Raw genomic sequence first — 118,997 nt, 5'->3', positions numbered from 1 at the left:
ACTTACAGGAAAATATTTTTCACAATTTTTCGTTATTTGGGTCGTTCAGGAAATAAGTCAATAGAAAATATTTTCTTAGTCAAAGAAAAATTAAGTCATTTTTTAAGGAAAACAAATTTTTATTTTCGAGAGAGTTAAATATTTTCCAGACATTGGCAAACATTATAAATCTATATTTTTTAATTTATTAATCATCATAGTCACTACCATCAGTTACCATTTACCACCGATCACCACCACTGGTTACCACCACCGGCCACCACCACCGGCCACCGACAGCCACCACCGACGGCTTTTATAATTTACAATTTTTATCATTCTTTTCATATTTAAGAATAACATTTTTAAATTATAAAATTTCTATTATTATTAATATTTTTTACGGTCTTATGAGATGAAAGACTTTAATATTTTTAACTAATTTTCAATATTACAACCAAACAACAGAAAATAAGTCATTTGAAAAATATTTTTCAAGGAAAATGTTTTCCATGAAAATAGTTTTCAGCAAGTTATTTTACGGAAACAAACGGAGTCTTAAAATCATAATGAGTTACTCAAATCTTAAATGTAGGCATGGCCACGGTTCCGGAACCGGCGGTTCCGGTTTCAGAAAAGCTGGAACCGGAACCGAACCGAAATGGTCCGGTTCCGGTTCCGGTTCCGGTTCCGATCCGATTACAAAACCGACGGTTCCGATTGGTTTTCCGGCGAATCGTATAATTTTAAATTTTAAATTTTGGATACCGGTTTAAAAAAAAATTTTATGTGAACATAAAAAATTAAAAAATACAGTTAAAAAATTTTAAAATATGAAGACCGGTTAAAAAAAAATTATTTGAACATGAAAAATTTAAAAATACACCTAAAAAATTTTAAATTTTGAAGATCGGTTTAAAAAAAAATTATTTGAACATAAAAAATTAAAAAATACACCTAAAAAATTAAAAAATACTTCAATTAAATTTATTTTTTAAAAGACTTGAATTGTTGAGTGTTGAACATAATGATTTTTTTAAAAAAAATTTTGAACTGAATTTTTTTTTTTTAAGTTTGAACAAAATTAAAAAAAAAAAAGGGCTTGAACTTAATTTTTTTTTGTTTAAAAAACAATTAAGTTGCCTACGTATCCTCTTGGGGTTTAGAGGAATCAAAGCCCACGTAGTTCTTACTTACCTTATATCAATTTCACCCCTTTTTACCTTAATCGCTATTTGCACCACCGGTTGATGTTCCCGTTGAGGACCCATCGTATAAATCAAATAAATCTTCATTTTCTTTTGGATTTTCTTGGGCTCTTAGTTCGGCTTTGGTCCAATCATCCACGCACGCTTGTGCTTCTAATGAATCGGGTGTCATACGGGATCGTGTTTCATCAAGTATGTTACCTCCTTGACTAAAAGCTTGTTCAACCGCAACAGTGGAGACCGGAGCTGCTAAAATTTGTTTTGCAAGTAAAGAAAGAATTGGAAAAGTATTTGCGTGACGACTCCACCAATCTAAAATTGAAAAATCTGCATCTGCATAATTATCACCAAACTCAAAAGAAATTGTTAGATAATTGTCAAATTCAGAAACAGAACTGGATTCCCTTGTTCTTTTTTATCTTTGCAATAAAACTTGTTGAGCAACATCAACACCACTTACCCTTTGTGTTGAAAATTGTGGAATATTAGATTGAGAAGAAGTAGAAATAGAAGTAGATGAACTAGAAACTTGAACAAATTCATTATATAATTGCATAATATTTTGTTTAACTTCATGCACTAGTACATTTATATTAACATTATCTTCTACATCAAGATTTAATACGTCATAATAAATAGTCAAATAATCACATAAAATATCCATTCTACATCTAGGATCAAATACAATAGCAACAAGATAAAGAGGTGGTATATTTTTAAAATAAGATAACCATTTTTTTTTCATTGAAAAAATACAATCTTTTAATAAATCATCATTTTGAAATTCTTGTAGTGCAGTAACAATATTAATACACATAGGTAAAAATAAATTAGATGTGGGATAATAAACTCCACTAAATTTATAGGTAGCATCATTAAAAATTTTTAAAATATCTAAAATTTTTGCACAAATCTCCCAATTTTGTGGATATAAATTAATATCCTCAATATTATTAGTAACAAAAAAACATAATAATTCTTTATAAGAAAAAGACTCGTTTAGTAATTCATATGTTGAATTCCAACGAGTTGGGACATCCCTTGGAAAACGTTTTGGTCTTTTATTATTTTCTTTACAAAATTTAGCCCAACTTTTCATCACTTGGGGATGTGTCCATAAATATGAAATAGCTTTTTTAATTGGAGAAATAAAAGAATCAAGAATTTTCAAACCATCTTGTACACATAAATTTAAAACATGGCATGCACATCTTATATGAAAAAATTTACCACCAATATTTGGTTCACAAATTTTTTTAAGTTCAATAATTGATCTAGTATTTGCAGAAGCATTATCAAATGAAATAGAAAAATTTTTTTTTGTCAACCTATATTCATCTAAAATTGAAACAATTACTCTATAAATATTAATTGCAGTATGTTTATCATCAAAAACACGAAAACCAATAATTCTTTTTTGAATTTTCCAATCATCATCAATCCAATGACATGTAATACCCATATAAGAATGCATTTGCCAATGATCACTCCAAACATCACAACAAATTGAAACACGAATTTTCAATTGAGAAAATAAAAGTTCTAACTCTTTTTTTCCTTTGTTATATAAAGAAATAATAGTTCGTTTTACAGTATTTCTTGGTACTCTTTTAGCACAAGGATTTAAAGCTTTTTGACAATAATTATTAAAACCTAATTTTTCACCAAAACTAAAAGATAAATGTTCCATAGAAATCATTTTTGCTAATTCTTCTTTTTGTATTTTATCAGAATATTTAAATAAAGAAAGGTTAGAAGCGTACCCGGAAATTTGTTGTTGAGACCGATCAACTCCTATTTTTGTTGGATGTTTTGCCTCCAAATGCTTCCAAAATGATCCATAGCCGCCCGCTTGTTTAAATTTATAAGATTTTCCACAATAATTGCAAATTACATCGTACATTTTCTCACCTTTGAATTTTTTTGTGAAATGAATGGAGAATATGTCGGAACTTTGTCTTGCTCTTCTAACAATTTTTGCTCGTTGCTCTTGCTCTTGCTCTTCATCTTCTTGAAATTGCTCATTAAATTCGGATTCTTGAGTTGGAATATCCAAATTTTCATTTGGAAAACCTTCAAAATTAAATTGGTCGGGAATCATATCATAGATGTCGTTTGTAGGGATAGATGATTCTCCAATTTTTCCCTTGCCCTTACCCGAATTTGAGTTTCCTCCACTTGCCATTATATGATAATAAAATATAATTTGGAAAATTGAATAAAAAAAATTAGAGAGAATAATTACTTAATAAGAGATATTGTAGAGTAGAGAAGAATAAATGAATAATATAGAGTAGAGTGTAGTATATTGTAGAGAGAGTAAGTAGAGAGTGTAGTATATTGTAGAGAGAGTAAGTAGAGAGAGTTGAGATTTTTTTGTAATGAATTTGTAAATAAAATGAGGTATTTATAATAAATCCAAAAATTCATTTTTCCAAAAATACCCTTAAAACTAGCCGTTATATAGCCGTTTATGGCTGTTGGGAGGGGTAATTAAGACATTTCACAAAAAAAAAAAAATCAAAAATCTGACAGTTACAACGGCTAGAACCGCCGGTTCGAACCGGCGGTTCTAACCGGCCGGAGAACCGGCGGTTCCAGTCCGGTTCTGACCGGTTCTCTGGAACCGCCGGTTCTGGTTCCTCATTTGCAGGAACCGGAACCGAACTGGATTTTTTCGGTTCCGGTTTCGGTTCGTCCCGATTCCGGTTCTCACCGGTTCCGGGCCGGTTCGAACCGACGGTTCCGGTTCCCGGAACCGTAATTTGGCCATGCCTACTTAAATGACAATTACTTCTATTTCACATCACCAGTAGTTGATCCTAGGACAGTAATAATAGTTCGACGCTATACATTGCATTCTTCCTAGTAATCAAGCCCTTTGCTCTTTTTGTAATGGTGAAATTGAATCACATCTCCATTTATTTCTCTTATGCCCTCTCTCTTGGCAGCTATGGAACAAATGCCTACCTTGGTGGGGTTACTTGTTTTGTTTCTCAAACAATTTTTTGGATCATCTAAAATAATATAATTTAAAATACAAAATGCTAATATATGTTTTAAATACTAATTAAATATAATATTAATATGGAATAAAGCTCAATTTGCCGTGAACTTGAGACAACATACAATTTGTCCAAAAATTAATTTTTGTAGAATTTACCTCTTGAACTTGTACCAAAACAACAAAATGGCCAATTTTTAAGAAAAATTTTTTTATATAGTCTTACCTAAGAAAAATTACTTAAAATTGGAAAAAAAAATTATTTAAAAATATAACAATAATTATAAAGGTTTATAGTATTTGATTTAAAAATAATTTAACAAGTATTTAATTTAAAAAATTAAAGAATTATAAAGGTATTTGATTATATTGAAATTTTTTGTTAGAAAAATATTCAGTATTTTTTTGTATGATTATTTTTTTAAAATTATATTTAGATTGAATATTTAATTACTTTTTAATCATATTTGATTTATATCAATTAATTTATTTTTTGAAATAAAAATTGGGCATTTTATACTTTTGGTGCAAGTTCAAGGTGCAAATTGTAAAAAAATTAATTTTTGGGCAAATGTATGTTGTGTCAAAGTTTAGAGGGCAAATTAATCCTTATTCCTATTAATATTCCACATAATTTTTTTTGTACATATGTAGGTTACATAATAGGGATTGAAATGACTCGAACTTTTTAGAATACACGAGAAACTTAATCAGACCACATATGATTTTCATTGCACATAATTTTTTACTGTTAAGAATAATACTCATTTTCTTGGAAATTATATTTTCAAGTTGGCTTTTACTAAAATATAGAATTCTACGATTCTTTATAGATATAGAAACTCTCTTTGCATGCCATTTGGACATGCTAATTTGCTAGGCAGGTCATGAGATTATCTATTTTTTTCTTTTTAAACTTTTAGAAAACCATTTTTCTCCTAAAACACATTAAACTTTTCTAAGATTATATTAATTTTTTTTGCAAAACACTAAATTAATTGAAGATATTTCTATTGATTACATGTGAATGCGGATAACTAAAAAATTATTTTAATATAAATAATAATGTACTTGAAATTACTTTAAACACAATAAATAACATTTTAAGATAATTATTTTTGTAAAAAATCTATAAACAATCTTAATATATATTAAAAAAGTTTATAGATATGGGTTACATAATTATAATTAATTCTAATATGAAAATAAATTTTGAAGTTATATTTTTAAAACAATTGGTTATGGTTTTTATGAAGTTTACAAGAAAATTTTAAAAAGCACTAGTATTAAATTTTTAATGAAAAATTAAAATGAGTGTTACAAATTCGATTATTAATCATTATATTTAATAATGCAATTGTTATTATGTGTTCGATTAATCGTATTATTATTTTGAAATCTAAATGATAAACTTATTTTTATATAAGTCAAGTTTATAATAGATAAATTCAAAAAATTAAGTTTTGAATTGTTTTTCGTATATTACAAATAAAATTCAAATTAAACAATTAGAATTACTTCTTGTATTGAGTTTTTAGATGGGCAAAAAAAGTTTGTTATTATAATAATAAATATAATTAAATAATACATGAATAATAAATTATTGGTTTTATAGGTATCAAGTTATTAGAAATTTTTAGATTTAATGGCCCACATTTAGATCGTTTAAATCTAATGAAAAATAACCATTTCTGCGTCTATAGCATCTCTGTACAGTAGTCTTACCCCACAATCAATAAGAATTATTGAAGTCTATATAAAGAGGTGCCATTGCGTTGGTACGCCACACCACAAATATCTTGTTGTAGATTGATAGCCAAAAACCATGGAAGGTCTTACACCAATTCGAGTTACAAATGGAGACGATAAGGAATCTGGGCAACCTTTGAGCCCAGTAGCTCGTACGTTTCATGAGCGGGATTCCAATGTCTACATAATTGTGATCCTGGATTTAAGACTCCAATCAATCCTCATCTTATTAATCCTATCCTGGTCCATAGTTTCCTTAAGCATCCTCGTTTCTCTTGTTTGCATGCAGGTATTCCATTTATAATTTTGCATATCTTTTCATAAATTAATTAATTAATTAAGATCCATTTATAAGTTAACTTTTTACATAATCTCTGCAGAGTTTAACCTTTTGAAACGTTATTTTTTACAATGGTTGGTAACATACCTTTAAACTAGCTTTTAGACAATCGTATTATAGTCCCAATTATTGATCATCAAAACATATACTGTCCTGATTAGTTTGTAGAAGACTATGCCTCCAACTTAAGCAAAACCGCAGTCAGCAAATCTAAACCTTTGTGGGATTTTCATATTCTCAATGTTAAAACCTCTGAAGCAGAATTAATAGCCATTCTTCGCTTCCACCATTCGCTCGGTGATGGAGCCTCTCTCATGTTTCTGTTACTTTCTTGCACTCGAAAAGTGTCGGATCCTGAGTCACTTCCGACATTTCCAACTATGCAGAGAAGGAAGCAAAAAAATGAGGGTTTCTGCAATATTTGGTTAAGTTATGGTTGTTGGTGGTGCTGATTTGGAATACTTTTATCGATGCGGTGACGTTTCTGTTGACTATTTTCTTCTTGGAAGATACCAAGACCCCTCTTAAAGGAACAGTACAATTTGGAACTAATACAAGCAGGTTTGTTCATACAACAATGTCTTTGTATGATTTAAAGCTTGTCAAGAATGCTATGGGCGCTGTAAGTCCAAGCTTGCCAAGAAGGTTGCTCAACCAATGCTATGGGCGCTGTTTAGTTCAATATGCTAGAAAAAGAATAAAAAAAAAAAATTGAGGGCAAAATAATGAAACAAAAATTAATAATCCTATTGGACAACCAATGCAACATTATTACATTATCAGAGAAGTTTTTGGTTTATATATTATTTTTATAAAACTTAATAGCCAACACAAACAACTGAGCAACCGACTTAACAAAATCTCTTGTGCATTTAAATTGACAAATGAGCATACAATTACATTTGCATGGCCCTTATGTCATCATCTTTGCCCTAGCCATGGCAGCATCCTTAATGAGCTTTAAAGATTCTTCGAAATCAGTACATAACTGGTGAGGATTGGGAATTGCATTTTCATCAACTGATAGAACAATTGCCATCTTGTTGAAATAGCTTTGAAAATTTACAGTCAGAGCCTGTGAATATAGTATTGTCAAATATCAATATATATAATTAATAAAATCAGAATCTTAATATTAATTTGTATATTTTTACTAATCAGAACTATTTGAACTCTTAACTGTTGAGAGACGAATTTCACATTGAATAATAGTAAAAGAACCAGTCATTTTGGTTCAAAATTTCTAAATAAAAGTTTTATAGAGATAAAAAAAAAGGAGAAAAGAATATATTGGAATTGATAGAGAGCACTTACATTTGGAAGCCCATAAACTGTAGGAGCTATGAAGCTAATCGAATGACCATAGACAGAACTTTCTTGGGTGGGTCCAGGCAGATTTGAGACAAGTATTGTAGTTTGAGAAAAAATTCTTTGGGCATAAATACTTGCACCCTGTTATAATAATGGAGGAACATATTGCTTTCGATAATAACTTAATGACTAGTAAATTAAATATATAAAATTTGAAAATTTAATTAACTTTAATTAAAATTTAAAAATTAATTTGGTAAAATATAAAATAGTAATTATGTACCTTGATGCCAAAGAAATATGTGAATAGCTTAATAATGGTTCCTGAGGCAATAGCTTCGAAAGAATTCTTCTTCCGGTCCATAGAAGCCTTAGCAGTGCGAAGATAATCAAGTGGGTCGTCTTTAATTGCAATTGTAAAAGGAAAGAGGATAATACCGACGTTATTGCCCACCATATGTTTAGTCTGGGGTAAAGCCTGTACGACAACAAATGGGCTTTCAAGGCATTACATTTTATATATTTAATAATTTTATGTATCCATAACTATTATTCACCTAAAAATACTTGTTTCAAGCCTACTTATCCGTATCAATCCTATCATTTAAGTAGATTTTGAGTCTGTTCGACAAAATTATTTATTTTAATAGCTGTTAGTTATTTTAATAACATTTAGCTGTTAACTGTTTGAGTAACTTTTTGTAAAGTACTAGAAGCTAAATATTGTATGAGTTAACTTTTTATAAGACCCTATCTTGACCTCTAGTAACATTAACTGTTAGCTATTTGAGTAGCTTTTCATAAAACTCTACAAGTTATACGTTACATAAATTAACTTTTTATAAGACGCTGCATTGATCTCTAAAAGCTAGTTCAAACGATATATTACCAAACGATATAAAAAATAACATTTAACATTTTGATCAGAGCTACTTAAAAAGTTATTGCCGAATATAGTCTTCAATCGCTTTTAAACGATATAAAAAGTTATTGTTGGACAAAAACACAAAATTACTCTTTATAATTATTATACAATAACACTATTTACCATTTCTTAACCATTCGACAATAATCTCTTATACCACTTCTTAATTATAAAACTCAATAAATAAATGTTAGGATATATATTGATTTCACATTAAATAATAATAATATAAATAACGTGATTATAATGAAATATATATATATATATATCTAAAAGTTTATGTTGAAAAATTTAAACATGCAATCAAGTAGTAAATTTTCTACCTACTTTGAAAGCAAAAGCAAAAAACACAGGATATATAGTTTATTGTTTATGTGTACATCTATTAAACTATGAAACTCAAATTTGATTAAAAAATATATCTAATCAAATCATAAAAATATTAAAAAATATATTAATAAAATTTTTTATCTCTTCTAAATTAAATATTTTAAATTATAATTAAAATAAAATAAATATTTAAAAAATAAATTTGAAAAATAACATACAAAAATATACAAAAATTTTCAAATGACTCATTATCATATATATTTTTTAAAAATAAAATTTAAAAAATAAATCTTAAAATTTTAAAATAATTATTATCTATATATATATTTATTAAAATAATAATTTTAATAAATCATATCTAGTCAATTAATAAAATATAATTTTTTAATCGATTATGATTAAAATTATTTTAAAATATTTCAAATTTCATTTAAAATGCTATTGAAAATCTCATCATTCTCACGTTAATAATTTATTTCAACATTAAATGTCAACGGCAGGCAACGATCGATATAATTTTTTTTTTTTTTTTAAATAAAGTATTAATCTCGAAGAATAGAAGAACTCACATGGATCCCCATCTTGAAGGACACAGGTACCGCAGCCCTAACGTGGAGGCCTTTTGGAAGATTATTCTCCTTCTCTGTTGCTCTATCATTATCACCTGTGTCACCGGGCATGCGTGGATATAATAATGAATTTTTACAAGGGTAAATTATTATGAAATGTCTGAGGTTTACTGAAATTACTGCTTTATCCATATTATTCGAAAAATTTACTGTAAAATCGCGGAGGTTTAGTCCCTATTTAGTTTTTTGGTCCAAAATTATTACTTTTATCATTAAATACCCAATAATATTTGACTATTTAGTCCCTCATATTTAATATATTAATATTCTTTTGTCTCCCGCATTTACTATTGAATTGCTATAGAAGAAAATGTAGTTGAATAGTACCAAATTTCACTACTTTAGTGACTTCAGAATAATTGTTCAAATATTAGCAATGAAATAGTAATTTTGGTCAAACTTCAAGGACTTTATAGTAATTTAATTCGTTTCAATGGTCAAATATCTTATTTAAGTATATTGAACTTAGGGATGGAACTATATTAAAATATTGTTAATTAAACAGATATAAAATTTTAAGGAATCAATGCCGCAAGGCATAGAGATAGGGGTGAACATTTTGACAATTCATTCTATTTGAATAAAATCTTTCATTGAAAATTTTTTAACTTAATCGAATTAATTTTTTAGTCGGACATGAAAAGACATATGGTAGGATCGTAACCATATAATACTATCCTAATATAAATTAAAATAAAATAAAAATTTGCACAAAAAAAAAATTAAAATTTTAAGAATTTTAATGGACAAAAATGACCCCTAAGCCTCAACGTAATTATGCCTTAGAACAAACTAATGTATATATAAGCATATATGGAAAAGGAGCCCTTACCGTATAGCCTGTTGAGGTAACGAGATAAACTTGCTTGTAGTACGGCCATCATAACATCGTTAATAGTCTATAAATAAATTAGCCAAAGAAGAAGGAAAAATAATTAAAAATTATTTTAGTTAATTAATTTAACCTTATTGATGAGTAACTAGGATTCTAATTTCAGAACCGGATCATATAAAAATACTTTCTCTTGAAAAATTAACACAAAAGCAAAACAATTTCAAGAACTTGAAATTTATAATAAAAGACTAAATCAAATTATGATGTACTTATCAAATCACTTACATAGTTGGTGGCAGTTTTCACCAATTTGATGTCGTCCAAACTAACAATTTTGTAAACAATGCGCTTGCTAGATGATTCGCCCCACATAGAATTTGTGATAGGTGTTTTTGTATCCTTGAAGAACAATAATGTTGCAATCAACATAATAACATCAACCATACTATTCCAATAAAATCGAAACATCAACCAAAACTTGCGAAGATAACTCAAATTATTCTGCTCTTCATATTTCTCCTTCTTCTTCTTCACTGGAAAGGATGGAGTTGCCTCTGGATCAGAAACTTTACGAGCTGAAGAAAGTAAAAGAGAAACGAGAGAGAATCCATCGCCGAGAGAGTGATGAACGCGAACAATGCAAACAGATTCAGCGTCATCAGTTTTAAGATTTAGGATATGAACATCCCATAAAGGCTTTGAAATGTCCAAATTTGTTTTGCTTAAATTAGAGATGTAATCTTCTAAGAATGTTTGTGGTGATAACTCCATGTCTTGGTTGAGCTCTGGGACTATGACATGATCTTCCACATTCACACTTGTTCTTACACATTTCATCTTCCCATCTTTGTCATCAGCAACCTGAATTTGTTTTCCAATTAAATTTTGATCAATATCAAAATCTTGCAATTATATACATAAAGTTGAACTCGAATCTCAACTTAATGTTAGCATGTATATATATAGCAATATAATAGAATTGAGTAAATAATAATAATAATTAAAACAGAAAATATTTTATATTTTATAAGGAGATATGGATATTAATTTATTTTTAATAAAATTTTTTTATAAATAATATTTTTGTTTCATGACGTCCAATTTCACATCACTTTTTAACCTACAAACGCCCCGGGTAAAATTTTAAAATTTTATTTTAATATATTCGATATGGGTTTTCTATTTAAATACTTATATTTGATCCTTCCAAGCTTATATCTTGTGTTCCCTTGCTGTTTTTAGCAACCGCAAATAAAATTATTATTAAAATTTAGATTCTTACATGCAATGTTGTTGAATTTACTCACTTTTTTATTTTCAACTGCAAATAATAGTATTTAATATGTATTTTTATGAAGTTTAAGGATCTCTTATCAAATAAGCTATTTTAATTTAGTTTATCATATTAGCACATGTTTTTATTAGAATTGCTTATGCGGAGCCAATCTATATAGACCAACCCATAGATTAAATCAACAGAGTATTTCTCATAATTTACTAAAAAAAAAAAAAGGGGATAAAGTGAGACCACTTTTAAAAAAATATATATTTTAATTGATTTGATCTATGTATAAATTGATTTGATCTATGTATAAATCTGTAAATCAAATCTAAGCAATTCGGATCTTTTTTCGTATTAAATTAATACATAAAAGAAAAGAAAAAATAAAGGAAACTTTAGAGAATAATAAAAAAATGATTATACATGGATAGACGGGGTTATGGCTCCACCCATAGATTAAACTAATGAAAGTAGAAATTTTTTAAAAATAATTTTTACGTAGTTATTTTATTTCTTACTATATGGTTAGAAATACCTTTATTTTAATAAAATTCCTACTTTTTAGTATATGAGTAGAGCAATAAACACAGTCTAAACAAGTCAATCACGATAAAAAAAATAAAAATACAGAAGACCTAAGTAAAGCTTCTTTTATGTTTTAATCACTTTGCCATTTGATTCTTGTGACTAAAGGTCTCCCTATTGAAATTTTCGTTTGACCGAATGATATTTTTTTTTTTTCTTTTGTTTCTTTTTGGTACACATATAACTTTTTCAATTGACCTCTTTTAAAGTTCTGAATAAGCTCTATTATTATAGTTTATCATATATTAATTCCGAAAATTTTTTTTCCTCTATATGCGATTGTGCGCACACCTTTAGATCAAACTAATGAAAATAAAAATTTTTTAAAACCAATTTTTACTTAATTAGTTTTTTTAGAATATGGTCAGAAATACCCTTATTTCAATAAAATTCTTACTTTTAGTATATAAGTAGAGCAATATACATGGTCTAAATAAGTCAATCACAATAAAAAAAATAAAAACACTGAAGACCTAAGTGAAGTTTCTTTTATATTTTAACTACTTTGCAATTTGATTCTTGTGACTAAAGGTTTCTCCTATTGAAACTTTCGTTTGACCGAATGATTTTTTTTTTCTTTTGTTTCGTTTTGATACACATATATCTTTTTCAATTGACCTCTTTTAAAGTTCTGAATAAACTCTTTTTATTATATTTTATTATATATTAATCCCGAAAAATTTTTTTCCTCTGTATGCGACTACCATACATCTTTAGATCAAACTAATAAAAATAGAAATTTTTTAAAAACAATTTTTACTTAGTTATTTTTTTTTAGTATATGGTTAGAAATACTATTATTTCAATAAAATTCCTACTTTTAGTATATGAGTAGATCAATAAACACGGTCTAAACAAGTCAATGACAATAAAAATATAAAAATACTGAAGACCTAAGTGAAATTTCTTTTATGTTTTAACCACTTAGCCATTTGATTCTTGTGACTAAAGTTTCCCTAATTGAAACTTTCGTTTGACCGAATGAATTTTTGTTTCTTTTGTTTCTTTTTGATACACATATATATATCTTTTTCAATTGACCTCTTTTAATGTTCTGAATAAAGTCTATTTATTATAATTTATTATATATTAATCCCAAATTTTTTTTTCCTCTGTACGCAATTGCTCACACACCTTTAGATCAAACTAATGAAAATAGAAATTTTTTAAAAACAATTTACTTCTTTTTTTTTAGTATATGGTCAGAAATACCCTTATTTTAATAAAATTCCTACTTTTAGTATATGAGTAGAGCTATAAACACAGTCTAAACAAGTCAATCACAATAAAAAAAATAAAAATACTAAAGACCTAAGTGAATTTTTTTTAAAAAATTTTTTAACCACTTTGCCATTTGATTCTTGTGATTAAAGGTTTCCCCTATTTAAACTTTCGTTTGATCGTACACGCAATGGCGGATCTATGTTATAGAAAGGGGTCGATTGATTTTTTTTCTTTTATTTCTTTTTGATACACATGTATCTTTCTCAATTGACCTCTCTTAGAGTTATGAATAAACTCTATTTATTATAGTTTATTATATATTAATCCGGAAAAATTTTTTTCCTCTGTAATCGACTGCGCACACACTCTATTATTTCAATGAAATTCCTACTTTTAGTATATGAGTAGAGCAATAAACACAGTCTAAACAAGTGAATCATAATAAAACAAATAAAAATACGGAAGACCTAAGTGAAGCTTCTTTTTTGCTTTAACCACTTTGCCATTTGATTCTTGTGACTAAAGGTTTCCCCTATTGAAACTTTCGTTTGATTGAATGATTTTTTGTCTTTTGTTTCTTTTTGATACGCATATCTTTTTCAATTGACATCTTTTTAAGTTCTGAATAAACTCTATTTATTATGGTTTATTATATATTAATCCCGAAAAATTTTTTTCTTCTGCACGCGACTACTCACACACCTTTAGATCAAACTAATGAAAATAGAGATTTTTTAAAAACAATTTTTACTTAGTTATTTTTTAGTATATAGTCATAAATACCCTTATTTCAATAAAATTCCTACTTTAGTATATGAGTAGAGCAATAAACATGGTCTAAACAAGTCCATCACAATAAAAAAAATAAAAATATTGAAGACCTAAGTGAAGATTTTTTTATGTTTTAACCACTTTGCCATTTGATTCTTGTGATCAAACGTTTCCCCTATTTAAACTTTCGTTTGACCATACACGCAATGGCGGATCTATGTTATAGAAAGGGGTTATAGTTTACACATGTAACTTTCTTTTATTTCTTTTTGATACACATGTATCTTTTTCAATTGACCTCTTTTAAAGTTCTGAATAAAGTCTATTTATTATAGTTTAATATATATTAATCCTAAAAAATTTTTTTCCTCTGTAATCGACTGCGCACACACCTTTAGATCAAACTAATGAAAATAGAAATTTTTTAAAAACAATTTATAATTAGTTTTTTTTTTTTAGTATATGGTTAGAAATATGCTTGTTTCGATGAAATTCCTACTTTTAGTATATGAGTAGAGCAATAAACACAGTCTAAACAAGTCAATCACAATAAAAATAAAAATAAAAATACTGGAGACCTGAGTGAAGCTTCCTTTATGTTTTAACCACTTTGCCATTTGATTCTTGGGACTAAAGGTTTCCCCTATTGAAACTTTCATTTGATCGAATGATTTTTTTTTTTTCTTTTGTTTCTTTTTGGTACACATATCTTTTTCAATTGATGTCTTTTTAAGTTCTGCATAAACTCTATTTATTATAGTTTATTATATATTAATTCCAAAAAATTCTTTTCCTCTGTACGCGACTGCTCACACACCTTTAGATCAAACTAATGAAAATAGAAATTTTTAAAAACAATTTTTACTTAGTTATTTTTTTAAGTATGTGGTCAGAAATACCCTTATTTCAATAAAATTCCTACTTTTAGTATATGAGTAGAGCTATAAACACGGTCTAAACAAGTCAATCACAATAAAAAAAAATAAAAATACTAATGACCTAAGTTAAGTTTTTTTTTTTTATGTCTTAACCACTTTACCATTTGATTCTTGTGATTAAAAGTTTCCGTTATTTAAACTTTCGTTTGACCGTACATGTAATGGTGAATCACACGCAACAGTGGATCTATGTTATAGAAAGGGGTCGATTGATTTTTTTTTTCTTTTATTTCTTTTTGATACCCATGTATCTTTTTTAATTGACCTCTTTTAAAGTTCTGAATAAACTCTATTTATTATAGTTTCTTATATATTAATTCTGGAAAATTTTTTCCCTCTGTAATCGACTACACACACACCTTTAGATCAAACTAATGAAAATAGAAATTTTTTAAAAAAAGTTTTTAATTAGTTTTTTTTTTTTTACTATATGGTCAGAAACACCCTTATATCAATGAAATTCCTACTTTTAGTATATGAGCAGAGCAATAAACACGGTTTAAACAAGTCAATCACATTAAAAAAAAAAAAAAAAAAAACTGAAGACCTAAGTGAAGCTTCTTTTATGTTTTAACCACTTTGCCATTTGATTCTTGTGACTAAAGGTTTCCCCAAATGATTTTTTTTTTCTTTTGTTTCTTTTGGATACACATGTCTCTTTTAATTGATGTCTTTTTAAGTTCTTAATAGACTCTATTTATTATGGTTTATTATATAGTAATCCCGAAAATTTTTTTTCCTCTGTACGCGACTGCTCACACACCTTTAAATCAAACTAATAAAAATAGAAATTTTTTAAAAACAATTTTTACTTAGTTATGTTTTTTAGTATATGGTCAGAAATATCCTTATTTCAATAAATTTCTTACTTTTATTATATGAGTAGAGCTATAAATACGGTCTAAACAAGTCAATGACAATAAAAAAATAAAAATACTAAAGACTTAAGTGAAGTTTTTTTTTATGATTTAACCACTTTGCCATTTGATTCTTGTGATTAAAGGTTTTACCTATTTAAATTTTCGTTTGACCGTACATGTAATTGTGGATCTATGTTATAGAAAGGGATCGACTGATTTTTTTTTTCTTTTATTTCTTTTTGATACAAATGTATCTTCTTCAATTGACCTCTTTTATAGTTCTGAATAAACTCTATTTATTATAGTTTATTATATATTAATCCCAAAAAAATTTTTTTCCTCTGTAATCGACTGCGCACACACCTTTAGATCAAACTAATAAAAATAGAAATTTTTTAAAAACAATTTTTACTTAGTTATTTTTTTCAGTATATGGTCAAAAATACCCTTATTTCAATAAAATTCCTACTTTTAGTATATGAGTAGAGCCATAAGCACGGTCTAAACAAGTCAATCACAATAAAAAAAAATAAAAATACTGAAGACCTAAGTGAAGCTTCTTTTATGTTTTAACCACTTTGCCATTTGATTCTTGTGACTAAAGGTTTCTCCTATTGAAACTTTCGTTTGATCGAATGTTTTTTTTTTCTTTTGTTTCTTTTTGACACACATATCTTTTTCAATTGATGTCTTTTTAAGTTCTGAATAAACTCTATTTATTATGGTTTATTTTATATTAATTCCAAAAAGTTTTTTTTGCTCTGTACGCGACTGCTCACACACCTTTAGATCAAGCTAATAAAAATAGAAATTTTTTAAAAATAATTTTACTTGGTTATTTTTTTTAGTATATGGTCAGAAATACCCTTATTTCAATAAAATTCTTACTTTTAATATATGAGTAGAGCAATAAACAGGGTTTAAACAAGTCCATCACAATAAAAAAAATAAAAATTCTGAAGACCTATGTGAAGTTTTGTTTATGTTTTAACCGCTTTGCCATTTGATACTTGTGATTAAAGGTTTTCCCTATTTAAACTTTTGTTTGGCCGTACATGCAATGGCGGATCTATGTTATAGAAAGGGGTCGATTGATTTTTTTTTTTCTTTTATTACTTTTTGATAAACATGTATCTTTTTCAATTGACCTCTTTTAAAGTTCTAAATAAACTCTATTTATTATAGTTTATTATATATTAATCCCAAAAAATTTTTTCCCTCTGGAATCTACTGCGCACACACCTTTAGGTCAAACTAATGAAAATAGAAATTTTTTCAAAACAATTTTGAATTAGTTATTTTTTAGTATATGGTCAAAAATACCCTTGTTTCGATGAAATTCTTACTTTTAGTATATGAGTAGAGCAATAAACACGGTCTAAACTAGTCAATCACAATAAAAGAAATGAAAATACTGAAGACCTAAGTAATGCTTCTTTTATGTTTTAACCGCTTTGCCATTTGATTCTTGTGGCTAAAGGTTTCGCCTATTGAAGCTTTCATTTGATCGAATGATTTTTTTTTTCTTTTGTTTCTTTTTGATACACATATCTTTTTCAATTGACGTCTTTTTAAGTTCTGAGTAAACTCTATTTATTATCGTTTATTATATATTAACATTGAAATTTTTTTTTTCCTATGTGCGCCACTGCACACACGCCTTTTGATCAAACTAATGAAAATAGAAATTTTTTAAAAACAAAATATAATTAGTTTTTTTTTTAGTATATGGTCAGAAATACCCTTATTTCAATAAAATTCCTACTTTTAGTATATAAGTAGAGCAATGAACACGGTCTAAACAAGCCAATCACAATAAAAAAAATAAAAAAACTGAAGACCTAAGTAAAGTTTCTTTTATGTTTTAACCACTTTGCGATTTGATTCTTGTGACTAAAGGTTTCCCCTATTGAAACTTTCATTTGACCGAATGATTTTTTTTTTTCTCTTTTGTTTCTTTTTGATACACATATATCCTTTTCAATTGACCTCTTTCAAAGTTCTGAATAAACTCTATTTATTATAGTTTATTATATATTAATCTCGAAAAATTTTTTTCGTCTGTATGTGACTGCGCACACACCTTTGGATCAAACTAATGAACATAGAAATTTTTTGAAAACAATTTTAACTTAGTTATTTTTTTTTAGTATATGGTCAAAAATACCCTTATTTCAATAAAATTCCTACTTTTAATATATGAGTAGAGCAATAATAACGGTCTGAACAAGTCAATCACAATAAAAATATAAAAATACTGAAGGCCTAAGTGAAATTTCTTTTATGTTTTAACCACTTTGCCATTTGATTCTTGTGACTAAAAGTTTCCCCTATTGAAACTTTCGTTTGACCGAATGATATTTTTTTTCTTTTGTTTCTTTTTGATACACATATATCTTTTTCAATTGTTATCTTTTAAAGTTCTGAATAAACTCTATTTATTATAGTTTATTATATATTAATTCCAAAAAATTTTTTTCCTCCGTACGTGACTGCTCACACACCTTTAGATCAAACTAATGAAAATAGAAATTTTTTAAAAATAATTTTACTTGGTTATTCTTTTTACTATATGGTCAGAAATACCCTTATTTCAATAAAATTCCTACTTTTAGTATATGAGTAGAGCAATCAACAGGGTTTAAACAAGTCCATCACAATAAAAATTCTGAAGACCTATGTGAAGTTTTTTTTTATGTTTTAACCACTTTGCCATTTGATACTTGTGATTAAAGGTTTTCCCTATTTAAACTTTCGTTTGACCGTACACGCAATGGCGGATCTATGTTATAGAAAGGGCTCGATTGATTTTTTTTTTTTTTTTTGATACACATAACTTTTTCAATTGACCTCTTTTCAAGTTATGAATAAACTCTATTTATTATAGTTTATTTTATATTAATCTCAAAAAATTTTTTTCCTCTGTATGCGACTGTACATACACCTTTAGATCAAACTAATAAAAATAGAAATTTTTTGAAAACAATTTTTACTTAGTTATTTTTTTTAGTATATAGTCAGAAATACTCTTATTTCAATAAAATTCCTACTTTTAATATATGAGTAGAGCAATAATAACGGTCTGAACAAGTCAATCACAATAAAAATATAAAAATACTGAAGGCCTAAGTGAAATTTCTTTTATGTTTTAACCACTTTGCCTTTTGATTCTTGTGACTAAAAGTTTCCCCTATTGAAACTTTCGTTTGACGGAATGATATTTTTTTTCTTTTGTTTCTTTTTGATACACATATATCTTTTTCAATTGATATCTTTTAAAGTTCCGAATAAACTCTATTTATTATATTATTATATATTAATCCCAAAAAAATTTTTTCCTCTGTACGTGACTATTCACACACCTTTAGATCAAACTAATGAAAATAGAAATTTTTTTAAAATAATTTTACTTGGTTATTTTTTTAGTATATGGTCAGAAATAGCCTTATTTCAATAAAATTCATACTTTTAGTATATGAGTAGAGCAATAAACAGGTTTAAACAAGTCCATCACAATAATAATAAAAAAAAAATTCTGAAGACCTATGTGAAGTCTTTTTTATGTTTTAACCACTTTGCCATTTGATACTTGTGATTAAAGGTTTTCCCTATTTAAACTTTCGTTTGACTGTATACGCAATGGCAGATCTATGTTATAGAAAGGGCTCGATTGATTTTTTTTTTTTGATACACATATATATTTTTCAATTGACCTCTTTTCAAGTTCTGAATAAACTCCATTTATTATAGTTTATTTTATATTAATCCCAAAAAAATTTTTTCCTCTGTATGCGACTGCACATACACCTTTCGATCAAACTAATGAAATAGAAATTTTTTGAAAACAATTTTTACTTAGTTATTTTTTTTTTAGTATATGGTCAGAAATACCCTTATTTCAATAAAATTCCTACTTTTAATATATGAGTAGAGCAATAATCACGGTCTGAACAAGTCAATCACAATAAAAATATAAAAATACTGAAGGCCTAAGTGAAATTTCTTTTATGTTTTAACCACTTTGCCATTTGTTCTTGTGACTAAAAGTTTCCCCTATTGAAACTTTTAATCGAATGATATTTTTTTTCTTTTGTTTCTTTTTGATACACATATATCTTTTTCAATTGATATCTTTTAAAGTTCCGAATAAACTCTATTTATTATAGTTTATTATATATTAATCCCAAAAAATTTTTTTCCTCTGTACGTGACTGTTCACACACCTTTAGATCAAACTAATGAAAATAGAAATTTTTTTAAAATAATTTTACTTGGTTATTTTTTTTAGTATATGGTCAGAAATACCCTTATTTCAATAAAATTCCTACTTTTAGTATATGAGTAGAGCAATAAACAGGGTTTAAACAAGTCCATCACAATAAAAAAAATAAAAATTCTGAAGACCTATGTGAAGTTTTTTTAATGTTTTAACCACTTTGCCATTTGATACTTGTGATTAAAAGTTTTCCCTATTTAAACTTTCATTTGACCGTACACGCAATGGCGGATCTATGTTATAGAAAGGGCTCGATTGATTCTTTTTTTTGATACACATATATCTTTTTCAATTGACCTCTTTTCAAGTTCTGAATAAACTCTATTTATTATAGTTTATTTTATATTAATCCCAAAAAATTTTTTTCCTCTGTATGCGACTGTACATACACCTTTAGATCAAACTAATGAAAATAGAAATTTTTTGAAAACAATTTTTACTTAGTTATTTTTTTTAGTATATGGTCAGAAATACTCTTATTTCAATAAAATTCCTACTTTTAATATATGAGTAGAGCAATAATAACGGTCTGAACAAGTCAATCACAATAAAAAATATAAAAACACTGAAGGCCTAAGTGAAATTTCTTTTATGTTTTAACCACTTTGCCATTTGATTATTGTGACTAAAAATTTCCCCTATTGAAACTTTCGTTTGACCGAATGATATTTTTTTTCTTTCGTTTCTTTTTGATACACATATATCTTTTTCAATTGATATCTTTTAAAGTTCCGAATAAACTCTATTTATTATAGTTTATTATATATTAATCTCAAAAAAATTTTTTCCTCCGTACGTGACTGTTCACACACCTTTAGATCAAACTAATGAAAATAGAAATTTTTTTAAAATAATTTTACTTGGTTATTTTTTTAGTATATGGTCAGAAATACCCTTATTTCAATAAAATTCCTACTTTTAGTATATGAGTAGAGCAATAAACAGGGTTTAAACAAGTCCATGACAATAAAAAAAAAAAAAAAAAATTCTGAAGACCTATGTGAAGTTTTTTTAATGTTTTAACCACTTTGCCATTTGATACTTGTGATTAAAGGTTTTCCCCATTTAAACTTTCGTTTGACTGTACACGCAATGGCAGATATATGTTATAGAAAGTGCTCGATTGATTTTTTTTTTTGATACACATATATATTTTTCAATTGACCTCTTTTCAAGTTCTGAATAAACTCCATTTATTATAGTTTATTTTATATTAATTCCAAAAAATTTTTTTCCTCTGTGTGCGACTGCACATACACCTTTAGATCAAACTAATGAAAATAGAAATTTTTTGAAAACAATTTTTACTTAGTTATTTTTTTTAGTATATGGTCAGAAATACCCTTATTTCAATAAAATTTCTACTTTTAATATATGAGTAGAGCAATAATCACGGTCTGAACAAGTCAATCACAATAAAAAATATAAAAATGCTGAAGGCCTAAGTGAAATTTCTTTTATGTTTTAACCACTTTGCCATTTGATTCTTGTGACTAAAAGTTTCCCCTATTGAAACTTTTGACCGAATGATATTTTTTTTCTTTTGTTTCTTTTTGATACACATATATCTTTTTCAATTGATATCTTTTAAAGTTCCGAATAAACTCTATTTATTATAGTTTATTATATATTAATCCCAAAAAATTTTTTTCCTCCGTACGTGACTGTTCACACACCTTTAGATAAAACTAATGAAAATAGAAATTTTTTTAAAATAATTTTACTTGGTTATTTTTTTTAGTATATGGTCAGAAATACCCTTATTTCAATAAAATTCCTACTTTTAGTATATGAGTAGAGCAATAAACAGGATTTAAACAAGTCCATCACAATAAAAAAAATAAAAATTCTGAAGACCTATGTGAAGTTTTTTTAATGTTTTAACCACTTTGCCATTTGATACTTGTGATTAAAAGTTTTCCCTATATAAACTTTCGTTTGACCGTACACGCAATGCGGATCTATGTTATAGAAAGGGGTCGATTGATTTTTTTTTTCTTTTATTCTTTTTGATACGCATGTATCTTTTTCAATTGAGCTCTCTTAAAGTTTTGAATAAACTCTACTTATTATAGTTTATTATATATTAACCCTTAAAAATTGTTTTCCACTATACGCTACTGCGCACACACCTATAATATATTTCAACAATACCAAATAGTTCTAAATTTGTACTTGACAAGATGTAATTAAAATTAAACGTTACCTGCAAGCTACAGAAGCGAGGATTCCTCATCAAATCATGCATCAGGTTATCCTTGACACAGCTAGGGTTGATTCTGTTCTTGAACCCTAAAATGCCCATGACATAGATACCGGATTCCGATCTGTGACTCGCAATAGACCATGGACTCAGAGGTTCTTCTTCTCTCTCTATCGTCTTTTCATCTTCGCGTTCTATGCTTGTTCGGACAGGCTTAAGAGCTTGCATTCTGTTTCTAAGAAAATTTTCCATGAGGCTATTCTATATACCTGGTTGTTACTACTCTGAGTTTGTATATATAACATACGAAAGAATAGTTTGGCTGGACGTTAGGTATACATGCAGTAACTAGTTGTCAAAGTTAGGTTGTGGTGTGTCCCACACACGTGATGAAAAGGAAAAAAAAAAAAAAAAAAGTGAAAGTTCGCAAGCAACTTTGACAAAGATGGAGAGCCGTGATACACGGCTCTCTCATCTTCCTCTCCGATAAAGAGGAGAGGATTTGCCTCCGTTCAATTACACCAACAATAACACCAAGACAGAGAGAGTGAGAGCAATTGTGAGAGAGAAAAATAGAGAGATTATTCAATAAGAAAAATTAAGCTTAATTTTTCGGGTATTCTTGGATAGAGGGTTATGAGGGTATGTAAACACTATTTATTTTTCTCCTATAAAAGATTGGCCGAACTCCGTTATCAAATTGTGTGTTATTATTTTTCTTTTGCTCCCTCGTAAAGGGGATTTTGCGTAATTTTTTTCCAACAACTGGTATCAGAGCCGAAGGTTTCGGCAGGTCCAACCGGTCAGATAGCGGTACCGGATCCGTGGATATACTTTGAAAATGAATATACCACGACGATAAGAAAATTACAACGAGTCTATTGGTGTTGTCCACTCGGAAAGTCGTTGCAGAATCGACTTAGTGATGAATAGTAAAACAGTAACTCAAAGTTAGTGGTAAATAGTACTATTGACGTTACTGTTGCTAAGTCCGTTTCAAGTAAGCCCAGCACTATTTCACGCATAATACTATTCACGCGTACGGTTACTATTCACGTATAGTACTATTCACATATATGATTACTATTCACGTATAGTACTATTTAGTGAACCATCTCTGCGAAGTCAAGAATTTAATTGGAATGAGTGATATTATTAATTGAGATCGCTTATAATTGAATGAGCTATGAAGTTAGTATGATTTAACTTAATCCGAGTTAAAAGCCAACCTAAAATGTGCCTTTTTTTCTTCTTTTAAAAAAAAAAAAAAAAAAAAAAACATTTGGCAAAAAATCTCTTATACCTTTTAATTAATGGTAAAACAACACATCCAATTAACGTGAGGAATGTTCTTTTCCCATTAGATAAAAAATAATATATGCTTTTCTTTATAAATCAGTAAATATAAAATATAATTTCATTTAATTGAATATTGAATTAAAATAATTATATATATTACACATGCAAGTGGGTTGATGGTCAATCCCAATTTTCTTCCCAATATACATAAACTATAGCTGCCTTCACATCAATACGTATGCATGGTTAATTGAAAGAGCTACCAAAACAATATATATATATATATATATATATATATATATAATATAATTTATTCACGTCAAAGGTATAAATTGTCTCCCTTTAATAATTTATTTTATGGGTCCAACTTATAACGTTACATCTTACCTAGCAATTGCCCCCCATCTCTTATTCCCTCAAATTGTACCTAAGATGCTTTGCAAATACATGAAATTATTTAATTATTTATTTAATAATTATCTTGCTGTTATTAAATATTCAAATATATAGTATTTTTGTTTTCAGTATTATTCTACTCTGAGGTCACACATGCGTTAGGTAATTTCATTTTAGAAAAAGATGAATTCTAAATCTAGGCCTAGCCTTAATAAATCATCGACCATAAAGAGTTTATAAGGAATTTCATTCCATTGGTAGCCTTATTAAAATTGTACTGGACAACCAACGCACCATTATTATATTATTAAAAGAAGAAATTTTTTATAATTGCAATTGTAAAAGGAAAGCCTGTACGACAACAAATGGGCTTTCAAGGTATTACATTTTTTATGTATCCATAACTATTATTCACCTAAAAATACTTGTTTCAAGCCTACTTATCCTCATCAATCCTATCATTTGAGTAGATTTCGAGTATGTTCAGCAAAATTATTTATTTTGATAACTGTTAGTTATTTTAGTAGCATTTAACTGTTAGTTGTTTGAGTAACTTTTCATAAAATACTAAACACTAAATGTTATATGAGTTAACTTTTTATAAGTCCCTGTCTTGACCTCCAGTAACATTTAGCTGCTAGCTATTTGAGTAGATTTTCATAAAACTCTAAAAGCTATACGTTACATGAGTTAACTTTTTATAAGATGCTGCATTGATCTCTAAAAGCTAGTTTAAACGTTATGTTACCAAATGATATAAAAAATAGCGTTTAACATTTTGATCAGAACTACTTAAAAATTTATTGCCGAATACAGTCTTTAATTGCCTTTAAACACTTATGGGTCATTTGCTTTGTATTATTCTTATTGACAGTTTATTAATTAAACCATTGACTTATTCAACCTTGGACTTGTTCAATTAGACAATAATGTAATAAATTTATTTGTTTGAGGTGAATCAATAAGATGCTTTTAAATTTATAAGTCATACTTTGTTTGGATGAATAAGTTTCCTTTCAAAGCCGATGTTGTTGGACAAAAAAACAAAATTACTCTTTATAATTATACAATAACACTATTTACCATTTCTTAACCATTCGACAATAGGCTCTTATACCACTTCTTAATTATACAATTCAATAAATAAATGTTAGGATATATATTAATTTCACATTTAATAATAATAAAATAAATAACGTACTTATAATGAAATAGTTGGTAGACCTAACATAAATCAATATATTTTGCGAAAGATGGGTGCTAACACTCATTTGCATATAAGTCCATGCTGTCTAGTCTCATGCCCAAATGGTAGAATATAAGCTAATGAAGGCGGAAGATGTTTTCTTAGCTTCAATTTAGTTTTTGGTTGGGATTTCTTTTATTTATGTACTCTCTTTTCCTAACTCAACAAAATGAATAATTCTTATTTGTTTTATTTTGATTTATATTCATTTGTATTTTTAATATTAGATATGGATTATATCATTTAGATTTTTTCAAAAAAATTTATATAAGATAAATGTGAATATAATGGTTAATTAATAAAGTAACCGTGTGCATATATAACACACATACTTTAGTTCAATGTATATCGTGATTCACCTAAAATTAATTATAACTATATATGTATAATTCTATAATATCATTTAACAAATATGTTTCAATATATATTTATGTTGAAAAATTTAAACATGCAATTAATATTCAAGTCGTAAATTTTCTTCCTACTTTGAAAACAAAAGCGAAAAAACACAGGATATATAGTTTAGTGTTTATGTGTATATCTATTAAATTATGAAACTCAAACTTGATTACAAAATATATCTAATCAAATCATACAAATATTAAAAAAAATATTAATACATTTTTCTTTTTTTTATCTCTTCTAAACAAAATATTTTAAATTATAATTAAAATAGAATAAATATTTAATAAATAAATTTAAAAAATAAAATACAAAAAATTTTCAAATGTCTCATTGTCATATATATTTTTTAAAAATAAAATTTAAAAAAATATATTAAAATTTTAAAATAAGTATTAATTAAAATAATAATTTTAATAAATTATATCTAATAAACTAATAAAACATAATTTTTTAATCAATTATGATTAAAATTATTTTATAATATTTAAATTTCATTAAAAATATTATCGAAAATCTTATTATTCTCACTTCAATAATTTATTTCAACATTAAATGTCAACAGCCGGCAACGATCGATATAAATTTTTTTTTTTTTAAATGAAGTATTAATCTCAAACAATGGAAGAACTCACATGGATCCCCAAGCTGAAGGACACAGGTACCACTGCTCTAACGTGGAGGCCTTTTGGAAGATTATTCTCCTTCTCTGTTGCTCTATTATTATCACCTGCGTCACCGGGCATGTGTGTATATAAGAAAGAATTTTTACAAGGGTAAATTATTATGAAGTGTCTGAGGTTTACTGAAATTACTGCTTTATCCATATTATTCGAAAAATTTACTCTAAAATCGCCGAAGTTTAGTTCCTATTTAGTTTTTTCGTCCAAAATTATTACTTTTGTCATTAAATACCCAATTAAATTTGACTATTTAGTCCCTCATATTTAATATATTACTATTCTTTTGTCTCCCCAATTCACTCCCTCAATGCTATGACGAGAATGATAGAAGGAAAATGTAGTTCAATAGTACCAAATTTCACTACTTTAATGACTTCAGAATAATTTTTTTCAAATATTAGAAATGAAATAGTAATTTTGGTCAAACTTCAAGGACTTTATAGTAATTTACTCGTTTCAATGGTCCTGTATCTTATTGAAGTGTATTGAACTTAGGGATGGAACTATATTAAAATACTGTTAACTAAAAAGATATAAAATTTTAAGGAATCAATGGCGCAGGGCATAGAGATAGGGATGAACATTCTGCCAATTCGGTTGGTTTGAATAAAAATTTTCATCGAAACTTTTTTGATTTAATCGAATTTAATCGAATTAATTTTTTAACCGACATGAAAAAGATGTATGGTAAAATAGTAACCATATAATACGATCCTAATATAAATTAAAATAAAATAAAATTTGCATGAAAAAAAATGAAATTTTAAGAATTTTAATGGACAGAAATGACCCCTAAGCCTCAAAGTAATTATGCCTTAGAACAAACTAATGTAAATATAAGCATATATGAAAAAGGAGCCCTTACCGTATAGCCTGTTGAGGTAACGAGATAAACTTGCTTGTAGTACGGCCATGATGACGTCATTAACAGTCTATAAATAAATTAGCCAAAGAAGAAGGAAAAATAATTAAAAATTATTTTAGTTAATTAATTTAACCTTATTGATGAGTAAGGAGGAAAAATAATTAAAAATAATTAAAATAATTTTAGTTAATTAATATAAAAATACTTTCTATTGAAAAATTAACACAAAAAAGTTTCTATAAATACTTACAGAGTTGGTGGCATTTTTCACCAATTTGATATCGTCCAAACTAGCAATTTTGTAAACAATGCGCTTGCCGGACGATCCGCCGCCGCAAGTAGAATTACTAATAGGTGTTTTTGTATCCTTGAAGAACAATAATGTTGCAATCAACATAATAACATCAACCATACTATTCCAATGAAATCGAAACATCAACCAAAACTTGCGAAGATAACTCAAATTATTCTGCTCTTCATATTTCTCCTTCTTCTTCTTCACTGGAAAGGATGGAGTTGCCTCTGGATCAGAAACTTTACGAGCTGAAGAAAGTAAAAGAGAAATGAGAGAGAATCCATCGCCGAGAGAGTGAACATCCCATAAAGGCTTTGAAATGTCCAAATTTGTTTAAAATTACTTAGTTATTAATATATATATATATATATATATATAGCAATACAATAGAAATTTAAAATTACTTAGTTATTAATACCATCAATTTATATGGAATTGAGTAAATAATAATAATAATAATAATAATAAAATAATTAAAACAGAAAATATTTTATATTTTATAAGGAGATATGGATATTAATTTTATTTTAATAAAATTTTTTCATAAATAATATTTTTGTTTCATGACATCCAGTTTCACATCACTTTTTAAGCTACAAACACAGGGTGGGCTGACAAACCGCGTTCGTTAAAATTTTAAAATTTTATTTTAATATATTCCATATGGGTTTTTCTTATTTAAATACTTATATTTGATCCTTCCAAAAATTTAAATTTAATATTTGATCCTTCCAAGTTTATATCTTGTGTCCCCTTGCTGTTTTTAGCAACCGTAAATAAAATTATTATTAAAATTTAGATTCTTACATGCAAATAATAGTATTTAATATGTATTTTTATGAAGTTTAAGGATCTCTCATCAAATAAGTTATTTTAATTTAGTTTATCATATTAGCACATGTTTTTATTAGAATTGACTTATCCAGAGTCAATCTTTATAGACTCACCCATAGATTAAATCAATGAGTATTGATACGGAACCTCAAGATTAACATAGAACTTAGAACTCTCCACCAATTTGAACCAGCAGAATTAACCCAAAATAATCATGATTTTGATTTGTTCTTATACCTAAGAACTCAACCCAAAAAAACTTAAAAGAGAAAATCCCAGAATATCCCACTTTAAACCCAATTTAAATTAGATGTTCAAAAATATAAGAAATAGCTAGGAATTGAATCTGAATAGCAATTGAAAGCCCATATTTTAATTAAACGCCCAAATAGTCTATAAATTTCGATAACCAGACATTTTCCCGTTTTGACTCGTTTTGCCTCCATTACCTGTATTGTACCAAGTATTTCTCATAATTTACTGAAAAAAAAGGATAAAGTGAGACCATTTTTTTAAAAATATATATATTTTTTAATTTGTTTGGTCCATGGATAAATCGTAGATCAAGTCTAAGCAATTTTGATCTTTTTTTCGCGTTAATTAATACATAAAATAAAGGAAACTTTAGAGAATAATAAAAAAATGATTATACTTAGTTAGACCGGGTTATGACCCCACCCATAGTTCAAACTAATAAAAATAGAAATTTTTGAAAAATAATTTTTACTTAGTTTTTTTTTTCTTAGAATATGGTCAGAAATACCCATATTTTAATAAATATTCATACTTTTAATATATGAGTAGAGTAATGAACACGGTCTAAACAAGTCAATCACAATAAATAAAAAAAAAAAAAAACTGAAGAGCTAAGTGAAGTTTCTTTTATATTTTAACCACTTTGCCATTTGATTCTTGTGACCAAAGGTTTCTCCTATTTAAACTTTCGTTTGACCATACACGCAATAGCGGATCTATGTTATAAGAATAGGAAGGGGTCGATTGATTTTTTTTTCTTTTACTTCTTTTTGATACACATGTATCTTTTCAATTGACCTCTCTTAAAGTTCTTAATAAACTCTATTTATTATAGTTTGTTATATATTAACCCTCTAAAATTTTTTTCCTCTACGCACACACCTTTATAATATATTTCAACAATACGAAATAGTTCTTAATAAACGTTACCTGCAACCTACAGAAGCGAGGATTCCTCATCAAATCATGCATCAGGTTATCCTTGATACAGCTAGGGTTTATTCTGTTCTTGACTCCTAAAATGGCCATGATATAGATACCGGATTCCGATCCGTGAAACGCACAAGACCATGGACTCAGAGGTTCTTCTTCTCTCTCTATTATCTTTTCATCTTCCCGTTCTATGCTTGTTCGGACAGGCTTAAGAGACTGCATTCTGTTTCTAAGAAAATTTTCCATGAGGCTATTCTATATACCTGGTTATTACTACTCTGAGTTTGTGTATATAATATACGAAAAAATATTCTGGTTGGAAGTTTGTGTATGTGGGACTGGATGTGTAAATGAGAGTTGACATTTTGTCTTTCTAATTAATATTAAAAAATAATATTAAATATTCTAATTTTTTTTTTTTTTTTTTAATTACAAAGAGTATCGCGGTACCCTTTAGAAATAAGACTATTGTCTATTTGGAGTTGGTGAGACTTACTCGCAGATGGATTATTTATTATTTTTGGTATAACATGGACTAGAATATGAGTCAAAGATCCATCATGCTCGGATGTATAAAGCTTCAAAACTTATGAATGTCATTCTATTGAAAATCGATTAGTTTTAATTCTCAAAATAACATAAAATGAAAGTGCAAAAATTTTGAAAGATTAAAGTCACTTTATAACATATTTTCAAAAAAAGTCATTTTATAACATGCCTTAAGAAAAGTATTTTTATAACATAATAATGCAACATCCATTAAAATATAATATATTTTTAAAATTTTAGAAATTAAAATTTATGTAAGCAAAAATATCAAATTAAGGTCCATTTGATTCAGTGGTTCATATCATTTGATAGTTAATAACGGTTGCTTATAGCTGGTAGTTGATGATTCATAACAGTTAGTTGATTATCGTTTGTGTTTGGTAAAATTTTAGTAATTATTCTATTAAAATATAAAATGACTATTCAGGAGGGACGAAGAGTCTTATCTGTAACTAAACTCTGAGCCGAATTAGACGATTTTTAGTAATAGGGTCTGAATACGGATAATTTATAAAAAAAAATAATGGATATAAACAAGTCTGGTATTGTGGGTACCACTGTAACCTAACATGATCAAGTAGATGACTTGACATAGATGGACTTGCTATGATATGATCAATCCAGTATATACAAAACCAGGAGTCAAGAGAGCAGAGGCAGACCTAGGATTCAAAATTGGGAAATATAAAATATGGGCTTTTTAATGAAACATTGTATAGAAAACTTGAATTAAAAATTTTAAAGAAAAAAAAAATACCACGGGTCAGAGTCCCTTCCACCTAAAGCTTGCATCCGTCCTTGTAAGAGAGTTCAATACATATGGAGTGTATTTTTAAGATCATTTCTCGATGCTTTTATGCATTATTTGCAAACATGAAAAATGTAATTCCTACCCCTTCAAATCTTTCTACATTTCTAAGAAACCAAACAAATCTACTAAGTTTTCCAAATTTCACATGATCGAAACAAATTATAGGGAAAACCAAACTCTTCTTAAACTATTAAGTGGATTTGTTTGGCTTCTTAGACATATTTTATATGTAGGAAAATTTGAGAAGGATGAGGGTTTAAGATTTAGACATATTTTATACTTTTTTTTAGACATTTCTACTTTGATAAGTAATTAAAATTTTAATTTAATTAACAACTTTAATCGAAACAAGTTTGCTATTTGGATTAAATAAAAAAAATTTAATATTTAGACACATACAATGTCAACCTTCAATACTAAAAATACTATATACGATCCCTAAGGAGCAGATGGAATGACACAGATTCTTCTCCCTTAACCGACCATGCAAAAAAGCCAAATCTTGACTATTGACATTTTGACAGTTCTTAGAAAATTATCCTCTAATGATACACTAATAACGAGTCTTTTTAATCTCTATATGAAGGACTTATACATCCTCCATCCAAGTACAAATAATCAATCCTCAATTATTCAGACAACTCTCTCGCATCCTTTCTGATATTTATGATAGAGATATACTATTAACCATGCATAATTAATAGTATAGCTATGAATGATTTTCTATTGACAATTATTTCTTTGTATTTAATTGGAAATTTGCATTAAATAAATGTTATTAGCATATGAATAATAATTGTGATTAGTACATTTTGTATGTATTTAATTGGACCAAGTAGAGAATGGATGTTTAGTACTGACTGTTAAACATATTCTCTAGGACATTAGAAATAATGTTTATTGTTCTTAATCTTGATTTATTTTAATATGAGCAAACATTGATTGTCTTGTGCTTTGATTCATTAAAGGGTGAGTTTCATTATTGGAATAATATTCTCGGTGAATTGGGCAAAGATTTTTTGTGTTTGTGAAATATTAATTAATGATAGAATCCATGTCTCGGTTTAGAGATTGATGATGCACTTTAAGTAAGCTTATAAGGTTTCATAGTGTAAACCCTGCAGGTGGATATTGAATCCGACACATGAAATAAGTTGAGCGACAATCTTAAAGTTATATTGTGATTTAAATAAATTGTCAGTAAGTTATTTAAATGACAGCATCTGTAATCTTAACATGGGGAACATTATTTTATTATGTTGTGGAATAGTAAAATAAATAAGGAGTTCAGTCATGAGTTTTTAGTGGAATAATTCATGATTAATTATAATAAGAATATGTTGGTCTACATAGGTTCTTATTATAATTAGTAGCCTGATTTATTTTATTCCTGCGGTCCCTGTAGTGCCCTAATTATTTGGAAAGTTAAGGGTGTATTAAATAATAGATAAATTATTTAGTTTTAAAATAATTGATTTTATTTTAATTAAATAATTTTTTATTTAATTTATTTTATATTAAAAAATATCTTCCTATCGAAGAGAGGTTTTTTAATATAAGATTGGAAAACCCTAAGAATATATAGACGCACGTTATTCTATTCTCTGCCACTCAGAGAGTTCCAAAAGAGAGATAGTTAGGGATTACTGCAGAAGATCGTGGGTGACTCCAAGATCTCTGGAAAGAAGACCGGTGAGCGATTCTGCGCTTCAAGAGGTCAGTTTATTGATTTGTTCGATAATGTTTTTAGTTTGCCTCATATGGTTTCGATAAGGGTTGTTTCCGCTTTATACCCGCTCCCATCAATTGGTATCAGAGCCATACGAAACTGTATGATGGTGGCTATTTTGTCATGTTTCAATCGTGTATCTATTATCTGTTTTGATTGTTTGATTGGTACATGGTTAAGAGAGCTTCAAGAGTTTTTGAAGGACAGCAGCACAAAAGTGCAGTACCTGATACAAATTTTTTTTGAAACTGTAGTTTTTAATGGGCAATTAATATAAAAAAAAAAAACAAGCACATATATATATATATATATATATATATATATATATATATATATATATATATATTTTGGGTGTTGTTTCGATGAACAGGAGAGGGGCAAGAAAAGACAAAATTTTGTTTTTGTTTTGAAGATCAGTAGAGGGGCAAGAAAAAAAAAAAAAAAAAAAAAAAAAAAGGCCCAGCAGCGTTAATGCAGGTTGAAGGGAAAAAGGGGCGGCGGCTAGGGCTTCTTCGTGAAGAAGAAGCTGCTGCTTGCCAAATTTCCCTTCTGGTCCCTCAATTGGTTAAATTTTATATTTTGACCCCTGATCTTTAAGTTTTTATTTTTTGACCCTGGATCTTCTGTTTATTATATTTTAACCCCTAAACTTTAATTTTTTATATTTTGACCCAGAAAGTATCAGTTATTCCGTTTTAGCCCCCTGGAGTTATTTAAATTATAAAGTGACCCTGATTGTTTCTGGTATTATTAAAATTGCCTAGATGTTTTCCGATTTTTGCAATTTTGGCCCAATAGTTTCTGTTTTATGCAAAATAGTCCAAACAAGTTCTGAAATTTGCGAAATGGCCCAGAATGTTTCTGTTTTTGCAAGATAAATCCAGAATGTTTTAATTTATTTGCATAAATAGACCAGAACACTAAATTTTAACATTTTCAACCAAAAAATGTTAATTTTATTTGCAAAATTGTCTTAAAAATATATTATTTTGCAATTTTGATTATAATTAATTTATTTTACTTATATGAATTAATTTGTGAGTGGTTTTTTATTACTTTCTAGTTGTAATTATTTGCATTTCTTCCCCATCGGAAGATGTCATGTTTTAATATAATTACTGAGCTAGTCTAATTTGTCTGTATTGATTTAACTCTCCATCTGAGTAAATTAATTAGTGACATGAATTAGATGTAATATTTTCTCACACATTAATGTTAATTTAAGAGGCATGTTATCTCCCATCGAGTAGTATGTGCCGGTCTTATCTAATTATAATATGCAAAACATGTGATTGGTTGAATTCTCCCATCGAGGTTGCTATTCATGAATGTTGTGAATGTGTATTTTTTTTGAATTGTGATATCAAAGTTGTATATTTGCAATTTGATTTATTCAATGTTTATTATTGATATGCTATTTTGTTTAATGCATGAAATAGAAATGGCATCATTCAGTCCCCTTGCAAACATCTTAACCCAAAACAAACTTGAGGGTCCAAACTATGTTGACTGGAAGAGGAATTTGGACATTTTGCTTACTGCTGAGGAGTATAAGTTTGTGCTTACTGAAGTTTGTCCTGAAAAACCCGGTGAGGGTGCCTCTGAGGAGGTCACCAGAGCTTACCAGAAATGGGTTAAAGCTGATGAGATGGCGCGATGTTACATTTTGGCTTCTGTGTCAAATGTTTTGCAACATCAGCATCAGAAGATGGACACAGCTTTTGACATGCTCGAAAATCTCAAGGAGATGTTTGGAGATCAAACTAGTGCAGCAAGGCAAAATGCACTGAGGGAGATTCTTACTTCCAAAATGGAGGAGGGAACTCCAGTTAGAACTCATGTCTTGAAGATGATGAGTCTTCTGAATGACATGGAGGTTCTTGGTGCTGAGGTTGACAATGCTACACAGATAGAAATGATCTTGAACACTTTGCCAGCCAGTTTTCAGCAATTTCGTTTGAACTATAACATGAATAAGATGGATTTCACTCTGTCTAAGTTGCTGAATGAGCTGGTGGCTGCTGAGACTATCATTAAGCAAGGAGCTGCACCTGTTGTGCTTAATGTTGAGCGAGGTTCTTCTTCTGCCCAGAACAAGGGTAAGAAGAAGAAAAATGCTCACAAGACTAAGCCTAAAACAAGTGGTGCATCTACTAGTGCAAGTGTTGCTGTGAAAAAGCCTAAGGGTAAGTGTTTTCACTGCAAACAACCTGGGCACTGGAAGTCACAATGTCCAACCTGGTTAGCCAAGAAAAAGCAAGGTATGTCTCTGTTTTATATGCTGATAGTTGAAACTTGTTTAGCGGTGTTGACTACACTCCAATGGTGTGTAGATTCTGGAGCCACTAATCATGTCTGCAATTCATTGCAGGGGTTTCAGGTAACTCGTCAGCTAAATAAAGGAGATGTAAGCATTTTTCTGGGAAATGGCACAGAAGTTGCAGTTCTAGCTATAGGAAATGTTTCTTTGAATTTTGAGAATAATAGAACTTTGTTTTTGAAGGATGTTTTATATGTACCTTCAATTAGAAGGAATTTAATTTCAGTTTCTAGTTTGAGCAAGAATGGATATTCGGTTTGTTTTAATGAATTTTATGATGATTCTGTCGTTATTAAATTTAGAAAACAAATGATATGTTCTGGCTCAATGATTGATGATCTTTTTATTCTCAAAGTTTCACCTGAATTGCAAATTCCTAATTCTGAAGTTAATAACTTTGATGTCATTGTTCCATTGAAAAGAAAACGTCCTATTGAATTTAGTCATACTTATTTGTGGCATTTAAGGCTTGGTCATATTAATTTAGATAGGATTTCTAGGTTGGTCAAGGATGGACCATTGAGTTCATTGAAAGTGGAGGCACTACCAACCTGTGAATCTTGTTTAGAAGGTAAAATGACTAAGAGGCCTTTTCCTATAAAGGGTAATAGAACTAATGATGTACTTGAATTAATTCATTCTGATTTGTGTGGTCCAATGAGTGTCCAAGCTAGGGGTGGTTTTGAGTATTTTGTGACTTTCACAGATGATTACTCAAGATATGGATACATTTACCTGTTGCGCCGTAAGTCTGAATGCTTTGAGAAATTCAAAGAGTTCAAGGCAGAAACGGAGAAACGACATGGAAAATATATCAAGTCGTTACGGTCTGACCGTGGTGGCGAATACCTCTCTAGGGAATTCATTACTTATTTATCAGAACAAGGAATTACTTCACAGTTGTCTGCACCTGGTATGCCACAACAGAATGGTGTAGCAGAAAGAAGAAATAGGACGCTTATGGAAATGGTTAGATCAATGATGAGTTATTCAGATTTGCCCATTTCGTTTTGGGGGTATGCCATAGAAACGGCAGCATATATTCTGAATTTGGTTCCATCTAAGTCAGTACCTAAAACTCCTACAGAACTGTGGACTGGGCGAAAGCCAAGTCTAAGACATGTTCGGATGTGGGGTTGTCCAGCCCATGTGCTGAAAGGGAAAGCAGATAAGTTGGAATCAAAAACAGACTTATGCTTCTTTATTGGATATCCTAGAGGAACAAAAGGTGGTTTATTTTATAGTTCTCAAGATAAAACGGTCATTGTTAGCACCAATGCACATTATCTTGAGGAAGACTATATTAAAAACCATATTCCCAAAAGTCAATTAGCCTTGTATGAATTGAGAGGAGAAAATATACCAACTAGAACCTTTCCATTAGAACAACAACCTAAACCATCAATGGTTGGAGCTGACATTCCATTGCCTAGTCGTAGTGGAAGACATGTTAGTCGACCAGTAAATCAACATCAGCCTGAATATTCAGTACCTAACATTTCACTACCACCTGAAAGTAGTGGGAGTTATGTAGAAACTGAAGTGGCAGCTGTTGATCCAAATATACAGGAGCACAATGTTGGGGCTTCTAACATTTCATTGCCTCCTGGTGATGACAGACATGTTGAAGTTCCAGAACATGATCAAGATGTAGTCCCACCAGTCATGGACTTGCCGGCTTTACAGCCACAGCAAAATGAAAGTGTGATTGCAGAACCTGTAGTACTTCGTCGTAGTGGGAGAATTAGACGACCACCGGTTCGATATACACTTTTGGGAGAAGCTTTTGATAGAATCCCTGAAGAAGTGAATATTGAACCTGTCTGTTACGATGAAGCACTACAAGATAAAGATGCTGATAAGTGGCTTGTAGCTATGAAATCTGAGATGGAGTCCATGTACTCTAATCAAGTCTGGGAACTTGTAGAACCACCTGAAGGGGTTAAACCCATCGGATGTAAGTGGATCTATAAGAAAAAGAGGGGTATAGACGGTAAAGTGCAAACTTATAAGGCAAGGCTTGTTGCGAAAGGGTTTACTCAAAAAGAAGGGATCGATTATGAGGAAACTTTTTCGCCGGTAGCCATGCTAAAGTCTATTAGAACTCTTCTATCCATTGCAGCTCATTATGATTATGAGATTTGGCAAATGGATGTCAAGACAGCTTTCCTAAATGGAAGTCTTGATGAATGCATCTATATGAAGCAACCAGAAGGTTTCATAAACAATGGATAAGAAAATTTGCTTTGCAAATTGAATAGGTCCATTTATGGGCTTAAACAAGCATCTAGGTCATGGAATACTTGTTTTGACCAGGCGATCAAAAGTTTTGGCTTTGATCAGTGTCATGATGAGTCTTGTGTGTATAAGAAATGGAATGGTAGTAAGGTTGTTTTTCTGGTACTATATGTGGATGATATTCTGCTTATAGGGAATTGTGTAGGTATGTTGAATTCTGTCAAAGATTGGCTATCCCAACGTTTTGATATGAAGGATTTGGGAGAGGCTGCTCATATTCTTGGGATTAAGCTTATGCGAGATCGCAAGAAAAGGATGATTGGCTTATCTCAAGCACTTTATATTGATACCATTCTTGCTCGTTTCAGCATGCAGGATTCCAAGAAGGGTTTTCTTCCCTTTAGACATGGAATCACTCTATCTAAGGACCAATGTCCTAAGACACCTGAGGAGATAGAGAACATGAAGGCAGTTCCATATGCTTCTGCAGTTGGAAGCCTTATGTATGCAATGTTGTGTACCAGACCTGATATCTGTTTTGCTGTTGGCATGGTTAGCAGATTTCAATCTAATCCTGGGCGAGAACACTGGACTGCAGTCAAGCATATAATCAAGTACTTGAAAAGGACTAGGGATTATATGTTAGTTTATCAATCTGACGATCTTGTACCCATTGGGTATACAGATTCGGATTTTCAGACTGATAAGGACTCTCGGAAGTCAACCTCTGGTAATGTTTTTGTCTTGGGAGGTGGAGCCATAAGTTGGAGGAGTATTAAGCAAACTTGTGTTGCTGACTCCACCATGGAAGCTGAATATGTGGCAGCTTCTGAAGCTGCAAAGGAAGCTGTATGGCTTAGGAACTTCCTTATGGATCTAGGCGTAGTTTCTTCAGTGCAATTGCCTATTACACTTTATTGTGATAATAGTGGGGCAGTTGCAAACTCGAAGGAGCCACGGAGCCATAAAAGGGCAAAACACATTGAGAGGAAGTATCATTTGATACGAGACATAGTTCAAAGGGGAGATGTGATAGTGACAAAGATTGCATCGGAAAACAACCTGGCAGATCCTTTTACAAAAAGCTTACCAGCAAAGACTTTTGACAGTCATGTAGAAGGAATGGGAGTTAAAGTTATAGATGCATGGTTATAAGTCTAAGTGGGAGATTGATAGAGATATACTATTAACCATGCATAATTAATAGTATAGCTATGAATGATTTTCTATTGACAATTATTTCTTTGTATTTAATTGGAAATTTGCATTAAATAAATGTTATTAGCATATGAATAATAATTGTGATTAGTACATTTTGTATGTATTTAATTGGACCAAGTAGAGAATGGATGTTTAGTACTGACTGTTAAACATATTCTCTAGGACATTAGAAATAATGTTTATTGTTCTTAATCTTGATTTATTTTAATATGAGCAAACATTGATTGTCTTGTGATTTGATTCATTAAAGGGTGAGTTTCATTATTGGAATAATATTCTCGGTGAATTGGGCAAAGATTTTTTGTGTTTGTGAAATATTAATTAATGATAGAATCCATGTCTCGGTTTAGAGATTGATGATGCACTTTAAGTAAGCTTATAAGGTTTCATAGTGTAAACCCTGCAGGTGGATATTGAATCCGACACATGAAATAAGTTGAGCGACAATCTTAAAGTTATATTGTGATTTAAATAAATTGTCAGTAAGTTATTTAAATGACAGCATCTGTAATCTTAACATGGGGAACATTATTTTATTATGTTGTGGAATAGTAAAATAAATAAGGAGTTCAGTCATGAGTTTTTAGTGGAATAATTCATGATTAATTATAATAAGAATATGTTGGTCTACATAGGTTCTTATTATAATTAGTAGCCTGATTTATTTTATTCCTGCGGTCCCTGTAGTGCCCTAATTATTTGGAAAGTTAAGGGTGTATTAAATAATAGATAAATTATTTAGTTTTAAAATAATTGATTTTATTTTAATTAAATAATTTTTTATTTAATTTATTTTATATTAAAAAATATCTTCCTATCGAAGAGAGGTTTTTTAATATAAGATTGGAAAACCCTAAGAATATATAGACGCACGTTATTCTATTCTCTGCCACTCAGAGAGTTCCAAAAGAGAGATAGTTAGGGATTACTGCAGAAGATCGTGGGTGACTCCAAGATCTCTGGAAAGAAGACCGGTGAGCGATTCTGCGCTTCAAGAGGTCAGTTTATTGATTTGTTCGATAATGTTTTTAGTTTGCCTCATATGGTTTCGATAAGGGTTGTTTCCGCTTTATACCCGCTCCCATCAATTTAAGCATTTGAGTACTTATAAGCATCCCCTCCATGCTCTCAAACCTACACACGAGTATGCTCCTCTTATCATATACTGATTAACCAAATTATGTTTTGATTAACCAAAGCTGAACAGTTTCATTAAGTGAGAAGTTAATTTAATGTAAACCAAGTTGAATTTGTGCGAGTTTGGTCAAGTGCTAAGATCTGTTTTTGGAAAAATTAATTATTTTAATAATTATTAATTATTATAGTAGCTATCAGTTGTTTAATTAGAGTTTCATCAAATGTTAAAGGAGTAATATTTCATATTTTATCTTTTCTAGTAGTTGTCTTATTTTTTGAGACGAGATGGGATGAAATTAGGACTTGATTTATCGGCGCCGAAATTAGTGAAGATTGAAAATTAATTTGAACTTTATGCGGTCTTACTAAATTGTTTTTTTACTAAATAACCATAAAATTGATATACTCATCAATTATACAGCCAAATGAAATTCATTAATACAAATTTGTGTTAAAATAAGAAGAATAAACTAAATAATTAATTCAATCATTATGATTCGCTACTAAAAAAATAACTTCCTTTTTGTAAAAAGATGAAAAAAAAATTTTCAAGCATTGCTAAAATTATTATAATATTATAAACACACATTTATAATCACTGCTAATAACCACTTGTCTTCAAGTGTCAAATACAATTTATTTTTTTCTTCATATTTAACAATAAAATTTCAAATATGATATTTTTGTAATTCTAAAAATTTTACAGTTTTATAAATTATAAATTATTATATTTTATATTAATTATTTTTGTAATCCCTTTAACTTTAATTTATGGCCCCATCACTGTTGTTTGCCCTTGCTATGGCAGCATCCTTGATGAGCTTTAAAGATTCTTCGAAATCAGTACATAACTGGTGAGGATTAGGAATTGCACTTTCATCAACCGAGAGAACAATTGCCATCTTGTTGAAATAGCTTTGAAAATGCATAGTCAGAGCCTGTGATATATTATATGTAGTATTTTCAAATATTAATATTTATAATTCTGAAGACATTTAAAACTCATTGCATTTTTTCGATGATATAATAAAAGTACATAAAAACTATTCTTCAAATTGAAATCCAAATTCATAGATCTGCTCCTTTGGCACCTTTTAATCCTGAAGTTTATGTAATTTACCTTTGGCACCTTTTAATTTACCAAAGACTTATCATGACCTTATATTTTCACATTTCAACAATAACTATACTCTCACCAAAATGAAATAACTTTGCAAAATTCTATTCATAGTTTTGCACTTTTACATTTTATTTTAGTGATGGACATATTCATTATTGAAATGTGAACGTATGATCATATAATAGATTAGATTCCCATAAACTTGAAGGTACCACAAAACAGATCGTGTAAATTCATGCATTACGCCTCAAATTGAAAGATGAATAATTGATAGAGAAGACTTACTTTTGGAGCGCCATAAACGGTGGGAGCTATAAAGCTTATTGGATGACCATACCAAGCAATTTCTTCGGTGGGTCCAGGCAGATTTGATAGAAGCATTGTCGTTTGAGAAGGGATTTTTCGAGCCATAAAACTTGCACCCTGTGTTGACAATGAAGGAATATATATATATATATTGTTTTCAATGCTAACGTACTTACTTTTGGTTGCATAGTAAGTTGTCATTAATGAAATCAATGACTACTTAATTAAATTTATATCAATTTAAAATTTTAATTGGTACAAATTAAAATTTAAAAGTTAAATTGATTTTTTAACCAATAATTTAAATTTTATTTATTAATCAATCAAGTCCAAGAAAAAATTAATTTAAATTGATAAGTAAAAATATTGTAAATATAGATGCCATTTATTTTGATTTTTAGCTGTCTGTTTTTCTTTTTTTTTTCCGTTAAAAAATAAACAAAAACCTGTTTGTTTAAAATTATTTAATTTTTTTTCTTTAATTTAATTTTAGAAGGCTGTTTTTAAAATGAAAAACGAGTCTCATGAAACCTCAAATTATGGTTTACGTTTCTGTTTGTAATCCAACATTCCTATCTATATAAATCTGATGTTGTTTATTTATTCAAAAGAGAAAAGTGTTAATTTTATCTCTATTAACATTCTCTACTTTTTTTTTACCTCTTTTCTATTTATATAAATTTAATATCATTTATTTATTTATTTAAATTGATTGTATACATAATAATGGAAAGTCATTGTAAATTTGAAATTTAAAATAAAAGTGCGAAATTTTTTTAATTATTTTATTGTCAAACTTTTTGAATTTTTAAAATTTTTATTATTAACTAAAATTTTTAATGAAAGAATAAAGGAAAGGTTTGATAATAGGAGGAATTTTTAACATATGAAAAAAAAGAAAAGATAATTTTGAATAAAAAGAACAACTTTAAAAAAATAAGTAATCGAAAAATAAAAATTGTTTTCTGTTTTTAGTAAATAAAAAATTAAAAAGCACACAGCTACAACAAATGGGCACTTAAAAAATAATATGATCTTTTGCCTTCTTAATTAACTGAAAAAAATTTCCTTTCAATTTTGATCTAGGGTATAGTAAATAAACAAAAATTTCATATTATAGCACAATTAACATAAAAAAAAAAAAAAAAAAAAGAAGAGTACAAGAGGCATGCTGACAGTTAACACTTGAGATTTTTCATCAATAGATTTTAGTTCTTCAATTATTGTTTAACTCATCAATGGATTTTTTTAACTTACTTAGTACTTTGTGCAGTTATAAAGTAATTAAATTATAATCAAATGTCAAAGGTCTGTTTGGTAAAATTAAATGTTTTAGTATCATTTTAGTAGTATTTAACTGTTTAAGTAGCTTGTAATTGTTTAAGTAGCTTCTCATAAAACATTATATGGATTAAAATTTTATAAAACGTTATTTTTTAATCTTTAACAATTAATTTAAACGCTATATTACCGAATGCTATAAAAAATAGCATTTAACATTTTAATTAATCAAAATACTAAAAGTCATTGAAGAAACTATTACCGATGACATCCGTCTGATTATAATAAAGGGTTATGTACCTTGATGCCAAAGAAGTATATCAATAGCTTGAGAATGGTGGCAGAGGCAATGGCTTCCAGAGAATTCTTTTTCCGGTCCATAGCAGCCTTAGCGCTACGAACATAATCAAGTGGGTCATCTTTAATTGCAATTCTTAATGGAATGAAAACAAAACCAAAGTTATTGCTCCCCATATTACTATTTTGCTCCACTCTGTCACGTAAAGCCTGTCCAATGACAAGAGTTTCAAGGTATTAACAGATTATATATCACTGCACATAATTTAGCAATCAATGTATACATATCCTCTCTATCCATAAATACAAATTATTTTTCGAATAACTTTTTTTTTTTTTTGCACAAAAATGTAAGTTGTTTTTAAGAATATCAATGAGTAATTAAAAAAAATTTTCTAATTTTACCTATATTTATACTCTTTTCGCCTAAAAAATATAACTCGTTTAAGGTTTTTTTTTTATAGAAATATAAATAATAAAATTTTTAATGTTAATTAATATAGGATTAGATAATTTATTCAAAATTTTTATTTTTTTAAATTTGTAGCTTGAATAAATAACAAAAATAAATATTACTATTGAAAACAACTAAATCAATTTCATAAAACTTATTAAAATTTATTTTAAAAAATTATAATATAACAAAAAAATAAATTGAGATTTTTTTAAGAACATATTTTTCATGGTTTGAAACTGAAACCGCTGATTTTAAACTAAAACCACTGGTTTCGATTTATGTTAAATAAAGAATCGAAACTAGATCTTAAATATACGATTTCGGTTATGGTCTGAAATCAAGAACCAATGACCACGATTTAATACCTCTTTTAACCGGTTTGATTTAAATTCAATTCCAATTTGAAATCGAACCATACTCATCTCGAGGCACCGTAGACCCTTTGGCGGTGACCTATTATTTTTTGACCCTCTAGTGTTTGAGCTGGGTTGGCTACTGACGTTATCATACGCTAAGGTAAATATAGGCTATAACCAATTCAATATTGATCAGATTTTAATAAATCAAAGAAATGAAGGTATTTCTGATCTGACAAAATAAAAATAATGGAAATTAAGCAATTTCCAGTAAAGCATGAATAGACGAATTAAGCCAATAGGTGACATATGCTTTCATATCATACCACTTCAGCATAGGTGGATTTCAAAAAACACAAGAGCTTGTCCCTATATATACATGGAGTCATTCTAACTCTCAAAAACAAGTAAGTTTCAGATAAATCTACCATCACTAATTTTAAGCATATGTATGAGAAGTTAGAAACCAAACCTTTTTCTTGTCTTGCATGGGGTAAATTATATTAATGGTTACCTAGCTTTGTATTTAATTTTAGAATGTTACATAATTTTCATTTGTCATTTTTCTGTCACTGAACTTTAATTTTTATTTCATAGCATGATTTATTATCAATGCGTATATTTCTATTTAATTGTGGATTTAAACTTGATTAAAGGAAAAAGAGATATGCATAATAAATGTACGTTTTAATAATTAACAATTATCTTTATGTGTATATATATATATATATATATAACTAGCAAATTGATCGTCCAATTAAAATCTTCTAAAAATATAAGTAATTATTTTCTAAAATTTATAAAAAACGGAGAAAATAAAATGTCTAGAAAATAGAGTACCAAGTTGACATTTGTACTCAATGATATATATATATATAAAACCTCTTTCCCAGTCAATAATATATTTATATATATTGGTTTATACTATAGGAGCCCCTAATCTATTGGACGTAGCCCAATCCTATTCGCTCTCATCACACTCTCAGTGGGATTCTTTCATTCGTAATTAATTCAATATTTGATGTCGTACTTAAATAAACCGAGTTTTTTTCCGCTCAAACCAACCAAATTTTGTCTGCATTCATTAACTTTATTGGACCCTAGGGGACCATGGCTCCCCCATCCCTCTGTTTCCCCTTATCACACACACAAACTCGAATTTGTTGACTTTTAGCTAATTCATCAAATAAATTAAACAAACTCTTATTGTCGGCAATCCTCTAGGTATAGGATATCAGAATAACTCACATTAAGCCCCAAGTCCAAGGCCACAGGAACTGCTGCCCTAACATTGAGTCTTTTTGGAAGATTGTTGTTCTCCTCCGTTGCTCTATTGTTATCACCTGTCACCGTTTACATGTGGATAAGAAATTAAAAAGAAATGAGTATTTTATAGTGATCAAACTACTGGAAGGAGGAGACCTTACCGTATAGCCTGTTGAGGTAACGAGACAGACTTGCTTGTAATACCGCCGTGATAACATCATTCACGGTCTATAAATCCAAAATAGAATATTAATACAAAAATCAATAAAATAATTGGAACACATTGATTTTCTAGAAATATATTTAGTAGAATGCTTAAATTGCGCTTCTTTAAAATAAAAAATTCTTCATTTAAATTTACTATAAAACCAATGCTAATTTTATCTTATATTGAAATATCACCATTAGAGTAATAATTCCATTTCATTTTTTCATGCCTTAATATACTGAAAAACTTTTAATTATGTGTATTGTCAAAATTAAAGTAATGATAAATGAAAGTAATAATAAAAAATAGAAAATAAAAATAAATTACACCTAATAAATTTGAAAAAAAAAATTCTTAAAATTATCAACATATTCTCAAAATTATAAATGAACAAAATAAAATTCTTATTTATTGTTCTTAAAGTAAAACGGATAGAGTACTAAATTAGTAAAAACTTATGCTGAGAGAACTTGCCTAAACCTAATACTAAGTCAATAACTAATTGCCATCTAGACAAGATTGTCACAATTTATTACTATTTTATTCGTTTTTTTCCCAAGTAAAAGGATAATGATACTCTTTTTCCTAAAACGTTTCTACGGGGTTGACGTAGCACATAGGTGCACTACACACTAAATGCAAGTAAGTGTTTCAATAAATAAATACTTGCCCGGTATATGCGATCACTCACTCGTATGCCAAATTAATGAAAAAAAGGATTTTTAAAAGGTTTTACTGTTTTATCTTTTTTTTTTTTTTCCAATTTATGATTAAAAATACTCTCAGTTGATTTTAAAAAGTTTTTTTAATTGGCTTGATATATAAGATAGACTATACACCAGGTTTAAGTAAATCTTTTCCATTTTAATATATACATATATTTGTAAGAGACTTATATATTCCCTATGTACAGACAGGCTTATATACTAAACAAATAACTAATGCTAACCTTACCTATTGAAACTACTCAAAGTGAAATATTCATAAATTAAGCTGTAAATATAATGGTATAATTAAATATAATTATAAGGGAAGATATAAATTGTCACTTACAGTGTTTGTGGCATTTTTCACCAATTTAATGTCATCCAAACTAAAAATTTTGTAAACAATCCGTCTGCCAAAAGATCCACGACAAGTAGAATTCGTAATAGGTGTTTTCGAATCCTTGAAGAAAAATAATGTTGCAATCAACATTATAACGTCAACCATACTATTCCAGTAAAATCTAAAAATCAACCAACACTTGGCAAAGTAACTCAAATTATTCTGCTCTTCATATTTCTCCTTCTTCTTCTTCATTGGAAAGGATGGAAATGCCTCTGGATCAGAAACTTTATGAGTTGAAGAAAGTAAAAGAGAAATGAGAGAGAATCCATCTCCGAGAGCGTGATGAACGCGAAGAATGCAAACAGATTCAGCGTCATCAGTTTTAAGATTTAGGATATGAAAATCCCATAAAGGCTTTGAAATATCTAAATTTGTTTTGCTTAAATTAGAGATGTAATCTTCCAAGAATGCATGTGGTGATAACCCCATTTCTTGATTGAGCTGTGGGACTATCACATGGTCTTCCACATTCACACTTGTTCTTATCCATTTCACCTTCCCGTCTTTGTCATCAATAACCTGAATTTATTTCCAATTAAAATTTCATAAAGATAAATCTTATACATATGTATACCTTGTATTTGATACAGTTACATCAATCTCAATGTGGCCTATTATGCTACCGCATGTTTTTGTCATGAAATATAATACTTAACATATAACCATAAATTAAAAAGGAAACGAACATTAGCTAATTGCTAAAAAGATAATTAACATAAAAATCGAAAAAAGCTCTATTTTCTTCCTCCACGGGCGGTCACTGATGAGCTCTCACGAGTGGTTACTCCTTTCCCTTTTTTCTTTCTTTGTTTTTTAAATAATCCTCAGATTTATATCTTTTGATACAGATTTGAGTTATTGTTGTTCATATGTTAGGATTTTATTCTCAGATCTAAATTTGAGTTATTGTTGTCACCGTTATATTGATTTTGTCTAGGATATTCTATTATTTGGACTCTTACGTAGTAAGAAGTTGAGATCTCATTTCTAATAGAAGAAAGAAATTTGAAAGTGATCAGATTGAACTTATAGAAAGACCATGAAGTGGAGCAAGCGATTGCCTATGACACATATATTCTCTCAACTCGATCAAATACTTCAAATCAAGATTGTGTTTTTTATTCTATGTATAATTGGTTTTTTTATTAGACTTTCTATATAAAAATATAGAAACATATCCATTTGTATCTCATATCTGTATACAATTTTCTTTCAATGTAATAAATTCCTAATTTGATTTCTTCTATAAAAACTAACATAAAAATCAAAAAGATCAATAAAAAAAATAAAACCAAATTAATTTTAGTTTCTTAATGTGATGTTTTTCAATTTTTTCTCCTTTTTCTTTTCAACTGCCAATTAATACTAGTATTTAGCGTGTATGTATGAAGTTGCGGAATTTCTTATCGAATAAGCTATCTTAAACATTTTTCGTTACAATAAGGAAATACTATTTTTTTATGCTAAATCAATATGTAAAGAAAATGAACATTTTTAAATTTTAGCCGATTCTCCTTGTAGTCTCCTGATCTTTATTGGAGTTCAATCATAAACATTTCAGTATTAACTATGCCTCTTATTAAAATGAGATGTGAAAATATTGTCATGATTGAACACCACAAAGTTATTTAATTATGGCGAAAGACATAATTATTATTGAAATATAGAAAAACATAGTTATAATTAAGTCTTGCAAAGTTCAAGAGGCTAAAAGAGAATTAGCCAAGTCCAAGGTCAAATTATGTGTTAGGTAGACAGAAAAAAAGAAAAGACAATAAGAATAATTTAGAAAATAATAAAAATTATTAATAGCGTTTCCGTACGGACCATTGGAGCAATATTTAAATTCACTAATAATGTCTATTTAATTAATAATTAGACTTATATAATGCGTAAGATTTTACTTCAACACCAAAAAGAGAAAAAAAAAAATATTGGTTCGTTTTTTATTGCAAGAATAATTTACTCTACTTTTATCAATTAACATTAGATTATCTACGAACATGCAATTGTGCTCAACTGGATGTAATTAAATGAAACAATACCTGCAAACTAGAGAAGCGAGGATTCCTCATCAAAGTATGCATCAGGTTATCCTTGAAAAAACTAGGGTTTATTCTGTTCTTGAACCCTAAAATGGCGATGACATAGACACCGGATTCCGATTTCACAAACGCACTAGACCACGGACTTAAGGGTTCCTCTTCTTTTTCTGTCATTTTTAGATATTTACCTTCTACGCTTGTTCGAACGGGCTTAAGAGCCTGCATTTTGTTTCTAAAAAAATTTTCCATGAGACAATTCTATATACCTAACAGGCTTCTCTAGTAAGAATATGATGACTTCTTATTAGTTATCACTACTATATGTAGACATCAAAATAAACATGGTGGCTAGAATTTAGTGGTCTACGAATTGCCATGGAAGATGGAGAGAAAGGACAATTATATTTTGCACATGATAAATGAAAAGGAAGAAAACAAAACGGGAATTATTGACAACGCCCAATATCAACCATTCAAGATTGGTACCGCTCAACACCAACAATGCTACAATAAAAAATACATTTTGTAGTCTTCTTTAGTAAATTGGTTATAAAAAGCCATCACTACTTATTGTAACTAGGAGTGACCATATTCCAATTTTGGAACCGGAACCGGTTGGAATCGAAATTGGAACTGGAATCGGCTAGATTCGGAACTGGAACTAGAAGGTTGTGGTTCTATTCTGGTTCTAATTTTTTTAGAACCGTGAACAGACGGTTCTAAGAACCGGCCGGAATTGAAAGTTTTGCCAATTGATTAGAACCGCCAGTTCCAATACATTTTTTTATTTTTTCAAATTTTTCATTAAAATCACAAAATTAACTCTTCTAACAACAATAAACTACTATATGATATTTAGTTATGTTGAAGGTACTTTCATAAGTTAGATTTTTTTTTTTTTTTGTTTTTAAATTATGCAAACCACCAAAAAAAATTAGTTGGAGAACTGTCGATTTTGGAACTGTTAATGAATCGTAACCGTTAAGGAACCGGCACCAAAATCATAACCGGATGATAATCAGAATTGGAACTGTCAATTTTCGGTTCGGTTCCGGTTCCATATTATTTGAAATTGGAACCGTCATTTTTGTAACCAAAATCGGTGGTTCTTGAATCGTTGCCACCCCTAATTGTAATCCAAAAAACAACAAATTAGGTCAATGGTCAACTCAAGTCTTATGTGTTGGTCTTGCATGTTTTATATTTTGTTTACTAATTTTGACCAATTTAAAATTAGAACGCAATTTTGACAAAAATTTTCAATTGGGAGGCCTGGTGGATTAAGTTGGATATGGTGTACAATTTGTTAGTTTAAGGGTCAATTTTATCTTTAGATTTTGATAATTATACAAAATGACAGCTTGTTTCGCAAGTGTACGAATCGCTACAAGTAATATATGAATGAGTAAGATATCGTTTCCACGAGGATTGTAATCCAAGTACCAAAATTGTGTTATCTTGTTATTATTTAAACGATAATTAAGAGAATTGTTGTATAAGTGTAAAATAAACAAAAATCAAGTAAATAAAAATTGATTGAAAGAAATCAAGGAATTGAAACTACTAGGGGTTTTAATTTCACTTAATTCTATCCAATTTATTTTATTAATTCATTAATCAATTTTAATTATTCAAGTAGGGGAAACAACTCTAAATTCACTAACAAGCTCTTCCGATGTACTGCTAGCTATTTTAATTCCATTTAATTACCTATCTTCCAATAGCGCAATCAAATATGAATTAAATCATTAAGTTATGTAGTTGTTTATGAATTTACAATTTAAGGTTGATAAATCATAAAACCCCCCATGAGTCAAACCATATAGCTTCCGCATCAAGTTATTATTCTCATGTGTTTTATTAACCTTTTCATATCAAAGATCCTTCTTCCGATAGTGATAATTGAAGTAAATCAATCTAGGGAAAAATTCTGCCTAGAAGCATTAAGTTCATTAATAAATCATAACTTGAATAAGGAAAAATAAATCTAATTGCATAAATTGGAAAAGAAATTAAGCTACATCAAACCCCCTAGTATAAGAGTTTAGTTACACATAGTACTTAAATAAAACTCAACAATACTTGATAAATATTCCATAATCAATAAGGATAATGAAAGAAATAACAAGATTAAGAGTTTAGAAATGAGAAATAGTGATAAGTTGCTTGGATGACTTCCTTGAAACTTTGCACAACTCTTGAATACTTAACTTCTAACTATATACAAAACTATGAGAGAAAGAAAGAGTGGAGTGTAGTGTAATATGTGGGATGGGATATTTTGGAATGGCTTCTTCCCCTCTTTATATAGACTTCTTGGGGGAACAAGCCTTATGCTTTAATGAGTAAAGTCCAACTTTGTGAGGTGGAAAAGTTCTAAATCAAGCCATAAATTGCTCTCAATTATAGCTTTTCAAATGCATATGGTTGAACTTTGACTGGTATGTGAAGAGAGTATCCAAAGTATCCTGTGAAAATGGTAGGAATTAGTTGGCAACTTTTGACTTAAATTTAGGTTTTCTTGATTGGCATGGGTGTGCTGCCTGGCACGGTCTGGGGCGTGCTAGGCTCTGGAAGTCTAGGGCTCTCAGCACGGGCGTGCTTCAGCGGCATGGTCTGGGGAAGTTCTAGGGCACGGGTGTGCATACTAGCACGGCTGCGGGCATGCACTCCTCTGGAAGTCTGGAAGTTGTGTAGCACGGGCATGCTTCAGCTGCACGGGCCAAGTTTCTATCTCCAGTGCTCGCACAGGCGTGCTCCTTAGCACGGCCTGGGGGGTGCATCTCTTTGGAAGTCCGAGGCATTTGAGCACTGGCGTGCGCCTTAACATGGGCTGGGGCGTGCGCGCCTCTGGCTCTTTACTTTGATTTGCCTTGTGTTTGGCACGGTCGTGCGCCTTAGCACGGGCTGAAGCGTGCTAACTATGTTAAGCCTTATTTTTGTCCTTTTCTTGCAAAATCAAATGAGTTGTGTTTCAAGGAAGCTTTTAAGTGAAAACATAACAATATTACATTAAAACTAATTTAGATAAATTAAAAATGCTAGAAATCTTAGTGAAAATTATAATAAAAATACTATAAAAATTAACACTATCAAAATTCCCCAAACTTAAACTATTGCTTGTTCTCAAGCAAATAAAACTAAACTGCTAGCTCAAAATAGTCTGGAATAATTAATCTCAAATTTAATAAATATCCAATTATTAACATAAGAGTAAATTATATATTTCCTATGTCAATTATTTCTAGCCAAAATTCAAATTAATAGAACATATTCTTTTTATTAAACATGAGTTAAGAAAACTTTTGTCTCCTTTAGAATAGTAAGTACTTAGGACAAATTTAGCATATATATAATATTTCTCATCTCAAGGTATTTTTAGGTAACCTATTTCTATCACATAAATTGGTTGCATTTTATGGTCCATACCATTTCTCACCTTTTGCCTCTTTTGTGGTTGTATTTTATGCTCCATACCACTTATATATATATATATATATATATATATATATATATATATATATATATATATATATATATATATATAGGAATATAAGCAATAAGTAGTTGCATTTTATGCTCCATACCACTTTGTTTAGAACGGATTTCCGTTATTCCTTCAATCTTGCTTTTTCTCTCATAATACCTTCATCCTTTATTGATTTAAAACATACATGTAATATGGCTTTAGTGTCCCTTGTCTTTTTATTCAAGTTAGGATTCAAAATTTTCTAAACAACGGTTGCTGTTTATAACTTTAGAAACAAATGGTTAAATCAAAGAAGTATGTTAAAAATATAAATTTGGTTAAAAGCAATTAACTTTGGAAACACAATTAATTTATTCAATGGTTAATGAATTTAAGATAAATTTTAAATTTGATCATAATTATTCCATATTTATTTTATTAAAACAAAATAAAACAAAAATTTATTATAATTAATTTTATAGTTTAGATAAAACGTCTTCCCCCCAACTTAATTGAGCACATTATCCTCAATGAGCTAGATGCAATTCCCCAAACTTATGGAATTATGAAAGTTTTAATAAAGAATAGGAAGTGGAGAAAAGTACCATCGTTGATGTGAGACAATATAAGGTAGCCGGGTGGCGAAGTTCATCCAAGCTATGATGGAAGAAACATACTAAAAAGATAACCAAAATATTGAAATTGAAAAGCAATTAAAAGCCCAAAGATGTAACTGCAACTAACTGAAATCTAAAGTATTCAAACAAAACCAATGTGAAATGTTCGACACATAGAAAAATAAGAGAGAATAACCAAAACGATATGAAAAATATCAGGCCTCTGGTGGTGGAGGTGGAGGAGGCTGAAGCAAGTGAAGAATAGTCTGAAGTTGACCCTGTATAGTGTCAAGGCTAGAGTCGATGCTGCCCTGCGTGATCTCAAGCAACTGGAAACGATCAGCAATCATGGACTCCACGCCAGTAAGTCGAGTGTCGAACACATCCATGCAAGAGAGCATTCGGGCAAGCACCTCATCATTGGACACGGTGGAAGTGCCCTGAAATGAAGGCCTAGCTCCGGAGGTACCTGCACCAAAACTAAACCAGGGAAAGGAGGTGGAATATCCTCCTCTGTGTTAGCGCCACCGGCATCCTAAGGTGCCTCATGATTAGAACGGTTTACTGGAGCGCCCACTAAACGATAAGATTCGCCGGCCTTTTCCACTATCCTCATATGGATAATCATATCGATATCTAACCTGGTACCTCTGCCTCCACCAAGACTGTCATAAATAGGTCCAGTTGGGTTTCACACCCTCAACAATGCGTGTGACAAAACTACCTATCATGATGGCCCCCTTGTCTGCCTTGGCAACTCGAGCCCATTTTTGGCATAGCCAATAACCCACATTTAGCAAAACTCTGTGGTTAATGGCCCATAAAAAATAGAGCTCATTTCGACCTAAAACACCATCACTCTCACTTCTACCAAAAATGGTACTAACTAGAAATTTATGAAGATACCTCAAAGCAGGGCTTTTCAATTTCGATGCTTTAGAGACCCTAGGATTATAACGGTCTTCACCTGTCAATTCATGCCACCTATCTGAATCAAAAGAATCTGCAGGGATTTGTGTAATCGCATTTTCGATGGGGAAACCGAAAATGTGACTAACTTCATTTATCGTCAGTTCAAAATCTCTCCTAAGTAATCTAAATCGAATGAAATCCTGAATACATCCAGTTGGGAATCTAATAGTGGAGGAATAGGAACTTAAAAATTCTAATGTCAGAGGGGCATACACCGGATCTTTCATTTCAATAAAATTGCCCCACCCTACTTGCCTCAATGGCTCTATTACATTATCCCGAAGTCCAACTATTGACAAAGCATCCTCATCGATAAATTTATTCGGCAAAATAGGGCGTGAGGAGAGTCTGTGATACCTGTCTAGTTGCTCGGGAGAGCTCGTCTCGAATGGAGGCAATGGTGGACTGTCAGATGGTGGAGATACAGTGGAAGACCGAGATGAGCGACGTCCAACGGCTACAGATGAAGCAGGTCGGCTACGTTTGTACCTGGGAGGCATTATTATGAAAAATAGTGAAGAAAATGATAGAGAAAGGAGAGAAAATGAGAGAAAATGGAGAGAAAGGGCGATGGCGGCTAGGGCGTGCTAAGTTGAATTAGGGCGTGCTATTTAAATAGAATAGCGCGCACGATCGTTCGGTTCAACACGGTCTGGACCGTGTTTGCTCCTGGAAGTCTAGTTGATAGCTCGCACGGGCATGCGGGATGGCACGGGCTGAGGCGTGCAAGCCTCTGGAAGTCCTGATGCAAGCGGGCACGGGCGTGCGCCTTGGCACGGCCTGGGGCGTGCGCATCTCTCCTGCAGGATAAAGCTTAACTTACCTGGCACGGGCGTGCGGAGCTACACGGCTGGAGGCGTGCAAGCCTCTAGAAGTCCTAGTGACGATAGGCACGGCCGTGCTGTATGGCACGGTTCAGGGCGTGCGCGCATTTTTCCTGCACATTGAAAATTACTTACCTCGCACGGGCGTGCCAATGATTTTGCATTGGGCGTACTATGTGGCACGGGCGTGCTGCATGGCACGGTCCAGGGCGTGCGGCCCTCTGTTTCTCATTTTTCAATTTTTCTTTGAATTAAAAACTTAATTGACATACCTAGGGCATGCTCCCTTTTGAATTCTTTATTATTCCTGTAATTTGAATAAAATAAAAATAAACACATGAAACAAAATAATCAAAATGGGTTGTCTCCCATAAGCACTTTTGTTTAACGTCCTTAAGTTCGACGTACTGAACCTGATCCAAGCTAATCAAGACTGATAGCGATTTTAACGGGATCAAAATTTCCACCGTGGTAAACCTTTAAACGGTGAGCGTTAACCTTGAAACTTCGGTTACCATCCATTATCTCAACTGCTCCATGCGGGAAAATTTCTTTAATCGTGAATGGGCCGGACCATCTTGAGCGCAATTTTCCTAGGAAAAGGCAGAGTCTAGAGTTGTAGAGTAGTACCTGTTGGCCCACCCTTAGATTTCGCAGGATGATACGCTTATCATGCCACTGTTTTGTGCGATCTTTATAGATTTTAGCATTTTCATAAGCGTGGAGCCTCGTTTCATCCATCATGTTTAATTGAAGCATCCTCTTTTGACCAGCTTCCTTAGTATCAAAGTTGAGGAATTGGATTGCCCAATATGCCTTGTGCTCAAGCTCGACAGGGAGGTGACAAGCCTTACCGTATACCATTCGATATAGTGACATGCCAATTGGTGTTTTGGATGCAGTTCTATAGGCCCAAAGAGCATCATCGAGCTTCTTGGACCAGTCCTTCCTTAATTGGCCAACTGTTGTCTCCAAAATCTTTTTAATTTCCCGGTTTGTGACTTCTACTTGCCCACTCGTTTGAAGGTGATATGGGGTACCTACACGGTGAGTAACACCATATCTGGAAAGTAGAGAGTCAAGGTACTTGTTACAGAAGTGCTTACCTCCATCTATGATTATTGCTCTTGGAGTACCATGTCGTGTGAAAATATATTTCTTGATGAAGCTCATCACACTTTTAGCATCATTATTGGGAAGGGCAACAGCTTCTGCCCATTTTGACACATAGTCCACCGCCACTAGGATGTATTGGTTTGAGTATGATGATGGAAAAGGTCCCATGAAGTCCAGACCCCAAACATCGAAGATTTCGACTTCAAGAATGCTATTCAAGGGCATCTCATGTCTTTTCGAAATGTTACCTAACCTTTGACAACGATCACAAAGACGAACATAGTTAAAAGCATCTTTAAATAGATTAGGCCAATACAAACCACTTTCCAATATAAGTGCTGCTGTTTTGTTTGCTCCAAAATGCCCTACATATTCCATTGAATGGCAGAATTTAAGGACACTTTCCATTTCAACTTTCGGTATACACCGCCGAATAGCTGATCACTGCAATATTTGAACAAAAAGGGCTCCTCCCAATAGTAGTATTTGATATCATGGAAGAATTTTTTCTTTTATTGATAAGAAAAGTTGGGAGGAGTGATTTTGCAAATAAGATAGTTAACTATATCAGCATACCAGGGGGCTTGAGTATTTGCCATTAGCAAAAGCTGCTCATGGGGAAAGCTTTCATTGATTTGCAGCTGTTTGTATCCTCTTCCCCCAACTCTAACCTGGAAAGGTGGTCAGCTATAAGATTCTCGGTTCCCTTTTTGTCGCGAATTTCCAGATCAAATTCCTGCAATAAGAGAACCCAACAAATTAGTCTCGGTTTAGCATCTTTCTTTTCTAGCAAATATTTGATAGCTGAGTGATCTGTGTAAACTATTATTTTGGCTCCAATTAAATAGGCCTTGAATTTGTCAAAAGCAAAAATAATAGCTAACAATTCTTTTTCAGTAGTTGTATAATTCAATTGCGCATCATTCAATGTGCAACTATCATAATAGATAACGTGCAACTTCTTTTCCTTTCTTTGCCCAAGAACGGCTCCAACAGCATGATCACTAGCATCACACATGAGTTCAAAAGGAAGAGTCCAATCTGGTGTAGTGATGATAGGTGCTGAGATCAACTCCCTCTTTAACCTGTTGAAAGCATCTAAACACTCTTTGTTAAAATTAAAAGGTACATCTTTAGCTAATAAATTACAAAGAGGTTTTGTCATTTTCGAGAAATCTTTGATAAACCTTCTGTAGAACCCTGCATGACCAAGAAAACACCTTATCCCTTTCACTGAGTTAGGAGGAGGAAGTTTTTCAATTACCTCGATTTTGGCTTTATCTACTTCAATTCCCTTTTGAGAGATCTTATGCCCTAAGACAATACCTTCACTAACCATAAAGTGACATTTTTCCCAATTTAAAACAAGGTTAGTGTCTTCACATCGTTGCATTATTAAAGATAAATTATGAAGACATGCATCAAAAGAAGAACCAAATACAGAAAAATCATCCATAAATATCTCCATAGATTTCTCAACCATATTAGAAAATATAGACATCATGCATCTTTGGAAGGTTGCAGGAGCATTTCATAGTCCAAAAGGCATTCTCCTATAGGCAAAGGTGCCATAAGGACAAGTGAAAGTAGTTTTCTCTTGATCTTCAGGAGCAATAGGTATTTGAAAGTATCCTGAATAACCATCCAAGAAACAGTAGAAAGGATAACCTACAAGTCTTTCAAGCATTTGATCAATAAAGGGTAAGGGAAAGTGGTCTTTACGTGTTGCTTTATTCAATTTCCTGTAATCTCTGCACACACGCCAGCCTGTGACTGTTCTAGTGTGAATTAACTCATTGTTTTCATTAAAGATAACAGTCATACCTCCCTTCTTTGGCACAACTTGAATAGGACTTACCCAACTACTATCGGAGATTGGATAGATAATGCCAGCATCCAGAAGTTTTATGATTTCAGCCTTCACTACCTCCTTCATGTTTGGATTCAATCATCTTTGATGCTCGATTGAAGGCTTGTAGTCTTCTTCCATTAGGATCTTATGCATGTATACACTCGGGCTTATCCCTTGTAGATCAGAAATTGACCACCCTATTGCCTTCTTGTGCTTTCGAAGAACCTGCAATAATCCTTCCTCTTGATCAAGTGTTAAGTGAGAGGAAATAATAACAGGAAAAGAGTTGTTCTCACCTACAAATGCATGCTTCAAATGAGGAGGAAGCTGCTTCAGTTCTTGTTTGGGTGGTGTGTCTTCTTTTTCCTTTTCTTCTGTACTATTTTCATTATTATTTACGCTATGTAAAGTGTTCTCTACACATTTATCAATTACATCTATTCTCAAACAATCATTACTATCCATAGGAAATTTACAAGATTTTAACACATCAAAAACAGCTTCTTCCTGACCTACTCTCAATGTCAGTTTCCCATTATGTACATCAATTAGAGCTCTTGCAGTTGCAAGAAAAGGTCTTCCAAGGATCAATGATCCTTCTCTTCCTTCATCAATATCAAGGATGACAAAATCAACTGGAAAAAAGAATTTTCCTACCTTGACTAGTACGTCCTCTACAATTCCCTTGGGGTATTTGATCGATCGGTCGGCTAATTGTAGAGACATCCTTGTTGGCTTGAGTTTCCCCATACCTAGCATTTTAAAAATTTTATAAGACATTAGATTTATGCTAGCTCCTAGTTCAGCTAAAGCCTTTTCAAAATTTAAATTGCCAATATTACAAGGAATAGAAAAACTCCCTGGATCTTTAAGTTTAGGTGGCAATTTATTTTAAATGATTGCACTGCATTTCTCAGTCAGTTTTACCATGCCTTGATCATTAATCTTTCTTTTCTTCCTCAAGATTTCTTTTAAAAATTTTGCATAACTGGGCATTTGAGTAAGAGCTTCAACAAAAGGAATGTTGATTTGAAGCTTTTTGAAGACGTAAAGAAATTTCATGAAGCTTTGGTCATCCTGCGTCTTTTTCAATCTTTGTGGAAATGGAACGGGTGGAATATAAGGTTTCACTTCTTCCTTCTCCACCAGATCAATGATAGGTGCCTTTCTCTCTTCTTCTTTCTCTTTCTCCTTTCTGGGCTTGTCCTCCAATTCTTTACCACTCCTCAAGATTATGGCTTGTACCTGTTCTTTAGGATTTTTCTCAGTGTTACTAGGTAACGTACCTTGAGGTCTAGCTGCCCTCATGTTTGTGAACTGTCCCATTTGGATCTCCAGATTTCTTATTGCAGCTTGTTGGATTTTATTGTGTTCTCTTGTTTCATTCATGAAATCCATGTGCGATTTCGAAAGGGCAGTAAGGAGATCATCATGAGATTTTTTCTCAGGAGGCAAGAAATTTGGTGGTGCATTTAAAGTGTTGTTAGAATTACCATATGAAAGATTCGGATGATTTCTCAACCTGTTATCGTAAGGATTTGAATATGGGTAATTCCTCCGCTGTTGGTTCATCACATAGTTTACTTGCTCCAAAGTTTGTGGATTTGTAGAATCTAACATGCATTCTCCAATTCCATGTGTTTCATTACATCTGTCACAAGTTTGTATGATGGAGTCCACAGATTTAGTGGTTAGTAAGTCTAACTTTCTTACCATATTGTCTACCTTTGCATTTAGTGCTGTGATGGCATCAATTTCATAGATTCCTGCAGTTTTTCTTCTTTCAGAATTGCTTTGATAGTGGCTATTGCTTGCCATTTCTTCTATTAAATCATATGCCTCGTCGATCTCTTTTCTTTCGAAAGATCCTCCTGCAGCTGCATCCAAAGTAATTTTGATATAAGATGACAATGAATTATAAAAAGTTTGGACTTGTAACCATTTGGGCAAACTATGGTGAGGACATTTTCTCAGGAGATCTTTAAATCTTTCCCAAGCTTCATACAAGCTTTCTTGATCATGATGAACAAATGTCATAATTTCATTTCTTAACTTAGTTGTTTTAGAAGATGGAAAGAATTTAGCCAAAAATTTCTGGGCTAACTCTTCCCAAGTTGTAAAACTTCCGGCAGGATAAGATTGTAACCATGATCGTGCTTTGTCCCTTAGAGTGAAAGGAAAAAGTCTTAATCTAATGACATCTTCAGAAACACCATTTTGTTTAAAAGTGTCACAAATTTCCAGGAAATTAGTGATGTGAGCATTAGGATCTTCACTAGGGAGTCCTCCATATTGAATAGAAGTGGAAAGCAATTGAATAATTGCTGGTTTGATTTCAAAATTATTAGCTTCTACTCTTGGTCTGGTAATGCTAGAGGTAGCTCCATTAAGAGAAGGCGTGGTATAATCTCGCAAGGTGCGGATATTCTGTTGTTGTCTGATCTGAGGATTTACAGCAAGAGGTATGTTCGGAAGTTGAGGATTAATTTCGTCCATGTTTGATTGTTGTTCGGATCTATTTTATTGTGCTCTCCTTGCTACATTATTTCTTCTACAGGTTTTCTCAATTTCTAGATCAAAGATCAGGGGTTCTGTTCTTCCTGATCGTCTTTGCATAAAACCTGAGATGTTCTATAGAAAAATTAAATGAATAAAAACAAATGAATAAATAAATTTCTAAATTAATAACAAGATAATTCGTATTGATATTGGTATTGCCAATCCCCGGCAACGGCGCCAAAAACTTGACAGCTTGTTTCGCAAGTGTACGAATCGCTACAAGTAATATATGAATGAGTAAGATATCGTTTCCACAAGGATTGTAATCCAAGTACCAAAATTGTGTTATCTTGTTATTATTTAAACAATAATTAAGAGAATTGTTGTATAAGTGTAAAATAAACAAAAATCAAGTAAATAAAAATTGATTGAAAGAAATCAAGGAATTGAAACTACTAGGGGTTTTGATTTCACTTAATTCTATCCAATTTATTTTATTAGTTCATTAATCAATTTTAATTATTCAAGTAGGGGAAACAACTCTAAATTCACTAACAAGCTCTTCCGATGTATTGCTAGCTATTTTAATTCCATTTAATTATCTATCTTCCAATAGCTCAATCAAATATGAATTAAATCATTAAGTTATGTAGTTGTTTATGAATTTACAATTTAAGGTTGATAAATCATAAAAATCCCCCATGAGTCAAACCATATAGCTTCCGCATCAAGTTATTATTCTCATGTGTTTTATTAACCTTTTCATATCAAAGATCCTTCTTCCGATAGTGATAATTGAAATAAATCAATCTAGGGGAAAATTCTGCCTAGAAGCATTAAGTTCATTAATAAATCATAACTTGAATAAGGAAAAATAAATCTAATTGCATAAATTGGAAAAGAGATTAAGCTACATCAAACCCCCTAGTATAAGAGTTTAGTTACACATAGTACTTAAATAAAACTCAACAATACTTGATAAATATTCCATAGTCAATAAGGATAATGAAAGAAATAACAAGATTAAGAGTTTAGAAATGAGAACTAGTGATAAGTTGCTTGAATGACTTCCTTGAAACTTTGCACAACTCTTAAATACTTAACTTCTAACTACATACAAAACTATGAGAGAAAGAAAGAGTGGAGTGTAGTGTAATGTGTGGGATGGGATGCTTTTGGAATGGCTTCTTCCCCTCTTTATATAGACTTCTTGGGGGAACAAGCCTTATGCGTTAATAAGTAAAGTCCAACTTTGTGAGGTGGAAAAGTTCTAAATCAAGCCATAAATTGCTCTCAATTATGGCTTTTCAAATGCATATGGTTGAACTTTGACTGGTATGTGAAGAGAGTATCCAAAGTATCCTGTGAAAATGGTAGGAATTAGTAGGCAACTTTTGACTTAAATTTAGGTTTTCTTGATGGGCACGGGCGTGCTACCTAGCACGGTCTGGGGCGTGCCAGGCTCTGGAAGTCTGGGGCTCTCAGCACGGGCGTGCTTCAGCGGCATGGTCTGGGGAAGTTCCAGGGCACGGGCGTGCATACTGGCACGGCTGCGGGCGTGCACTCCTCTGGAAGTCTGGAAGTTGTGTAGCACGGGCGTGCTTCAGCTGCACGGGCCAAGTTTCTATCTCCAGTGCGCGCACGAGCGGCCTAGGGCGTGCATCTCTCTGGAAGTCCGAGGCATTTGTGGCACGGGCGTGCGCCTTAACATGGGCTGGGGCGTGCGCGCCTCTGGCTCTTTACTTTGATTTGCCTTGTGTTTGGCACGGCCGTGCGCCTTAGCACGAGCTGAAGTGTGCTAACTATGTTATGCCTTATTTTTATCCTTTTCTTGCAAAATCCTACACTTTTCCTCAAAATCAAGTGAGTTGTGTTTCAAGGAAGTTTTTAAGTGAAAACATAACGATATTACATTAAAACTAATTTAGATAAATTAAAAATGCTAGAAATCTTAGTGAAAATTATAATAAAAATACTATAAAAATTAGCACTATCACAAAACAAATAAATTTAATATTTTTATATGTGCTAATACTAATTTATGCAGAATTTTTTTATATAGAAATTGTTAAAGAAGGCAAGTTCTTAAAAATCCAAGATTCTTTGAAGACCATGAAGATTATTAAAGATTTCTTTTAGTGGTTAGTATCTTAAGATATTTTGTAGGCTAGAGAGAATATTCTTTTATAAGCACAAAAATATTTTTCTTCTCTCTCAAAATAATTTTCAGAAATTACCTTTAATTAATAATAAAAGTCAAATCTTGATCTTTTTAAATTTACTTACCTAAATGAAAAAGATTTTGGCTTAATTATTTTTGGTAATAGAATATTTGAAAAAGATTTACATATCTTTTATTTTCGGAAATTACTTTATAAAAAGAAAAGTCAAATATTTTCTTTATTCTACTTTCCTAAATGAAAAGATTTTGACTCAAATATTTTTGACAACAAATATATATATAAAGATTTTTCGTATCTGTTATTTTTGGAATATCGAAAGTATTCTTTAAACTAAAGATCATGTTTTCTAAACAGGATCTTCATCCCTCTATAAAAGAAGTTTTCCTTTAGTGAAAACGTGGTAGTTTTTTATTTTAAGAGAAAGAGTCCATTGAACAATAGTTTTTAAATCTCTCAAAGCTCTCTCTCAAAAACCCCTTATTTCTTTTCGTCTTTTTACTTCAAAAAATATTTTTAAGAGAAAAGAAAATTTAATAATAACATTTTCTGAAGAACAATTCTGATCTTTAAATTTGTTTTATGTTCTTCCTGTGCTTATAATTGCATTTCTTTCTGTGTATATAGATTTTATAATCTGTTGTAAACTAGCGGCTTTTTAAATGAAAAACTTTTGTGTAATGGCTTAGGTGAAAAACTATGATGTAATAGGTTATTAAGCGACCCTCTCCTTGTGTGAAATTCTAATGCCTTGATGTGAGTTTCTGTTCTCTGCAAAAACAGAAAGGGTTGAGTTGACTAGAGCCTTTGAAAAATCTAGTGGGACAAATGTTAGATCTAGGTGTTGATCTATTTCCTTGTAATGTTGATTTGTCTCTTATCCTTGAAAAGAGATAACATAGTGGAGGATCTTAAGATGAGTCTTGGGGAGTGAATGTAGGCGAGTTAGTGCCGAACCACTATAAATCTCTGTGTTTATCTTCTTATATTTTTCTGAAGTTCTGCTTGATTATATTCTATTTACACAACTGTTAATCTTTTTAGAGATGCAAAGTTGTTAACGAATTTCTGTTTCTAAACGTGAATAAGCTTTATCTTTGTGGAACATTAGAACTCTGGATTTTTGTATTGTGAATTTACCAAGTTCTAATCTGTCCTTCTACATTCAGTGTAAATCACAATATTGCATTATAATCAGTTTTCTAATCTTGCTTAAAGCTTTGTGAGCCAGTTCTAAAATGCAATATCTATTTTTAACAGAATCTTTCTAAATAGTGATAAGCTTTATGAAACAGTTCTAAACGTAATAGTTGTTCTTCACAAAGTCTTTCTAAACTTGCTTAAGCTTCGCGAAATAGTTCTAAATGCAATAACTATTCTTCACAGAATCTTTTCAAAATTGTTTGAACTTTGTGAAACAGTTCTAAATACAATAGCTCTTCTTCACAGAGTCTTTCTATTTTTACAACAAACTTTTTGTGAGGTAGTTCTAAACTTGATAACTAACTCTCACAAACGCTTTCTATTTCTGTTGCAACAGAATTCTGATTTTGATTTTTGAAAGTTAAATTTTTAGAAAATCCAATTCACCCTCTCTTGGTTTGTGCCATATATATACAGGACCCACACAATTGTCACATGAAACAAAGTTGGGGGTTTTCTAGATGTGAAATTGAACACCTAAAATTTTCTATTTCCACAAACTAAACATAAGTCATCGAATTATGATTTGATAATTATCTTTCTCTTGCTTAGATCTGTAATCCATTTTTGCGAATCAATAGTAACTCCCAATTGTAGTTTAGGACTTTCTCTTCTCCAATAAAAATCGATGTTTCTAGTCAATTTCAGTGATTTAAGTAAATAACTCTAATGGTCTGTTCGGCATGTAGTAATGTTTCAAATAGCTTTTAGTTTTTGACCAGAGTCAAAACATTGTCTCTGTTAATTACATCATTCAGTAACATAATATTTGCAATATATTTTAGTGGTTAAGGAATGTTTCATCGAACGTACTTTAACATTTAGCTTTTCAAATAAATAAATAAATATTTTTTACACTCATATCCAATATTCTTTTTCCCTTCCTCAAGCCCTAAAATTACAGAATCATGAGTTGTTCTTTTCTACTAGCTGCCGTCTATGTGAACTTTGATTGCAACCTTCTGCTATTTGATAACCAGATTAGTAAATATTTTAATTTTTCTATGATTGTTTATCGATTTTGTTGGTTGTTATGGATTTACTATTGCTAGATTTATGTAAATTGCTAAGTTTAATCCTTTTTTTTTCTTTTTCAAATTGTTTTGTTTTTTATGCACATTGCTAAATATTTTAATCTCTTTAGCATATTTTGGAATTGACCTTGTATTAACAACCAACTAATTAATAATAACAACCTAACACTCCAACGCTTTTTTAATGCTGATTTTTCAGTCACCTTGTATATGGAATAACACATGAATCATTATACAGTTATATTATTTGGGTCATATAAGAATGCATGAATAAGTCCAAAAACAAAAGGGGGGGGGGGGGGGGGAAGAAAAAAAAAACTATTTAAACAAAAGTAGTTTCATCATGGCAATAAATGATTATTTTGCAATTGACAAATGTAGCATCATGTGATTTGATTTGGGATTTTTATTAATTAATACTGTAGGAATTAATTAAGTAGATGCTTTTAAACTTGAAGGGTTTCAAAATTTTGAATTAGTTAACGTTATTTTTATCATTTTAATCTTAATACCTAATCTAATAATTATCTTTACTAAACACTTTTGGTTTTAACTGCTACATAAACAAGCTAACAAGTGCTAACATTTAATAGCTATTGACCAGTGAAACAGCTAAGGTTACAATCGGTGCCTAACCAAACTGAAAACTACTACGCACCTAACACATGTTTACAAGCCAAAACATTTAACAAAAAGAATTGTGAAAATTGACATCTCCACATAATTACATTTTAATAAATACATTTAATTATTTATTACACTATGAGATGTAACTAGTGGCGTTGGGTTGATTTATTCATGTCGGTGGATTTGAGTTCGACCCCATATAAATAAATTTTCATTTTTATTTTTATTTTTAGTTGGTCATTTAAAGAAAAGCAAAGCCTTTTTTTTTTTTAGTATTAAGAAAAGCAAAGCTTTTAATTTGACAACAATCAACTAGTAATTTTAGTTGTCATCGAATATTTTTATCATTAATTTTAATTTTAAATTTTTCATGTAATTTTTATTTTAGATTTGATTTCATTCTATAAATACAAAAAATTCATATAAATATTAAAATATACAATATTATTATAAATTTATAATTCAATCTTATTTATTATCAGTTATTTAGTCAAAACTTAACTACTTGAAAAAACTTTTAAATTCAAAGAGATGGATTTAATATTATAAATCATGATTCTATTTGCGTTCTTATTCTGCTAAGGAGGCTGAAGCTGTGGGAATTAAGGAGTTCTTGAGTTGGGTTAAGTCTAAAGGTAGAAAAAGGATGATTGTGGAGTCTGATGCCCTTGGAGTCAGACGAGCACTGAAAAATCCAGAATATTCAGATTATTCAACATTTGGTTTAATCATTGATGATTTTAAATCTTTGCTGCGGGAGATTCGATATGTTCAATTTAGTTGTGTGGGTCGATTTGCGAATATGGTGGCTCACTTCTTAGCCGGGGCTACTCGAACCTTGTCAGATGTGGTTGAATGCATTGGCCATCCCCATGATTTCATTTGGCAGCTTCGTACTCTGATTGTCGGTGATCAAATTACCTCATTTTCAATAAGAAAAATCATGATTCTCTGTCAACATTTTTAAAAATAATATGAAATTAAATTAATCAAATTTTAAATCTATTAAAAGTTGATTTTTTTTTTACTATAAATGATAGTGTATGATATATTTTCATAATTTCATTTGTTTTAGCAAATGTTTTAAAAATAGCATATTTCCATTTTAAAAATTAAATAATAGTTCTTTTAATAATAATTTAAATAAAATTATCAAACAAATTCTAATATACAATTAAAATTAATATTTTTAAAAATTATGTTATAGTATAACTTCACGTAGTTTTAATATTTTACGACAGACTACATATTTTCCATAATAATACATCAAAATCCAATAGTATATTTTTCAATATAGAACCACTCATTTTGAAGTAAATATTACAATTGCATGAAAGGCAATAAAAATAAAAGACATGAACTAACTCTACCTCTGATTAAAAAAATACTTTAATTTAATGGAAATCGAATTTTAAAATTACAATAACATATTTAACATTTTAAGCACCATTTGTTATTTTCATTGTAATTCTAATATGGAAATATTAGGAAGTCATTGTTTCTTTCCTATTATATGTTACTATTATTTAATATATCAAATATCTTTATTATTTTGTGGTTGTTAATTATTTACTATTTATATACTAGTTCAAAGTTTATGTTAAAATTAATTCTTCAAAAAACTTGATTTAAAGAAATTATATATCGTGTAGAATATTACAGATAATTATAAATGGATGTAGGGTACTTACTCCGATTTAGGGCACTTACTCCATTTCGATCTATTTAATAAATATATAGATAGTTATAAAAGAATTTAGGATGAGTACGTGATAGTAAAATTACTATCTGTAACGGATATAAATACAAATTTTTAAGTACTCCTCTTGTTAAGAATTTGGACCCTAGGAGTAAGTAGTCAAGTGGGCAACTTAACAAATTTCATATTTTTAAACTCAAGTTTGAAAAATGTCGGGAAATTTTTAAAAATCAGAGAATTTCATTTTTGGTAGAAGACTAAAACAAAAAATCCAAAATAACCTTAATGAATCCACATCACCCAAGCCCAATTAACAAATCGAATATAATCAAAATTATAAAATGAAATCTGTAAAATGAAAAAAAAATAAAACGAAATCTGTAAAATTAAAAAAAAAAAAAAAAAAAAAAAAAACAAAAACAGTTCATTTCCGTAATCGAAGAAACAAACAACGAAAAACTAGATTTTCTGATTCAACTATATATATATAAATTCAAATAGAATCGAGAAATGAAATTAAAATGAAACAATATCAGAATCAATCAGAACACAAGCATTAAAAACCTTTGATGAAATATAAAATCAAAACATTAATTTCTAATTATTTGTCAGTGCTACAAACAAATACCCAATCCTAACCCTAAATCTCTCTAGCTACCAAAACCATAGAGAATCCTATTTTGTCTCTTCAAGGCATAAACAATATCCATGATGATGACAATTTTCTGGCAAGGTGTTTCCTCATAAATTAACCCATTGATACGTTTTGCTCCTCCATGCTTAGCGAGTCACTGGATTGCGGGCTTAGTTAAGAATAAAATCAAAATTGTAGAAGATCAAAAAGAAGAAGAGAAACGCAGAGGTGATTGGCAAGGTGATGAAGAGGCATAGGAAACGACAATAGATCCGACAGGTAGACAAGAAACGAAAATGAAGCGAGAAAAGGAGAATACATGCAACAGAAAGAAAATGAAGCGATCTTATGGGGAAGATTTGGAAATTCATATAAAAGGGTAATTAGGTAAATCCATATTAAAACTGACATTATTGATACTACAATTTCCCTTAATCAAATTCATTAACAAATGATTAAATAATTTAAGCAATTTAAGCTTTATAATGAATTGGATTTACTTTTTGACATGATTGATTCACCTTCCTTATTATATGTTATTTTCCTTATTATATGTTATTTATTAAATTTATATTTATCCAAAGCGAGATTATTCACGTATTTCAATGCTTCCCCTTTATTGACAATTAGACTATTTGACAAGCATAGGATACCCTACAATGCCCCAAAACTTTTCTCACGCAAATTTGGGTTTCAAACTTTGATATCATGATAAGAATCTGGTTTTAGGAGTAATTAATCAAATCCATTACCAAAGTATTTAATAATTGGGTTTTATAATGAGTTGGATTTGTGGGTTTTATTAATAATAGATGAGTTGTGTTTACCTTCCTAATTATATGTCATTTATTCAATTTATGTTTATCTAATGTGGAATTACTCACGTACTTCAATAACCTATTACCCGTTATCCGTTATCTATTATATTAAACGAGTTTGGTCAGGAGTACTTCGTATACCTTATCCATTATTAATAAAAGTTTTTTATTTTAAATAAGTTCAAACTAGGATAATTTAATATTTGCAAATGCCCTATTCATTTAAAGTGTACTTTAAACGGGTCTTAAACGGATTTGGAACGAGTTTAAATAGTACAATTTTAAATGGGTTCAAATATAGATCCTTTTTTTATTTTTGAGAAAATCAAATTAGAATTCATTAATTGAAAACTGTATACATATATAAGATATAGATCAATATGTTTCTATATTTTTGTATAGGAAGCCTAAAAATAAACCACTTATATAAAAAAAAAAAAAAAAAACAATCTTAATTTGAAGTATCTTATCGAGTTGACATAGAATAATATTTATGTCATAGGAGATCACTTGCTCCACTTGGTGGCTATTTATAGTCATTGTTCGACTTCATAGTTTTTCTACAAGTCTGATCTAATTATAGCTTTTATAACATTAGCTGATAGTACATTTTTTTAGAATATTGATGCCTCAGTTTGGTATAAATTAATTCAAAATGTGAAATTCATTAAATTTATTTGCAAATATATTTTTATATTTATTATGATAAGTTTAAAATATAGAATACAAAGAAAAAATATAGATGACAATTGAATTACACATTGTTCTGTTTGGTATAAATTTAAAATTAATATAATTTTAAATATTGAATATCCGTTAGTATATTTGATAAAAAAATTATAGAGTACACAGTGATTTGCCCCAGCATAATTCATAAATGATTGAGATGATTTTTTTTTTTATTTTACCAATAAAATAAGTAAAAGAAATCTACCCTAATGAAGACCAAGTAAAATAAATGAATTAAAAAAAAGTAATATGAATCATTTTTCATTAATTGAACATCTAATATTTTCTTTTAAATTTATCAGTTTATGAAATTGATTAAATCTATAAATCTTTCTTCTCCAAAAAAAAAAATCTATAAATCTTGAAAAAAAAAAGTCTCAGTTACTTTTACAAGAAAAGGTTAAAAGCCATATTTTAAGTGATAAAAAAAAATCCAAATCCAATCAGCTTTTTAACATTAAAAAAAGGGAATTCGAAGGAATATGCTATGGTTCCATAAAAATATAAATTTTATTAAAATAAAAATATTTCTTATTATATATTGAAAAAAAAGGACCATTGACTTGATTTAGAGTAGTATTTTCATGATGAGAATAATAATAGCACACGTTTAATTTCTTTACTTTTCTTTCTTTTTTTTCTTCCGTTTTTCTTTTTCTTTTTCTTTTTTTGCATGGAGATGCTTTTTTTATATATAATTGTGAGGAGATGTAATATTGATGGTAGGTGCTTGCATTAATTGATGGTGGTAATTGGTAGGTGCTGCTATTTATTATGCTCTTCAAATGATGGGTTATTTTCCTCGAACTACTATACTACTCTAACATTGCAAATAGGGTTGTAAGCGGGATGAATATTCTGTGAATTTTGAGCCACATATATCCATTTTTATTTAGAAATTTACTGTCTCTTATCTTGAACCCGTTTAAATACTCATTTAAATATCTACAGCCGAGTAAGATTGGATTAAAATTGAGTCAAAGTCTCTTTTTCTGAAAATTTAAAACCTCTCTTCTCTTCTTTTACGGGCGACTACCGATGAGTTCTCACCGGCGTCACCCCTTTTCTTGTCTTTTTTGCTTTTTTGTGAATAATCTTCAAATCTGTAAACAGATATGAGTTATTGTCACTCATATACCGGAATTTATTGTTGCCCATATATTGAAATTTTGTGCTCAAATCTATTATGAGTTATTGTTATCATTATTATGGTGATTTTATTTAACGTATTTTATTATTGGATAGCTACGCAAAAAGAAGTGCAAATCTCCTCTCTAATAAATAATTATTTATGAGTTTCTACAGTAAGCTTTCACCTTTTTTTTTTCCCTAGTGTATGAGATAGGTGAAAGCGTCTGCAGCAATAAATATATTTAGAGGAGAGAAGTAGATAATTAAGACTAGCCCTCGAATAGAGATATACACCAGCTCTTACAAACAAAAATGCAAGGTCTCAAACCCATTAGAGTAAGAAAAGAAGAAGAAGAAGAGAAGAAAGAAGAAGGAGAACCGTTGAGTCCGGTGGCTCGCATATTTCATGAGTCTCATTCCAATGCCTACATAACTGTGTTCATGGGATTTAAGACTCCTGTCAACCTTACTATCTTTAAAGCCAACATAACAAAAACATTGCTTAAACATCCTCGTTTAAGCAGTTTGCAGGTAAATTCATTTGTTTATATTAATTATTGTTTCATAAGTATATATTTATTGTTAAACCATTCTTCTAAAAAGCTTATTCTAACATTTTTATAACCTATTAGGGACTCTAACTCTGATATCTAAGTTTCAGGTTGTCTTAGATTTCCAGAACCCATTATTTTTCTTTTTCTTTTTTTTTTCCGATTTTCATGCTTTTTATTTCCATAAGAAAAGAAAATCTGCTTTTTTTTTTTCCCCGTAATCATTATTGTTTATTATCGTTTTCCTTTAGGTTTCATGCTTTAAGTGTGTGATCGGAAATCGGAATAATTAGTTGAATGGATGATGTTTCATAAAAGCTCTCTGACAAGCCATAAATGATTTTTGTCAGAGTATTGTTTGGAGAGTTCTGAATATCAAAACGAGACCGTGAAGTTTGAGGGTAGGTACTATGTAGTAACTAGGTTTTACTTAATTTTCAAAATTGATACTATGTAATCATTGCATTATAATTCCGTTACATTATAAGGTTTAATCCTTAGTTTTTTTATTACACTATAAGGTTTAATTATTAGTTTTTTCTTTAAGTGACTGGGGAAAAATTAAAAGCACCGTCCTAAAGATAATAAAAAGTTGGTTTAATCATTAATTTGGTGAGTATCCGTGTATACCTTATCCATTATTAGTAAAAAGTTGTATTTTAAATAAGTTCAAACTTTTATAGTTGAATATTTACGGATACTTTACCCATTTAAAAGATATTTAAACGGATTTGGGACGAGTATAAATAATAAAATTTTAAAAAAAATTTTATCTCGACGGAGTCCATGGCCCATTCATGGATCCAACCAATGAGAATAAGGTTTTTTATAGCAATGAAAATATTTCTGACCATACATTAGGGAAAAAAAAAAAAATTAGAACATGTTCTAAAAAGTCCTTACTGTGATTGGTTTGGTCCATAAGCGTGTTACGGACCGGCCTAGGCAAGTAATTTCTAAAATCTCAAAATGGATTTGAATATAGATATTTAGTGAGTATTTAAACAAGTTTGAGACAGATATAGCAATTATAATTCTAAACAAATATGAACATGGGTGGCTCAAAATTCACAGAATATCCACCGCTCCTTCATCCCTACTTGCAATTAGAGTAGTATAGTAGTATGAGGAAAACCATCCTTTGAAGAACATAATAAATAGCAGCACCTACCAATTATCACCATCAAGTAATGCAAGCACCTACCATCAATATTACATCTCCTCACAATTATTTAAAAAAAAAACCAAACAAACAAACAAACATCTCCAAGATTTCAAATAAAAAAAAAAAAAAGAAAGAAAGAAATTAATGGTGGGGCTGTTATTATTCTTATCATAAAAATATTAGTCTAGAGTCTATAGCTCCACTAGGGATAGAAGCAGTGCAGGTATTTTAGGAGACTAGTCCTGTTTCGATCCATTTAAAGAGAGTGTGGATAGTTATAAATGGGTTTAGGAAGAATACGGATAGTGACTATCCGTAATGGATATGGGCATTGGTTTTTAGGTACCTGCTACCAATAATTACCCGTTATATTAAACAAGTTTGACAATGAGTTTCTATACGTATTAATAAAAATTTATATTTTAAATAAGTTCGAATTTGGATAGTTTAAGATTTGCGAATCCTCTATCCGTATAACGTATTTAAACGGGTTTTAGATGGATACAGGCAATAAAAATTTAAACAAGTGTAGACACAGATATTTAAATGGATATTTAAACAGATTTGGAATATAGATATAGATAGTAAACTTTTAAATGGAACATATACAGATAGCTTAAAATTCATAGGTACCCGCCCCGCTTCCATCTTTAAGCCCCACCTAAGGACCACACTAATAAAAATAAGAATTATTTAAAAATTATTCTTATTTATTTATTTTATTGTAGTGTAAGGTGATAAATATCCTTATTTTAATAAAATTTATATTTTCATTGCACCATATCGTATTCCTTCAAATTCCCATTTTTTTTTTTTTTAATGTTAAAAGCTGATTGGATTTGGATCTTTTTTTATCACTTCAAGAAATCGATTTTAACCTTTTGGTGTAAAAGTAACTAAGATTTTTTTTAAAAGAATATATCATTTTTCTCCCTGTGTTTTTACTTCGTTACACTATTAGATTTTTTTTGTTCAATTTTTATATCTTTTCCATTAAGAAGCACAGACGTCAAATGAGAGATACTAAAATTCTATACCATAAAACTTATGGTATGGTCCATATGATTTGAAAAATATAACTAGTTTGTAATTGTATTGTTAAAAATATACAAAAACTAAGAAGAAATAAGAGGTGTATTTTCGTCATTTCATAAAGCATTTAACCGAAAGAATATAAGATTGGACAAAAGGATCTTATTGTTTGATGGAAGTAAATTATAAGAAAATTTTAGTCTATTTTCTGAAATACAAAGACTGACTAGTTTTATTTTCTAAATCTCAGGAAACATACTGTAATTTTTCTATTTAAAATTATATTAATTTTAAATTTATAGTGAACATATATGTTGCATGAAAACGGAAATGTGAAAACGGACACAGGAAAACAATGTTTTTACAAATATAGGAAATGGAAATGTGGGAAAACGTGTAAATATGAAAAATATAAGGTTATATTTCTAAATACAAAAAAAAATTATTATAAATCATTAAATATATTCAACAACAAGTCAAGTCCAATCAATATTTAATCATATCCAAAAGAATGATAAGTTTCACTCTAAAAAAAAGAAATACATGTTTCATGAATTTGTATTTATATTAATTAGAGAAATGATTTTTTGAATTTACGGAAACAACATATTTAGAGAGGAGAGATGTGTTTTCAAATTATTCAATTTATGGAAATGGCCCAAAACATTTCTGAGGAGTTTCCAAGCTCCTCCATGCAGGAAACGTTTCCAAAATGCTGAAATGACTGTCAAAGGAAGTTTCCGTGTAATATAAATCAACGTAACAAATATGTAACTCAACTGTATTCTATATTTTAAACTTATCATAATAAATATGTAAATATTTTTGCAAATAAATTCTATCTCGAATTCATTTCAAATAAATTTCACATTTCAAATTTATATCAAACTTAGCTTTAGCCAAAAAAAAATCAATATTTTAAGAAAATGTAGTATTAGCTAACGGTATAAAAGCAAATAGGTGAGAGCGTTTGTAATAAATAAGCATTCAGAGGAGAGGAGTATATAATTGAGACTAGCCCCCGCATAGAGATACACACCAGCTATTACAATTAAAAAATGGAAGGTCTCAAACCCATTAGAGTAAGAAAAGAAGGAGAGAAGAAAGAAGCAGGAGAACCATTGAGCCCGGTGGCTCGCATATTTCATGAGTCTCATTCCAATGCCTACATAACTGTGTTCATGGGATTTAAGACATCAATAAACCTTCCTATCTTTATAGCCAACATGAAAAAAACATTCCTTAAACATCCTCGTTTAACCAGTTTGCAGGTAAATTCATTTGCTTATCTTAATTATTTTTTCGTAAGTTTATATTTATTCTTAAAACCATTCTTCTAGAAAGCTTATTCTAATCTTTTTATAACCTATTAGCTACTCTTAACTTTGACACCTAAGTTTAAGGTTGTCTTGAGTTTCCAGCAAATATGATATCAAGCTATTTAACTGATCTAGATCTTAATTTGAGTGTATTGGGGAAGCATATTAGCTTGTGTTAGATTCGTGAATTAATTAAACTATTTCTTAGTTTTCTCTTATCTAATAATATTAAGAAATTTATTTGCTGATTAAAAAAAAATATGATATCAAAGTTCAACCCCAAAACTTTCTTATAATCCATTAATCTCTCTAGCTTTGAGACCTAGATTTAAGATTGGGTTTAGATTTTGGCTGAATACATAATTTAAACCCTGAAGTTTAACAAAAAAAAAAAAAAAAATTATGACATCCTGAATTTTAAAATTGAACTTCTCTTTCTGTAATATTCTCACATCTCGTCATACTAGAACAATAAATTTTTAAATTTTTTAGTTTATATATGCAAAATATTGATTTGATATGAGTTAGTATAACTTTTGAAATAATAATTTTCATATTTTTTAACGATTCAGTAAATGTTTAATCAATCTAAATTTATAAGTTGAGGTGTTCAATAGGTCAATTAAAATGTTTAATAAGTATAATTTTATAAGTTGAAGTGTTCAATAGGTCAAAGTGAAAGTTGAGGGTGCTATAAGATTTTTCGTGAAAAATACGGGTCAATTTATGTATCATCAACTTCAGTTTCCGGCACCCATTATTTTTCTTTTTTAATTTTCCAAGTTTCATGCTCTTTCTTTCTTTTTTTTTACTTAATTATTATTGTTTATTACTATTTCTGTTTTATAATACTTATCACATTTGAAATTTCACGTCTCTTAAAAAACATTAAATTTGTCTAGGTTACAATAAATTATTAAGTAAATCGACTATAATACCCTTAATTTAATACCCCATCTATCACAAAATATAAGTCGTTTTGAGTATTTTAAGGAGTAATAAATAATATTTTTCCAATGTTACTCTTATTTACATATACTTTTATAAATAACTATTGATTTTGAGATAAATGATAATTTAGTTGATTTTACCCTTAGTTTTGTTCTAATTTAAGAGAATTAATTACTTTTTTAATTTCAAACGACTTATATTTTAGGATAGAGGGAGTATATCCAAACACGAAATTAAATTTAGACTCTTCAATTCTCATATTTTGTCCAATTACAGTGGTAGAGAGATTTTGAAAACACATACAAAAGATAGATATGAAAACAAAATTTATTATTTCTTAAAATCATAAATATTATAAATATTTTTAAACAAATTATTTTCTCTGATAAGTAACAGGGCACGTTAGGTTTCATGTTTTAGGTGTGAGTGAAAACTTACGTATGCGTGGAAAAATGAGCTTAGGTTTCATGCTTTAAGTGTGTGATGGGTATAATTAACTGAGTGGTTGATGTTTCATAAAAGCTCTCTAACAACCCATAAATGATTTTTGTCAGTGTATTGTTGGCAGAACTTAAATATTAAAATAAGATCTTAATGTTTGGGAGTAATTACTATGCAGTCCCTGGGTTTTACTCAAATATACTAATAAGAACCTTGGTCTTGAAAATTTACATTATGCAATCCTTGCACTATAATTTCGCTATACTGTAAGGTTTAATAGTTAGTTTTTTCATTAAGTGACCGTGAAAAGGTAAAAAACACTCCTAAAGATAATTACTATTCCCTTCGTCCCATTTTATTTGCTTATTATTTCTTTTTTTGATATCCCAAAATATTTGCAAGATTTCTAAATTTAGATATATTTTTCTATAATAACATTTATAATTGTTCATTGAATGAAGGACTTTTAGTATATTAATGAATTATTAAGGGTAAAGAATAGCAAAATAACTTTTATTGACTAAATTCTTAATATGTATGTTTTGTCAAACTATACAAACAAAATGAGAAGAAGGAGTATATAGTTCTCACTGTTTTGTGCAATACAACTAATAAGGACTTTAATTTTCATAATTTGACAATATTTACTCCTATATATATATATATATTAATTATCCTTAAAAGTATTTTTGACGTTTCACAATCATTTAACGGAAAAATTAACTGTTGAACCTTAGGAACTAAATATACAGTGTAATTTTTGAAAATAAAGGTTTTTAATATATAATGTATTTGACAAAAATTTAGAGAATATAGTAATTATCCCTAAAGTTTATTACAACGTATAGGAGTAATTTTAAAATAATTTAGTTCTTTGATATTAAAACAAGATTAATACGTGCACTTACTAATGAATTTTAGGATGAATCACTCAGTATACTTCTCCCAAGGATTTCGTCCCGATTTATTTACAAACAATCGCTGGGAGCTTTATCTCTTAGTAAGCCAACCCGAGGCTCAAGCAGGATGTACCTTATAGGATACATGTAGTTAATACCAAAATATATAACAGAGGTACGCCTACATAATAGGTGTTTCCAAATACTTAATAATATCATTATTACCAGGAGGAAAGCACGTTGAAGATAGAAGGGTTAATAACTCAATATACTTCTTCTTTAATCGTTTGTCTTCTTAATTTAGATATTCAAACGTTTTATTCTCCTCAATTTAAATTATATCTAACTTAATCAATCACTTCAATTAATAAAAAAAAAAAAAAAAAAAAAAGAAAAAACTACCTTACAATATATAACTAATTATTTAGTGCATTAAACTTGATGATGAACAGGTTATGGATGAGAAAAGAGGTGGAGAGATGAAATGGGTTAAAACAGAAATTAACTTAGACGATCATATTATAGTCCCAGTCATTGATCATCAAAACATAGACTGTCCTGACAAGTTCGTCGAAGATTATGCCTCCAACCTAAGCAAAACCCAGATTAGCAAATCAAAACCTATGTGGGATTTTCATTTTCTCAATATTAAGACCTCTGAAGCAGAATCAACTGTGATTTTCCGCGTCCACCATTCAATCGGCGATGGAATCTCTCTCATGTCTCTTCTGATATCGTTCTCTCGAAAAGCATCGGATCTTGAGTCACTTCCAACAATTCCAACTGTAAAGAAAAGATATGAAAAGAATTCTGGTGGTGGGTTTAGGCAATTCTTGGAAAGGTTATGGAGGTTTTTGGTGCTGTGTTGGAATACTTTTGTTGGTCTTGTTATGATTATCGCTACGGTTTTGTTTTTAGAGGATACAGAAACGCCAATTAAAGGTTCAGGAGATGGATCAGTTCCTCGAAGATTTGTTCACAGAACAATCAGTTTGGATGATGTGAAGTCGGTGAAGAATGCTATGGGCACTGTGAGTATTCCAGTTTATTTATTATTTTCAATTATTTAGTTTAAAATTAAGACTTCCATTGGGTGTTCATTTTAAATTATTTGATAATGGTTAACTACTTGCCGCTTAATAATTATTATTTAAAAATCTCAATTAAGTTGAAATTTAATTAAAATTTTAATTTAGCTTTGTCGGCACTAATTTTTAGTTAGTTTTTAACGTTTTCACCGTTTTCACCATATCATAACTCTATCTTTATTATAACTTAACTTTATAATTATCTCTATTTTTATTATAATTGAACTTTATAATAACTTTTAAAAGTTGAAGAAACTTTTTATAAAACATTAAAGTGCATTTTACAGAGAATAGTTAAATTTTTATATTAACGCTTACCCTTGTTATAATTTATTAATAACAAAGTTATATATTTTTAGATCAACATTTTATGATTATAAAAAATTATTAAACATAATAAATCATTATTAATATTTTAATTGATGTTAGCAAATTATATTATTATTATTATTTCTAAGCCAAAATAAAATTATTTAAATAAGTATTTAAAATTAATTATAATTTATTAATAACAAAGTTATACAATGTGTTTTCAGACTGTGAATGATGTGATGGTTGGAATTACACAAGCGGGCTTGTCACAATATCTCAATAGAAGATATGCAAAGCTTCTAAATGTAAAGGATACATATGGTAAGACTTGCATGATTACCATGGGTCTAATGGATAAATATGTCGTTGTATTTTCCAAGATTATCTTTATAGACCTTTGAATTTGCAGAACTTGTCATATGATCTTATATTTTCATATTTCAATAATAATTATACATCTCATTAAACTGTAATGTGAAAGTGTATAATCATATGTAACTGAACTCATGCAAAAATATTTCAATTTGATGTGGAATATAATTATTATTGAAATATGATAATGCGGATTCATGATTGAACTCTGTAAAGTTCACAGGGCAATAAGGATAATCTATGAAAGTTAAATAGAAAACACGCAATGCAATACACACAAAAGTTAGAAACACGACACATACATTCCCTAAACATTGGCTTTTACTGTATAATCTCTTTGGCTGTGGCAGCAGAAGAGGATAAGAAAGAAGGTGAAGCAACAAAAAGCAAAAGCTATCTTCCCAAGAATATTCGCATGAGAGCATCTTTTATCGTAAACTTAAGAAAAGATTCAGGCATCCAAGTGAGTCCTTACATATTTAATTAATTAAGTTTCATTTGTTTATCTTTATATTTATTTAATTAATTAAACAGGCCTTAGATGAGATGATGAGAAAGGGTACAAAAGCCAAGTGGGGAAACAAGGTTGGTTATGTTCTCTATCCTTTTACCATTAAATTAAGAGACGACCCATTAGATTATGTACGTGATGCGAAGGTTGTCGGAGAGAGGAAGAAAGCTAGTCTTGAAGCTTTATATGCATATTTAGGGAACAGGTTTCTTCTTAGATTTTTTGGGATTAAGGTACGTAAATTCCATCCTTTTTATACTTCTTTTGTATAATATATACTAAATAGAAAATATTATATTCATCTTTAAAAAATTATTCAAAAAAATCTATTAAAAAACAGTATGATTCTTGATGATACATAAAAATAATTAGATGTTGTTATTATTATTATGGAGCAGAAGTTTGGGCTTCCAAGTCAAACCACATTGTGTTTCTCAAGTGTACCTGGTCCTCAAGAGGAAATCTCTTTCTATGAACACCCAATGTCCTATATAGCTCCAACTTGTTATGGCCAACCCAATGTAAGTTTAACTTCTTCAAATTTACACATTACAAGCATATATATAATACATTTCCTGCAAGTTGGTCTTGAGTTTCAACGCTCACGTTATCTTTTGAGCAGTATATTCGGCAAAATTAGTTGTTTTGATAATTAACTGTTTGAATAGATTTTCATAAAATACTAAAAGTTAAACATTACATGAGTTAACATTTTGTAAAACATTACTTCTAAAAGTTAGTTTAAATGTATGTTATTGAATATTATAAAAAATAATTTTTAGTGTTTTTAACTGGTCAAAATACTAATAGTTACTTCAAATTTATTGCTAAATACAGCCTAAGTCCTTACGAAGAAAAATAAGGAGACAACTTAGACTATGATTACCATTTTTTTTTCTTAATTGAGAAAAATATTGTTCCTCAATAAATTAAAAATTCATGAATTGAGGTCATTATGGTGGTTTTTAAACTTAATTTAACGTGCAATCTTGCTAATTATAAGGAGATAAATCTAGCACTAATAAATTTTTATCTAATAATTTTGCAGGCCTTGTTGATACACGTGGTAAGTTACGTAAACAAAATGAAAATCGTCTTATCAGTTGACGAAAATATAATTCCCGACCCTCATCAACTTTGTGATGATATTCAAAATTCTCTGAAGCTCATCAAGAATTCTCTCATAGCTAAAGGGTTGTTGGCTGATAGCTAATTAAGTCCCTTTTGGGATTTCGATTTGAAGGCCAAATTATTGGTTAAAGGTTCAACCAGATGAATAATGAAAGTATAAGTTTTATTTCTATTTGTAATTCCAAAAAAAAAAAAAAAAAAAAAAAAGAATCAGCTTGAATATTGAATGTGAACGTTCAGATACTGAGTATATTAATTAAATATGTGATTTTAAAAACTATAGTTCTTATAATATTTCTTTTTGCAATTTTTTGTATTGAAAGTTATTCAAAATGCTTGGTTTATGGATTTGGCAGAATATTTATAGGACTATGTAATTAATTGACCAGACATGTATAACAAGACAATGAGTTTGTTGTAACTGATGAAATTAATCAAGTAATTAGTTATGAAATGAACTTGTATTGCAATTATAGTTGATAAAAAATTATTATAACTAATTAATTACTTGTTATTGAACCACTAAGGGATGAGATGAGATGAACAACGCATAGGATTTATTTGACAAAATTAGCTATTTTGGTAGTTGTTAGTTATTTTAATAGCGTTTACGTTTAAATAGCTTTTTGTAAAATACTAAAAACTAAATGTTACATGAATTAACTTTTTATAAAACATTACATTAACTTTTAAGAACAAGTTCAAACACTATATTAACCGAACTTTATAAAAAAATAGCGTTTAACGTTTTAATTGGTTAAAATGCTAAAATCTACTCCAAATGTTATTGCAGTGAGTGTAAAACAACTTAGCAATAAATGCAGATTTAATCAACCTTTTTTCTAAACCCAAAAAGGGCAAAAAAAAAAAAGGTGGAGGGATAGGAATAGGATAGTTTTTAAATGCAAGATCATACCTGCTATAATTATTACACATATCAACCCCTTTTGACTCTCAAAAACAAAACTGTTGTTTCCTTACTTTCAAGTGCAGAGCACAAGTGACAAAATGCCAAGGGCATTAAAGATTCCCCACTTTCCAATGAACCAAATTAAGTTTTTGCATGTGGACTGAGTCAGCGTCTACTCCCATCATCTTCAAGACTCAAGAGGGCTGAAGTAGTTGTACCTCATAATTATTCTTTAAAATGGCAGTATAATAACTGCCCAACTGTATTTACTAAACGTAATTATTGTATTGTAAAGATGTCAACTGGCAGTATAATGATTTTTCTATGTGTCATCTATATATATATATATATAAACTGGAATCTTTTTCTATAAATTACCAAGTGAAATTGCTAGGCAATGCCATGTAAGATTAGAAAAGTAGCAATAGCATGTAGGATTAGAAAAGTTAAATTATGCCATGTAAGATTTAAAAATGCTTTAATTTGTAAATAAATGCAAAACATAAATGTTAAGACATAATAATCAATGATATAGTAAGAAATACTAATCATTTAATTTAATAAAGATTAAATAAATAATTAGCACAAAAATAGTCATTTTAAAATTATAAATTTTTATTTGACTATATAAATAAATAGAATTAAATAGAATATTTTATTTTCTAACATTATTATTATTATTATTATTATTATTATTATTATTATTATATATTTTCAAAAAATGGTTTAGTATCATAATTACAATTCTTAAAATTTTTAACTATATTTATTAAATTAAATTTAAAAATTGCAAATTCAAAAATTATTTATCTTGAATCAATTTAATAAAAATTCAGATATAAAAATTTTAATTAAATATTAAAAATCAATATTTATTAAATTATCTATGCATAGCACAAATATATAACCATAGAACCAAATAAGATTGCATCTTTTAATTTTCTATAGTTGTAATTAATTTACATAAATAATTATGATAATCATTATACAATAAATGATTATTTATTATTAATATATTTATCATCATTTGAAATTATTAATAATAAAAAATAATAATAATAATTTGATTAAACAAAGACTAAATGTTTTGATTTCAATTCAAGTCATTTAAAATTAATTTAAATAAATACTTTACATAATAAACTGCTTAGTAAATGTGATGAATGATATGATATATATACAAAATTTTAAATATAGTTTTTAAATAACTATAGCTAGAATATATTTTTCACAATGAGACTTTTATAATACATTTTATTTTATTTTAAATTTTTAAATTGCAATTCACTAAATAGTTTTAAAATTGAAACATCTATTATATAGTTTAGATTAGTTCAATTTATTTACATTTTTAAAAAAGATTAGTTGAATTTCACTATGATTTGAATAATGTATTAAAAAATTTCAAATATAGCTTTCAAATAAATATAGTTGGAAAAGGCGTATCACAATTAGTGTTTTGTACTAAAAATGCATATAATATTTGTTTTAAATATGCTTTAACGAGAAAGAAAGAAAAACAGAGAAAGATACATATTCTAGACAAATAGAGCAATAAATTCGAATAAAATTACACAATATATTACAATAATAAGAAATCGTTAATAATATTATAATTGAGAAAATTTAAAATTAATACAAAATTAAGATATTAAAACCATGCAAAGCATGGGTATTATCACTAGTATATATATAAAGCAAGCATTTTTTCCCTAGAAAACTGATATGTAGCACATCCACTTGGTATTTTAATTTGACATATAGCATATTCCTCCAATTAGACTTCTACTTGACATGATTTAATTTGATTATTTAATATATTAACATATTGGTTTGGTTCGGTTTGGTTTGAATTTATTTTGAATTAGTATTTTTAGTTTGGTTGGATTTGATTATTCAATGTATTAATATATTGGTTTGGTTTGAATTTCTTTTGACTTAATTAGTGTTTTTGGTTTAGTTTGATTTGGTTATTTAATGTGGCTTTAAGTAATTACTATTAATTATTAGTTTTTTAAAAATAATAAAGTTTAATAACAATGAATTATTCAATTAATGTATTAATATATTATACTTTGTAATAAATGTTTACTTTCAAATTTGTAAAGTAACAAATGTTTCATCCAACAATCGTTTCCTATCTTTAATGTATCTTTAACGTTTCCTATCTAAACGTTTCCATTTTTTTTTAAATGATGTAGTAATGCACCTTTTTTTTTTAATCTTAAATTGTTTAATCTCAAGAAATACTATATATAAGTTGTATCACTGTATTCTTCTGCAAAAGGTGTCTTGGCCCCTACTTTTAAATATACCATTCAGTTTTTCTCAAAAGTTCAAAATTTTCTACATTTTAACTATTTCTACTAATGTGGTTAGTAGTTCTTACTCAAACTTTTTTTTTTGTCTCCTTTTTTAAAAATTATTTACCATATTTTTGCAGTCCTAAACTATCAAATCAAATATATATATATATATATATATATATATATATATAAAACAAGCAGAATTTTCCTTGGTGTTGCCATGTAGGATTCCAAATTAATGACATGTATATAACTTAATTATTTACTTTTATATTTATTTAAAAATAAAATAATTTATAATTGAATTAAACCATCTTAAATGTAATTGATTACTATAACATTAGAGAATTAATAGCGTGTTAAGTAACAATTTATATAGCTTTTACTGGTATAAATAAATTACATAATTTATAAATTTTAATGATATGGGCAATTATTATTTTATATTAAGAAATTAAAAAAAATTATTAGATTAAATTATATTAAATATAATTGATTAATTATAGTATTAATAAGTTGAAGATTTATATAACTTTTAATTATTTAAAATAAATTATTTATTCATGGATTTTAATGAAATAGCGAGTTAATTATTTTTTATATTAATTTTAAAATAAATCAAAACAATGAATTTTACCACCTTTCATTTTACTTTTTTTTTATTTATCTCTATAAATTTCAATATTTTTAATTCATATTCCTGAACATGTGTCTATCTATTAATTTTTACTTTAATAATAAAAAATTATGCTATATTTTTTTTTCTATTGATATATCTTTATGATATTTTTTAATAGTATAATAAAAGAAATGTCATTCAAGAATCTAGAAATTTCATTTATGATATATATAGCCTGATCATGTCATCCAAAAAGACACTTATAGCCTTGGGTGATTTTGGGGGATAAATTTGTGGGAAAGTGGATGAGTTTTGGAGGGAAGTAAAGTCATCATTATTAATGCTATAAAAAAAAATAATGCTGGTGGCTCATCATTAATGCATTAAATGTTTTTGTCAAAGCCAATAATCAGCAACTAAGTTGTCTACCAAACCAATTCAACATCATGCATGTCATTGTATTGAGCCAATAAACCAATTCTTAAAGATGGAGAATATTGTATTAGAAAAGATTATGAAGTCTTAGGACTAACCTCTATATGCAAGTCAAGGGAGTTGCACTTATGCCATCCAAGCTAAGAGAACTCATCCATTTATTCAAACCCAAACAATTAATATATAACATTCGATGTGGGTATTGATGAACCCTAGTTAGAATAGCACATTTGTATTATTTGTCATACAAAATTAAAATGTATAAAAATATATTATGAAAGGAACATGACACCATTTTTTTTATTGAAATCATTCAAACTATATGAGTAGTAGGTTGTGCTATTAAATCATTTGTCCATTTAACAAAATTTTCAAAAATCTACTACAATCTTCAATTACATTAATTTGGTAAGTGTACTGTATAGACAACTTAAATTATGCTATCGAACAAATTATCGTAGAACAATTGAATTAGTCTTTTCAATTTCTATGTCACACTATCTATATTGCTACCATAATTGGCTTTACAACGACTTATATATATTATACTTTCAATCTTTTCAATTAACTGATCGATTTAGGTGGTTAATACAAGTTAATCTGTCGTTTGAATCCTCCATGAGATAGAGCGAGCATATACTTGTTTTGTAAGCTCACATTATCTATTTCACTCAAAAACCAATAAAATTGTATAATGCTATCAATAGACTAATGTTTAGTTGAATAAATGTACATTCACATCATTTGATCACTATTTAAATTAAAAATTTCATCAAATTTAAAAAAAAAATGACACAAGGAGAATTGATCATGGGAGCAATCCCTGTCACTAGTTCGAGCAACCTGCACACATGCCATTCAAACTAAGAGCAGTTATCCATTCATTTTGACCTAAACAATTAATATATAACATTCGCTGTGGGTATTGATGAACCCTAACACAATTGTATTATTTGTCATACAAAATTAAAATATATAAAAATATATTATGAAAGGAATATGATACTATTATTTGTATCTAAATCATTCAAATTATATGAGTAGTCGATTATGCTATTAAATCATTTGTCCATTTAACAAAATTTTCAAAAATCTACTACAATATTCCATTATATAAGTTTGGTGAGCATACTATATATGCAAATTATTGTAAAGCAATTGAATTAGCCTCTTCAATTTTTATGTCACACTATCTACATTGCTACTGTAATTGTCTCTAATACGACTTGTACATATTATAATTTCAACATTTTCAATTAATTAATCAAATTAGAGCGAGTATATACTTGTTTTATAAGCTCACATTATTTATTTTACTCAAAAATAAATAAATTTTATAATACTAACAATTGACTAATGTTTAGTTGGATAAATATGTATTCACGTCATTTGATCTCTATTTAAATTAATAATTTTGTCAAATTTAAAAAAAAATGACACATGGAGGAATTAATCCTAGGATCAATCCTTTGAAACCCAAATTAAGTAGCCTCCACATATACCATCCAAGCTAAAAGCCCTCGTCCATTCAATTTGACCCAAACAACTAATCTATAACATTTGCAGTGGGTATTGATGAACCTTAATTGGAATAACATATTTGTATTATTTGTCATACAAAATTAAAATATATAAAAACATATTATGAAAGGAACATGACATTAATATATATATTAAATAAAAATAAATACAATAAAAGGAAAACAATTAATAATAGTAAAATAAAAGCCTAGCATGTGCATTGGTGAATGTAACCCAATTGCTACTTTGTCTAGGGTTATTTAATGAAGAGAGATACAGATTTGAAATTCAAATTTCCAATCCGTTTAAACCCTGTCAATTTTTAGTGGGGCATAAATGACATTTTACATGAGTAGATGAGGATAAAATAATTATTTTATGCTCAACGATCCTGGATTAACTTGAGCCAACAACCATTATATATATATATATATATATATATATATATATATATATATATATATATATATATATATATATATATCATGTGAGAATAAATGTATTGTGGAATTCAAATACACCATACATCTCACAATATTTTCTATAATGGTAATTAAATATGGAAAAAATTATCATACCTATATAAAAGAGAGAATATATAAAGCTGAAGAATAAAAAAAATTCTCACGGCTTCGCAAAGTAGCCTCTTCAAATTCACACTCTTGCACTAATAATATACAAACCTTATGACATATTTATAATAATTTATAAAAGAGTTTGAGTGTTCTTGATTACAAGTGTTTTCACTAATTTGGTGAATTATCTTTTATTGTGTATAACCCACAGTGTTTTCAAAAGCCAAAAAAATTTTAAAAATCATTAAAAATTTTTTATTAAACTTCAAAGAGTTAAATTATGATTTGCTAGTTAATACTCGTTTAATAAAATAAATGGACAACTCAAAATGTGACCATTCTTCAGGTGTACAAAACATATGTTAACAGTTACAACCACCAAGGCTACTGGCAGTGCTTTTCTAGTTAATGAGGATGTCTTTATCTAGAATTGAAATTCCGTTTTCCGATGTTTTATCTCTGGTTAGATTTTTCTAGTTGGTTTTTCTTATATTTTTAAATAAAATATTAAAAAATGATAATATATTTTTTTATTGGTTTAATTTATGGGAGCATATGCACCAACTCTATCTAAATTTTTCCCGTTAATGTTACTATATGTGGGTCTATTATTCTTTGTCAATACATATATACAACTTGTAATTTCATTAAATGATGAATTAACTTTAAAATCTATTTTACCCGACAATGACAACAAAACTGAATTAGAACTTAAAAATTTTATTAAGACAGCAAAAACATTAATTATTACATATTTTCCTTTGTTAGAAAATAACAAAGAAATATCTTGTCTCAAAAAAAACAAAAAAAAAAAAAAAAAAGAACGGGAAAAAACTCAACTGCTTATAATAATCTTATTAATGGAAGCAGCCACAACTGAAACATCATGCACCGCTATGTTGATCTCCGAAATGGGCGACTTTCCGACGCGGGAAAATCCTTCTTCACAAGACATAGCCTCAGCTGCAGCATCAGAAGCTCCTTCATAAGCAAAATTATAGTTACCTGTCCTTAAAGCTTCGATAGACTGAGGAACATCTCCTCTAATAATAACACTATAACGATCAGCACAAACTCTCAATTCTTGTCGCTCTTCTAGGCTAATTAAGCTGCTACTTTGATCAAGAAGGTTGTTAATACGTTCAAGAGCATTTGTGGCCTTAGCATCAATTGTGTAAATCATTATTTTAGCTAATCCAATTAGATCAGTACTAAAGCTATGAGGATTTGATACGAGAGACCATACGCAGAGTTTATAGTAAGGTGTTTGTTTGCATGTTTGTTCTATTAGGTTACTGCCTATTATGCTTGGAATTGTTGCATGAACAGGAAGAATGAATATTAAGAGTAGAAAAAGATTTTTCATTTTCTTTTCTTTCTTTTTTTTATTGTTTTTATTTTTTTATTTTTTTATTTTTGGTGATGGGTTTTTAGGGAAAAAGTATAAAGGATTCGCAAAGTAATGAATTCTTATGGGTTTTAGTTATTTTTGGATTTGGAAGTATTTTTATAGGACAAAATTAATAATGTTGCTTCTAATACTCCAATATTTGAGGAGACAGTTATATTCCTTGTGAATGAGGTGTAAGAATGTTTCAAAAGTATGTGATTGGATTGACCCTTGAGGTTCGCCTTTGGGCAAGGATCATATAACAACTTCAGGCAAAACCTTTTTGTTTTAGTAAGTTTGAATCTTAAATTTTCATTTGGTATTTTATTTGATCTAAAATTAAAAGGACATAAATTGGTTAAGTTAACCCAAGTTTAACTGTGAATCTTATTTTTATATTATTTTTATCAAAATTTTAATCTTAATTTGCTTTTATAAGTTGGAAATATCTTAATTAGCTTTTAAGTTGTAATTGTGAGTTTTTAAGTTGCAACTAGTCATGTGCCGTGCGATACATAAACCCTGTAATTTTATGTTCTTTAAAATTAAATTGAATTTAATTTTTTACTTATTTATTTTTAATTAAAAAATTAAAAGTAAAGTTATAAGTTTTTTTAAAAAAAATTTTCAAGTATCGAACTGAAATATTAATTAGTACCATTAATTATTGTAATTCAACTGATATAGTTAATTAATTATTTTTTTCTCTTTAAAATTATCATATACTCAAGTTAGATGAGGTATAAGAATATTTAATTTTAATGAAATAAAATTCTAGTGAATTGCAATTGATATTTTAATTCTATTTGTTTATGTAATTATATTGTTTAATTCATTTTTATTAATTACGAGTCTATTATAACTCCATTAGGGTTTTTTTTTTAAATAATAACTATTAAATAAAAACCTCAATATTTATTAAATGTAAAAAATATTAATTATAATGAAATCATCCATTAAATTTATTAATTTGGAACTCCATTATTTCATTAAAAAAATTATTTTTTATTAATAATGAAAAAATAAAATATCACATCTCAACTTAATATTCTAATATATTACCATATAAGCATTTAAACTTTAGAAATTATATATCTATATATAGATAGATTGTTAACATGTCAATAAGTTTTTACTACTCGGCGTATAAAGATAAATTTAATTTAATATGAAATTCCAATTGCTCAAAAGTTCATGATGAAATTTACGATTAAGCCTAAATTGATTTAATATTGATTTTATATCAAATTAAATATCTAATAAAAATTTAAGGCTCAAATTATATATTTTATCTATATTACGACATCGTTACTGGACATAAAATAATTAAACTTCATCTAACTAGTCTAATGCAGTAACCGGCAAACTAAAAAAATTTCACAAAATTTTATGACCTTCATTTAAAATTTAATATTTTCATGTAAAAAAAAAAAAATACCACCCCTAATTTTTATTACTTTATTCAATATGATCTTACAATTATTTTAAAAAAAACCCAAGAAAACATCATTCATTAAACAGAGGACTATAGATATATTGTAAATCACCATGTTCTTATTCATGAGATTCAAGAAACCTGCAAGAACTTCTCAAAAAAAAAAAAAAAAAAAAAAAAAAAAAAAAAAAAAAAAAAAAAGAGAGAAAGAAACCTGCAAGAAAAATCAGCCTCCACTAATGGGAGGTATAATTGCCAATTCATCTTTGTCTTTAACAACTGCTGACTCTGTTGTGTACTCCTCATTTAGAGCAACCACTATGCAATTGCGGATTTCTTGCAAACCTGGGAATTTTGATACAAGCTTATCCAAACAGTCACTTGTAGTAGCACCAGATGAAACCTCTAATGGCACCTCTGTTAAACCGGTTAGATCTCGAGCTCTAGCGAAGAACAATACCTTAATTTTAACAGATGAATCCTCATTGCCCACAGGTCTGGTATTGACATTATTGGTCTTGATTTTTATAGCATCCATAGCGGAACGAGGAAAGCATCAATCAAAGTGAAACATATATCTGCAATGGTGACACTCAGTATTGAAAAATGTCGAAACACAAAATATTCACAACAGCAAAAGGAAAACACTAAGGCTATGTTTGGTGGAGCATAATGTAATGCAATGAAATCAAGGTTCAAATGGAATGAAATATGTAACAAAATGGAATGTAATTAACATTCTATTATTATGTTTAATTGCAATTAAAAAAAATAATTGTAAAAATAAGTTCCAGAACATAGCATCGAATCAATTATAAATGTTATATTTGCTTGAATCCTTCAATAGACAGTGAAACACAGAGATGATTAAACTTTATCAACTTCAATTAATTCAAGAAATGAAAAAAATAATATATTGGCCAAATTGGAAGAGCTTACTGAATAACTTTTGGACGCTTGTGCCTAGACTTTGGAGCCTTGCAAACACTTCAAAATTCAATCTTTTGTCAATTTAAGTTGCGTTTCAAATTTAAACTGACAGGCAACTGAAGGGTAAATTTGTCATCACAGCTCCATAATTGACTGCTAAAACATAAAGTATCAAATATGAATCTACATATTTAGATATAGCAATTTGAAATAAGTTAGTAATTTCAAATAAGAGAGTTGTTGAGCACATAGTCGTATTATGCAGCTATTGTATTACTTACTGGTCACTTGAGCCAGCTCATAGGTTAAGTGAAATAATATTCAATCAAAATAGAGCTGATTCTCAGCTTTCTAATTGGGTAAAATAAATTACCTATCTGCTACTCACTACATTAAGCAAAATAATACAAACTTTCACATGTCGGAGTTAAATATGGTATATTCTAATGAATGCCCCAAACAAATAATCAAACAGAGACATGTGATCGTGTCCAATTACAGCAGCCGTGAAATTTAGAGGAGCATGTTATGTTTGATATTTAGCATCAGCAAGATAACTACTGAGTAACAGGTCCACTTCATGTGCCGCATCGGCTATAGATATTCTTGTTTGATTAAACCATCACAGCAACTACAACCCCAACTCAAGACTATATTACCAATGCAAAACAGATACCAGAGGAAATAAACATCAGGCACCTGATGACATGAAGTGTTTCAAAATCCAAAGACTAACTTCATATCTTACCAATCATCAGATAATTTGGAATAATCAACAATCACAACCATCAATCTTACATTTTTCAAACAGCATCAAAAACCAGATAGCCACAACATCAACACTCTGGACATCTACCCCATAAGAATCTTTCCGGAACATAATTATAAAACCCAATAAATTATTTGTGGCAAATAAACACACAAAAAATAAACATACAGTTCGAAAACAAGATTCCGGAATTTCAAAATTAAAAACTGAAAAGACAAAAAAGAGTAGAAGCAATACAGGAAGAAAACATAAACATATCCACAACTCAATATCTTTTAGGTGGTAGAACAGAAAACCCACAAACTACAAGGTCCATACATACCAAACTGACTCGGTCAAATCAGGACTGGCTAAGGTTTAACATGTAAATATTTAGGCATCAAAATAAACTTATTCAACTGAGCTTTCTATTTCAGTTTCAAAATTCTAGATACAATTAGGCCTTTTACCTACAACTACATACTGAGTTTTTGGATTTAATATTGGAGATGACTCAATAAACAATCATACTTTACCAGTAATGTAATACTAAGGCTACACTTAATAAAGAATTCTCAACAAATCATATTAAGCCTTGATAATGAATTTTCTTAATAAACAATTAGGTTATAATTGAGTTGGGTACCAAACCAAAAGTTAAGATCTCAAAGCAAATTCTGAGAATTGCTTCTACAAGTTAAAAAATAAAATAACTCAATTAGCTAACCTTAAAGAAGTGCATTCTAGTTTCAACATAACCAAATTGGATCTAAATTCTAAAACACCAAGAGTTAAATATTTTTCTTTCAGACATACAAGTTGCCAGTTTTCAAGGTAACCAAAGGCTTTCTTGGTTCAGATAGATATAATTGACTTACAGAAACAGCATCACCGAGCATAGTGATTACCAAATCAGTCCTATCCTCTGGATCTCTAACAACAAGCAATGAGCATTTGGAGTTAGCTAACAGGTCTGCAGAAAGCAAATTTTGTAAGGCATAGCGCTGTTAGAGACAAAAATATGATAAACTAAATATATCTAAGATCAATGAACTTTTTCAAATTTTTATTCCTTCCAAAGATAAAATCACAAAATTGCAGAGTGTCCCTTCGGCAAATCACTTGGTTCTTGTTTCAGGTCTGCATTCGAGCAATGCCAATACCAAATGCAAAAGCCACAATCTCTGGAACACCCAGAAGATCCCAACCTCCAAATCACACCAAAAACCAATGAACACACCCAAAAGTGGAACTCACAATAAAACTAACTACTAAACAAGATGAAACTTCAAACCAAGAAAAATGTAGTCTTCCAGTTACCTGATAGCAATCAAGAATATGGGTGACAAATTTCAGCCACAGTAAGAAGAAGAAGAAAACGTGAAAATGGAGCAAAGGAGAAATCCGATGGCCAACTAAGTTGATGGAAGAGGCAATGGTGGAGGCAGTGTGGTGGAGGTAAATAAAAGTTGGTCGTCAGTGGTGGTGGAGGAGGTGGTGCTAGGTGACTTTTGAACGATAGAGTTTTGATTGTGCGGTTACAGATTGTTTGGATGAGGTTATTTGATAGGTTTGGAGAGTAAAGTAAGGTAGAGGGGGATTATTTAGTCGTTTGGGAAGAGAGTTTGAGAGAGAGTATGGTTTTTTGAAAGTTATTTGAGAGGTTGAAAACCCATCTACACGGCCCAATCTTCAACACCCCGAACTGGGTGTAAGCATGGTTAAAAAATTTAATTTTCAAAATTATCCATAATTATATTTATTAATCTTCCATGATAAGAGTATTTTCATAATATTTATATTTCACAGTACCTTCCTCTACCATCAAACCAAACAAAACAATGTTATTAAACCCTCATTTACCATACATTTCCCACAAACACAAAAAACACATTTACCATACTTTCTCGTATTATACTTTATTATACCTTACTTTAATATCCCTCTCTCCCTTCATCCAAACAAAGTGTTAGGGTTTAAACGAGCATAGCTTTGAGGATTTCAAATTGTAATTTAATTGATAACACATGTGTTTTTTATATAATGGATATGATTACATAATTAGGATTACAATAAGAATCTTCATTACATTACAATATAAAAAAATTAAAAAAAATTAAAAAAAAAAACTCACCCAAATTCCATAATCCACCCCATATAATGTAATCATTCCATTATATAAATGATTACATCTAACCAAACATAGTCTAAAAGAAAGGACATTGATATACTGTTTTACCCTGAACCTCAAAAATTCTTTGCAATTATTCCCATTTGGTCAAAATTAGACTATATTTTGCAATTAAAGAGACATCGATGGAAGTTATGATAGAGTTGAAATGAAGTGAATAATTTGTAAAAAAAATGATGAGTATAATAGACCACATTCCATTTCAACTTTGACCAAATCATACCTTTTGAAAGACTTGGATACAAGAAAAGGGTTGGATTTTGTTAGTCATCAAGCCCACCAAAATGGACAACGGCACATTGTTACACCCCCTAGCCCAGCTAGGTCTTTGGTGGATGAGAAACAAAAAGAAAGAGAGGGAAAATACAAGAAAATTAGAGGAGAAAAATAATTTTTAGAGAGATTTCTTGTTCATTGTAATAATGCTTAAATGAAAATATATCTCTTACATATTTATATGGACCAATTAACAACTACTAACACTAGTAAAATGTCTGATAGAGCTGTGGATCATGGCCCAAGACCCTATAAGGTGTACTCAAGGAGAATTAAAAAAACAGGGGATAATAATGGAAATAGCACTATGAAGATTGGAGATCAAGGCAGGCTATCAGGTTAGCGTAGTTAGTTATGGAAAGAGATTATGTAGAGGCTGCTGGCAAGAGTGGGAGGGCATCTCTTGGAATCTTCAATATATTGCATAGTAATCAAAGGCAAAAGGCGCACTAAGGCGCAAGGGGCTGCTGGAGCCTAGGCTCTAGCCTCCAGGAAAAGGCGCACACCTGAGTGAAGTGAGGCGCATAAAAAAAAAAGAATAAAATACATAAATCTGAAAAAATATAGTTTAAGATATCAATCAAAAAAAAAGGGAAAAAAGTAGAAAACACAGAAAGAAACACGCATAAATCAGAACAAAAATGGCAACATGACAAGTTATATTTTAAGATATGAAAGTTAAGGCAGAAAAGAGTATAATCAAAAAAATGGAAAAAAGAAAAGAAACAGAAAGCAAATATTGGAAAAAATTGAAAGAGTTATATCTAGATGGAATGGGGCTAAAGACTGGATTGCAAGAGGTGAGTGCTAGACAAAGGAGTGGAAGTTGGATCACAAAGCACATCACCAGTTTGTGTTGCATTTTATTTATTTTTTATTTATTTATTTATTTTGTGTAAATTGATGTTGGCTAGATAGCTTTATATTGAAAAAAACCCTGGGTGACTTGTTCTAGAAAACAAAAAATAGAAAGGTGCACCTTTCTCGAGCCTTAGGTGCAAAAAAGGCTCAAAAAGGCGCACGCCTCTACCCAAAGGCGATGGCCTGAGTGAAATCGCCCTCCTCAGGGTAGTTGAGGCGCAAGCCCTTGAGGCGCACCTTTAATAACTATGGTATATTGCAGCAGGGTATTATGCTACGGGCTTGTTCCTGGGGGCTGCTTGCAACCATTATCCTTTCTTTAATTGTTTGGCTCTTTTGTTCTTTTGTTCCTTGCTCTTTGTGTCTTCAATTCAAATACCAGATACAGAAATTGTAATCACAGACATATAATCAATACAAGTCCCTCCTATTCTTCTTCTATTTGTTCTTATTCATTTTATAGCTCTTTCTGCCATTGGATTGCTGCATTCTTAACTCCAACATTGTCTAACACTTAAGTAAACTAATTGTTCCAGCAAATTATTAATTCATAGATCCCATACTCTTCTTCTCATTGGCGCAGCCATAACACACATACGCATAGAGAAAAGTTAGGAGAATGCGACACCACAGAATGTGGAAACAAAACACCATTGGAGTGACTGTCTAAAAATACTTGCAAAAACAAGTGCTACATCAATAATTCTCAATTAAAACATGAAGATTTCTTTCTTGAACAAAAATCCATTTTTTGATGTATTTCATCTATTCCATGATTGGAACAATAAAACCATAAATTGCCTTCCAAGTAGAAAATTCAACCTCATTCATGTTTTAACAGTAAATGTGGGTATTACCTTTTCACTTTCCCGTTTTAACAGCTTACCAACACCTCACTCGGCCGTGATGCCAGGAGCATCACCTAATGGTCCTACTTCAAGTTTTAGCATAAGCAACTAAGCAAACAACAGAACGAGCCAACTACCGTAACCTGGTTTGCATTCAGCTAGTCTCGTTTGCCTACAAACTCCACTTGTTATAATTTTCCTAACATTGTCTATTTTGTACAGCAGGAAGTGCTAAATGGTGTTAGCTCTCACTCCTGCAATATTCCCCAGTATTGGCATACTGGTCGACCTCTCTCATATCCACTCTTAAAAACCTTGCACACCCCCATTAAGACAATTAGCAGCAACTCCAGTTGTTCTAGATTCAAACTCAGATTGTGGCACTTCACCACCTATAACCAAAAGCAAATACAGATTTTCTGAATGTTAATAGCATCACATGTCAATCCATATTATGCTCGACCTAGAAGCTAATTCCAGGGCACCAATAAACTTCAACAACAAAGCTAATCGAACAATAATTCCATATATCCAAAACTAATACATCATAGTACCACCAGCCCATGGTACATATAGACTATAAGGATCTCTATTCCAATTGACCAATAGCACCATAAGCAATGCAATCATTCTTTCAAACCTCTCATGAATTCATACCTTAACATCTAGATAGTCTGCCAGAGTATGGCTTAGACAGTGATGAAGAGTTATTTACATTATTGATAACCTACAGATGCAAAATCAACACTTTGATATCATAACCATCATCAACCAAATATTTTACTTTCTTAACTAGTATCATTTAAGGACAATATATCCTCATTCATTGTCCATCAATTTCTCACAAAATTTTAGAGTAGAAATTACAATGAATGGTTGCAACAGTTGGAAAACTTTTTGCAATTGCTTCAAGCACAAAATATTAGTCAGACATTTGAGTAGACCCCAAAAAAAAAAATAATAAAAAAAAAGAAAAAGAAAAAGAAAGGCACTTGCCACCTAACGTAATTTTTCATGCTATGCATACAACACAAGAGCCTGAGGAGTGAAAACTATTTTCTGAAGCTGCAAAGCTCGAGTCAGAAAATAAATTGTATCACTAGACACGAAATACATAAAATCTCATCCTCAAATGATCAAGAATAGAAATAAAGATGAAAAAGTACAGGCTATTAATTATTACATTCCATATTCCTGAGATTGGAACCTAGCTGAAAAAACCTGTTTCATATTACTAATGTAGATTATAACTTTACAAAACATTACAATTTTGTGCTTCTCAGAATGGCCTAATCTCTAATATCGCACATTCACACTCTGGTAGGATTCAAAAGTGCGTGTTTATAGGCGCTTTGCATTTCCATTACTAGCAGATGTCAAATCGCAAAAAGACTACATAAATTAAAATGAATGGTGCTTAAAATAGAAAAGCATGAAAAACATAACCTAAAAACCTTACTCTCTCATCCATCAGCCTAAGGTAAGCCAACATACAAAGCTAGTCAATATTAATAGAATGAAGATGTGCAGGCTGCTTTTAAGTATCAGTTTAAAAAGGCTAGTATTTACTTCTTCTCTATGAAAAGTGAACACCCTGATTTAAGAAAGTGATTTGAGATGGCATCTAATCTGCCTTAAATTTCAAATAAGAAAAAGGGATGAAAAGGTTGGAGGGTAGAAAGAGAACTAGCAATACTTGGGCATTTGATTCAAAAATTAGGTGCTCAATACAAAGCTGTTAGTCAATATGAACTTATGAATATTAGTAACTCAGAATATTCATCTAAAGCATGCCCGTGGGAAAAAAAAAAAAAAAAGAAAAAGAAAAAGCAATACCAAAACTCCTGTTTACTCTTTTGCAACTTCCCCGCTACTTGTTCCCGTAATAATCTATGATTTCCCACACACGTTAGCAATTTATATGATTTGTGGGAAAAAAAAAAGATAAAAATGTAGTCTCTTTGAAAATTAGAATGATCGAAGACAGATTACCTTCCAAATGAACAAAAGTCACAGAATTACCAACCAAACAACCAGTTAACAAGCACCGATGTATAAACAATGAAAACAACCAGACTAAGCTACAACCCTTGATTAGTTAATTTAGGGATGAACTGAATTACCAATTACCAAACCAAGAATGTGAGACCTTCCACAAAATTCAGACCCATATAGCTCAACTGAATTCAACCAGTCAAACCTTCTATTGGTTAGAGACCATTATGGGAAAATTGGTATATCTGATTATATTGTTTCTATGAGCTATAATCAATCAAACACATGTGGGTCTTCCATGGATGAATAATAAATAAATATACACACTGCAAAATCCTTCGCATACAAATGAAAACAGCCATAAAACGGAAAACCAATTGAGTAAATCAAACAAACAGATAAAAAATTAGAATAGAAAGATACCGTAAATGATGACAGAAGGAAGGATAAGAGGATCTTCAAGCTACTGTCACCGCTCGCTGAACAGGAGCCTCGAAGAGGTATTCAAACTGAAAGATGTTGCTTATTTACCACCATATCCATGTGATTGTGGACTAAAGCACTAAACAAAATAGACTGACGGCGGTATAAAAATATTGATTATTTAATTTGCTGCTAATAGTATAATAATAAAATAATGATAATAATAATAAAAGCTTTTGTATTTTTGAAAAAATAAATTAATATCTAAATACGAAACAATACTAAAATTGATTCTATTGTAGGTAAGTCAAACTCTTTAATTTAACCAAATTTTTACATAAAAATAATAAAAACCAATGTTTCTTATCTCTACACCCAAAACGATAGTTCATCTTTCATTTTAATTTTGTCTCAAAATATAGTTCACTTTTCTTTCTTGCATCGTAGTTAATCTTTAAATTGTCTACTATATCCTTATTAATTTATCTTATTTTCAATAAAACTCATTAATTATTATTTATTATTTTAATATAATAATTGCTCATGAGTTATTTATAATAGACATAATATAAAAATTATATATATAAAATTGTCATTTAACCATAATAACTGTAATCTGTATAAAAATAGAGAGTGAAATATCTTTTTTAAAAAGGAGACAGTATAATTTTTTTAAATACTCGTGGCCTAACCTATGAGAAGCAGAACCAGCTGGCCCTATCCACGTATATTGAGTTGAACTGAATTATTTATCAATGATTTTCATATAAAATTGTAGTTATTGTGTTTGAGTAGTGCTTTTTTTTTTTTTTTTTAATTCTTATAAATCACTTTGAATGTCATTTATTACTCCCGTTTCACTTTAATAATAATAAATTATTATTTTATTTTCATTTTAAATATTCATTTAGGATTTTGAGAATATGTTAATAATTTTATTTTTATTTATTATGAGATAAAATTAGCATTGATTTTATAGTAAAATTAAACGGTGAATTTTTAATTTTAAGATAATAAGATTAATTTAGACATTTTACTATATATTTTTAGAAAATCAACATATTCTGATCATTTTTTTTTAATTCTTATAGATAAAATGAAATTTTGCTATTAAAATGAAATGAATGGAATATTATTTTATCTTTTAAATCAAATCGAGCTGCTATAATTATAGGGAAGCTAATATTTGTAATATCTTTATAGTTTGACAAGTGAAGTAATTGAACTCGTTTTAAATTTTAATCCAATTTTATAAAATTATAAAAATAATGAACCATTAAAACCAAATCAAATTATATAATTTAAAATTGAACCGAACCGAACCAAACCATTACCTCACATTTTCTTGCAATTGTACATATTCATAAAATTTTGCATTTTGAAATCAAAAGATCATCATTAGTTATGTGAGGACGAAGTTTATAAGGATCTTAAAAGGAAAGACGTAATTTAGAAAATACTAATAAAATTAGGGATTGTTTATTTAGGCCGAATGATGATGCCGAATTTAAATCAACAGCTTACTGCTGAATGGTTATACAAATTTAACTTATTATTTAACTATTATCATAATACGACTGTAACAAATGAATGTATACTATTCGTATGCAATATAAATTTAATTTAATGATGAATATTATAAATTAATTATGTAAAAGTTAAAAATACTTCATAATAACTAAAAAAATTCAGTACAAAATATAAAATTAAAATTCATCATCTATAATTAAATTATACCTACCACTTCTTGAAGCATATAGTCCAACAAGTAAAATATAAAGTTAAATTATATCTAATATAGAGTCTCTTTTACAGAGTAGGATATAATTTGTAATTCTAATATATAATTTGTAATTTTAAATATTAGGTGAAAATATTTGTCTTCTCGTAAAAAATAAACTATACAACTTACCATAAAAGTCAAGAAAACTTAGCTTTTAATGCTCCGGTTATTTCTGCAAAATAATTTGCAGGAAAATAATTTTTTGAAAAATATTTTTTATGAAAATATTTTCTTTAAAAAATATCTTTCAAATGACTTATTTTTCGTTATTTGGTTGTAATATTTAAAATTCGTTAAAAATATTAAAGTATCTCATAAGACCATAAAAAATATTAACAATAATATACATTTTATAATTTAAAAATTTTTAGATATAGGAAGAATGCAAAAAAAAAAAAAAAATATAAACTATGAAAGCCGTCGATGACCAACGGTGAAGGCGGTAAATAATGACTGGAGTTAGTGACGATGATAATTAATAAATTAAAAAAATATGAATTTTTAAGATTTGTCGACGTCCGAAAAATATTTTACTAAAAAACTATTTTCCTTACAAAATGACTTAATTTTTCTTTCACTAGAAAAATATTTTCTAATTGACTTATTTTCCTGAAGGCCTCAAATAACAGAAAATTGTAAAAAATATTTTCTTACAAATTATTTTACGGAAACAAACGGAATTTAAATAAAATAATTTTTTGTCATTCAAATTAAGCTGCTTATTTGATAGACAAAACAAACAAACTTTTTTTTTTTTTTTTTCTGAATCAATAAGACAAGCGACTAACAAGCTATAACAGTCTTCCTCGTTGAAAGAGCAAGAAAACAACAAATTGTTACATTCCTCTCTTTCTGCCTTCCTTTTCTTCCCCACCACTATCAATTTTATTCATTTGATTGACTATCGAAACCCTAAACCTTGCAAAGAGGCAGTGGAGACCCACACAGGCAATCATTTCCTACAAATGCACTAACAGGAAATTTTGTTGGTGGAATTTGTCCACAAAGATGATTATAACTCACGTTCAATCTTGTCAATCCAGAAACTGTCTTTGGTACTTTTCCATAAACCAAATTTCTTGACAAATCCAAATACTTCAATGTATTAACAATTCTCAAAGAACCCATATCAAATTTCAACTTGTTTTTGGAAGCCCAAAACCCAACTAAATAATCTGTCTTGTTCAATAACCAAATTGGACTACCTGAAATTTCATTTTCAGATAAATCAATGTAATCATAGAAATAAGTCTCCTTTGGCTTCCAAGCGTTTAAGCTCATTTTAATCCCACATTTTGCAAGTTTCAGAGAAAAAATAATGGGAGAGGAAGTGACCCAAGTGGGTATTTGTTTAAGATGGAATTGGTTATGAGACAAATCAAGAGACTCTATTCCTTTAACATTCATCACAGGAAATGGGTCTACAAGAAAATTATGAGAAAGATCAAGATTGAAGATTTTCGTGAGGTTCCCAAAAGATTTTGGTACCGTCCCTGTAAAGTTATTCCATGAAAGATCTAATGTGTCTAATGCTGTAAAAGATCCAAGAAAATCAGGTATTTGTCCGTACAATTTATTGTGCCCTAACTCGAGGTAGGCTAATTTTGGTGCCAATGATGATATCGAAATTGGGATTTTCCCTGAAAATTTATTGTGGGAAAGTTCAAGAATTCTGAGATTTGTAAGTGATGAGATATCAGGAATTGAACCTGAAAGTTGGTTTTGTTTGAGACTAAGGTAAGTTAAGCTTTTAAGTTTGCTAATTCCTACAGGGATATTACCAGTGAGGAGATTGCCACCGAGTTTGAGCTGAGTCAGCTCAGTTAACTGGGATATTGAACTCGGTATTGGTCCAGCAAACCGATTCCCAGCCAAACTCAGTGCACCCAGTTGGGTTAATTTACCTATATTGCTAGGTATTTGACCCGAAAGCTTGCTATTTTCTATGTATACAAATTGGAGTTTGGGTAAACTGAACAAAAGATCCGGAAATTTGCCCGTAATATTTTTCAAGTTTTGAAAGTAAATCCCATCAAGATTTTCGACTTTTACTAGAGATGGTGATATTGTACCGGATAAGAAGCTAGTCGGTTTTTCCGGCTGCCCAACGAGAGAAATGGCAGTGACCCGGTTGTTGACGAGGCAAGTGATACCCGCCCAACTGCAGCAATCGGTGCCGGATTTCCAGGAGCTGAGCATGCCCGAAGGATCGTGGGTGATACCGGATTTGAAAGCCAAAAGACCCGACTCATCATTCACGTGGCAGGCAGCTGAAGTGAGTTTGAGCGATTGAAGAATAAGAAAAGAGAGGAAGAGAATAAAGAGCAGGTTCATGTTTGGGGAAATTGAGGAAAAATGAAAATTTTGTTGGGTAAGGGAGAGCTTGCCAAAGTGTAAAAATGGAGATTTATAGAGTACAAAATTCAATTGTTTGTTTGTTAGTGGAGAGTCAAAAGTCAATATCCATGTGCTTGTAGCTTTTTATCCAATTCATCTGTTCATTAATGGCTTCTTTATTAATGCTATTTTGCCGGTTGTTATGATAATTACCTTCTCAAACTTTTCATTGAGATTATTAGTAGCCAATCCTCCGACAATGACATCAAGGGTTTGAATCTCTCACTTCACAACCATTTACTTTCTCATTTGCATATACCAATTCAATCATATTTTTATCTTAATTTTTAATTTTTTTTATTTTGATAATTATTGATCTTCGTTTTCACTTCTTATCCGTCATAACCTTGATGTCATGCACATAGAAAAAAATGTGTTTGAAAATCTGTTCAACACTGTCATGAACATTGAAGGGAAAACCAAGGATAATGCAAAAGCGAGAGCAGACATGAAGGAAATTTGTCGTCGACCAGAACTCGAGCAATCTGTACTTACTGGTAAGTTTCCGAAGGCATGTTATTGTTTAGATAAAGCCCAAAGGCAATTATTGTGCGAATGGTTACGATCATTAAGGTTTCCAGATGGCTATTGTTCAAATATGGGTAGATGTGTGGACATGAGGAAGTACAGATTGTTTGGCATGAAAAGCCATGACTGCCATGTTTTCATGCAAAGATTGATCCCTGTGGCATTCCGGGAATTATTACCAGGAAAAATTTAGGAAGCAATGACAGAATTGAGTCTCTTTTTCAAGGAATTGACGATGACTGTTATCCGATGCGATGATATGTACCAATTAGCGCGAGAAATCCCAGTAGTGATGTGCAAGTTGGAGCGAATTTTTCCACCCGGCTTCTTTGATTCTATGGAACATCTGCCGGTTCATTTGCCCTATGAATGTCGTTTAGCAGGACCGGTACAATATCGATGGATGTATCCATTTGAGAGGTGATTCACTAACATCTCATTCTAATGATTACATCATTTTTTTTAACTTATACTTACATATTGGCATTGTACAATCACAGACACTTACAGAAAATTAAAAAGAATGTGCGCAATAAGGCAAAGGTCGAGGGATCCATTTGCAATGCATATTTGGTGGAAGAAGCTTCCACATTTTGTTCACACTACTTTGACCAACATGTTTTCACCAAGCATCGGAGAGTGCCACGTAACGATGACGGAGGAGATCGTGTTCAATCTGAGTTTGAAGGAAATCTAAAAATTTTCACCTACCCTGGGCGTATGATTGGTAAATAAAAAAAAAGACGATTGACTGATGTAGAGATACAAGCGGCTCAAACCTATATTTTATTGAATTGCGAAGAGATCACACCATATGTACAGTAAGTATAAATAATGTAAACATTCTAAACTTGACGTGGGCCGTTGTTAAATCATACTTATGCTAATATGGTTCGTTGATAAATAGGAAATATATCAATCTTCTGCTGCTTCAAAATCTCAATTTGACTGATACTGCAGTTGATGCAAAGCTGGACACGGAATTTGCAGAATGGTTCAAATATTATGTAAGTTACTTTCAATGTACTGTTCACACGGAATGTACATTTATTAAATCTGACTCATGTCATTACTATTTTCCATAGGCTCGAAGCTCGGAAAGCGATATTCGTAACAGATTTATTACGGATCTGGCAAAGGGGCCATTACCGGTTGCTAATGCCTACTCTGGCTACTTTGTAAACGGTTACAAGTTTCACACTGAGGGTTATGGGAGAAGCAGAAAGACAATGAACAGCGGTGTGTGCATAAAGGGATCAAACTACAGTGACGTGTCAAACGATTTTTATGGGAAATTGGTTGAGGTTTTGGAGATAGAATATCCAGGCCTACCAATGAAGTGCACAACCTTATTCAAATGTGAATGGTTTGATCCTACGCCAAACATTGGCACGAAGGTTCATCCTAAGTATAATCTGGTTGATATTAATCAAAGAAGAAGATATACAAAGTATGAACCTTTTGTTTTGGCAATGCAAGCTGCACAGGTGTACTATGTCCCATATCCATCGTTTAAACGAGATAGATGCGATTGGATGGCAGTGTGTAAAATCAAGGCTAGATCCGTTGTTCATGCACTTGAAACGAAACAATCTTCTTCACTCGCAGTATCGGAGGCATTTCAAGAAGTTAGGGTTGAAACGCAACCGATGCAAGTTGTTGAAGATTTAACAGATAGATTGGATGATGAAAGCCGATCTTATGTTGAAATAGGAGCATCAGATGATGAAGATGAAGAAGATCAAATCATCATGGGTACCTCAGAAGACGAATATGAAGAAGAGGAAGCTGATGAAGAGGAGGAGGAAGCAGATGAAATTGAAGACACTTAAAACTTAGAGCAATTTTACTGTTACAAATTGATAAATGTATATGTAATTAATATTATTAATGAAGAATTTTAATGGTATTCACATTGTTTACTCGTATTTACCACATGTTCTACAATTCATATAATTGTATAAATTCATTTTATCTAGGTTCTGATATCTGCAGTACAGATGGCTAGAGGCAGAGCGTTTGATTCTGACGCATCTGGTAGTGGTTCGCGTGGGGGTCGTGGCCCTGGACGCAGTGCCCGTGGACGAGGAGGGTCGATCCCTCGTCCTTCGTCAGGTACGTCTGGGGCTTCGTCATCTGCTCAGCGACCAGTACTGCCACCATCACATCCTTCTTCAGGTACGTCTGGGGCTTCATCCTCTGCTCAGCGTCCAGTACTGCCGCCATCACATCCTTCTTCAGGTACGTCTGGGGCTTCATCCTATGCTCAGCGTCTAGTACTGCCGCCATCACATCCTTCTTCAGGTACGTCTGGGGCTTCATCCTCTGCTCAGCGTCCAGTACTGCCGCCATCACAGCCTTCTGCTCCTTCCTCTTCTGCTCCATCCTCTTCTGCTCCTTCCTCTTCTGCTCCCGTTTCTGGACCAGTACAGACTCCACCAGCTGCACAGTCACCTACTGTGCAAGGTAATCATAAATGTCATAACTGTCATTTTAATTATATATTAATTATCTAGAAATTTATAATCTTTGTATTTCTTTTGCAGTTTCATCAGATCCACGTATCACCCTTAGTTTGGTAGCGGGACAGTAAGTACTTATTCAAATTTTCTGCAGGCATATTTTGTATATATATTTTGTACTTATTCATAACTGTGATGCTTTCGTGTAATTATATTTTACTTCTGTTTTTTTTTTTTAGCATATATCCATCTTCTCGAGCAGCGAGGCAAATTTTGAAGATAATCAAGCTACAGCTGCATAAAGAAGGATACACATGGGATGCCGTACCACAAGAGGCGAGAGACTTTTATTGGGAGGAGTTCCAGGTATTCTTTGGTTTAAGTTATATCATCATTCAATGTTTACAATTCAAGATACAAATCGACAATGTTTAAACGCTATATTTCATTTTTTTGCAGAAACATTTCATATGGGACGAGGCCATTACGGCTATGCTGAAAGTAGCCTGGGAGAAGATATGCGCCGATCGATACGCTGACTTCACCTATAGGATGAGAAGAAGCGGTAAGAAGCAACAGTGCGTGTCTCGGGAGATATGGGAGAGCTGGCAAAAGGCTTGGGAGGATCCTGCATTCAAGAGAAAGCGGGAGATATTTGCACAAAACAGGCGCAGTGAGACTGGCGGTGATGGAGCAGGACCTTCGCGACACACAGGCAGATCTATATCTGCTATAGAGACAGCTCGATTATTAGTAAGTGAATTAGTCCATTTACAAGAAACTGATGTTTAATGAAAGGACACTATATATATTAATATATCATGCATATAAATTCATTACAGGCTATAGAATTAGGTCGTGAGCCCACACCGATGGATGTGTTTACATACACTCACACGAAGGACCACGATCGTAATACCTTTGTCGACAGACGTGCGCTGAGCGTCAATGTAAGTAACAATGAATAATATTTACATTTACCCTCTAATCATTGCGAAGATGTACAAAGTTCAATATAACAAAGCTCGCAATTGCATTGATTTATTAATTTTTTGTTTTCAGGAGAACTATACTACAGCTCGGGAGCGTATTGTTACTTCTCAGACCGATGAATCCGAAGCTGAGTCAAGAATTGACGAGGTAGCACTTTATCTCGAGGCTGTAGGGGGCGAGAAGAAGAGGAAGGTATACGGCATCGGGTCTCAGGCATCACAGTTTTACACTGGCTCAGCAGCTCACGCTTCTACAGCCAGCGCAGCACCACAGCCGGAGCACACTGACTCGCACTATGATGATGATATACGGGCTCAGCTTGCTGATCAGCAGAGACAGATTGCAGAGCTTAGAGCGCATGTGATGCGGCTGTCCGGTGAGCACGGTGCTGGTACTTCTTCCCCTGATCCTGCGCCTGCTACAGACCGACATGTTTCGACGTCTCAACAGCAGCCACTATCGGCTCCTGATCCCGATGCTGCAGACGATACCTTGGTCACCCCTCCTGGCGCTACATCACATCCAGCAGGTACTCCTCCCGGCGATCCGACATCGGATCCTGCAGATGAGCAGCAGCATATATAGATTTGATTTTGGACCTTTTCATTTGTATTTTCATATTTTAATTTGTTCAGAATAATAAAAATTACATTTTTATACTGTTCTTGAATTGCGTGTGTGATATATATGCATTTATGTCAATTTTCACAGGTGCAGAAAAATTTTGGTTTCAAAATAATATTTAATTTTTTTTATTTTTTTTCATTTTTGCGACCGATTTGCGACCGATTTGATACCAAAAGTAAACATTTTGAATTTACAATTTGCGACCAATTTGCGACCGATTTCAAAACATTGCGACCGACTTTCTGCGACCAAATTTGCGACTGATTTTCCAATTAAACCGCGACCAAAAATTGCGACCGCTTATTCACGTTTGCGACCGATTTTATCGGTCTCTAATTTGCGACCGACACTTGTCGGTCGCAAATCGGTCGCTAAAGTAAATTAGTGACCGATTTTTGCCATTTTGCGACCGATTTGGCGTTTTTTTTGTAGTGTACGTTATTGATCTTCGTTTTCACTATTATTTGATAATATTTTTTTTATTATAGTTGTTCTTTAATAATTATTTGTAGGCTACTGTTTGATGTGTTTTATAAGTGTACTGGTTTTTGCCCGTCATTCTTTTTTTCTGAGCTTTTTTTTTCTTTGTAAATTTTTAACAAATATATCTTTAACTCATCTTTCTTGCGTCGGAGGCATTGTAACGTGAGCATCATGGCAGAAAGAAACCAAGCCGTGAGAGCCCAAAATCAACAACATGCTTCAGCAACTGAAGCTTCCGTCCCGCCTCTCAAAGTCTCTGCCACTTCGCTTATTGTCATCTACCCTCGAAGATATTGCGTCCTCTCACCCAACTAAAAGTCAGTATTATTTGTCTTCCTTTTTTGTATTTAATTTTAACATGTTCTTCAGATTTCTAATATTGGGTTTCTCTCTAAAATAATAATAATAATAATAATTTAACTGAGCATTTGGTTTTATGGCTGTTTAACTAATTATAGATGACTTTTGTATTTTGTATTTTGTATTTTGCATTTTCTACTTGCCTTTTTTCTTTATTATTGTTGCTTATTAATATTTGATAGTTGAATAATAAAAATTATTTGTATTTTTTTATGAATCTATATCTAACTCAAACTCTAATATAGTTATAGTGTTTAAATATGACTCTAATATATTCTATTAATTAAATTCTAATCAATACTCCTAAAACATAAAATTAAATTCAAAATATCGTGGAAATAAATTAATTTAATTTGGATTTTTATTAAAAAGTTAACAAAAAATATTTTTAAAATGTTTAATAGTTTATTGATGTTTTATTTATTTATGTATATTAATTATGTTAATAATAATAAATCTTAAATATCATGTGAGTAGTAAAGAATTATTAATTAAAATAATGAGACAATACATAATAAATATATAAATAAAAATAAAAATTTTTATAGTGAAAATTTATATAAAAACATTAAATAAAAATAATTCAAGAATTCTTTTTTTATTTTATATTTTTTAAAATTTCAAATAATCAATTATATTTTTTTAATTTTAAATATATTTAATTATAAAATATGGAATAATAATAATCATTCAACTAAAATATAAATAAAAATAAAATTCTAGATGTTCTCTCCTTTCATCTTTCTATTTTTTTTAGAAATTTTTAAAATTTTATTTTATATTTCTACAATTTGATTGGATCTTAAATATATTTGAAAATTTTATTTTTTAATTGATATATAGATTATTATGAATTTGAAAATTTTAAATTATTTTATTTTTTTAATATTTGTAAGCTAATTACATTTAGATAATGTAAGTAACGGCGCGAGAAGCACGGAACTAATTTTGTTATAATTTGAGGAATTAATTGATTATTTAATCTCGTGCAAAAACATTAAATAATTTACATTTTAGGACAGATGGAATATCATTTTAGTTTTATTTACTTATTTTTACCATTTTTTGTGAATCTTTTAATATATTCAATAAGCACTTATATTTTCTAAACAAATTGATGCAGTTATTTATAGGAAAATTACTAATATTGAAAATAAAATTATTATGATATATAATAAGATAATTTTAAAACAACTTCAATTGTGAAAATAATATAATTCTAATTTATAGTAAATAAGCATTTGTGTTCCTAAACAAATTGATGTAATTATTTATAAGAAAATTAGTAATCTAGAAAATAAAATTATTATAATAAGTAATAAATAAAATAATTTTAAAATAACTTCAATAGTGAAAATAATATAATTCTAATTTACAGTAAATAATTTACACATAATTGAGCCTGCATAATTGGGAGAATAAATTTTCTTTTCTTTTTTAACTTGATAACATTTTTTTTTGAGAAGAAACTAAATCGAAATTTCGGAGGAAACTGTATATAGATATAGGATACGTATCAATATATTTTTGTTTTTTTTATAGAAAACCTAATAATAAATCACTTATACAAATAATGAAACAATACAATCTTGATTTAAAGTGTCTGATCAAGTTGATGGAGCATAATATTTGTGTCATCAGCAATCGTTTACTCCACTTGATGGCTATTCATGACCACTGTTCGACCTTGTGATCTTTTTATAAGTTTGATATGATTACCTTCAAATTTTTTTAGAGATTTGCACTTCTCTCTGCATGAGTAACCAAATAAAAAAAAAAAGGATAAAATTACCATAATGGTAACAATAATAACTCAGAATTAAATCTGAGAATAAAATCTCAAGATATGTGCAATAATAAATCTCAATAATTGAGTGACAATAACTTAAATATGAAGATTATTTATAAAAAATGTTGTGTGGTGCCCACTTAAGTGGGACCCACATGCTTTGAAAAAAAAAAATAGAAGAAGAACAACACAAAAGAGAAGATCCTGTGTTTGAGAGAGTGATTCAAGAGTCCTAAAATTAGAGGAGAGAAAAATAGTGAGGGAATTATTTTTGGGAAACACTTTTGAGTGCCATTATTTTTTATATTACTCTCTTTGTGTACCTACTATTTTTTTTAATAATGGAAGAATTATTCGGAGTTTGTTCCATAGACGTAGCCCTAAACAGTTAAGGGTGAACCACGTAAATTTCTGTATGTCACAATTTTAATTATTCCACTGCGTAATTATTCTCATAATTTTATTGCCAGGCCCTGACAAGTGGTATCAGAGCTGAAGGTTTTGACAGTCTAGCCGATCAGATAGTGGTACCGGATCCGTAGATATATTTCAAAAATAAATATACCACGATGAAGAAAAAAATACGACGAGTCCATTGGTGCTATTCGCTGGAAAGAAATTGCAGAATCGACTTAGTGATGAATAGTAAAATAATAACTCAAAGTTGGTGGTGAACAGTACTATTGGCATTACTGGAACTGAGCCTGTTTCAAGTAAGCCCAACACTATTCACACACAGTACTATTCACGCATACAGTTACTATTCACATATACAGTTACTATTCATGGTCACTATTCACGTATACGATTTTTATTGGTGATAATTTTTTGCACAAGTCAAAATGGACGCGTTACACAGTGATATGATGAAGGTTTCTGTAGCACCTTCAGAAATGGTCAGTGGAAGCTCATAATGGTTCATTTGTAGTAGCTAAAGGAATGACAACTTTGTCAAGAAAGAACGTAGTACCTAGATTGGATAAAGTTCACCTAGGCAAGTGATAGGTGTTAATTTTATAGTGTTTTTAATATAGTTTTTATTAGAATTTGAGTAAGTTTTTATTACTTTAAATCACTTTTAGTATAATTGTGTTCAAAAGCTTCCTTGATCTTTAATCCGCTTGATCTAAGAGAAAATTGCAGGAATTTGGCGCAGAAAAGAACTTTATAATACAAGGCACTTAGCTTCTAGCACGCCCGGGCCGTGCTAAAAGGCACAACCGTGCTAAAAGCCAAGGAAACCAAAGGAGAGACAAAAGAGAGCACGGCCAGGGTGTGTCAAAAGGCACGACCGTGTTACAATGGGACCAGGGCGTGTCAAGCATAGCACGCCCATGGCATCTCTAGGCAAACTTCCAGAGAAAAGCACGCCCTGCCTGTGCTTTGTAGCACGCCCTGCCTGTGCTTTGTAGCACGCTCGTGCCTCAATGCTTAACTAGCCCGTGCTACCTAGCACACCCCGTGCTTCACTAGCCAGACTTCCAGACTAAAGCACACCCAGCCCGTGCCATGAAGCACGCCCGTGCTGCGCAGGCGGAACCAACGTGAATTTAATACGCAAATCAAGCTTTTTCTCACATGGGCCGACTTCAGGGAGTTTCCTAAACACACTAAACAAGATCTGGACCTATTCTTGGAGAAAAAGGAGTCCTAATCAAGAAGAAATCAAGAGCCTAAACAGTCATGATCTCCTATAAAGGATTTTGCACTAAATAAGGATTCTATTTCCTAAAAGGAGTCAGACTTGCCTTCAGGAACTCTATATAAAGAGAGGAACTTCTCCTAACAAGGGATCTCGTTTTTTATGCAATTTCTTTACATAATTCTTTCTCTCTCTCAAAGATTCCAAGCATCAAATAATTGTGCCAAGATTCAAGGAAGCCATCAACATAGTTGTGATACAGTTTTTATTCTAAACTCTTCATCTTGTTTCTTTCTTTATTGCCTGTCTTTAAATATGATGAATGATTCAAGTATGATTGAGTTTAATTTAATTACTAGGTCTAGCTAAACTCTTATACTAGGGATTTGATGTAATTTAATTCGATTCCAGTTTATAATATTAGATTTATTTTTCTTTGTTCTTGTTATAACTTATTATTGTGCTTAAGGCTTCCAGGCAGAAAATTTCCCCTGGATTGAATTATTTCAATAATTACATTCGGGAGAAGGGTTATTGATATGAAAAAGATAATAATTTACTTGAGAATAATAACTTGATGCGGAAGCTATATGGTTTGACTCAAGAGGGGTTTTCATAAGTTAATAAATTATTAAGTTGTGAACTCACAAAACAACCATAAAACCTAATAATCTGATCTATGTTTAATTTCACTATTAAAGATAGGTAATTAAACTGGATTAGAATAGCTAACAATAAATCGGGAGAGCTTGTTAGTAACTTTAGGGTTGTTTCTCCTACTTGAACAATTAAAGTTGATTAATGAACTAATAGAATAAGCTGGATAGAATTAAGTGAAATCAAATTCCCTAGTAGATCAATCCTCTGATTTCTTTTCACCTAAATTTTGTGTTTGATCTCTTCTATTTTTACTTTAAATTTTATTTACATTACAGCGAATCTCTCTTATCATCGTCTAAATAATAATAGGTTAACATAATTTTGGTAATTGATAAACAATCCCTGTGGATACGATACTCTCTTACTCTATATTACTTGTTGCGATTTCGTACACTTGCGAAAAGCGCTGTCAGCAAGTGTCCTGATTGTATGGCGAGAAAGCAAAATAGAGTAGCTTTCAAGATTACCCCTCCTTCTAGAATGAAGAATTTATTAGATCTGATTCATTCAGATTTGTGTGGACCATTGACGATGTCATATGGTGGAAATCGATATTTTGTGACATTTATCGATGACCATTCTAGGAAGACCTGGGTATACGCATTGAAGTGCATCAGGGCAGATAATGGTCGAGAATACATTGGGCCATTTGATGCTTTTTGTAAAGAGCATGACATTCGACATCAAACAACACCTCCCAAGACACTGCAACTGAATGGTTTTGCTGAGAGGATGAATAAAACTTTGATGGAGAGAGTCAGATGTTTACTCTCACATGCAAAGTTGTCTAAAAGATTTTGGAGTGAAGCTTTACTCGCAGCAGTTTATGTTCACCCTGTGTTCCTCTACAGTATGATACTCTAGAAAGAGTATGGTCAGGAAACAATGTTTCCTATGATCATTTATGGGTGTTTGGTTGCAAAACCTTCGTACATGTCCCGAAGGATGAACGGTCCAAGCTTAATGTCAAGACTAGATAGTGTGTATTCATTGGCTATGGCCAAGACCAATTTGGCTATAAGTTTTATAACCCAATCCAGAAGACGATTATAAGAAGTCGTGATGCTGTATTTATTGAAGATCAGACTATTAAAGATATTGAAAAGACTCTAAAGCAGAGTGCTAATAGATCCGATGAAGACTCAACAGACATACAAATAGTCCCTCCAATAAAATGCAGACAAATTGGAGATGAGAAAAATGTTCTATAAGAACAAGTGCCAAAGTTAGAAAATCCAGAAGTTCCTTATCAGAATGAACCAGAAGATGATTTTGATGGTGTTCATGTTCAGCCACCAGCACCGGAAGGTTCTCAAACATTAAGAAGATCAAGTAGAGTTAGACAACCATCTACTAGATATTCAACCAATGAGTATGTACTGATGACTGACGGGGGAAAACCTGAAAGCTTTGAAGAAGCTATGGAAAATGAACACAAAAGGAACTAGATTGAAGCCATGCAAGATGAAATGAAGTCCTTGCATGAGAATAAAACATTTGAGCCGGTGAAGTTGCCTAAAGGCAAGAAAGCTTTGAAGAACAAGTGGGTGTTCAGGATTAAGCAGGAAGAACACAGCTCCCAACCATGATTCAAAGCTAGACTGGTTGTGCAAGGATTCAATCAAAGAAAGAGTACTATTTTTTATGAGATCTTTTCCCCAGTTGTGAAAATGACATCCATTCGAACAGTGCTCGGAATGACCGTTAGATTTGATCTGGAAATCAAGCAAATGGATGTAAAGACTGTCTTCCTACATGGAGATTTGGAAGAAGAAATATACATGGAGCAGCCAGAGGGTTTCTTAGAAAAAGGAAAAGAGGATTGTGTTTGTAAACTGAAGAAGAGCCTGTATGACTTGAAGCAGGCACCGAGATAGTGGTACAAGAAGTCTGAGTCTGTTATAGGGGAGCAAGGCTATAGAAAGACTACTTCAGATCACTGTGTTTTTCATTAAGAAATTCTCTGATGATGACTACATTGTTCTTTTGCTCTATGTGGATGATATGTTGATTGTTGGTCAGAATTCTGTAAGAATTAATAGCTTGAAGAAACAGCTAAGTAAGTCTTTTGCCATGAAAGACTTAGGACCAGCAAAACAGATTCTTGGTATGAAAATTTTGAGGAATCAAAGTACCAAGAAATTATGGTTGTCACAGGAGAAGTACATTGAGAAAGTACTTCAAAGGTTTAAAAATGAAGAACGCTAAAGCGGTTAGTTGTCCTCTTGCTAATCACTTTAAATTGAGTTCAAAATAGTGCCTTTCTATTGATGGAGAGAAGAAAGAGATGGATAAGGTTCCATATGCTTCAGCAGTTGGAAGCTTGATGTATGCCATGGTTTGTACACGGTTAGATATTGCACACTCAGTTCGAGTAGTGAGTCGGTTTCTTTCAAATCTTGGAAAGAAACATTAGGCTGCAGTGAAATGGATTTTAGGTATCTTTCGAGGTACAACCAAAATATGTTTATGTTTTGCAGATGATAAGCCAGTATTAGTCGGTTATACCGATGCAGATATGGCTGGGGATGTTGACTCAAGAAAGTCTACGTCAGAATATCTAATCACTTTTACAGTGGGAGCCGTGTCGTGACAGTCAAAATTACAGAAATGTGTTGCTCTGTCAGCAACTGAGGCAAAAGGAGTTGCTGTGGATAAAGAAATTCTTGAATGAACTGGGAATTCATCAAGAAATGTATCAGATATTTTGCGACAGTCAAAACGCAATTCACCTTGGAAAGAATTCCTCCTTCCGTTCAAGATGAAAACACATTGATATTAGGGATGTGTTGGAAATGAAGCTGTTACAACTTGAGAAGATCCACACAGAAGAAAATGGATCAGACATATTGACGAAGATTCTTTCAAAGGAGAAGTTCGAATACTGTCGGTTAGCTGCAGGGATGATGATAGCTAATGTTCCCACTTAAGTGTGCAAGGGGAGAATTATTGTGCGGTGCCCACTTAAGTGGGACCCACATGCTTTGAAAAAAAAAAAAAAGAAATGAGAAGAAGAACAATACAGAAGAGAAGATCCTGTGTTTGAGAGAGTGATTCAATTTTAGGAAGGGTCTTAAATTTAGAGGAGAGAAAAATAGTGAGAAAATTACTTTTGTGTGTTTTTGAAAAACACTTTTGAGTCACATTGCTTTTTGTATTACTCTCTTTGTGTACCTATTATTTTTTTTTAATAGTGGAAGAATTATTCGGAGTTTGTCCCGTGGATATAGCTCTAAACAGTTAAGGGTGAACCACATAAATTTCTGTGTGTCACAATTTTAATTATTCTACTGCGTAATTATTCTCATAATTTTATTACTAGGGCCCTAATAAAAATAAAAAAATAAAAAAAAGAAAAAGAGGTGAGCTGAGAGCTCACTAACGTCCGCGTGGAAGAAAAAAATATAGAACTTCTAAGTTTTAGATTTAGAGAGATAGCAACTATCTGACGAGAATTTTTTTTATAATATTGAAAAATACTGTGCTTGAGAACATTACTAGTTATGTATTACTATTGCTTACAATAAGTAATTTGAGATCTTTTGGCACAAAGTTATTAAAAAAAAAAAAATCAAACTGCATGATGTTATGTTAGTGAAGGAGTGTTAGCCAAGTGGCTGAAACGATTGGACGGTCCACTAAGACCAATACGGATAAAGTGACTTTATCATGACATATGCTGGTTCAAGTAACAGAACCAGTGGTCAAACCCGTCGGCTAGACCAACTAAAGTCAAATCCAAAAACAATGGAAGCTAAAACTGTATAAATAATTAATACATCACACTGTGCGGTTATTAATTTTATTATTAATTTCTTTTTGAACCACAATGGCACAGCGGATTAATTTAGATTTAAATTCTACAATAACTCGTCATCGAAGCAACCCTCTCAATCCAATTTTCTCTGTTCACAGCATTATGATTCGAACTCTGGATGCTGCTTCAATGATTTATTGGATTATTTCATTAAATCAATTGGTAGTTGATAATTTTATTATTAATTATTGAAAAACTAAAAAAAAAATTATTACTTTAAAAGAATACTAATAGTGTTATTAATTCTCTTAATTATTGAAAAAAATACATCACTAATATCATTAATGATATTAAAAAAGTCAGATTACAAAATAATCAAAAAAATATTAAAAAATAACATAATGCTGCCTCAGCAAAAATGTTGATATAGGTGTGGAAATTGAAATGAAATAGCCACATCAACAACTTCAGGAATATCAACGAGTAAAACTGTTCGTTTGCTTGAAATGCAAAGGAATTTCTTCTAGCCAATAATTTTTTACGGATGAATTTTTTGGGCATGCAACTGATTCCTGGATTGTTTCAATTTTGAGGTTTCTAGCATCTACGTTGCTAGACTTTTTTTTTTTTTTTAATTTTTTATTATAGGATTAGAATTGAAGTTAGAGACAATTTATAAGCATGAGTACGTTTATTAAAAAAGAAAAGAAAAAATAGAAAGTAAATCTTGTGAATTTAGCATCTCCATTTTTGAAAATTCTAGTACTTTTAAACACTGTATTCCTAATCCCATTTCTTAACATGTTTGTTCTACTTTTAATTGCCAAATGTTGAATGTTAAACTCTAGTGGTTTATCGATTAAAATAGATTAATTGCTACAATATAGATTATTAATAACCTTTTAACAAAATAGATTAAACACTCTGCTATGTACACATGTTTAGTGATGCTTGTGCTGTTATAAATGTATAATTTGAGTTAGGATTGTGAAGCTTATTGTTAGGGCCCCGACAATAAAATTACGAGAATAATTTTACAGCGGAATAATCAAAATTGTGACGCATAGTAATTTACGTAGTTCACCCTTAACTATTTAGGACTACATCCACGAGACAAACTCCGAATAATTCTTCTACTATTAAAAAATAGTAGGTACACAAAAAGAGTAATACAAAAAATAGTGGCACTCAAAGTGTTTCCAAAAAACACCTTAAAATAATTTCCTTACTGTTTTCTCTCCCCTAGTTTTAGGAAACCCTTCCTAAAATTAGATCACACACTCTCTCTACATTTTTTTTTTCTTTCTGTTGTGTGTTTTGTGAGCTGCAACTGTCTCTGTTTATAGAGAATGAGAGACGCATAATTAACGCGCCCAACGCCTAATGGGTTCGCGTCCACTTTTTCTTTTCTTTTTCAAAGAAAACGTGTATACACGTATTTTTTTTTTTTCAAAGCATGTGGATCCTATTTAAGTGGGCACCGCACAACAGTTTTGTATTTCCCTTGATTTGGTTCGAAAGCTGTAGTTTGAGTTGGAGCTATCATCCTAGTTGTAATGGAAATCATTTTCAATTAATGAATTGGCCTTTTCTATTATTGATAAACCCGATTCAGTTTATGAATTTTTTTTTTTAATAATCAATTAAGATATAACATTTATTGTTGAACTTTACATTAAAGTATTTTACTTTGTACTCGATCTTGAATCTCAAACACCAAAATGTTAATAATATATATCTACGCAAACGTATATATTGAAAAGTAATATGTTTTGTCCTTTTAACATGCCCTATGTATATCCAAATGAGCAAAATTCTAATATCAGTTGTCGTATGAACTATATATCCTATCTTTCACTAAACAATCAGCTATACGATTGATTGTTGCATCCCCTGAAACAAAAGGCCGCAATATAACTTGTTTGTCCCAAATTCTTTTCAGAATTTCTATCTGAAATTCCATAATTCATCTTAGCTAATACCCTGAAACAAAAAGTCCTAAAATTTTTAAAAAGTGTTGCTGCTGAAAAAGTAATTACTATGATGATTAGTCTTGGCTTGCAAAAGGAGGCAAGCTGAGTTGATTAACAAATTCCACAAAATAAATGAATGAATTCCATAAAATTTTGTGGAATTGATTTACAAATTCAATTTTTATATTTGGTATGAAAAGAAAAATGAAAAATTCAATTATAAGGATTTGAATATAACTAAACCAAATTCTTAAAAAAAAAAAAAAAAAAACAAAGGCCAACTACAAACGCTTTATGCTGAATCATTCTAGAAGGAATTGGTATTGTTGGTAAATAAGTTTTGTTTTTTCTTCAGCAAAGATCTTCTAAAAGAAATAATCCAAAATTTTCAAATGAATTCCACGAACTTAAACAACTTAAAGCTTTATTATAAAATTATTCATCCTCTCAATCTTTTAAATTTATTATTGGAGGAAACTTTAGACAATCAAGTCCATATCTTGGATGAAACTTTGGACTCAAAGAAATTGTGTCTAATTCTTCTACTTTTGGTAGACCAATTGAACGACGTCGACAAAATAACTCCTCATCAGAATATAGTAGACGTACTCCACAATTGATCACTTCGCAATACTGTAAAGGATTGCCATCCATATCTTCAGGGTAGAATTCAACTACTAACTCTCTATATTTACTGAAATGATCATCTTTTGTAGCGTCCACACATGGATCATACCCGAAGAACATAGGATATTGTCTCCCAAACTCTTTGTCATGATAAGTACGGAGAGTTCTTTTACCGTACCAACCACCAAAATAAGAATGGAGATCACTGCACTCTCTGTACTCATTTTTGAAGTGATATTGACACCTAATCTGGAAACCATTGTTGCACCCAAAATAAAAGCCGTCGAATTTAATAACAACACACAGAGTGAAACCCAGGAACTTGATGTTAGCCCACTGTGAAGGTAGCTGCATTGTCGTAGAAAATCCTTTACTTTGATGGCCAAACCACCTTGGGATTGTACGTCCACTAATGCAAAAACTAGATTCTCCTGCTAGTATAGAAGGAATCTGCAACACGAGAATCATGACCATTAACATTGGAATTATCAGTTAAAAAGAATCAGAGGATGAATGGGGAAAGAGACCTGGTTGTTCAGTCTTTTTGCATAGCGCATAAATTTTGTGAGGGCATATTCCAATATGTTGTGCCTTGTATCGGAGCCCAACTTGTCACAGTTAGTGAAAAAGAATTCAAAAATATTTCCTTTTACTCCAGTTGAATCAAATGATACTTTAATCAGTGAAATGCACTTGTGTGCATCTAATGTTGTCAGTTGCGGTGGAAGATCTGGTAATGATACTAACTTCCGGCAATTTCTTAAACCAAGATATTGCAGCTCAATTAGCTTATTGATACTTTCAGGTATATTCCTAAAATTGTTTCCACTTAGATCTAATGCTTCAAGTGAGAATAAGCAACCAATGCTATAAGGCACGTTCAACAAACTGCAGCTGGTTAGACATAGCTTCCGTAAATATTGAATATCTACTCCTCTGTCAGGCATGTTGATAGAATAGTCAATACCTGAGATCATCTCTGGCAATATGGAAAGATTTTTGCAGTTTCTCACTTCCAAGCTCGATAAGCCCTTTAGATTTTCAATAGGTGAGGGTAGCTTTGTAATGGCTGTTCCATCTAAATAAAGATACCTCAATGATCCCATAACCTCTGAAACTTCTGGAAAACACTGAAACATGGAACAACCTGACAGATTAAGCTTTTGCAAAGATTTCAACTTGCAAATACTTCTAGGAAGAATTCGAAAACTTCTGCACTGTTGCATACTCAATTCCTCAAGTTCACATAAATACTGAACTGATGAGGGAATTTCCTCTATTGCTGTCTTGTCCAAAATTAATTTCTTTATAGTCCTTGAAACATCTGGAAACTGGGTGATGTTTGAGCATCCAGAGAGAATAAGATTTTCAAGAGATGCCAAATTAGAAATTTTACAAGGAATCTTCTTAAGCCTTTTGCAGTTCTTTAAATCCAAACAAAAGAGTTTGGTGAGACGGCCAATTGAAAACGGAAGTTCTTCTATTGCAGTTTCACTTAAGTACAAGTATTTTATATCCATTGACATATCTGGAAGCCTAGTGATGTTTGAGCAGCCTGAGAGATCAATAATCAAAAGAGATTTTAACCTTTGCACACTTTCTGGAAGATTCATAAGTTGTTTACAGTCCTTGAGATTCAATGTAATGAGTCCACTGAGATTCCCAATTGATTTGGGAAGTTCTTCTATGGCAGTCTCATTCAAATTTAAATACTTTATGTTCTCTGCAAACTCTGGACATTCCCTAAAATTGGAGCAACCAGAAAGGTTGATTGTCTTGAGAGATCTCATGTTAGTGCCAATTGGGAGATGCATAAGGCTTCTGCAGCATTTCATATTCAAATCAACAAGATTGTCTAAAAACTGAATGGATGACGACACTTCTACCAAGCGAGGACAGTTTCCAAAATTAATTCTTTCAATATTCTTGGCCTGTGACAGGTCTGGGAAAGTAGTCAAGTGCTCAGAGTAGCTAAGATTGATGTCTTTCAAGCTCACAAGATTCTGCAGAAATAATACAAGAAATTAATGTTTACTCAACCCACAACGTTTTTTTAAAGAAAAAAAAGGGGGTAGTAAAAATGAAGCATGAAGATAGATCTTATAGCAAACCTGCACTCCTGTCCATAGTTGTTTAACGTTGCTGTATGCTAGGTTCAGTTCAACAAGT

General features: G+C 30.2%; 7 protein-coding genes, 1 non-coding gene and 1 pseudogene across 18 annotated transcripts in view; 3 read left to right on the top strand and 6 right to left on the bottom strand.

Annotated features, from left to right (window-relative positions):
- Positions 1-6,016: 6,016 nt before the first annotated feature.
- LOC149493905 (medium-chain-alcohol O-fatty-acyltransferase pseudogene) lies at positions 6,017-7,135 on the top strand (annotated as a pseudogene).
- On the bottom strand, positions 7,018-22,706 carry LOC105640450 (medium-chain-alcohol O-fatty-acyltransferase). The gene is made up of 7 exons (XM_089725525.1): positions 22,453-22,706; positions 10,596-11,171; positions 10,308-10,374; positions 9,416-9,510; positions 7,875-8,069; positions 7,595-7,732; positions 7,018-7,355 (listed from the first exon to the last, which is right to left on the bottom strand). Exons 1-7 carry the CDS (start codon positions 22,699-22,701, stop codon positions 7,194-7,196), a joined length of 1,482 nt encoding a protein of 493 aa, XP_089581651.1. The 5' UTR covers positions 22,702-22,706; the 3' UTR covers positions 7,018-7,193.
- Positions 22,707-40,217: 17,511 nt separating this feature from the next.
- LOC105637903 (medium-chain-alcohol O-fatty-acyltransferase) lies at positions 40,218-48,412 on the bottom strand. Its single transcript, XM_012221575.4, has 7 exons — positions 48,109-48,412; positions 46,007-46,582; positions 44,907-44,973; positions 44,728-44,822; positions 42,670-42,876; positions 41,068-41,205; positions 40,218-40,600 (listed from the first exon to the last, which is right to left on the bottom strand). The coding sequence occupies exons 1-7, from the start codon at positions 48,355-48,357 to the stop codon at positions 40,427-40,429; spliced, it is 1,506 nt and encodes a 501-aa protein (XP_012076965.1). The 5' UTR covers positions 48,358-48,412; the 3' UTR covers positions 40,218-40,426.
- Positions 48,413-58,906: 10,494 nt separating this feature from the next.
- On the top strand, positions 58,907-59,013 carry LOC149493904 (small nucleolar RNA R71). Its single transcript, XR_016322768.1, has one exon. It is a non-coding gene; the product is annotated as a small nucleolar RNA R71 (small nucleolar RNA).
- Positions 59,014-69,769: 10,756 nt separating this feature from the next.
- Positions 69,770-79,561, top strand: LOC105637893 (medium-chain-alcohol O-fatty-acyltransferase). 5 transcript variants are annotated; one of them, XM_037638195.2, is made up of 8 exons: positions 69,903-70,043; positions 70,414-70,464; positions 76,323-76,901; positions 77,495-77,591; positions 77,993-78,105; positions 78,177-78,386; positions 78,552-78,674; positions 79,202-79,561. In XM_037638195.2, exons 3-8 carry the CDS (start codon positions 76,326-76,328, stop codon positions 79,364-79,366), a joined length of 1,284 nt encoding a protein of 427 aa, XP_037494123.1. In that variant the 5' UTR covers positions 69,903-70,043; positions 70,414-70,464; positions 76,323-76,325; the 3' UTR covers positions 79,367-79,561. The 5 variants fall into 5 exon arrangements, with proteins under 5 accessions (XP_020536861.2, XP_012076953.2, XP_037494123.1 ...); XM_037638192.2 differs by having other exon boundaries at positions 69,904-70,043; positions 70,315-70,464; XM_020681202.3 differs by lacking the exon at positions 70,414-70,464 and having other exon boundaries at positions 69,770-70,043; positions 77,996-78,105.
- A 6,789-nt stretch (positions 79,562-86,350) lies between these two features.
- On the bottom strand, positions 86,351-87,147 carry LOC105640431 (cell wall / vacuolar inhibitor of fructosidase 1). Its single transcript, XM_012224747.4, has one exon. The coding sequence runs from the start codon at positions 87,014-87,016 to the stop codon at positions 86,486-86,488; it is 531 nt and encodes a 176-aa protein (XP_012080137.1). The 5' UTR covers positions 87,017-87,147; the 3' UTR covers positions 86,351-86,485.
- A 1,375-nt stretch (positions 87,148-88,522) lies between these two features.
- CNX7 (co-factor for nitrate, reductase and xanthine dehydrogenase 7) lies at positions 88,523-96,900 on the bottom strand. 7 transcript variants are annotated; one of them, XM_089726125.1, is made up of 4 exons: positions 96,748-96,900; positions 91,032-91,126; positions 89,415-89,561; positions 88,523-89,053 (listed from the first exon to the last, which is right to left on the bottom strand). In XM_089726125.1, exon 4 carries the CDS (start codon positions 89,011-89,013, stop codon positions 88,702-88,704), a length of 312 nt encoding a protein of 103 aa, XP_089582251.1. In that variant the 5' UTR covers positions 89,014-89,053; positions 89,415-89,561; positions 91,032-91,126; positions 96,748-96,900; the 3' UTR covers positions 88,523-88,701. The 7 variants fall into 7 exon arrangements, with proteins under 7 accessions (XP_089582251.1, XP_089582250.1, XP_089582253.1 ...); XM_089726124.1 differs by having other exon boundaries at positions 89,415-89,558; XM_089726127.1 differs by having other exon boundaries at positions 89,415-89,558; positions 91,062-91,126.
- Positions 96,901-99,314: 2,414 nt separating this feature from the next.
- On the bottom strand, positions 99,315-100,958 carry LOC105637873 (uncharacterized). The gene has a single exon (XM_012221531.4). It carries the CDS (start codon positions 100,862-100,864, stop codon positions 99,443-99,445), a length of 1,422 nt encoding a protein of 473 aa, XP_012076921.1. The 5' UTR covers positions 100,865-100,958; the 3' UTR covers positions 99,315-99,442.
- Positions 100,959-116,608: 15,650 nt separating this feature from the next.
- LOC105640424 (disease resistance-like protein DSC1) overlaps positions 116,609-118,997 on the bottom strand; it is a 5,553-nt gene continuing 3,164 nt past the window's right edge. Inside the window, 3 exon segments of the mRNA XM_089725964.1 lie at positions 116,609-117,278; positions 117,356-118,831; positions 118,940-118,997. The exon segment at positions 118,940-118,997 is cut by the window's right edge and continues 242 nt beyond it. Of these exon segments, the coding sequence (XP_089582090.1) occupies positions 116,649-117,278; positions 117,356-118,831; positions 118,940-118,997 (2,164 nt within the window). The 3' untranslated portion in view covers positions 116,609-116,648.

The sequence above is a fragment of the Jatropha curcas genome, chromosome 9, assembly GCF_041381405.1.
Source record: "Jatropha curcas cultivar XTBG-Jc1 chromosome 9, XTBG_Jcur_1.0, whole genome shotgun sequence".
Lineage (NCBI taxonomy): Eukaryota > Viridiplantae > Streptophyta > Magnoliopsida > Malpighiales > Euphorbiaceae > Jatropha > Jatropha curcas.
The sequence above is the reverse complement of the archived record's forward strand: the minus strand, read 5'-3'. Positions and strand labels throughout refer to the sequence as shown.

Bases quoted from the DNA above. Each gene is read 5' to 3' on its own strand.
- CNX7 (XM_089726125.1), bottom strand. From the start codon at position 89,013: ATGGATGCTATAAAAATCAAGACCAATAATGTCAATACCAGACCTGTG.
- LOC105637893 (XM_012221563.3), top strand. From the start codon at position 69,825: ATGCAAGGTCTCAAACCCATTAGAGTAAGAAAAGAAGAAGAAGAAGAG. The intron at 78,106-78,176 runs GTGAGTCCTTAC...TTAATTAAACAG, and splicing joins GAAAAGATTCAGGCATCCAA to GCCTTAGATGAGATGATGAG. The intron at 78,675-79,201 runs GTAAGTTTAACT...ATAATTTTGCAG, and splicing joins CTTGTTATGGCCAACCCAAT to GCCTTGTTGATACACGTGGT.
- LOC105637873 (XM_012221531.4), bottom strand. From the start codon at position 100,864: ATGAACCTGCTCTTTATTCTCTTCCTCTCTTTTCTTATTCTTCAATCG.
- LOC105640450 (XM_089725525.1), bottom strand. From the start codon at position 22,701: ATGGAAAATTTTCTTAGAAACAGAATGCAAGCTCTTAAGCCTGTCCGA. The intron at 11,172-22,452 runs GTAACGTTTAAT...AAACAAATTCAG, and splicing joins CTCGCTTCTGTAGCTTGCAG to GTTGCTGATGACAAAGATGG. The intron at 8,070-9,415 runs GTGAGTTCTTCT...GTTGTCGTACAG, and splicing joins CCTTCAAGATGGGGATCCAT to GCTTTACCCCAGACTAAACA.
- LOC105640431 (XM_012224747.4), bottom strand. From the start codon at position 87,016: ATGAAAAATCTTTTTCTACTCTTAATATTCATTCTTCCTGTTCATGCA.
- LOC105637903 (XM_012221575.4), bottom strand. From the start codon at position 48,357: ATGGAAAATTTTTTTAGAAACAAAATGCAGGCTCTTAAGCCCGTTCGA. The intron at 44,974-46,006 runs GTAAGTGACAAT...TTGGATTTATAG, and splicing joins TGAAAAATGCCACAAACACT to ACCGTGAATGATGTTATCAC. The intron at 41,206-42,669 runs GTACATAACCCT...TTGTCAACACAG, and splicing joins TATACTTCTTTGGCATCAAG to GGTGCAAGTTTTATGGCTCG.